Source organism: Capra hircus, chromosome 17, assembly GCF_001704415.2.
Source record: "Capra hircus breed San Clemente chromosome 17, ASM170441v1, whole genome shotgun sequence".
Classification (NCBI taxonomy): Eukaryota; Metazoa; Chordata; class Mammalia; order Artiodactyla; family Bovidae; genus Capra; species Capra hircus.
Genome location: NC_030824.1, coordinates 70,531,814 through 70,675,992, shown reverse-complemented (window position 1 = coordinate 70,675,992; position 144,179 = coordinate 70,531,814). Strand labels below are relative to the sequence as shown.

At 39.2% G+C, this 144,179-nt stretch overlaps 1 protein-coding gene across 6 annotated transcripts; it reads right to left on the bottom strand.

Moving 5' to 3' along the window:
* On the bottom strand, positions 69,585–123,327 carry MAP9 (microtubule associated protein 9). Of its 6 annotated transcripts, none has more exons than XM_018061637.1 (14): positions 123,126–123,327; positions 122,058–122,203; positions 121,246–121,330; positions 119,850–120,167; positions 112,048–112,277; positions 106,443–106,536; positions 104,509–104,750; positions 102,667–102,737; positions 101,238–101,406; positions 100,173–100,262; positions 96,001–96,162; positions 95,736–95,881; positions 95,431–95,563; positions 69,585–71,559 (listed from the first exon to the last, which is right to left on the bottom strand). In XM_018061637.1, the coding sequence occupies exons 2-14, from the start codon at positions 122,130–122,132 to the stop codon at positions 71,416–71,418; spliced, it is 1,959 nt and encodes a 652-aa protein (XP_017917126.1). In that variant the 5' UTR covers positions 122,133–122,203; positions 123,126–123,327; the 3' UTR covers positions 69,585–71,415. The 6 variants fall into 6 exon arrangements, with proteins under 6 accessions (XP_017917126.1, XP_017917131.1, XP_017917128.1 ...); XM_018061642.1 differs by having other exon boundaries at positions 104,509–104,672; XM_018061639.1 differs by having other exon boundaries at positions 104,509–104,747; positions 123,126–123,326.

Sequence of the window (144,179 nt, the reverse complement as noted above, 5' to 3'; positions counted from 1 at the left end):
TGCATGTTACATGTCTTGCTGTGCTTCTCATCTCAACAAATTATTGCAAGATGTATGAAGTCCTTAGCAAGGTTACAAAGCTTTACCAATATGCACTAACTTCTGTTCAAAAACAGTGATTATTTTCCAGATGATATTGACCTTCGAGGAATATATCATTCTCCACTTCTTAGTGATATAAAAAGTATTTACAAAATAAAGTGGTTAGAGAAATTAAGTTTCAATTTATATGATTTTTTTTAAATATTGAGATATTCAACTTTTCAATATTTTATTATTGGAGAATGACAGATGGAAGGATTATTTCTGAACAGAACTTACTTTTTTAGTAGCAGAATCCATTCTTCTGCTCAGAAAATTCCAATGTTGTCTATTGCTTCAAAGCCTCAGTTTGGGATTCAAGTGTCTCTAGGAACTGGCCATTACCTTATTTGAGTTCATTGCTCTTTAACCTCTATGTCCAACTATCTACTGTTAATCTTCAGTGGAATGTCTCACAATCACTTCAAACTCAACATGTACCAAATTTGACTTTCACCCTGCAAAATTCCTTCCTTTCCCTATTGTTATGTCTCAATGAATTAAACAGATTAACTACCCTGTTATCCAAAGGCCATAAAACAATAATAGCTTAATTGAGAACCTTAATTGAGGGGTATTATATATCATTTCATTTAATTTTTGATATGTCTGAATTTTTGTTATCATAAAATATATATATGAAGATTGAGACTTAGATTAAGAAATTTGCCTCACAGCTAGAAAATAGAGTAGCTGTGATTTGAATAAGTTTGACCCTTAAGCCTCTGCTGATAATGGTTATGCTGAGCTAGAATCTGTGAATCAATTTCTCCTTACTCCTCACCAGGAATCAATCCTGTCTCTTCACTATCTTTTCATACTGACTCCCACAAAGGAGGCAGACAATGTCATAGCTAACACGCTAGTCTATTGACCTGAATTGTGTTCAGATGAGGGTCTTTTTTTTGCACCAGGCAGAGGGACAGGATGAGTTACTTTTTAAATACTTTGAGGCCTGTGAGGTAGAACTATGTTTCTTAAAGTCCAGTGTTTCTGATTATTAGAGTTACAATCTGATCTAAGTCTAGATCCCAGCTCAACTGCTTATTAGCAACTATAAGCCATTGATAAAGAACTTAGTCCCAAACCTCAATTTCTTCATCTGTAAAGTAGATCAAATGAAATAATGCATGTATATTACCAAGAGCTATGAAATCTTCAGGAAGTACAGGTAGTAAATGCTCGATAAATATTTATTAAATGAAAAATGATTGAGACATCTTAGTATATTTATCATAAATTCATTCTTATTTGGGCTAACTTGGGTAAGATTTATTTTGTTTCTTGTAATTTAACAATTCCCAATGGCTTGCAGTATGTATCAATATATAATAAACTACCCCTAAACATAGTGGATTAAACAACAATTAGTTACTATTCTATCTTACAGATTTCTTCAGTCAGAAAATTTGAACAGAGCAAGCAAAGTGCGGCCTGCCTCTGTTCCATAGTATCTGGGCCCTCAGTCTGGTTGACACAAAGGCTGGTGGCTGGGGCAGCTCAGTGCCACGTCAACGGTGTCCTCCCTATTTGTTCCCTTTGTCTTTATTACAATAAGTGACAGTGAGTGAAAGTCGATCAGTTGTGTCCAACTCTTTGCAAACCCATGGACTGACTATACAGTTCATGGAATTCTCTAGGCCAGAATACTGGAGTGAGTAGCCTTTCCCTTCTCCGGGGAAATCTTCCCAACCCAGAAAGCAAACCCAGGTCTCCCCCATTGCAGGCAGATTCTTTACCAGTTGAGCCACAAGGGAAGCCTAAAAATATTGAAGTGGGTAGACTATCCCTTCTCCAGCAGATCTTCCCTACCCAGGAATCTTCTGCATTGCAGGCAGATTCTTTACCAAGGGGGATTCAATAGTTTGAATATGATATGCCAATAGAATTCAAACCACAGGTATGTTATACTGCTTGACTATTCCCCAGGTGCTATGGATGTTCTGTTCCATTTTTGCTCACTCTTTCTTCTCTTTGTGCTTAGTTTGGATAATTTCTGTTAATTTATTTTCAAATTCAGGGTTTTCCTGCTGGCTCAGTCTGTAAAGAATCCGACTGCAATGCAGGAGATCACCTGCAGTGCAGGAGACCTGGGTTCGATCCCTGCATTGGGAAAATCCCCCTGGAGAAAGAAATGACAACTCAGTCCAGTATTCTTGCTTGGGAAATCACATGGACAGGGGAGCCTTGTGGGAATCACAAAAGTCAGATGCAACTTAGTGACAAAACCATACACATTTTCAAGTTCATCTATGTCTTCTCTGGCTCTGTTATGTACTCATGAACAGGATGGAAGCATTCATCTTTGTTACTGTTTTTCTCATTTATGCCATGGACATTTGATCGTTTCTTATTATTCCCATCTCTCTGCTGAAGTTACCCATTTGATTTTGCATGTTGTCTATTATTTCCATTAAGCCATAAATGTATTGATTATAGTGATTTAAATTTCCTGTTATATAGTTTCAACATCTGTGCCATATTTGAGTTTGGTTTTGATGATTGTTTTGTTTCTTGGCAATATGTTTCCTCACCAAATATGTATGTATATATATGGAAATGGGCACACTTTTCCATCTGCTAGACCTTCAGTAGCAGTTTGAATAGAAGTTGTGCTAGATTTGAGGCTTGCTGTTATTATGATTAAACCCAACACACCTTTTGACTCCTATAGTGATAATTTCTGTTTAGAGTCAGGATTAATTTACCACATTATATCTATGCAGCCCTCTACTGTAGCTGTACCCCAGAAAGGGGCTCTTTGCACACTGTTGTTCCCTGAAGCTTGGACTGGTGGCTTTTGTTCTGAAGCCTCAGCCATAGGAGGAACCAAGTCCCTAGGTGTCAGAAGCATGATCCTCTTCCTTACTCTGCCCCTGTCCTTGCTGTGCAGACCCATCATGTATTCCTGTCCCTTCCAGGAGGGAGCATGCTCTTGCTCTTCCCCCCAGGCAGTGCTCTAGGGTAAAGTATTTGCTGCCCTCCCTCCAAAAGGCATTGGTCCTTGTAAAGAAATGGGGAAAGAGTCAGGTGGCTTTTCTTGGCACCTGCAGAAGTGCTATTCCCCTCTCCCAGGGCTGCATCAAAATCAACATATTCTTCAGGCTCTCTGATCATTTCTGCGATTACATGTTGGGGTTCACAGAGAAAACTGAGAAGAGGGAATGGACTCCTCCCATTTCCAGAGCTGGTGCATCCCACCCCAGGCCTTCACCCAGTTGTCAACTATTATAGCTGAGTTCTTCCTATTAGCGTCCAGCAGCATCTGGTACCTGAATGCTCATGTTTCCTCTCTCCCTAAAGATGCCGTTTTCTCCTTAGTGATGGGGCAGTTAGTTCTTTCACAACATCTCTCAGTTCTCTAATAGACTATGAAAGAGTCAGGCATTTGAAATTATTCCAGCTTTTTTTTCTTTTTAGAAAAGGATATTTTTATTTGCCAGACAAAGGGAGACACACAGAGCTTCTGCCTCAAAAAACAGCCATTTTTATAAACATGGAAGTATTGTTCTTCCCTGCTCTCTACATTCTAGGGAGGATTCAAGAAGTCTCTAATTAGATATTTTACTCTTTTTTTTTTTCAAATAACAAGTCTTCAAAATTGGTGAATATTTTTCACTTAACAGCACATCTCCGTTTGGAAGACCCACATTTTGAGTGCACGACAGCCACATGCAGTTAAGACTTCCATTTAGGACAGTGCAGCCCTAAACTTACAGCAACTGAATATTGGGCACATCATAGTCATGATGCGTCTATTTTAAAACTAATGTTGCTGGACTTGGTCCTATGAGCAACAAAAAGTTTATATATCAAATTTTTGCTTGATTTTTAAAAACTATTCTTAGTATTTTCTAAGTGGTCACTTGATCTGAGCATAGAAGAAAGCCAAGTGTAGTATTACCTTAAATATATGCTTGCATGTATGCTCAGTCATGTCTGACTCTGCAACCTCATGGTCTGTAGCCTGCCAGGGTCCTCTGTCTATGGGATTTTCCAGGCAAGAATATTGGAGTGGGTTGCCATTTCCTCTCCAGGGGATCTTCCTGACCCAGGGATAGAACCCGTGTCTCTTGCACATATCTCTTGCATTGCAGTCTGATTCTTTACCCACTGAGCCATCAGGGAAGCTCATCTTAAATACATACCTTACTGACATCACTTTTTTGTAAATTGGAAACTATTGGCAGTGTTAATGGCAATAGTTGAAATGAAATTTGGTAACTTTTGTCAGTAGAACGTTTTCCAGCATATATTTTGGTGCCTATCTTTAAGCCTAGGTGAGTTGCTATATTAAAGTATTTTTTTAATGATATGTAAACATCTTCAGCTTCTTCATACTGAGATCCTTATTTACACTAAACACCCTGGTTTGGAAAGGTCCCCTGGAGAAGGGAATGACAGCCACTCCAGTACTCTTGCCTGGAGAATTCCATAGAAAGGAGTCTGGCAGGCTCTAGTCCGTGGGGTCAAAAAGAGTCATACACAACTGAGTGATTAAATTTTAAACCACCTGAAGCAAGGTGTAAGACGTTATGAGTAAATGTGTATGTTTGAATAACAACACCAAATTCTTTTAACAAATTCATGCATTTTAATGTATGCCAGATGTATAAATGATAATTTGAATACCTAATGTAATGTCTAGTCAAGGCTATGGTTTCTCCAGTGGTCATGTATGGCTGTGAGAGTTGGACTGTGAAGAAAGCTGAGCGCCGAAGAATTGATGCTTTTCAACTGTGGTGTTGGAGAAGACTCTTGAGAGTCCCTTGGACTTCAGGAAGATCCAACCAGTCCATTCTAAAGAAGATCAGCCCTGGGTGTTCTTTGGAAGGAATGATGCTAAAGCTGAAACTCCAATACTTTGGCCACCTCAGGCAAAGAGTTGACTCATTGGAAAAGACTTTGATGCTGGGAGGGATTGGGGGCAGGAGGAAAAGGGGACGACCGAGGATGAGATGGCTGCATGGCATCACCGACTCGATGGACGTGAGTTTGAGTGAACTCTGGGAGCTGGTGATGGACAGGGAGGCCTGGCGTGCTGCGATTCATGGGGTCGCAAAGAGTTGGACACAACTGAGAGACTGAACTGAACTGAACTGAATGTAGAATTAAAATGGGAATGCTGAGGAAGCCTATAATGGCAGAAATTTAAGATTTCTTACAGTTTATTTATTTATTAAATTCATTATTTTCCCAGATAAAGTATATTTTTTTCAGAACATTTGTTAATGTGACATTTGTAACTATCTAAAAACCTATCTAATTATAATAAATCTTTGTTCACCTCATGTATGTACTGTTTTCTGCCTTCATTTGTTTCACTGTGAGACCCTTTCTGATTGAAACTAATTGTTTCTGGAAATCAGTTCTAAAATTTTTCCCACTTTCTTTCTCTCTCTTTACCTGGATAGGCTCTAAATCCTGCTCTTGTGACCAATAATGATAACTCTTTTTACTCACATTTTTGAGATAGCTCAAGTCAGAGGCTGAAGTAAGTCAACCGAAAGTGATAGAGCAGGCTAATGTTCATGCTAATGCTTGTTCATAACACCCTCCACCTCCACCAGTATCCAGCTAGAAGGTCAATCAATGTGAATTTGCACAAAAGGTTTAAGTTGCTAGTTTGAAATAAAATTAGTTAACATGATGATATAGTGTGACTAAGGGTTTCCATTTCTTCTAAGGCTGTTTTTGTGTTTCCTAGGCCCATCCAACATAGTTTTGGTGAAATGGTGCAGGTTTGTTGAAGTGTGTGTAAAGAAAAACTAGCAGAGAATTGGAGAAAGGAGTACAAATAAGTCTTATGAGGAATTTTGTTTAAAAAACCTGAGCATTAGCTATGGAGGGTAGTAGAGCCGAGAGTCCTTCTAAAAATACGAGATAAAGGGGCATCTTTGTACACTAATAATAAGATAATGGAATACAGGAAGAAGAGAATTACTGAAGAAGTTGACAGTAGATGGGATAAGGTGAAAATATGGACAAACTAGCTCAAAGCAGAGCTTGAATAATATAACCAGGCTAAAAGCAGAGAAACAGAAGATGTCAGTGCAGATGCTAGTTAAGCGAGTGGGTGGACACAGCTTAGGGAGTCCAGGATTTGTCTTCTGATTGCTTCCATTTCTTTAGTGACTCAGAAACAAGATTATCAGCTAAGAATGAGGATCAGGGAGATAAGGATACAGGGTTGAAAATAAAAGAGAGGGTTTCGGCTTCCCTGGTGGCTCAGGCAGTAAAGAATCTGCCAACAATGCTGGAGATCTGGGTTGGACCCCTGGATCAGAAAGATCCTCTGGAGAAGGAAATGGTTACCCACTCCAGTATTCTTGCCTAGAGAACTCCATGGATAGAGGAGCCTGGTGGGCTGCAGATCATGGGGTCAAAAAGAGTCAGGTATGACTGAGTGACTAACAAACTATGAAGAAGTCATCTAGAAAAAGAGAGTGAAGGGGAATGTTATAGTATTATATGTCTTTAGGAATACAGTCAGTATCCAATTCAATTGCAAGTCATATAAATTTTAACTCACAAATCTTTCTCAAATTTACCTACTTCTCTTCATTTTCGCTGCTCAGTTCAGTTCAGTCACTCAGTCATGTCCGACTCTTTGCAACCCCATGAATCGCAGCATGCCAGGCCTCCCTGTCCATCATCATCTCCCGGAGTTCACTCAGACTCACGTCCATCGAGTCTGTGATGCCATCCAGCCATCTCATCCTCGGTCGTCCCCTTCTCCTCCTGCCCCCAGTCCCTCCCAGCCTCAGAGTCTTTTCCAATGAGTCAACACTTCTCATGAGGTGGCCAAAGTACTGGAGTTTCAGCTTCAGCATCATTCCTTCCAAAGAAATCCCAGGACTGATCTCCTTCAGAATGGACTGGTTGGATCTCTCTGAAGTCCAAGGGACTCTCAAGAGTCTTCTCCAACACCACAGTTCAAAAGCATCAATTCTTTGGTGCTCTGCCTTCTTCACAGTCCAACTCTCACATCCATACATGACCACTGGAAAAACCATAGCCTTGACTAGACGGACCTTTGTTGGCAAAGTAATGTCTCTGATTTTGAATATGCTATCTAGGTTGGTCATAACTTTCCTTCCGAGGAGTAAGCGTCTTTTAATTTCATGGCTGCAGTCACCATCTGCAGTTATTTTGGAGCCCCCCAAAATAAAGTCTGACACTGTTTCCACTGTTTCCCCATCTATTTCAATGAAGTGATGGGACTGGATGCCATGATCTTCGTTTTCTGAATGTTCAGCTATAAGCCAACTTTTTCGCTCTCCTCTTTCACTTCCATCAAGAGGCTTTTTAGTTCCTCTTCAGAAACTGCCATCAGGGTGGTGTCATCTGCATATCTGAAGTTATTGATATTTCTCCCGGCAATCTTGATTTCAGCTTGTGTTTCTTACAGCCCAGTGTTTCTCATGATGTACTCTGCATATAAGTTAAATAAGCAGGGTGACAATATACAGCCTTGACATACTCCTTTTCCTATTTGGAAGCAGTCTGTTGTTCCATGTCCAGTTCTAACTGTTGCTTCCTGACCTGCATACAGATTTCTCAAGAGGCAGGTGAGGTGGTCTGGTATTCCCATCTCTTTCAGAATTTTCCACATTTTATTGTGATCCACATAGTCAAAGGCTTTGGCATAGTCAATAAAGCAGAAATAGATGTTTTTCTGGAACTCTGTAGCTTTTTTCCATGATCCAGCAGATGTTGGCAATTTGATTTCTGTTTCCTCTGCCTTTTCTAAAACCAGCTTGAACATCAGGGAGTTCACAGTTCACGTATTGCTGAAGCCTGGCTTGGAGAATTTTGAGCATTACTTCACTGGCATGTGAGACGAGTGCAATTGTGTGGTAGTTTGAGCATTCTTTTGCATTGCCTTTCTTTGGGATTGGAATGAAAACTGACCTTTTCCAGTCCTGTGGCCACTGCTGACTTTTCCAAACTTGCTGGCATATTGAGTGCAGCACTTTCCCAGCATCATCTTTCAGAATTTGAAACAGCTCAACTGGAATTCCATCACCTCCACTAGCTTTGTTCATAGTGATGTTTTCTAAGGCCCACTTGACTTCACATTCCAGGATGTCTGGCTCTAGATGAGTGATCACTCCACCGTGATTATTGGGGTAGTGAAGATCTTTTCTGTACAGTTTTTCTTTGTATTCTTGACACTTCTTCTTTATATCTTCTGCTTCTGTTAGGTCCAGACCATTTCTGTCCTTTATCGAGCCCATCTTTGCATGAAATGTTCCCTTGTTATCTCTAATTTTCTTGAAGAGATCTCTAGTCTTTCCCATTCTGTTCTTTTCCTCTATTTCTTTGCATTGATCTCTGAAGAAGGCTTTCTTGTCTCTTCTTGCTATTCTTTGGAACTCTGCATTCAGATGCTTATATCTTTCCTTTTCTCCTTTGCATTTTGCCTCTCTTCTTTTCACAGCTATTTGTAAGGCCTCCCCAGACAGCCATTTTGGTTTTTTGCATTTGTTTTCCATGGGGATCGTCTTGATCCCTATCTCCTGTACAAAGTCACGAACCTCATTCCATAGTTCATCAGGCACTCTACCTATCAGATCTAGGCCCTTAAATCTATTTCTCACTTCCACTGTATAATCATCAGGGATTTGATTTAGGTCATACCTTAGTCTAAACTACCACTGCCTCTTGCCTAAACAGCTAAGTTGGCTTCCTAGTTGGCTTATATGTTCAGTCTTGTCCCTTCCTAATTCATTCTTATTACTACAGCCAGGGCCATCTTTCTGAGTGTGGGTTCATTCATGTTCCCCTCTGTTTAAAGCTCTCCAAGGTCTCTGGGGATGGAAAAAATGCTTCCTGGGACAGCCTCACTTCAGCTCCTTTCTCCCTCACTTGAAGTGGTTGTGTAACAACAGCTTCTTTTCAGTTTCTCTAAAGAGAAGTGCTTCATAAATACTACAGTGAGCATCCTCTCTTCACTTATCTTCTTTAGTCTCCATATTTCAGTTGAATCTTTATTTTCTCAGGGAAATCACCCTTGTTCTTTAACTAATTCATCTGTCTTACCTGTCACATGCTTTGACAGTGTCATGTGCTTTTCACAGCCATTAATTATTTTAAATTGATTTGTGAAATTATTTGACTGACTGCATTCCCCGTTAGATTGGGAAGCTCCAAGTGGGTTAGTGCTGTGCTTGCTTTCTGTTTTTAACACAAACAACATCTGCTTTTGCTCACTAGTTTATCCTTAAATACTTAACACACAGTAGACCTAAAAAAAATGTTTTTTTAATTAATTTTAACTGAGTAAATCTAATGGGCACCAATTATTTAAAAATATACTGCATGGAAAGTTCTTGCTACATTTTTTACAAGTTTCACTTAATCTTTACAAAAATTAATAAAGTAAGAATTAATATTTAACTTTTAAAGTGAAGACATTGAAACTTGCAGATGTTGAGTTGTCCAAAGTTGCACAGCTGATGTGTAAACCAGATAAATTTGAATCCAAAGCAAATTAACCAGTTTGAATTGTGATTTTACTAACTTGCTTGTTTGCTTTATTTTGTTTCCCCCTTTAGCCAAAACAGATTTATCTCTTTATTAAAAAAAAAAAAAAGGTTTCAAAATATACCTGATTAACTCAAAATAATTTGTTTCATGGGTTCATGTTTAAGAACATACTATTTTCAGAGAAGTGCACATCTTTTAGCAGAAATAAATGGTGTTCTGTATTCTGTGTTTATTAGATTATATCTTTATATTTGGACACCTGTTTCTATGATAGAATATATAATTGCCAGAAGGTCATCAGTATTAACACATTTTGTTTATTATCCTAATATAAAGCAAAAAGTAGAAAAGGGTTAGATAAATCAACAGCAGTATTAAATTTTAAAGTCATATAATCCTATAGAAAAATCTGTGCTTCCTTCCTACTGTAATTTTGCAGCACTGGTTCATTGCCAGTAAGTGAGATATTCAGCTTCCAATCTGCCTGTTAACTGTTTAAAAGAATAGGACAAAAGTATAGGCTTAATAATTTATATTCTCAGAACTGACCAAAGCAATAAAATCGTTCCAGGCCACTTTATTTGGAAAATACCAATTTTTATGCACTTTTAAAGACTGAGAAGTAAATCTCAAGTCATTCAGAGAACTTGCTCTCCACAAGGATGCTATTATGAGCAAATCTCCTTTTCTTGCACACAGAAACATGAAAAGGCCACTCACTGTAAAAACTGGAACCACCACCAACTATCCCAGGTAGCAACAATCAGAACATGTAAGACTGCTTTTACCTCCAGGCTTTATGGGATTTTAATTTCAATAATGTGAGTAGTGATTAAACTGCGTGAATTCCCATTGTAGCAAGCTATCAGAACTCAAAGGTACTTGGGCTGCAAGTCATTTTAAACTCATTTGTGAGGGAAGCAGCGATAAGTACACACTTGACCACACTGGGCTGTATTAGATATATTTTAGGGTGAATGAAGCCGTGGGGGTATGGCATTAGCTCTAACAATAGGTCTTAGCTAAGTAACCTCAACCTGTACTTCCCAAATGATTACTTTTACAAAGTCATTTCATAAAAGTTCATTGACTTATTTTCCACTCACAAAAGGAACATCGAGTCCTCCTTCTTTTGTTTTTTACATACATATTCATAAATTTATGAAATTTTGTTGACAAACCATTGCTTCATATTTTGAAGGGAGATACCATGGTTTATAGAAAATAACTTTGATAAGGATATTAAAAATGTTCCTAATAGATTTCTCACACCCTGTGCCAGCCTAACCTCATTACCACCCTGAGTTTTTGGAAACATTTGAGTTAAGTATTACTACTGTCAGCTCACACAGATGGTTCTCTGCTCACGTGTAGACTTTGTGAAACATATAATCTAATTAAGAAGACCTAAAGCAACCAAAATCAGTCCTTTATATTCAGAACGGTGTGTGTGTGTGTGTGTGTGTGTGTGTGTTTAAACTTCTTGTGTTGAACCCAAAGCCTTTCAACCCTCCTAATCTACTTTCAGAACAGAAGCGCAGTCTCTGGCTGATGTTGTGTGTCTGTCTGACATGCTAGCACAGTCAGCAGTGGCCATTCAGCCATCAGTCATAAAGCTAGGAAGGCTGGTGGCAGAGAACTAAAGTGAGGTGTGAGTTCCCCATTGCCCTGTTCCCCCATAGCTCTTCCACTTATCTAGTAAGGAACTACCTGTGAGCTGTTCAAGTCAAGGACTGGGTGAGTTATTTCTGATTCACTGTAAACAGCAAAGAAAACCATTTATTCTTGAACAAACATTCCATCTTCCAATGCTTTTGTAGATAATAACCCATCCAAAATTTTGTTTAGAAAATATAAAACAGTCATTTAGAAATGTGTGGTCAGAGAAGAGAAGTCCTGTTTGACTTATTCTTTTCTCCCCAGATCTTTCTATCTTCACTCAACTCTTCTCCAATAAATGAGCATTCTGTTCAGTCAGTTTTATTTTGTTTTGATTTCTGCCCCTGCCACAATAACCCTAGAGTGTTGTTCCATATATCTCTCCATAACTTATTTCTTAAATTGAGTTTGAGAATTTCTGAAAACTGCCTAGTGGGTCTAAGAGTAGTCTATAAGAATTTTCATGTTTGCTTTTTTATTATAAAATTTTTAAAAATGAGGACCACTTTATAACTTAGCAATCCCCAAAATTTATTTGCATTACTTATAAAAATATGGTTGTTGCATATTAAGACTGATATCACAATGTTCTGTACAAATGATATCTTCAAAGCAGTTCAAATAGAGGTCAGTAGCAAGAGAATTTCAGAGAAGGCAATGGTAACTCACTCCAGTACTCTTTTTTTTTTTTTTATCATTACCAATACATAATAGATTTATTTTCATGCTAACATTTTGCTTTAAAAAGTTCATTCGTCTGTTTAAAAGATAGTACAAAGATTCTCATAGATGCATTAATCAACACATTTACTTGCTCATTTTTCTTTTTAGTTTTCAAAAACACCCAAAGTCTGCATCCATTACAGGGTAATGGACTGCAAAATCTTACTTATTGCAATGAACATATTTACTGGAGTTACAGAAGAGGAAAAGTATATAATTCTGTGAACTTCTGTCAATTTAAAGGACTCACTCCATTCTCTCCTCATTCCCTTTATTATTTATTTTATTATTGGTGTATAATTGTTTTACAATGTTGTAAAGCACTCCAGTACTCTTGCCTGGAGAGTCCCAGGGGCGGGGGAGCCTGGCGGGCTGCCGTCTATGGGGTCGCACAGAGCCGGACACGACTGCAGCGCCTTAGCAGCAGCAGCAGCAGCAACAGAATCTGTCCTCTTGGTAGCAAAGACATGCCAAATTAAAATAAAACAAAAGCGGAATTTACATTGTGGCGGTCAGGACTGTGTTATGTTATGAGAGAGTTGTTTGGCGGATCCTATATTACTAGGTAGAAGGAAAGCTAAAGGAGTTCATTAACAATGCATATTAGAGAATGAAGACCTATTTTGCTCTAGATTTCAGTAGTATTGTTTTAAACACTATTGTTGATAATCTTGTTTCCCACCAGATGTCTGTCACTACTTTCCTTCCTCTTACAGAGCTTGATTATGCAGCCATTTGTCCCCCTGCATGGCTGTGCAGTTTCTGTTTCTTGTCTTTTTTTAATCTTTGTAATGCCCAGCATATATACATGCATACATGCATGCTAAGTCACTTCAGTCATGTCTGACTCTTTGAGACCCTATGAAACATAACCTTCCAGGCTCGAAGTTGGATTTTTTTGTTATTAAAAATCGGTGAATAAACTTCAAGTTTATTTTTCTGTATCAATTACTGTATTGAAATGGCACTTAATCTCATGCTTTGTCCTATATTTGAAAAGAACAGTAATTGATATAGAAAATAAACACTTGAAGTTTATTCACCAGTTTTAATAACATTTTCATGCACATAATTGACCTCTGTATTTGTATTATTAAAGGTCAATTCAGGAACTGATTTAATATAAAAGTGGACTTGGGCTACATAATTCTACTATTAAAGCCAACTTCAATTTTAGGTTTAGCAAAATAATACCATCAGTTAGATTATATTAATATTGTTAATTTGAATTTCTTTGGCATCATTGTTTTGTGCTTATTTAATTTGTACATTAGTTTTGGCTTTAAAATTGAGCAAAACCCATACAAAAGATGGGTTTAAACCTACTTAACAGATTATCAAGCTTTACTGACCATCTAGTCTAAATCATGTGGATTGTTCTTTCAATTAGGATATTAACATGAATTGCAGTGTGACACAAATATTCATTCCATAGCATTAACCAAGTTTCAAGTAAGTGCATAAAGCCACACACGTAGACCATGATAACTTAACCTTCTTGTAAATATTTTTCCTAAATTAATTTCTGGTGCTTTGCCTTTGGCTTTTACCAAGGGCTGACATTTTAAATGGCCACATTTCTTTGCAACAAATGCTTAGATTATTCCCTCCCATTCACCAGAGATTGCCCAGAAGGCACCATTTAAACTTATTTTTTGGAAAAATCAGAAACTTGTGGTTGAATTCATGAATAGTTCTTCCAGCTTAGCTATAAGGAATTTATGCTTTGGTCACCTAAGGACAACATTTCTCACAGTGTTGTTCTACTTAGTAATTTATACCACCAACTCAGGCCTCGTTCCTCTGCATGTTCTCTGGAAACTTAAAGCGAAACTTAAAACTTAAAAATCTTTTATCTTTATTCTTATTTAATTATCACAACTTTTATAATCCATACCTGAAGATTTCAGATATTTTTTATATTTACTGACTGGCTAAATTGCTGAGAAAAGTTGACATCTACTGTTCTGTTTCTTTTCAAAATATTTGATAAATCATGATACACTCTTAAAATTTTGACGTATAGTTGATTTACAATGTGTTAATTTCTTCTGTACAGCAAAATGACTCGGATGCATGTGTATTCTTTTCATATTCTTTTCCTTCATGGTTTGTCACAAGAACTTGAATATAGTTCCCTGTCTTATCCAGCAGGACCCTGCCATTTATCCATTCTGTATATAATGGTTTGCCTCTGCTAAACCTAAACTCACAATCCTTCTCTCCTCTACCCTATCTTGGCAACTACATGTCTGTTCTCTATATCTGTGAGTCTGCTTTTGTTTCATAGATATGTTGATTTGTATCATATTTTATATCCTACATATAAATGCTATCATATGGTATTTATCTTTCTCTTGCTGACTTAGTTAGTATGGTAATCGGTTGTTGCTGTTTAGTCACTAAGCAGTATCTGACTAATTTGTGAATCCCATAGCTCCTCATCCATGGGATTTCCCAGGCAAGAATACTGGAGTGGGTTGCCATTTCCTCCTCCAGGCTATCTTCCCAACCCAGGTATCAAACCCCTGTCTCTTGCATTGGTAGGTGAATTCTTTGCTACTAAGCCACCGGGGAAGTCCATTTCACCCCATTAGGATTCCTCCAACTTCTACCTTCTTGTATTTCGAGGAGCATTGTAGCTTTCTGAGTTAATCACAACTTTCTGAACACTTTTGGCTTTGATTAGCCTTAGCAGCAAAATAGGTCCATCCATGTTGCTGTAAATGGCACTATTTCATTATTTTTGATGATAATATTTTGTTATATAGATATAAACATAAATATAGATATAGATATGGAGGAGACACATGTATACCTATGGCTGATTCACGTTGAGTTTTGATAGAAAACAACAAAATTCTGTAAAGCAATTATCCTTCAATTACAAAATAAATACATTTTAAAAATAGATATAAATTATAGCTTATGTGAACTCTGTTGGATTTGTGATCTCTGAAGAAGAAGATTTAGCTTCAGGACCCGGACCAGGCTTCAGACACTCAGAACTTCATGTGGCAGAAGTTTCATTACAGTGTAAAAGGACAGATAAAGCTTCTGACATAGATATAAGAGTGCCCCTCTCTGGTCTTAGCAGGGAGCTACATACTTTTTCAATTGGTTATTAACAATAAATCAAAAGAATGTCTCAAGGCTGTAAAGGTCTTACCAGATCAACTCCCACATTATATACATTTTAATATAACAGGATTAGTCAGAAGCTTCTTGAGGAGAAACATGTCCCTGAGCAGGATACATTGTTGTTATATAACCATTGGTACAGATTTTAAGGAAAAACAAACCCTTGAGCAAGATGAATTGTTTTGTTGTGTAATCTTAGCTCTGGGCTTAAAGGAAAAAAAGCGTTTTATGTGACTAAGAGGAATGAACGTCATCTTTACTCCTCCTTGAGGGCCCCAGACCCCTTCCTCCTCCCCAGGGGCCCCAGACTCCTTATCAACCTACCTAAGATGTAACTCTCTCATATATATATATCACCACATCTTCTTTAGACCATATATACTCTTAGTTCTTAAGATCTCAGAGTTCATTTTACCTATAGAATTGCATTTGAGATTTCTTTTTAAAAGCTAGTTCAGCTATTGAAAACAAATATTATTATCCATAAGAAGAACTCACCTTTATTCTCCAAGAGATATGCTAGACAATTTTGCCTTTACACTAAAACTTCATCTACGAAAAATTTAAACTGACTTCTAGAAATGTGTGAGTTTTACAAGGACAGACCAAATAATTGAAGGAGCTAAGGGTGAAGGAAGTGTCTACTGAAAGAAATAAAAGTGAGGGGCAAAGTTTCAACTCAAACATTTATGATATAAGGTCTAATCAAATTGCTAAAGTAGGTCTAGGACTGCTTTTTAAGTAGTTAGAGAGGTTAAATAGTTTGTATTATAAGCAAAGTCCATTCATAATATTGTTTCAACAAAACATTAGGAAGATAAAACTCTAAATTAGTTTTTTTTAATTTTTGATATTCAGATAAAGAGCATCAGGTTTCATAAGAATAATGAGACTCACATTATTTCTCTGCTAATCTATAAAACTAAAATGGAAACTATAAAACTATAAAACTAGTATGGAAATAGCAATGTGAGAACCTAGAGAAAGAAAATGGCCTACTAGATTCTGTTTGGGGCTTCCCAGGAGCTTTCTTGCTGGATCAGATGGTAAAGAATCTGCCTGCCGTGTGGGAGACCTGGGTTAGATCTCTGCGTTGGGCCGATGCCCAGGAGGAGGGCATGGCAACACACTCCAGTATTCTTGCCTGGATAATCCTCATGGACAGAGGAACCTGGTGGGCTACAGTTCATGGGTCTCAAAGAGTTGAACATGAGTGAACCACTAAGCACATGTGGCCCCAGTGGAAAAGAATCTGCCTGCTAACACAGGAGGTGCAGGAGAAGAGGGTTTGATCCCTGGGTCGGGAAGATCCCCTGGAGAAGGGAATGGCAACCCACCCCAGCATTCTTTCCAAGAAAATTTCCAGGGACAGAGAGGACTACAGTCCATGGGATCACAAGAGCAAGACATGACCGAGCAACTAACACACAAGGACACACACACGCACCGATTCTATCTGGCTTTGCAATTTCACTGCTTGACATTGTTTAGCATCTATTGGTAACTCAATAAATAATGAATGAATCAGTTCAGTTCAGTTCAATCACTCAGTTGTGTCCAACTCTTTGCGACCCCATGAATCGCAGCACACCAGGCTTCCCTGTCCATCACCATCTCCCGGAGTTCACTCAGACTGACGTCCATCAAGTCGGTGATGCCATCCAGCCATCTCATCCTCGGTCATCCCCTTCTCCTCCTGCCCTCAATCCCTCCCAGCATCAAAGTCTTTTCCAGTGAGTCAGCTCTTCGCATGAGGTGGCCAAAGTACAAGAGTTTCAGCTTCAGCATCATTCCTTCCAAAGAAATTCCAGGGCTGATATCCTTCAGAATGGACTGGTTGGATCTCCTTGCAGTCAAAGGGACTCTCAAGAGTCTTCTCCAACACCACAATTCAAAAGCATCAATTCTTCGGTGCTCAGCTTTCTTCACAGTTCAACTTTCACATCCATACATGACCACTGGAAAAACCATAGCCTTGACTAGACAGACCTTTATTGGCAAAGTAATGTCTCTGCTTTTCAATATGCTACCTAGGTTGGTCATAACTTTTCTTCCAAGGAGTAAGCGTCTTTTAATTTCATGGCTGTGGTCACCATCTGCAGTGATTTTGGATTCACATGTCTAGGAGTTTTAAATTTGATAATTCATTGGGATCACAGTCTTATCAGGATTTCTCTTGTTCTCATAGTGGCAAGATGTCTCTTCCCCATTCTTCTGGGGTGACATCTGTTTCCCAGAAGTAAAAAAGAAAGTATAGGCTAAGCCTATACATGTTTTATAGTCTTTCTAAACGCCCCAGAATGTATTTTTAACTAAAACTATGTCAAAAGCTACCTCTATCTACAAAGAAAATGGAAAATGTGTTTAGGTATTCAGATTACCATCTCAAGAAAACCAATAACTGCTGTTAGTAAAAGGGAAATTAGATACTGGGTAGTGAACTGAAAACAGCACTCTGTTGAAAATATACTGCTCTGTCTTGCATGGGCAATATAGTATAAAATATGCTTGTTACTTGACCAAATACTTATAATTCTCCTACAAAGCACATTGTCAAAATGGTGCTTCTCCACCTTCTTAAAAATAAGTAGGGCCATTTCTTTTGGTTTAGCCAATAGAATTCAGAGAAGTGATCTGTTTTCCCAGGGAAAATAAAGAATTGATGTGTGTTTATATCTGGTACAGAATTGGTAAAGTTCTAAATGGTAGCTGCTTCACCAGCCTGGACCCATGTGTGATTATAACGAGCAGAGTTCTTTGCCTGATCATAATAGGCAAGAAGCATGCAGCTTGTGTACAGTGTCAAATCAAAGCAATTCAAGAGGTACTTTTTACTGTCTCATGATCTAGCCTACCACAGAAGTTGTTTTCAAGCATTAGATTTTAGAGCGTATCTGGTCATTTTTATTTCTTTATCAATCTTCACATCATTTTCTCTCTCTATGTCCTTTTTCCCTTTCTCATCTTTCCTTTCACTGATACCCCCACCACAGCCCCATCATCTCTTCCTTAGTAACACTTATGAATATCATCCAACTTGATTATTATCACTGAGCTTGAAAGAGTTACTTTCTCTGAGCTATGAAATAAGATTGTGTAACTTACAATGCTTCTATCTTCTCCTTAGGACATCTTAAAACAGTAAGTCTTGACAAACCAAGTGTTCAGTCCAGCATCTCAAATTTTTTTTTTCTCCACTTTTTCTTCCAAGTTGTGGGTATGACTGAAGATTAGTACCAAAAGAAGTCTCTTCTAGGTAATCTTTTGCATGATTAAACTTGATCATAGCTCAGCAAATAAATGATGGTTTTAATTTAAATTTCTCTGGTACCAGCCAAGAATGCAAAGGATAAATAGAAAAGTGGATGCCAGATCACAAGACATAAGTTTTAAAATGTAATTGAAATGACATAAAAGAGCATATTTTTTGAAGCTTCACACATTCTACCTATAGAGTAAGCTTAATTGGCTGTATATTGCTATATTTAGTCATGAATATGGTATGTTTTTAAAGTATAGACAAGTAATATCTTCCATTGGTTTTTATGATGACTACAACCTCCAGAGATGATAGAAATTATCTAAATATGTCTTGCTTTAGAAGTGAGATTTTATATCATAATTAGGTCAGATTTATAATGAGTATATTAAGTGCACATTAGTAATAGAGAATGAACAGAATGAGCAGGACTGTTAGAGCTTAAAACTCATTTTTGAAAATTTAATTGTGCTAACTAGGGAGTGTTATGAAATGAAGATTATAAATTAAAGATCTTATTCCTACCACTCTCTAACAGTATAGGCGTCTTTTTAATGAACCATATTCTTCCATGCTAGCTCAGCTGGTAAAGAATCTATCTGCAATGCAGGAGATCCCAGTTTGATTCCTGGGTCAAGGAAGATCCCCTGGAAAAGGAATAAGCTACCCACTCCAGTATTCTTGGGCTTCCCTGGTAGCTCAACTGGTAAAGAATCCACATGCAATGTGGGAGACCTGGGTTTGATCCTTGGTTGGAAAGATACCCTGGAAAAGGGAAAGGTTACTCACTCTAGTATTCTTGCCTGGAGAATTCCATGGGCTGTATAATCCATGGGGTTGCAAAGAATCGGACATAAATAATAATAATAATATTCTTCCCTCTGTCTTAGGCACTTCTTCACTAATATTCAGAAAGGTACATTCATTTACTCAAGATAAAATAACACCCCTAAATTCTGAGCTAATTACCACTAGCAAAATATGCATAATTATAATAGAAATAATCAGAAATTGCACCCATTGTAGTAGTTTTGTTTGTCTGTTGTTGCAAATATCCATCTGTACTCTGAAGCTGCCTCTCTCATATCTCATGTAGTTCTGTTATGGTAAATCCCTATACTCAGGGGACAATTTATCATGAGTTAGAGGTTTGCTAACCTTTAAAGTACTTTTTTCATCTACTTGCATGAGGCATAGTGGTCTATAATATTCTTTTTTTTTAAATGTCTGTCAGATTTTAGTATTACTGTTATATTGGACTCATAAAATAAGATCTACCTTCTCTAAATTATTTGTGCCAGATTAGTGCTGTTTCCTTCTTAAATATTTTTTATGCAATTCACCAGTGAAATCATCTGGGCCTGAAGTTTCCTTTTCAGAGGATTTTGTTAAAAAAAATTCTGTAATAGATATAGATCTGGTTCTTCCTAAGCTGATTTGATAAATTGTGTTTTCAAAAAATCTGTCTGCTTTTAAGTTGTCAGATTTGTTTACATAAACTATTTCATAGTATTGCTTTCTTATCCTTTTAATGTCTTCGTTGATAAGCATAACATCATAAAACTTCTAGTAAAGAATCATTACTTTCTAAATTTTTGGCCTTTTAAATATAGTATCCTCCAGAGTATGATCCAGTTCTTTTCTCATTTTATAAGCTACCTAAAAGAGATCAGATCTAATTCCATAGTTTCAATAACCCTTCATAGAATCTAATCCTGAACACACATGAGAAATGCCTATCTACTTTTTTAAAAATAGTACATTCTGTACTTCTCTCCAAACTGACTAATGTCTGGGAAATTCCCAAAGATTAGTGTACCCAGCATTTCCTCTAATGGCTTAATGGGCAGCTCTGGTTGGGAATCACTGATTTAAATACTCAAGATCCTAAACTCAAACCTCTGCTAAATATGTTTCTGAGAACCTGAAGTCAATTTTTTCAACTGCCTGCTGAGTTGTTTGAGAAACATGAGTTCATTGCCTTCTTTCTGTATTTCTCTTTTTTCTTTATAAACCAACACAACTGAGGCAAATTTTAGTGCAGAAACTAAAGAATTTTTAAAAATACACACTGTATATATAACTACCATCCTAATCAAAATACACTTCTTATCATGTCAAAGAAATCTCTCCTGCTTTTTGCTTTCATTTGTTTCAACCCCAGCCACAGAGACAACTGATCTGGTTTCTGTCAAATGTAGATTAGCTTTGCCAATTCTAGAATTTCATATTGATGACATCATATATAATGTCTAATTTTGTCTCTGGATTCTTTCCTCTCAATATAACATCTTTGAGATGTAAGATTTGTCCATATTATTGTGTATACCAATAATCTGTTCATTTTCACTGATAAAGATAACCTATTTGGCTTACTTATTTGCTAGTCAAAAAAATATTTTGAGTTGTTTAGAGCTGTGGGCTACTGTATCTCAAGCTGCTTATCTTGCAGCAATAGTCAATCTTTTTAAACTGATCTTGCATTTCTGAAGACTTCCATATATCCAAACAAATACAAATTCTCAACTTTTTTTGCAAGGTCAAATTAGTGAAAACAAAGGGAAGGACTTGGAAAACAAGTAAAGATTGGGCCTTAAAAAGAGTCAACAAAATAAGATTGTAAGAACTCTAGCTCTTCTCCCCCACTTCCTAATGTGGCTACTCTTCCTCCTACCATAATCAACTAGAGTGGTCCCAGGATCAGAGAGCATTTGATCTGTCTTGTTACCCAAGTCATGACAGAGACATGATGGCTCATCTGGCTTTAAGTGGCCAACTCTGCTAAGTCACTTTAGTCATGTCAGACTCTATGTGACCCCATGGACTGTAGCCTGCCAGGCTCCTCTGTCCGTGGGATTTTCCAGGCAAGAATACAAGAACCTGAGTTGTCATGCCCTTCTCCAGGGTATCTTCCCGACCCAGGGATCGAACCCATGTCTCTTACGTCTCCTGCATTGGCAGGCGGGTTCCTTAACACTGGTGCCACCTGGGAAGCCCTTAAGTGGCCAGCTGAGTGTCAGATCTGTCAAGAGTATAGATCATCATTGAGCCGTCCTGTTAACTTGGCCCCATTCACCGGAAAACCAACCAGCCCTTTGGTGGTGCATTGATTATAGAGGCAGAAGTGAGGATTTGTATCTCCAACATGCACTGCTTTTTCAGTTACTACCATCTATGGAGTGATGAATAACATTACGGTATCTGACACAACACTCAGCAAAGAATTAATTTTACAATAAAATAGATGAAAAAGCCTCATGAGTCCCAGGTATCATCATATACTCCATCAGCTGGCATGATAAACTGGAGGAATAGCCTAATAATTGTTTAGTCATATCCCTACCTGGATGACAAACCCTATAAGGATGCTGAGCTGTAAACAAAGTTCTGATGTATGTTCTAAGACAATGGCAGTAAATAAAGTTTCAGGAAACAAGAAGTGTAAAAGAAGTGGTTTTTATCATTCTATGCAGTGTTCTTACTTGGGCAAGATTTTGTCTCCTCCCTAACTCCTCACACTTGCCAGAAATATCTGGCAATCTCTGGAGACACTGTTTTTTCCATGACTCTAAGAATGCTAAAGAAGGCAATGCAAAAGAATGCTCAAACTACTGCACAATTGCACTCATCTCACATGCTAGCAAAGAAATGCTCAAAATTCTCCAAGCCAGGCTTCAGCAATACGTGAACCGTGAACTCCCTGATGTTCAAGCTGGTTTTAGAAAAGGCAGAGGAACCAGAGATCAAATTGCCAACATCCACTGGATCATGGAAAAAGCAAGAGAATTCCAGAAAAACATCTATTTCTGCTTCATTGACTATGCCAAAGCCTTTGACTGTGTGGATCACAATAAACTGTGGAAAATTCTGAAAGAGATGGCAATACCAGATCACCTAACCTGCCTCTTGAGAAATCCGTATGCAGGTCAGGAAGCAACAGTTAGAACTGGACATGGAACAACAGACTGCTTCCAAATAGGAAAAGGAGTATGTCAAGGCTGTATATTGTCACCCTGCTTATTTAACTTCTATGCAGAGTACATCATGAGAAACGCTGGACTGGAAGAAACACAAGCTGGAATCAAGATTGCTGCGAGAAAGATCAATAACCTCAACACCACCCTTATGGCAGAAAGTGAAGAGGAACTAAAAAGCCTCTTGATGAAAATGAAAGTGGAGAGTGAAAAAGTTGGCTTAAAGCTCAACATTCAGAAAATGAAGATCATGGCATCCGGTCCCATCACTTCGTGGGAAATAGATGAAACAGTGTCAGGCTTTATTTTTTTGGGCTCCAAAATCACTGCAGATGGTGACTGCAGCCATGAAATTAAAAGATGTTTACTCCTTGGAAGAAAAGTTATGACCAACCTAGATAGTATATTCAAAAGCAGAGACATTACTTTGCCGACTAAGGGCCGTCTAGTCAAGGCTATGGTTTTTCCTGTAGTCAAGTATGGATGTGAGAGTCAGACTGTGAAGAAGGCTGAGTGCCAAAGAATTGATGCGTTTAAACTGTGGTGTTGGAGAAGACTCTTGAGAGTCCCTTGGACTGCAAGGAGATCCAACCAGTCCATTCTGAAGGAGATCAACCCTGGGATTTCTTTGGAAGGAATGATGCTAAAGCTGAAGCTCCAGTACTTTGGAAACTTCATGTGAAGAGTTGACTCATTGGAAAAGACTCTGATGCTGGAAGAGATTGGTGGCAGGAGGAGAAGGGGACGACCGAGGATGAGATGCCTGGATGGCATCATGGACTCGATGGACGTGAGTCTGAGTGAACTCCGGGAGATGGTGGTGGACAGGGAGGCCTGGCATGCTGCGATTCATGGGGTCGCAAAGAGTCGGACACGACTGAGCGACTAAACTGAACTGAACTGAAGAATGCTAAACTGGCATCTAGAGATAGAGGGTAGGGGTGCTGCACAGGACAGCTGCCTATAACTGATAATCCATTCCAAAGTGTTAAGGGTGATAAACCCTGTCCAGCACCTAATGACACGTTCACAAAATGTATGATTACCATCAGTGCAATGTTGCTTTCAACTAGTTAAGAGCTCTTAAGTCCCAGGGGTAGTATTAATATCATCTACTGTCTCATGGCCATACAGACCATACCAATGAGGACTACAACAACTATACGTGGTTTCTTCCTTTCTTTGTTATGTATGTATTTATTATATGTATTTTTCCTCTTTATTTAACTAAGTATCTTACATAGGGAGTCTTGGTATTAGTTAAATTAATAATTCAGTCTCTAGATTATAAAATATTCAGGATTGTGACTAGTTAAAAGAGGAAATAATGTAATGTAGATATGAATACTAGTATCTTTTGGGACTTTATATTTTTACTTTGGGGAGTGTGTGTGTGTGTTGTGTGTGTGTGTGTTAGTCACGTCTGACTCTTTGTGACCCCATGAACTGTAGCCCGATAGGCTTCTCTGTCCATGGAATTCCCCAGACAAGAATACTGGAGTGGATTGCCATTCCTTTCTCCCGAGGATCTTCCCAAAACTTTGGGGAGAGTACTTAAGCTTATCTTGGTTTTTAGAGGAAGAATTGTGTCATTTTGAATAAAAATATGATGTTATTTATATTTTTTGTTGTTTGGAAGATTAACATGGATATAAAAACAGGAATAGTTACTCAATGAAAGTCAAAATGGAGTAGATTGTGAAACTTCCCTCTTGGCAACTTAATATAATTCCCACTCCCTTCTATTCTTTCCTCTTACATAGCCAAAGTCACAACTTGTCTTAACAGACATGTTAGTTGACTTTCACACCTATATCCCATTCACTCTAAACTCTGTCTTGTAACTGTCTCTGTATTCTTCCATGTTTATACATCTTTTTACATGGCCTTCTCTAGGATCCTCCACTCCCATATTTCAAACTCATTTACATTAGCCTGGATGCCAGCACTCCAGGCTATGAATTCTTTAATCATAATTCATTACTTATTCTTCTCTGTTCTCATGTTTCATAAGTATCTATAGCATAGCATTAAATACAGTGTAGGTTTTTTGGTTTATATTAATCTCTTTACATTTATATTATGAGATCTTTCCTAGTGTTTAAGCAGTATCTTAAGCCTAAAAAGGATACAATAAATGCATTTTAAATATAGTGAGAGTCCAATAAATGCTTGATGAATTATATTGAAAAATTGTAAAGTATGATTATTAAAGCATCTCTGTATTTTCTCAGAAAAAACAACAAAGTTGACTAAATAGAGATGCATACATTAATTTAATGATTGAAATTATTAATGATTCAACAAAACAACTGATTTAAAATATGTGTAAAGAAAAAATTAATAAACAATTAGAGAAACTTTATATCATGGAACAGACACCACTGCCATGGAAAGTGCTTCAAATAAAAAATATGAGATATAGTACCTGACTTTGAGCAATTTAGCTTAATTGGGGAACAAACAAATAATTATAAAATAGTTAAATTAAGTCTTTATTTTTAAATTGCAATGAGAATAAATCCTCTTTGTATGTCCTAGGAAAGGTGGGTAAGGCACCTAATATGAATGAAGCAGTAGGCTTTCCAGTCTGGTCTTGATAGATGCACAGGAGATCAACATCAATAGTATTAGGAGAACAGAAAGCCGGTTTCATGAACATCATATATAAATTCTATTTATGTAAATGGAGAGAATCTAGCAAAAACATGTGCACTTGGAGGTGACTGAGCATAGTTCTGTGTGATGAGACAGGCAGTAGCAAAGGCTGACTTGGAAAGGCAGTTTGAGACCAGAAGCAGACTAATGTTCTTCTTAGTAATCTGGGCTTTCCATTGTAGGCAGTAAGGAGCCACTGACAGTTTTTAATTATAAAAATTACATTCATGCTTATACAAAATATAGACTACAGAGTGGAAAAATTGGATAAAGAGAGACGGACAGTAACAGTGGCCTGGTTGAGATCACTAGATGGAGGGGAAGAGACATATCAGAACAGAATTTAACTGGTATAAATGTACATCAGTTCAGTTCAGTTGCTCAGTTGTGTCCAACTCTTTGCGACCCCATGGACTGCAGCGCACAGGCCTCCCTGTCCATCACCAACTGCCGGAGTTTACTCAAACTCATGTCCACTGTGTCAGTGATACCATCCAACCATCTCATCCTCTGTCTTCCCCTTCTTCTGCCTTCAATCTTTCCCAGCATCATGGTCTTTTCAAATGAGCCAGCTCTTCCCATCAAGTGGCCAAAGTATTGGAGTTTCAGCTTCAACATCAGTCCTTCCAGTGAATACTCAGAACTGATTTCCTTTAGGGTGGACTGGTTGGATCTCCTTGCAGTCCAAGGGACTCTCAAGAGTCTTCTCCAACACCACAGTTCAAAAGCATCAATTGTTTGGTGCTCAGCTTTCTTTATAGTCCAACTCTTACATCCATACATGACTACTGAAAATACCATAGCTTTGACTAGATGGACCTATGTTGACAAAGTAATGTCTCTGATTTTTAATATGCTGTCTAGGTTGGTCTTAGCTTTTCTTCCAAGGAGCAAGCATCTTTTAATTTCCTGGCTGCAGTCACCATCTGCAGTGATTTTGGAGCCGAGAAAAATAATTGCACATTCCAACCCACAGGTATGCAAAGAGAAGCTAATTAGTGCAAAATAACCGAAGACAATCTTGATTAAATCTTTACATCTTCCTTTAAAATAAAATTTCATTTTCTGAAACCACTCTCTGTGATTTGTGTGTTGTAGGTACAGGTGATCAGTATGTGCTGGTGTATACCATTTGCCAGCTATTCATCTGCCTACAATGTGGGAAACCCAGAGTCAGTTCCTGGGTTGGAAACATTCCCTGGAGAAAGAAATAGCAGCCCACTCAAGTATTCTCATCTGGAAAATTTCATGGACAGAGGAGCCTGGCTAGATGTACCCTATGGGGTCACAAGGAGTCGGACATGACTGAGAGATTAACACATGCACAATTTTGAAATACTTTATACATATTCTTTGAAAACATTAATGTGTAGATTATATTCTTTTGTGCTAGTACATATACATGTGAAAAGGAAATAAGTTTAAAACCTAATGTTTTCAGTGAAAAAATGATATATATTTCTACAGAGAATGTAAATTATTTATCTGAAATTTAGTACATATTTTCTAATTGGTTGAGTAAAACAAAAAATGAGTAGAATTATGAGCACAGCTTACAAAAATTATTCTGCAATCATTTGGAGTTTAATTCTATAGTTGACATGGTATATCTTTCCTGCACTTGACATCCTAGTCTCTGGACTCAGGTTTGATGGGAAAGTGCTGTGGATAAAACACTAGTGTTGAATATTTCTGTGCATAAAACCATTGTGGGCAATATGTAAGTGCAGCAAGGAGGCCATCGTACACTCTTATGTGTGCTACTTAAAAAGGAATCACAATTTGTAATAAAGGACTAGCCCTGAGCACATCTATTATGACTATAAAACATGAAATATATCAACATGCTAGGTTACATTTAGGCTTACTGTTAACCTGTAGTCATTCTAGAGATCAATTTCAAACAAGGCAATCAATTTCAAGTAAGTTATAAGTAATTATGTAGTGTTCCCAGTCTCTACTGTAGTAGGCTGAAATAAGGTGGCTCTCTATGATGGCCACCTCCTAATGTTTGTGACTGTGTAACCTCTTCCTCTTGAGGGTGGTTGGGTTTGCTCATAGCCAATAAAATATGGAAACAGTGATGAAATGTCACTCCTGTGGTTGCTTATATTATAGTTTATGACTCTTTCTTGCTAGCAGACTTGTACTAGGAATTCTCTTTGTTGTTCAAGTAATCAGCCATTGGTCAATTAAGTGGCCTTCTAGGGAAGACCATATGGCAAGGAACGGTGGGCAGCTCTAGGAATCATATCTGATCTCTGGAGGTAAAGGCAGTCTCTCACATCACCAGTTCATACTGAGCAAGCATCTGAGTCCCTCAGTCCTGTAACAGAAAGGGAATGAATTTTGCCAATAACCTGAGTGAGCTTTGAAGGAGATCCTTCCCCCATAAAGCCTCCTGATGAAAATGCATCCTGGGAAACACCTTGATTGTGAGACCCTAAGTAAAGGACTTAAACTCTTACCAAGTCTCCTAACTGAGAAACTAAGATAATTGATGTGTGCTGATTTCAGCTACAAAATTTGTGGTAATTTGTTATGCAGCAATAGAAAACTAATACATCTTCTAAACTCAATAACAGAATGCTTTGGGAACCTCCTGGCGCTCCAGTGGTTAGGATCCATGCTTCCACTGTAGGAGTACGATTTAGTCCCTGATCAGGGGACCAAAATCCTGAGACTGTCACAAGGAATGGACCAAAAAAAAAAAAAAAAAAAGCAGAATGCTTTACAGATGACCAAAGTCTGAGATGCTTGCTTCTTTATTTGACATAATTAAATTAAATGAACACTCTAAATAACTACCTGGGTCGAGAAAGGAGTGTACATCAAAGAAAGGGTGGGAAGACAAGAGGGAGAGGGTAAAAAAAAAAAATCACAGGAGGAAAGTAACTAAGTGGATAATTTGGGAGCAACTATTCAAATTTCAAAAATTTAGTTTAACTTAGAACCCATTTTTACTATCTTGAATCCTTCTTTATTCCATGCCAAATGTAGGCCAAAGGAGTTAGGGAGTTTCTTCTTCACCTGCTTTAATTATCAGAATTAGGTTGGTTCCTAGGGACACATGGACAACATGAGCACCCTTCCCATTTAGAAATTCTGGAAGGGGAAAGAGAATAGGAGACTGTGGTTGAAGAAAGAGTACTCACCAGTGCTATTCAGTACAGTTCAATCGCTCAGTTGTGTCCAATTCTTTGTGACCCCATGAACTGCAGCACGCCAGGCCTCCCTGTCCATCACCAACTCCTGGAGTCCACCCAAACCCATGTCCATCGAGTCGGTGATGCCATCTAACCATCTCATCCTCTGTCATCCCTTTCTCCTCCTGCCTTCAATCTTTCCCAGCATCAGGGTCTTTTCAAATGAGTCAGCTCTTCACCAGGTGGCCAAAGTATTGGAGTTTCAGCTTCAGCATCAGTCCTTCCAATGAACACCCAGGACTGATTTCCTTTAGGATGGACTGGTTGGATCTCCTTTCAGACCAAGAGACTCTCAAGACTATTGTCCAACAGCACAGTTCAAAGGCATCAATTCTTTGGCACTCAGCTTTCCTTAGAGTCCAACTCTCACATCCATACATGACTACTGGAAAAACCATAGCTTTGACTAGACAGACATGAGTTGGCAAAGTAATGTCTCTGCTTTTTAATAAGCTATCTAGGTTGGTCATAGCTTGTCTTCCAAGGAGCATGTGTCTTTTAATTTCATGGCTGCGGTCACCATCTGCAGTGATTTTGGAGCCCAAAAAAATAGAGTCTTTCACTGTTTGCATTGTTTCCCCATCTCTTTGCCATAAAGTAATGGGACCAGATGCCATGATCTTAGTTTTCTGAATGTTGAGTTTTAAGCCAACTTTTTCACTCTACTCTATCTTACCATCAAGATGCTCTTTAGCTCTTCTTCGCTCTCTGCTGTAAGGGTGGTGTCATCTGCAAATCTGAGGTTATTGATATTTCTCCCGGCAACCTTGATTCCAGCTTGTGTTTCATCCAGTCTGCCATTTCTCATGATGTACTCTGCATATAAGTTAAATAAACAGGATGACAATATACAGCCTTCATGTACTCCTTTCCCAATTTGGAACCAGTTTGTTGTTCCATGTCCAGTCAGAAGACACATCAGGTGGTCTGGTCATCTCTTGAAGAATTTTCCAGTTTGTTGTGATCCATACAGTCAAAGGCTTTGGCATAGTCAGTAAAGTGAAAGGAGATGTTTTTCTGGAACTCTCTTGCTTTTCAATGATCCAGCAGTTGTTGGCAATTTGATCTCTGGTTCCTCTGCCTTTTCTGAATCCAGCTTGAACATCTGGAAGTTCTCGGTTCATGTACTATTGAAGCCTGGCTTGGAGAATTTTGAGCAGTGCTTTGCTAGTGAGTGAGATGAGTGCAATTGTGTGGTAGTTTGAAAATTCTTTGGCATTGCCTTTCTTTGGAATTGGAATGAGAACTGACCTTTTCCAGCCCCTTGGCAACTGCTGAGTTTTCCAGATTTGCTGGCGTATTGAGTGCAGCACTTTCACAGCACCATCTTTCAGGATTTGAAATAGCTCAACTGAAATTCCATCACTTTCACTAACTTTGTTCATAGTGATGCTTCCTAAGGCCTACTAGACTTCTCATTCCAGGATATCTGGCTCTGTGTTGGTGATCACACCCTCGTGATTAACTGGGTCATGAAGATCTTTTTTTGCACAGTTCTTCTGTGTATTCTTGCTACCTCTTTTTAATATCTTCTGCTTCTGTTAGGTCCATACCATTTCTGTCCTTTATTGTGCTCATCTTTGCATGAAATGTTCCTTTGGTATCTCTAATTTACAACTAAGTTCAGTTCAGTTCAATCACTCAGTCGTGTCCAACTCTTTGTGGCACCATGGACTGCAGCATGCCAGGCCTCCCTGTCCATCAGTACTTCCCAAATTCATACCTAAATTTTCCTCAGTCTCCCATTTATTTCCCTATGTAACTCCTGGTTGTGCACTCAAAGAAATTCTACTTAAAACACCAACTTCTTCCTTATTCTTTTTAACTGAAAGGCCTTTCCTGGTCTTGAGGACAAGAAATTTTTATTTTTGGACAAGGAAGATGAAAAATAAGAGAAACATGGAACACAGGAAGTTTTACCTTACTTCCCAAGTGGGAAGATCTCCTTAATTGTTATGATTTTATTTTTACATGAAAAAGATTATAATACAATTTTTCTAATACAATTTTTAGGGGGAAAAGAAGATACTGAAAAGTGTGAAGAATAAAATTTAGTTCTGAGTAACTATTTATAATTTAACCCAGTCTTAATATTGCTGTAATTTGACAAATGAGGAAGAAGTGAGCCTTTGGAAAATAGATTTTTGAAAATGAATTTTCATTTTAGACACTGTTGAGTCATATTCTGAGATTTGTGGAGGACTAGAGAGCTTAAGAGTGAACAGGGTGCAAAAGTACTAAAGTTTCAGTTGAACACTTAGTTTTTCTTTTGATTTTCAGAGATTTCAGGTTTCAGTGATGAAATATACACTTTAGGGACTGATACATGTACACGTGGAATTCCTGGCAACATAGTTTGAGATAACAAGGATTTTTTTTTTTTTTAAACAACAACAACAACAAAAAAGCCTAAGCTGTCAAGGCAGAAACTTTCTTACTGTGACTCAGCTTCCTTTCACCTAAACAGTAAAGTCATTCCTCATTGTCAATGGTTAACTCTGGATTTTTTTAATATATAAAAAGTGAAGAGAAGTACAATCTTAATGGAAATATACAAAATATTCTATTTTAGAATAACAGTTAGTAAACAATACACAGATGCATAGTGTACACTTGGGGATTGGCGGTTTGCCTATTTAAAACGTAGAAGGTAAACTCTTCTGCCAATAGGCTGTTCCTTCCATCTGTGGACACTGATATTTTCCAAATGTCAGGAAGGATATTCTTTCTGCTTTAGTATAGCAGTTTTTCAGTAGCGGAAAACTGATGTATTTACCTATCTCTTAGAAGACACCATCAGTATTTGTCAAACTTTTGAATACTGTGAGGTTCTGGGCTTTATGCCTTGCTTAGATTTCTCCTAGTGACTTGCGATCAATGACCACACACCAAAGATAAAGTCTCTTAAGTTCTGCAAGTTTGAGGGGAAAGAGGTGAGGACACGGGACACTGCTTATCACAGTTAAATTTTCACTTTGTTGAAGACACATGACCCAATTTGTGGACCACCCAAATTCCTTTCCCTTGTCCTGCTACCTTTTTTGTGATTTTAGGAAGCTATACCAAATATTAAGAGGATGAATTTTGAAAAAGAAAAAGCAAAAGAAATACTACTTATAGTTAGTTGTTAGCTATGGTGCTTTTGAAAAATATGCTTTTAACTTTTATGTATAAAACAGATACAACAACTTTACACATGTAGCAATTAAGTATTATAACAATTCTTAAACTTGCAGTAACTGAAAATTGACTTTAACTCAGACATGGATTTGTGATGGTTGAGACAGAGAAGCAGGTGGGATGGCAAGGCAGAGGAAGTATGGAGGAGGGATCTATTTCATTTTTTGAATAAGTTTCTGATGGAGTACCGCTGAAGTGTTCCAATAGCAAAAAGCATGGATTCTGTACTGTGACTGAGCATGAATTAGTATTAAGGCTTTTAGACTGTTCTTCTTACCACCATTGCATGAATCATACAGTCTGTTCAAAGAGATGGCCCAGATTCTAAAGAAATTAATGAGCTCTACCCCACAGAACATGTCCAATGCCTTAGGCTGGTGTGAACAGCAGAATTTTAGGCATGGAAGAAAATGCAGCCTTTAGATGGGTGAATAAGAATACAGAGAAGGCAGGCTAATGGGTCACAGTCATCCAGCTGCTTCTGTTAGAACTGAGAACACAGCCCACCCCTCCTGGTTGCTTCTCCAGAGCTGTTGGTGCATTCCCTTATGGTAAGTTTTCAGATATCAAAATCATAAAATATCCTTGAAGTGCTGTGATTAGAATGTCACTTTAACCTCTGGCCTTCTTCCTACAAACTCATAACTCCAGTCTCTGAAAAATTAGACAAATATCACTTAGGGGTCATTCTACAAAATATCTGATCAGTATTCATGATAACTGAATGTAATGTGGTGTCCAAGATGGGATGGTGAAAGAGAAAAGGGGCACTGGTGGAAAAAAAAAAAATCTGAATAAAGTATTTGTTTTTCTTCGGTCAAGAAGTCATGTCTGAGTCTTTGTGGCTTCACGGACTGTAGCACGCCAGGCTCCCTTGTCCTTCACTATCTCCCAGAGTTTGCGCAAATTCATGTCCATTGAGTCAGTGATGCAATCTAACCATCTTATCCTCTGCCATCCCCTTCTCTCTATTACTTTCAATCTTTCCCAGCATCAGGGTATTTTCCAATGAGTTGGCTTTTCGCATCAGGTGGCCAAAGTATTGGAGTTTCTGCTTCAGCATCAGTCCTTCCAGTGAGTATTCAGGGTTTATTTTCTTTACAATTGACTGGTTTGTTCTCCTTGCAGTCCAAGGGACTCTGAAAACTCTTCTCCAGTTCCACAGTTCGAAATCATCAGTTCTTCAGTGTCAGCCCTTTATATGGTCCAATCCTCACATTCATTTCTGACTACTGGAAAAACCATAGCTGTGACTATATGATCCTTTGAGGGCAAAGTGATGTCTCTACTTTTTAACATGCTGTCTAGGTTTGTCACAGCTTGTATTCTGAGGAGCAAGTGTCTTTTAAGTTCATAGCTCAGTCACCATCTCCATCTCCAGTGATATTGGAACCCAAGAAAATAAAGTCACTGCTTTCACTTTCCCCCTTCGTACTTGCCATGAAGTGATAGTACCGCATGCCATGATCTTAGTTTCTCTAACACTGAGTTTCAAGCCAGCTTTTTCACTCTCCTTTTTTCACCCTCATCAAGTTCCTTTAGTTCCTCTTCACTTTCTGCCACTGAAGTGGTATTACCTGCATATCTGAGGTTGTTGATATTCCTCCTGGCAATCTTGATTCCAGCTTATGATTGATCCAGCTCAATATTTCACATAAATATAGACTTCAGTTAATAACAATGAATCATTATTAGTTGATTGTTTGTGACAAATGTATCGTACAAATGTAAGATGCGAAAAACAAAGGAAATTGGGTGTGGAGTATCTAAAATTATTATAAAATAAAATATTTATTAAAAATTATATTTATCAATGCCAGGCATATCTATCTGTTTATTAAATAGGAATTTGAGTCTTTAGTTGTAAATACAATTATTGTTGCCTATTAGCTTTATATGAAAATCAGAGCCAAATATTTCTGTGAAATAGGTCATATTTTCCAAAATTCTGAACATTTTGACTTTTATCTGGTTATGAATGCATTAATTTTAAAGCCAATTACTGACTGAATTAGCAAGAAAAATTTTCCATTTCAAGCTAATTCATGCTCATAATAAAAATTTTCTAATTAATGATTCCAATTGCCTATTAACCCTTTTATATAAACTATTTATCATTTAGTAATGGAAAAAGTCCAGACTATCAAAGGGATAAACATACACACACACACACACACATATATATATATAATTACTAAGAATCAGCAAAAATATATTTCACTAACTGGTTCATCCTAAGAGGAAAAAACTGTTCATGAGAAGCCATTTTTTTTAATTAACTTCACGCACAGTTGTAAGAAACGGTACAGAGAAATCTGAGCACACTTCAGTTTTCTCTAAAGGAAATGTCCTGCATAACTATCATGTAGATTGCCACTGGGAAAATGACATTGATACACCCTCCCAATCTTATTCAAATTTCTTCAGTGAGAGATTGGGGTGCAGGCAGGAGGAGAAGGGGACGACAGAGGATGAGATAGTTGGATAGTATCACCGACTCGATAGACATGAGTTCGGGTAAACTCCAGGAGTTGGTGATGGACAGGGAGGCTTGGCGTGCTGAGATTCATGGGGTCTCAAAGAGTTGGACATGACTGAGAGACTGAACTGAACTGAACTGATGTGTGTGTGTGTCCATGAACTTAATTCTATTCAATTTTGTCACAAGTTTAGAAGCATTTGATCACCATCATAGTGTAGAAAAGGAAAAGTTTTCGATGAGCTTCTTTCCATTTTTGACTGAATCTGCAAATTCAACAGAGAGAGTTAAAAAGGAAAAAGGCATACAAACTTTAATTTTTCACATGTACTTGGAAGTCTTCATTAGAGAATGAAGACCTGAAGAAAAGACCAGAACAAGAAATTTTAATACCTTTTATACCAAAAACTACATTCATGATGAAGCAAAGGGATTTGGACTGGAAGGCATAAATTGAAGGTTTGATGCTGTAAAGAGCAATATTGCATAGGAACCTGGAATGTTAGGTCCATGAATCAAGGCAAATTGGAAATGATCAAACAGGAGATGACAAGACTGAACATCGACATTCTAGGAATCAGCGAACTAAGATGGACTGGAATGGGTGAATTTAATTCAGATGAGCATTATATTTACTACTGTGGGCAGGAATCCCTTAGAAGAAACGCTGAAGAAGCTGAAGTTGAATGGTTCTATGAAGACCTACAAGACCTTCTAGAACTAACAGCCAAAAAAGATGTCCTTTTTCTTATAGGGGACTGGAATGCAAAAGTGGGAAGTCAAGAGATACCTGGAGTAACAGGTAAATTTGGCCTTGGAGTACAGAATGAAGTGGGGCAAAGGCTAATAGAGTTCTGCCAAGAGAACACACTGGTCATAGCAAACACCCTCTTCCAACAACACAAGAGAAGACTCTACACATAGACATCACCAGATGCTTGACACCAAAATCAGATTGATTATATTATTTACAACCAAAGATGGAGAAGCTCTATACAGTCAGCAAAAACAAGACTGGGAGCTGACTGTGGCTCAAATCATGTGAAATTCAGACTGAAATTGAAGAAAGTAGGGAAAACTACTAGACCATTCATGTATGACCTAAATAAAAACCCTTATGATTACACATTAGAAGAGAAAAATAGATTTAAGGGACTGGATCTAATAGACAGAGTGCATGATGAACTATGGGTGGAGGTTCGTGACATTGTATAGGAGACAAGGAGCAAGACCATCACCAAAAAAAAGAAATGCAAAAAAGCAAAATGGCTGTCTGAGGAGGCCTTACAAACAGTTGTAAAAAGATGAGAAGCAAAAAGCAAAGATATACCCATTTGAATGCAGAGTTCCAAAGAATAACAAGGAGAGATAAGAGAGCCATCCTCAGTGATCAGTTCAAAGAAATAGAGGAAAACAATAGAATGGGAATCTCTTCCAGAAAAATAGAGATACCATGGGAACATTTCATGCAAAGATGGGCCCAATAAAGAAAAGAAATTGTAAGGATGTAACAGAATCAGAAGATATTAAAAAGAGGTGGCAAGAAAACAAAGAAGAACTGTACAAAAAAAAATCTTCACGACCAGGATAAGCATGATGGTGCTCACCTAGAGCCAGACATCTTGGAATGTGAAGTCAAGTGGGCCTTAGAAAGCATCACTATGAACAAAGCTAGTGGTGATGGAATTCCAGTTGAGCTATTTCAAATTCTGAAAGATGATGCTGTGAAAGCGCTGCACTCAATATGCCAGTAAATTTGGAAAACTCAGCAGTGGCCACAGGACTGGAAAAGGTCCATTTTCATTCCAATTCCACAGAAAGGCAATACCAAAGAATGCTCAAACTACTGCACAATTGCACTCATCTCACATGCTAGCAAAGTAATACTCAAAATTCTCCGAGCCAGGCTTCAGCAATATGGGAACCGTGAACTTCCAGATGTTCAAGCTGGTTTTAGAAAAGGCAGAGGACCCAGAGATCAAATTTCCAACATCTGTTGGATCATCAAAAAGGCCAGAGAGTTCCAGAAAAACATCTATTTCTGCTTTATTGACTATGTCAAAGCCTTTGACTGTGTAGATCACAACAAACTTGGAAAAATTCTTCAAGAGATGGGAATACCAGACCACCTGATGTGTCTCCTGAGAAATCTGTACGCAGGTCAAGAGCAACACTTAGAACTGGACATGGAACAACAGACTGGTTCCAAATAGGAAAAGGAGTACATCAAGGCTGTATATTGTCACCTTGCTTATTTCACTCATATGCAGAGTACATCATGAGAAATGGTGAGCTGGATGAAGTACAAGCTGGGATCAAGATTTCTGGGAGAAATATCAATAACCTCAGATATGCAGATGACACCACGCTTATGTGGGGAAGAGGAACTAAAAAGCCTCTTGATGAAAGTGAAAGAGGAGAGTGAAAAAGTTGGCTTAAAGCTCAACATTCAGAAAACTAAGATCATGGCACCTGGTCCCACCATTTCATGGGAAATAGATTGAGAAATAGTGGAAACAGTGGCTGACTTTATTTTTGGGGGCTCCAAAATCACTGCAGATGGTGATTGCAGCCCTGAGATTAAAAGATGCTTATGCTTTGGAAGGAAAGTTATGACCAACCTAGACAGTATATTAAAAAGCAGAGATATTACTTTGCCAACAAAGGTCTGTCTAGCCAAGGCTATGGTTTTTCCAGTGGTCATGTATGGATGTGAGAGTTGGACTGTGAAGAAAGTCGAGCACCGAAGAATTGATGCTTTTGAACTGTGGTGTTGGAGAAGCCCCTTGAGAGTCCCTTGAACTTCAAGGAGATCCAACCAGTCCATCCTAAAGGAGAACAGTCCCGGGTGTTCATTGGAAGGACTCATATTAAAGCTTAAACTCCAATACTTTGGCCCCCTGATGCAAAGAACTGAATCTTTTGAAAAAACCTTGATGCTGTGAAAGATTGAGAGCAGGAGGAGAAGGGGACAACAGAGGATGAGATGGTTGGATGGAATCACCGACTCAATGGATATGAGTTTGCGTGGACTCCGGGAATTGGTGATGGACAGGGAGGCCTGTCGTGCTGCAGTCCATGGTGTCGCAAAGAGTCAGACATGACTGAGGGAATGAACTGAACTGAAAGATAGTATTAGAATATTACTAGAGCTAATCAGTGAATTTAGCCAAGTTGCAGGATAGAAAATCAATACACAGAATTTATTTGCATTTCTTTATACTAACAATGAAAAATCAGAAAGAGAAATTAAGGAATCAATCCCATTCACCATCACAACAAAAAGAATTAAATATCTAGGAATAAACTTACTTAAGGAGACAAAAGAGCTGTACACAGAAAATTATAAGACAATGATGAAAGACGTCAAAGATAACATTAACAGATGGAGAGACATTCCATGTCCCTGGATAGGAAGAATCAATACTTCGAAAATGACTCTACTACGAAATGCAGTCTACAGATTCAAAATGATCCCTATTAAATTACCCATGGCATTTTCCACAGAACTAGAACAAAATGTTTCACAATTCATATGAAACACAAAAGACCCCAAATAGCCAAAGCAGTCTTACGAAAGAAAAATGGAGTTGGGGGAATCAACCTTCCTGATGTCAAATTATAGTACAAAGCTGCAGTCATCAAAACAGTATGGCACTTGCACAAAAGCAGAAATATAGACCAACGGGACAAGATAGAAAGTCCAGAAATAAACCCATGCACCTATAAGTAGCTTATTTTTGACAAAGGAGGCAAGAATATACAATGGAGAAAAGACAGACTGTTCAATAAATGATGCTGGGAAAACTGGATGGCTACATGTAAAAAATCAAATTAGAACACTTCCTAACACCATACACAAAGATAAACTCAAAAATGGATTAAATACCTAAATGTAACCCCAAAACCATAAAACTATTAGAGGAAAACAGGCAGAACACCTGATGACATAAATCAAAGCAAGATCCTCTATGACCCACCTCCTACAGTAACAGAAATAAAAACAAAAGTAAACAAGTGGGACCTGATTAAAGTTAAAAGCTTTTGCATAGCACATGAAACTATAAGCAATAATGAAAAGTCAACCCTCAGAATGGGAGAAATAATAGTAACAGAAACAGCTGACAAATGATTAATTTCCAAAATATACAAGCAGCTCATACAATTCAATGCCAGAAAAGCAAACAACTCAATAAAAAGTGGGAAAAAGATCTAAACAGACATTTCTCCAAAGAAGGCATACAGATAGCTTATAACACATGATGGCTAACTAACACATGAAAAGATGCTCAACGTCACTCACTATTAGAGAAACGCAAATCAAAACTACAATGAGATATCACCTCATACTGGTTAGAAGGGCCATCATCAAAAAGTCTACAAAAAATAAATACTGAGGAGGGTGTGGAGAAAAGGGAACTCTCTTGCACTGTTGGTGAGAATGTAAATTGATACAGTCACTATGGAAGATGGTATGGAGATTCCTTACAAAACCAGTAATAAAACTGCCATATGACCCAGCAATCCCATGCCTAGACATATACCCTGAGGAAACCAAAACTGAGAAAAACACATGTATCCCATTGTTCACTGAAAAACTATTTACAATAGCTAGAACATGGAAGCAACCTAGGTGTCCATTGACAGATGAATAGATAGAGAAGTCATGGTACATATACACAATGCAATATTACCCAGCCATAAAAATGAATGCATTTGAGTCAGTTCTGATGAGGTGGATGAACCTAGAACCTATTATGCAGAGTGGAGTCAGAAAGAGAAAGATAAATATTGTATTCTAATGCATCTGTATGGAATCTAGAAAAATGGTATGAAGAGTTGATTTACAGGGCAGCAGTGGAGAAAGAGACATAGAGAATAGACTCATGGACATGAGACAGGGAAGGAGAAAGTGAGACGTATGGAAAGAGTAACATGGAAACTTACATTAACATGTGTAAAATAGATGGCCAATGGGAATTTACTGTATGGCTCAGGAAACTCAAACAGGGGCTCTGTATCAACCTAGTGGGGTGGAATGGGGAGGGAGATGGGAGGGAGGGTCAAGAGGGAAGGATAGCTATGGCTAATCCATGTTGAGGTTTGACAGAAAACAATAAAATTCTATAAAGCAGGTATTCTTCTATAAAAAAAGATTATTAAAAAACATTTTTTAAAAAAGCTAGTGGAGGTGATGGAATTTCAGCTGAGTTATTTAATATCCTAAAAGATGATGCTGTTAAAGGGCTGCACTCAGTATAGCAGCAAATTTAGAAAATTCAACAGTGGCCAAAGGACTGGAAAATGTCAGTTATCTTTCCAATCCTAAAGAATGGCAGTGCCCAAGAAAGTTCAAACTGTCATACGATTTTACTCATTTCACATGCTGGCAAGTTTATGCTCAAAAATCCTTCAAGCTAGTCTTCAGCACAATGTGAACTGAGAAATTCCAGATATAAAAGTTGGGTTTCAAAGAGGCAGAGGAATAAGAGATTAAGTTGCCAACACTGTTGGATCATAGAGAGCAAGGGAATTCCAGAAAAACACCTACTTCTGTATCATTGACTACTCTAAAGCCTTTGACTGTGTGAATCACAACAAACTGGAAAATTCTTAAAGAGATGGTAATATCAAACCACCTTGTGTGTCTTCTGAGAAACATGCATGTGATCAAGAAGCAACAGTTAGAACCAGACATGGAACAATGGACTGGTTCAAAATTGGGAAAACGGTATGTCAAGGCTGTATATTGTCACCCTACTTATAAAACTTATATGTCATGCTCAAGGAATCACAAGCTGGAATCAGAATTGCTGGGAGAAATATCAATAACCTCAGATATGCAGATAGTAGAGGAATTAATGAGCCTCTTGGTCAGAGAGGAGAGTGAAAAAGCTGGCTTAAAACTCAACATGAAAAAGGCTTAAAAAGACTAAGATCATGGCACCCAGTCCCATCACTTCATGGCAAATAGGAGTGGAAAAAGTGAAAGCAGGGACAGATTTTATTTTCTTGGGCTCCAAAATCACTGCAGATGGTGACTGTAGCCATGAAACTAGAAGACACTTGCTCTATGGAAGAAAACCTATGACAAACCTATATAGCATATTAAGTGGCAAAGATATCACTTTGCTGACAAAGAACTGTACAGTCAAAGCTGTGGCTTTTCCAGTAGTCATATACGGATATGAGATTTGGACCATAAAGAGGACTGAGTGCTGGAAAAATTGATGCTTTAGAATTGTGGTGCTGGAAAAGACTCTTGAGAATCCTTTGGACTACAAGAAGAAAAAACCAGGCAATCCTAAAGGAAATAAACTCTGAATATTCTTCGGAAGGACTGATGCTGCAGCTGAAGCTCCAATACTTTGCCACCTGAGGCAACTCATTGGAAAAGATCTGAAACTGGCGAAGATTGATGGCAAAAGAAAAAGGGAGTGACAGAGGATGAGATGGTAGATAGCATCACTGACTCAATGCACATGAATTTATACAAACTCCAGGAGATAATGAAGGACAGGGGAGCCTGGCATGCTGCAGTCCATGAGGTCGCAAAGAGTCAGACATGTCTTAGCAGCTGAACAATAACAAGGGAGAAAATTCAAACATTGCTGTTAGAATGGCATATATAATTGTCATCTAAATTAGTTGATTTCTACAATATGTCCTGCTTATGAAAGCACACAAAACATAATCTTTTTTTCCATTTCTGTTAAGTAATTATTGGAAAGAAGCTATAAATTAGCTTCCTTAAAAACAAATAAACCAAGTCTTCACCCTACATCTCCTTACTTTATGGCACCCCTCCCATTTTTCTGTTCCTGGTAGTGATTTATAATCTAATTTTCTTTTTTCCATCTTTTTCTTAGAAATAGTTCTTCATCCCCATCACTCTGTTGACATCTTATTTTAGGTTGCAATGACTTCCATTTTACAGAATAGATCAATTGTCAATCTCCTGATCAGAATGATTTATCTGAATAATATCAGAATAATATCAGAATTGATCTATCAGAAAGATTTGAAGCTGTGCATCATTCTCCTTCTTGAAACCCTTTATTTCATTGATTTCCGGGGATTCCATCTCTCATGGCTTCATCTTACCACACTGGCACATCTTCTCAGTCTCTTATGGTATGCCCTTTCTTCTTTTTGACCTCTAAATGTTGGGCTGCCCTAGAGTTTAGTCAAGGACCCTCTATTTTTCTTTATTATAATCCCTTTCTAGGTGGCCTCTGCCTAATCTCATGCTTTAATATCGTTTCACCTGTATCCTCATGGTGCCCATAGCTACACTGCTGCAACTTCTCTCTTTTGATCAGCATATCTTAATTACCTACAGTGATATTTCCTTTTAGAATTAACACCTACAGTAAAGAACTTTTCATTTCCCTCCCAAACTTGATCCCCAGGGTTCCTATTTTAATAAATGGCTTCCAGGCACGTCCGACTCCCATGGATCCTACCTGGGCTGTCCACCACAGTTGTGCTTCTTGGGCACCCAAAAAAGAAACTTCTCCAGCAGCTTACAGAATCCTGTCCCTAAGAAGCATCCAACTATGCAGCTGGCTACTGAACCAGATTCCTTATGGTTAAGGATCTTCAGAGTTGAGGCAGAGCAGTGACTTCCACCATTCTTCACGGTGTAGTGATCTGCAAGTACAGGGCAACGTGCCAGCAAGCCCAGGTAATCTTATGGTGCCTCCTAGAAGTTCATGTGTAGCAGCTTGCAGCCGGAGAAGACCGACTCCACTGGGGCTCTGATCAGACAGAGAGCAAACCTATGGCATCTGCAACACATCAGTGCGCTTTGGCTGATGCATATGCCTTGACACACATGTTTGGGATTTGGAAGGAAAATAACCAGGAAACCTCAAAGAGCTGTTTCATTTGTACTACACACACAGTGTTAACTGTAAGTTAACACAGAACTGTTCTATCTATTTGGTTAATGTACTTGCTGATACTGAAAAACACAAAGTCATCAAATATATAGCAACATGAATTCTGTTGCAAAGAAACAGCTAGGCTCTGTATCCATCATTGGTTAATACCTTCACCTCTCTTTTTGTCTCCTCAATACCAAGGTTCTGTGGAAGTTTTATTTATCAACATAATTGTGATAGAATTAGAAAGAAAGCCAAATGATTCTTTTAATCATATCTGTTAAAATGAGAAACCTGGAGATAGAAATGGTTCCATGTTTTAAGAAAAATATCGATTGTTTCTTGGCAAAAGTAAAAATATGCTTATGTGTTCTATTAATAAATCCAGTTGTTCAGTTGCTCAGTCATGTCTGACTCTTTGCGACCCCATGGACTGCAGCACACCAGACTTCCCAGTCCTTCACTGTCTCCCAGAGTTTGCTCAAACTCATGTCCATTGAGTCGATGATGCCATCCAACCATCTCACCCTCTGTCATCCCTTTCTGCTCCTGCCCTCAATCTTTCCCAGCATCAGGGTCTTTTATGAGTTGACTCTTCACATCAGGTTTTGTGTGTATTGAAAGACTAGAAATTAAATGTGAATTGGAAGTAAAGAGGAGAAAGTTGACAGTGTATCGTCTATACATGAGCGTGTTTCCTCTTATACCCTGCCGTGGATAGCAGTAGGCCAATATCTCTCATAATTAAAAAACATCTTTCAATTCAGCAATTCCAGTTGTCAGCACTGATGCTACCATTATGTTTTCCACATGTACAAAATTCTTCCCTGCAGCATTTCCGTGAGTTATTCCGAGGAGGGAAATGGTACAGTCCTGGTCTGAATAACACAAAGTGCTAACTAAAGACACAGGCAGGAATTTTCCTGGGACAGTCTTCCATATATACATTATCGACACCAATCTCAAGGTTTTTCAAAGACTCTATAAACAGCTGAAATTGTTATTTTAATGATCTGTCTAGATGGTCCAAGGCAGAACCCAACTGGCCTCTGAACAGAACTGGTTAGCGAATCAGCAGCTTATTCAAGGAGACGAAAATATAAGAAACATAGATTGTTATTATATTTTTCTTCTTTCTTTTGCCTCTATTTTTCCTCTTCTATAATCCCTGGTGGGCTTATTTTCCTTTCATTTTTAGATGAAATCAATCTATTGATTGCTTTCCCTTATATACAAGTAAAATAACATGTTAATGTTATTCTATGTCTGATCTAATTAGTTGACACTATCCCTTAGACGGATTGGAAAGAAATTATCTTTCAAAAAAGAACTGTTTAAGTAAATTAAAAATATCCATGTAATGTAATGGTGTGCATGCATGCTCAGTCACTCAGTTGTGTCCAACTCTTTGCGACCCAGTGGACCATAGCCCTCCAGGTTCCTCTGTCCATGGGGATTCTGCTGGCAGGAATACAGGAGCTGGTTGCTATTTCCTACTTCAGGGGATCTTTCTGGCCCATGGCTTGACCCCAAGTCTCCTCCTTTAGCAGGCAGTTTCTTTACCACTGAGCCACCTGGGAAGACCAATGTAATGGCATGTAGCTATAAATAAGAAGAGGATAGTTCTATAAGCATTCATCTGGGAAGTTTTCTGAGATATAAGCAATGTGCAGAATAGTACGTGTAGTACACTATCTTAGAAAAGGCACTGGCACCCCACTCCAGTACCCTTGCCTGGCAAATCCCACGGGAGGAGGAGCCGGGTGGGCTGCAGTGCATGGGGTCGCAAAGAGTCGGACACGACTGAGCGACTTCACTTTCACTTTTCACTTTCATGCATTGGAGAAGGAAATGGCAACCCACTCCAGTGTTCTTGCCTGGAGAATCCCAGGGACGAGGAACCTGGTGGGCTGCCGCCTATTGGGTTGCACAGAGTCGGACACAACTGACGTGACTTAGCAGCAGCAGCAGCAGTACACTATCATTTGAAGAGGTTAAAAGAACAAATACTTATATACTTTTAATACATACCACATCTTTGGAAAGAAACAAAATCTAGTAATGACAGTTGCTTTCTGGAAAGGGATGCTGGAGGGCTGAGAACAGTAAAGAGAGACTTAATTTTTTCTGCATATTCTTGGAAATGGCAACCCATTCAAATATTCTTGCCTGGAAAATTCCACAGACAGAGGAGCCTGGCAGGCTACAATCCACAGGGTTGCAAGAGTTGGACATGACTGAGTGACTTTCACTTTGTAACTTGTTCAGTGGGCTCTGCACCAGATTATAATATATGGAGGGCTTTCCACACTATCAATAAGCAATTCTGTGACACAAGTTGAAATGTCTACAATTCAACTCCATTCTGATACTATCTACCCAGAGATAGCATTGGATCCCACAGGTAAAGGTGCTCAGTTCATGTCCCATCCCACCACCCAGTTCAGATGCCAATCACAAGCCCAGGATGTCACCTGTGCTTTTGACCAATGAGCTGCAGATTGGAGGTTCCCATGACCCCTTTCTTGGGTTGGTTTAATTTGCTAGAGCTGCTCACAGAACTCAAAGAAACATTTTACTTACTAGATTATTGGTTTATTACAAAAATATATAATTATGGAACAAATAGATGGAAGAGATGCCTAGGAAAGACATGGGTAAGGGCACAAAACTTTCATGCCCTCTGCAGACATGCTCAGTTCAGTTCAGTCGCTCAGTCGTGTCCAACTCTTTGCGACCCCATGAATCACAGCACACCAGGCCTCCCTGTCATCACCAACTCCCGGAGTTCACTCAAACTCACATCTATTGAGTCGGTGATGCCATCCAGCCATCTCACTCTCTGTCGTCCCCTTCTCCTCCTGCCCCCAATCCCTTCCAGCATCAGAGTCTTTTCCAATGAATAAACTCTTCGCAAGAAGTGGCCAAAGTACTGGAGTTTCAGCTTTAGCATCATTCCTTCCAAAGAAATCCCAGGGTTGATCTCCTTCAGAATGGACTGGTTGGATCTCCTTGCAGTCCAAGAGACTCTCAAGAGTCTTCTCCAACACCACAGTTCAAAAGAATCAATTCTTTGGCGCTCAGCTTTCTTCACAGTCCAACTCTCACATCCATACATGACTACTGGAAAAACCATAGCCTTGACTAGATGGACCTTAGTCGGCAAAGTAATGTCTCTGCTTTTGAATATGCTATCTAGCTTGGGTATAACTTTCCTTCCAAGGAGTAAGCGTCTTTTAATTTCATGGCTGCAGTCACCATCTGCAGTGATTCTGGAGCCCCCCAAAATAAAGTCTGATACTGTTTCTACTGTTTCCCCATCTATTTCCCATGAAGTGATGGGACCAGATGCCATGATCTTCATTTTCTGACATGTTACTCTTTCCAAATTTCCCTAAGTTCACCAACTCTGAAGCTGTCTGAACTTGTCCTGTTGAGTTTTTATGGAGACTTCATTACATAAGCATGATTGATTACAATATTAGCCGTAGATATAGATAGCCATACATATTAACTCCATCTCCTTTCCCCTCCCCCAATATCAGAGGTGGGACTGAAATTTCCAACCCTCCAATCACATGGTTGGGTCTCCTGTACCAGCCCATCCTTAAGTTACCTGATGGCTTTCCAAAAGCGACCTCATTAACACAGCACAAGACATGTATATTGCTGTCTTGTAGGAAATTTGTAGGAAATTCCAAGGAGTTTTAGGAGCTCTGTGCCAGAAATAGGGATAAAGACCAAAATTACACACACATATGTGTGTATGTTTATGTGTGTGTATGCTCAGTTTTGTTTGACTCTTTGCAACCCTATGGATTGTAGCCCACCAAGCTCCTCTGTCTATGGAGTTTTCCAGGTAAGAATATTTGAGGGGGTTGCCATTTTCTCCTCCAAGAGATCAAACATGCATCTCTTCCATCTCTTGTGTCTCCTGCTTTGGCAGGTGGCTTCTTTACCACTGTGCCACCTGGGAAGGTAACCTCCACACATATACATATGCATGTATATATTTCTCTTACTATAAATCACAATAAAACACTTGTGAATTCAGTGTTTTGTGAATCTGTCAGCTATTAGCTATGGAATAGAATATTAAGTTTGCATTTCTGTTTTGCTTGATATTGATCTTCCTAGATATATATATATATATTTACTTTTTAAATTTTGGCCTGTGCTGGATCTTTGTTTAAGTGTAAAAGCAGCTAGCTTTCTCTGAAGCAGCATGTGGGTTCAGTAGTTGTAGTGCATGGGCTTAGTTGCCACCAGGGAAGTATGCCTCCCACAGATATTTATTAATATGCAAAATTGGAAAGTTACTGGAAAAAGAGTGAAAAAAAACATGTCACATGGGCCAAGCAACTACCGTTACCCCTAGTCTTGATATACTGAAGTGAAAGTGTTAGTCCCTCCGTAGCATCAGAACTCTTTGTGATGCCATGGAATGTAGCCTGCCAGGCTCCTCTGTCCATGGAATTCTTCAGGCAAAAATACTGGTTGCTGTTCCTTGTTCAGTCACTCAGTTGTGTCCGACTCTTTATGATCCCATGGACTGCAGCACACAGGCCTCCCTGCCCTTCAGTATCTCCTGGAGTTTGCTCAGCTCATGTCATTGTGTTGGTAATGCCATCCAACCATCTCATGCTCTGTTGCACCCCCCCCTTTTCCTCCTGCCCTCAATCTTTCCCAGCAACAGAGTCTTTTCAAATGAGTTGGCTCTTTGCATCAGGTGGCCAAAGTATGGGAGCGATAGCTTCAGCATGAGTCCTTCCAATGAATATTCAGGGCTGATTTCCTTTAGGAATGACTGGTTTGATCTTGCTGTGCAAAGGACTCTCAAGAGTCTTCTCCAGCACCAGAATTCAAAAGCATCCATTCTTCAGCACTCCACCTTCTTTATCATCCAACTTTCATATCTGTACATGGCTACTGGAAAAACCATAGCTTTAACTATATGGACGATGGTCAGAAGCAAAGTGTTGTCTCTGCTTTTTCATGTTTGGGTTTCTCATAGCTTTTCTTCCAAGGAGCAAGCAAACGTCTTTTAATTTCATGGTTGCAGTCACAATCCACAGTGATTTTGTAGCCCAGGACAACAAAGTCAGCCACTGTTTGCATTTTTTACCCCATCTGTTTGCCTCGAGGTGATGGGACAGGATGCCCTGATCTCAGTTTTAACAAAATGGAGGGGGTAGCCATTCCATTCTCCAGGGAATCTTCCCCACCCAGGGGTCCCTTCCGAGAATAGGGAGAGTTCTCTCCCATTGCAGGTAGATTCTTTACCATCTGACCCTAACCCTAACCCAATTTTTTAATCTCAAGTCTCAAGTATTCTACTTAGTAGAGGAGAGCCATGTACTGATTTGCGCTATTTGTCAGTCGCTTGCTTTTTCTTAAATGTAATCGCTACTCTGATTCAATGTTCAGATTTCTTTCGAAAAGAACGAAGTGAAGTAAAAGTCACTCAGTTGTGTTCGACACTTTGTGACCCCATGGACTATACAGTCCATGGAATTCTCCAGGCCAGAATACTGGAGTGGGTAGTCGTTCCCTTCTTCAGGAGATCTTCCCAACCCAGGAATTGAACCTAGCTCTCCCGCATTGCAGGAGGATTCTTTATCAACTGAGCTATCAGGGAAGCCCATCGAAAGAAACAAACAGCGGTAAACACTACTTTATTAAGCACGAGTGTGTAATTCACTGAAATATTTCTTTGTGGGAAAGAGATTCTGCCCCGCACAGCCCAATTCAAAGCTTCCGCTAGTGCTAAGCCCGATATTTCCGAATTTCCCGCTGACCGAGACTCCAGGTCCACAGATCCCCGCTCGCAGCCGATCCCCGACCCTGGCCCCGGGGTAGGTGGGAGACGGATGCCGACCTGCAGCCCCGGGAGACAGAGGACCAGAGCGCGGGCCTCTGAAAAGCCGGGACTTGGTGGAAGCGGTCCAGTTCTCGCGAGGTTTCGTCCTGACGGGAACCGGCGATAGCTCCGTGGAGACAGTGGGTTTCGCTCACAGGAGGGCCTGGGGTGGTCGTTGCTACCCGGGGTCCGAGCCGGGGGAGAAGCCGTCACCCGTAAAAAGCCAGTTCTCCCTAGAATCACCCCTGGGGAAGTCCAAGGCAGCTCTGGACTCACAGCAGCGCAGGCAGACCTTGCCAGCTAAAGAGAACCGCCCTAGGCAAAGTGAGAGCGGGGCCGGCGGGCGGGGGGAGCCGGCAAACCTCGCGATAAGAGGTCTTCCCCCGGAGCAGTAGGGGGCGGCGGGGGAAGGGGCCGGAGCTTCAGCACCGAGGACAGCGGCCAGGGGGCGGTGTCTGGGGGGCGAGGACGCTTTTGGACGTGTTCTTTTCTGGCTTCGGAGAAAGAAAAATCATTTCAGCCTGTGGATGTTTCCCGTCGAGGCTAGGACACTAGGCCCTCGAGCGCCGCATAGTGGTCTTGCATACTGCTGAGGGCCGCGGATCCGCCCTGCGGGTGCCCGACCTCACAATTAGGAGCGTGGGGGCTCCACCGCCATCTACTGTCTGGTTTTAATTAAAAGATTTCTTGAAAAACGGCAGTGTGCACAGCCTTTTCTGACCTCACAGATCCCTTTTAGATTGTTCAGCCCTCGTCACCCTTTCGACAGCGGTGTTCTCCGCTCATATTGTCCTTAATCTTTCCTAAAATGCGTGTTTGTGCTGGATACGCCAAGAACATAAACACAGGTGTCCGGACTCCCCGGGAGCTGGAACTTAAAGCGGATCTAGTGAAACAAACCAGCGGCGTCTCTCCCAGGTGGCCATCCGGCGGCTGCCCCCAGCATCACCAAGGAGCAGTTGAAACAGCAGCTGCACCTGCTGCCCGCACACCTTTACCGCTGAGCTCGGGTGAGAAGCCTTTACCAACATTAAGAGGCCAACCTGGAGTTCCGTGGCGGTACTGCGGTTAGTACTCGGAGCTTTCTCTGCTGGGCCTGGTTTCAGCCCCTGGTTGGAAACGAAGAGCCCACGAGCTGCACTGCGGGACCTTTGAGTTTCTACCTCTGAGGACCGGCTTTCTAACCCTGGCTTTGTGCAGTAGAGAGACCGACCTAAAGTGCTTCTCCGAAATCTTTAAAAAGATCCGTTAATATTTTGTTTGGTTTTCTTGCTAAAGAATATCCAGATTGTTGAAAATAATTGAGAGGTTATTCTTTGGCATAAAGGTTTTATCTGAACTAGCTTGTTGTATTTAGGAAAAGAAAAATAAAAAGACGTCTTGAGTTTCTTACTATTTTCATTGTTGTCTCTTCTTTTGACTTTATACTCACCCCCGCTCAAGAGCATACGTTAACTTCAGAAATCCTGATGACATCCTTTTTTTAGAGATCGTTTCGATGGATATATCTTCACTGACACTAAAGTTTGGGTCATTGGCTTTTTAAACCCTTTATTATAATTTCTAAGTACATTAACTTTTGCCAGATATTTGTGAATTTTAATTAAGAATCCTTAGATGCTAATCTAAAACAGTTTCATAAATTTTGATTATGTTACTGTGATTATAGGCTTATGTTGAAAATTAAAATTACATATAAACCAAAGGATTCTAGCAATTTTGTGTGGTAATAACAACCTATTTATGTACTTTCATTGGAGAGTGAAGTTTTTCTCATAAATGAGTGTTCAGGATAAGTAAACTTTACTCTTTCATGTTCTCAAGATAAATTATTTTATCCTCAGTTCAGTTCAGTCGCTCAGTTGTGTCAGACTCTCTGCGACCCCATGAATCGCAGCATGCCAGGCCTACCTGTCCATCACCAACTCCTGGAGTTTACTCAGACTCATGTCCATCAAGTCAGTGATGCCATCCAGCCATCTCATCCTCTGTCGTCCCCTTCTCCTCCTGCCCTCAATCCCTCCCAGCATCAGAGGCTTTTCCAATGAGTCAACTCTTCGCATGAGGTGGCCAAAGTACTGGAGTTTCAGCTTTACCATCATTCCTTCCAAAGAAATCCCAGGGTTGATCTCCTTCAGAATGGACTGGTTGGATCTCCTTGCAGTCCAAGGGACTCTCAAGAGTCTTCTCCAACACTACAGTTCAAAAGCATCAATTTTTTGGTGCTCAGCCTTCTTCACAGTCCAACTCTCACATCCATACATGACCACAGGAAAAACCATAGCCTTGACTAGACTGACGTTAGTCGGCAAAGTAATGCCTCTGCTTTTGAATATATTATCTAGGTTGGTCATAACTTTTCTTCCAAGGAGTAAGCGTCTTTTAATTTCATGGCTGCAGTCACAATCTGCAGTGATTTTGGAGCCCACCAAAATAAAGTCTGACACTGTTTCCACTGTTTCCCCATCTATTTGCCATGAAGTGATGGGCCCGGATGCCATGATCTTTGTTTTCTGAATGTTGAGCTTTAAGCCAACTTTTTCGCTCTCCTCTTTCACTTTCATCAAGAGGCTTTTTAGTTCCTCTTCACTTTCTGCCATAAGGGTGGTTTCATCTGCATATCTGAGGTTATTGATATTTCTCCCGGCAATCTTGATTCCAGCTTGTGTTTCTTCTAGTCCAGCGTTTCTCATGATGTACTCTGCATGTAAGTTAAATAAGCAGGATGACAATATACAGCCTTGACATAACCCTTTTCCTATTTGGAACCAGTCTGTTGTTCCATGTCCAGTTCTAACTGTTGCTTCCTGACCTGCATACAGATTTCTCAAGAGACAGGTCAGGTGGTCTGGTATTCCCATCTCTTTCAGAATTTTCCAGTTTATTGTGATCTACACAATCAAAGACTTTGGCATAGTCAATAAACCAGAAATAGATGTTTTTCTGGAACTCTCTTCCTTTTCCCATGATCCAGCGGATGTTGGCTATTTTATCCTGGTACTAGGTAATAGGCATTATGAATGTAGCATTAAATGTCGATCAGACATTGTCCCTGTCAGCCCGAAGCTTTGCTCTCCTTTTGGTTCTTGACTTTATTCTGAATGTGACAGTGAAAGTGTGAGTCACTCAGTTGCATCCGACTTTTTGCCACCCCATGGACTCTAGCCTGCCAGGCTCCTCTGTCCAAGGGATTCTCCAGGCAAAAATACTGGTGTGGATAGTCATTTCCTTCTCCAGGGGATCTTCCGATCCAGGGACCAAACCTGGGTCTCTTGCATTGCAGGCATATTCTTTACCATCTGAGCCACCAGGAAAGAGTTGAGTATGAAGTAAATACACAAAAGTGATCATGTCTCTAACCAAGTCCCTTATGATCTAAGTCCTTGACATTGTTTGTAAGGCCCTGATACTTTTTACCTAATTACCTAACTCTTTCACTAACTAACGCCCTGACACTGTGCTAACCAACGTCTTGACACTATCTCTAATTAAGATGTTGATACTCCCTTTCCCCAAGCTCCAAGGATATCCTTATCTAAGGCCCTGACATTGTCTCTAATTGCCTGAGCTGTCCATCACTAACACCCAGATGCTGTCTGTAACTAAAAGCCCTGATACTATGCCTAAATCCCTGATGATATCCATAACTAACAGTCTTCAAAAGCTTTAACTAAGGCCCTGATGTTTTCCCTAACTAAGGCCCTGATGCTGACCATAATGTCTTGGTTTGTCCCTTACTAATGCTCTAACAGTTTCTATAACTAAAGACCTGACACTGTTTCTAACGGACAGCCTGACTTGCTACCTAACTGATTTGAAGAACTCAGCGTCTCTGCACCAGTACTAAATTGAACCCTAGAGACATAATTTTAGGAAGTAGATTAGTTTTATCACTTTGCCTACCAGTTGGAGACACAGCAGACTGATATCCTCAAAAATGTGTGTCCCAATGACAAAGGACTTGGTAAGGTATTTGTAGAGATAGTTCAAGGACAGAGTTTTTTTATAAGCACTAGAGTGTGTTCAAGCCTGCACTCCTTTAATCTGGCCTCAAAGGTCTCTTAATCAGCTTCTCTGGAATGAAGAACGCCATCATCTTTCATTTGTTGGAGTTTCAGCTCTGTAAGGAGCTCAAAACTATTGTTATGTGTATCTCTTAGGGCAGAACCAGGACCCTGCCTCAAGGTTGCACTATTATTCTTGACTATTCCTCCTTTGTCTCTGCATCCCCTGCTTTCCCTGATTAGAAACTGTTCAAATCTGCTTTGGAGCTCAGGGAAGTTCCCTGCAAAGAAGTACCAGGGTACACAGAAAGACTTCTATGCCCAAACCCTTAGTGTCCCTCTCAGTTTCACCCCTCTCTGCTCTTTGATACTCCTCAATCTTGCGGAGATCAGATGTTTTATAAGAAAAGGAATAATTTCAGATTGAGACATTAATCATAAGTTTGGCAGAGGAACTTGGTTTAAGGGAGACTCATTTTTAATTCCCACTTTGGCTTTATCTTTCCCCACATCTTTCAGGAGGTGGGATGATGACCACTCTGACTGCTTCCTGCTTAAATGGGGCATAGGCCGGCCTAAATTTGGGGGAAAGGATATCGGAGTAGTAATATTTGAGTTTTAACTCCTGAATCAGAATCTTGTATGATTAAGATCTCAATCTCTTGGTATGCTATTTTGGTGCAACAAACCTAGTTAAAGGTAGGAGGAGTGACTGGTGTAGAATGGATACATAATACACGTATGGTTGAGCCCCTTCACTGTTCACCTGAAACTATCACAACATTGTTAAGCGGCTACACCCCAATACAAAATAAAAAGTTAAAAAGCAGAAACTTTAACTTTTTAAAAGTTAAAAAGCAGGAACTATTACTAAATTTTAATAGTAAATATACATCTCATTTCCTTAGGAATTCAGCAGGCTGAGTCTGAAACCCAGTCTCATATAAGCACGTTGCAGAGCCTGTTGTCTAATTCTACCTCAGTAGGTTTTAACTTCTGATGTACTATTAACATACTCATAGCAGGAGCTACTGACCATTACGGGTATGTCTTGTCTTTCTATTAATATCTGATCTAATTTCATTGTTTAAAATTTGACAGTTAGGAGAGGAGTTCTTGAAACCTAAGGTTGCAGCTACCAGCAGACATTGTTTTGAGAATGGCTAGCGGCATCCCAAGTCTGACATGGCTCAGACGTATAAGCTCAGCACTGCAGGGATGCATCTACAATCACACCCACAGTGGTCACTTAGCTTCACCTTGGGTGCCTGAAACATAGGTACTTCTTTTTGACTTTCAAAAGCAACACCCCTCCTCGATGCCAAAACGGATGTACGATGCATGTCTGAAAGGCCATGAAACAGGCCACTTTGGTCAGTAACATTTAAGTTAAACCATGTATCAGAGTGACTTCCTCATACCTCAATACATGAAGATATTTTTTTCGCTTTTGATTACAAGTCTTCAAAAGGGAACATTGATGATCAAAATATCTATCCCTCAGTGCAGGAGTGATTCAGCTCTTTGCCCTGCATGTGTGTATCATGTCCCTCAGTGCTAGGATTCTTCTCTGTTTGCTGAGGTAATCCATGTGGGGGGAATACTGATCAAGTATTGTGAACATGGGTCAGAGGCATGTTAATGAGAAAATGCTTTATAGGCCATGCATTTTATCATTTATACCCCGTTGTCACATAAGCATTATACATGTGCTTTAGAAGACCTAAAGTAAGTAGTGATGCATCATGCGTCATGATACGCTGATAACTTCACTAGATAAGTTCCCTTTCCTTCTAAATATTAGAGAAAAAGCAAAGCTAACATAAATATGGACTTCAGTACAGAGGTGTCATTCATCCAATTGCTCGAAGTCCTACTTAGCTTGAAGAGAAGGATTTCCCTATATCTGGAAAACAGATCTAAACCAGTAATGAAAGAAAACCATAAACATAACCATGTTCACCAGTTCACTCAGTAAACAATCTTTCTGTTAACTTTTTATGAAGCCATCAGATTTTCAAGTAAGATCTTTAATTTCTTATCCGGTTCAGTGGTATGATATGGTGTTTGTTAAACAGTCCTCTACATCAACCTTGTTGAAGGTAGAGCACTTTTGCAAAATTGTTGGAGTACAATAACTGTCTATAAATCACGAAAAGACTTAAAAGGTCATAGTTAAACATTCATTCACAATGTAATTGACCAAAGAAACTTAGTTATGACTTTGACATTCAGCATTTTAAAATGACTAGAATTATGACCGATAACATTTTATCAGGACATACTAGATTTTTATGAATTCCATGTAATTTAACATACTAGTCAAACATTTTAAAGATGTCTCAGGGGCCTTTTAAAACATCTCAAAGTTAGCAGGAGATCAAAAGAACTATTAGAATCTGTCAAATAGTACTTACTTAGCCAAGAGAATAGTTAATTACAGCACAAAAACAGATCACTTAAAGGCAAAGGAACGCACAGTTCAGTTCAGTCGCTGAGTCGTGTCCATCTTTTTGTGACCCCATGAATCACAGCACGCCAGGCCTCCCTGTCCATCACCAACTCCCGGAGTTCACCCAAACTCATGTGCATCAAGTCAGTGATGCCATCCAGCCATCTCATGCTCTGTCGTCCCCTTCTCCTCCTGCCCCCAATCCCTCCCACCATCAGGGTCTTTTCCAATGAATCAACTCTTTGCACGAGGTGGACAAAGTATTGGAGTTTCAGCTTCAGCATCAGTCCTTCTAATGAACACCCAGGACTGATCTCCTTTAGGATGGACTGGTTGGATCTCCTTGAAGTCCAAGGGGCTCTCAAGATTCTTCCCCAACACCACAGTTCAAAAGCATCAATTATTTGGTGCTCAGCTTTCTTCACAATCCAACTCTCACATCGATACATGACCACTGGAAAAACCATAGCCTTAACTAGATGGTCCTATGTTGGCAAAGTAATATCTCTGATTTTTAATATGCTATCTAGGTTGGTCATAACTTTCCTTCCAAGGAGTAAGCATCTTTTAATTTCATGGCTGCAATCACCATCTGCAGTGATTTTGGGCCCCCCCAAAATAAAGTCTGACACTGATTCCAATGTTTCTCCATCTATTTCCCATGAAATGATGGGACCAGATCTTAGTTTTCTGAAGGAACTCACAAGCACCTTCCAAATGAAATTTCCTGAAAAAAAAAAATCACCCAAATGGGAACCAAGATTATGCCGAATATACAAAGTTAAAAGGACTTCAGACTGCATGCCAGGGGGTTACTACACACAGGCCAAGGGTCACAACATCCTAAGTGCTACTTTTCTGGTTTTCCAAATTAATTCCGTGGAGTAGGACATTTGAGTAGCTCCAAACAGGATGAGCTCCAACAGGATGAGTACAGGACCAAGGAAAAGAAATGCAAAAAGGCAAACGGTTGCCTGAGGAGGCCTTACAAATAGCTGTGAATAGAAGAGAGGCAAAAGGCAAAGGAGAAAAGAAAAGATACATCCATTTGAATCCAGAGTTCCAAAGAATAGCAAGGAGAGATAAAAAAGCTTTCCTCAATGATTAATGCAAAGAAATAGAGGAAAACAATAGAAAGGGAAACTCTAGAGATCTCTTCAAGAAAATTAGAGATACCAGGGGAAATTTTCATACAAAGATGGGCACAATAAAGGACAGAAATGATATGGACCTAACAGAAGAAGAAGATATTAAGAAGAGGTGGCAAGAATACACAGAAGAACTATACAAAAAAGATCTTCATGACCCAGATAATCACGATGGTGTGATCACCAACCTAGAGCCAGACATCCTGGAATGTGAAGACAAGTGGGCCTTAGGAAGCATCACTATGAACAAAGCTAGTGGAGGTGATAGAATTCCAGTTGAGCTATTTCAAATCCTAAAAGATGATGCTGTGAAAGTGCTGCACTCAATATGTCAGCAAATTTGGAAAACTCAGCAGTGGCCACAGGACTGGAAAATGTCAGTTTTCATTCCAATCCCAAAGAAAGACAATGCCAAAGAATGCTCAAACTACCGCACAATTGCACTCATGTCACATACTACTAAAGTAATACTCAAAATTCTCCAAGCCAGGCTTCAACAGTACATGAACCATGAACTTCCAGATGTTCAAGTAGGATTTAGAAAAGGCAGAGGAATCAGAGATCAAATTGCCAACCTCCATCAGATCATCAAAAATGCAAGAGAGTTAGAAAAACATCTATTTCTGCTTTATTGACTATGCCAAAGCCTTTGATTGTGTGGATCACAACAAACTGTGGAAAATTCTGAAAGAGATGGGAATACCAGACCACCTGACCTCTCTGTTGAGAAATCTGTATGCAGGTCAGGAAGCAATAGTTAGAACTGGACATGGAACAACAGACTGGTTCCAAATAGGGAAAGGAGTACATCAAGGCTGTATATTGTCACCCTGCTTATTTAACTTAAATGCAGAGTACATCATGATAAACTCTGGGCTGGCAGAAACACAAGCTGAAATCAAGATTGCTGGGAGAAATATCAATAACCTCAGATATGTAGATGACATCACCCTTATGGCATAAAGCAAAGAACTAAAGAGCCTCCTGATGAAAGTGAAAAAGGAGTGTGAAAAGTTGGCTTAAAGCTCAACATTCAGAAAACTAGGATCATGGCATCTGGTCCCATTATTTCATGGCAAATAAATGGGGAAACAGTGAGAAACTTTTTTTTTTTTTTTTTTTGTCTCCAAAATCACTGCAGATGGTAACTGTAGCCATGAATTAAAGAGACAGATGCGTGCTCCTTGGAAGAAAAGTTATGACCAACCTAGACAGCATATTAAAAAGCAGAGACATTACTTTGCCAACAAAGCTCCGTCTAGTCAAGGCTATGGTTTTTCCAGTGGTCATGTATGGATGAGAGCTGAACTATAAAGAAAGCTGAGTGCCAGAGAATTGATGCTTTTGAACTGTGGTGTTGGAGAAGACTCTTGAGAGTCCCTTGGACTGCAAGGATCCAACCAGTCCACCCTAAAGGAAATCAGTCCTGAATATTCATTGGAAGGACTGATGCTGAAGCTGAAACTCCAATACTTTGGACACCTGATGCGAAGAGATGACTCATTTGAAAAGACCCTGATGCTGGGAAAGATTGAAGGCAGGAGAAGGACAGAGGATGAGATGGTTGCCTGGCCTCACCGACTCAATGGACATGAGTTTGAGTAAACTCTGGGAGTTGGTGATGGACAGGGAGGCCTGGCATCCTGCAGTCCATGGGGTCACAAAGAGTCAGACACAACTGAGTGACTGAATTGAGCTGAACTGAAACAGGATGAGAGAGGACCATCCTCAAGGCAATGTTGGCTTTGGCAGGTGCTAGGGCAAACCCTCTTCCTCTGCTCCTGCCCTGGAGCTTCAACTGCCAGGATGACAGATGGGTTATGACTAGGGCTTGGCCTTTTGAGGCAAGAGTCCCAGGTGATTTGGTCTCTAAAGCAATTATCCAACCCTCCACTCTCTTGAAAGAAGCTGGCATGGGGAAAATCTTGGAGCATCTCATCAAGTCAGGGTACCCACAGGAACTGTCCACAAGTCAGCCTCTCATTGAGCACCCAATTTGATTCCAAAACTTTACATCTGTGCACATGTGCCAAACCAAAATCACAGAGACAGACTATCACATGAAGTAGAAAAGCATGGCTTTACTGCTCCTCCAGGTAAAGAGGGACACAGGAAACTTGTGCTCTCAAAAACTGTGCCCCAATGCAGGAGTTTTTGGTTATGAGTTTTATAGCAATGTTTTAAGGGCAGAGATTTAATAAGGAGTAGGGTGTATACCCACTCCAGTACTCTTGCCTGGTAAATCCCATGGACAGAGGAGCCTGGTAGGCTGTGGTCCATGGGGTCGCGAAGAGTCGGACACGACTGAGCGACTTCGCTTTCACTTTTCACTTTCATGCACTGGAGAAGGAAACGGCAACCCACTCCAGTGTTCTTGCCTGGAGAATCCCAGGGATGTGGGAGCCTGGTCTCTGGGGTCGCATAGAGTTGGACTGAAGCGACTTAGCAGCAGCAGCAGCAGCAGCAGCAGCAACAGCAGCAGCAGCAGCAGCAGCAGCAGCAGCGTGTGTACAGGGCCTGAACTCCTTTAATCTGGCCTCACGTGGTCTCTGGAATGGAGAATGCTAAACCTTCCATTTTCTTTTAGGAGGCAGGGTTATTTCAGTAAAGAGCTCATAGATATTATGTGTATCTCTTTAGCCAGAAACAGGACCCTGACCCAAAACCGAATTACTGTTTCTTGACTGTGCCTCCCTTCTCTCTGCATCTGCTACCCTTCCTGACTGGCATTTGCTTGAACCTACCTTTTGGAACTCAGGGAAGTCATAAAGCCTGGAGTCTATTCCCAATAAATAAGAAACAGGAGGCATGAGAAAGGCTTCCATGCCCAGGAGCCCCACAAGGTCCTGCTCAATTTCACTACCAGGCCCTGACCATATACTAACTATGGCCCTGAGCTGTCTGAGATGGCCTGAGCTTTCCCTTACTGTAGACTTAACTCTCATCCCTAACTAAGGCCCTGATGCTGGCCCTAAAGAATGCCTTGACAATGTCAGTAACAAATGGTGTAATGTATCTGTTACTAAGGTCTTCACACTTTCTCTGAGGCCTTGACACTCTCCCTAATTAAGACCTTAACATTGTTTCTAAGTAATGGCCTGACATAGTTCCTCACTGTGGTGATGATGCTCTTACTAACACCTTGAAGAAGTCTCTACCTGAGGAGCCAACACTATCTGTAACTAATTCCCTGACTCTTTCCTTAACTAACATCCTAATTTTGTCTCTAAATAACACCCTGTGCATTCTCCAGATAAGAACACTGGTGTGAGTTGCCAGTTCCTCCTCCAGGGGATCTTCCCAACCCAGGGATGAAACCCGCATCTCTTTTGTCTCCTGCATTGGCAGGTGGGTTCTTTACCACTAGTGCCACCCTGGTGACGGGCGGACCAATCCCACACTGGTCCTAACTAAGAGACTCTCAGGAGTCTTCTCCAACTGTAGGAGAAAGGAAGAAGAAAAGAAAAGCAGGCCCTGGCAAGGGGTGCAAAAGAAATGTATAATTATTGATAAACTGGATGCTATAAGGCATGAGACTCTTGGAACAAGTCCAGAGGGAACAGTTGATAGTCTTGAAAACAGGATATGATCCTGGGGTCGGAAAACCGACCCCGACTGTTCTCAACGGGCGTCTCAGAGTTACATGTTTAACGTATCTGGTGGAAAATCTATAGATAAGAATATTAGTCTTAGTTACTGATTTGTTATTGATTACTGTTTCTTAATTACTCAGTGGTTAATGATCACTTCGTTCTTTGGCCCTGAAGGGCACATGAGTTATAGCTTAACTCCCCACATATTCTTTCCTTCATGGCTGAAAGTATAACAAAGCTGGCTTGGATTCAGTTTCAGCACCTTCACCTTGGAGTGGTATTGGTCCCCTGATCCTCGCTTTCCATTGAATTCTTGTATCTTGTTTCTCATTCTCCCACCGTATCACGCTTTCAGAAACCTTGCCTGTCGAGCCGGTCTTGACATCCAACACCACAGTTGGAGTGTCCCTAATAGCCCTTGATGTCCCTACTTTTGCCATAGTCTGTCTGTTACTAAGGCCCTGAATATGTGCCTATGTTTCTGACCATGTACCAAGACCCTGATCCTCTTTCTAAGGCCTTGATGCTGTCTCTACAGAAAGCCCTGACAATATCTGTAATAATGGGTTGACTTTCCCTCACTAAAATCCTGATGCTATCCATAATCAGTTCAGTTCAGTCACTCAGTCATGTCTGACTCTTTGCGACTCCGTAGACTGCAGCGTGCAGGCTCCCTGCCCATCACCAACTCCCAGAGCTTGCTCAAACTCATGTCCATCCAGTCAGTGATGCCATCCAACTATCTCATCCTCTGTTGTCCCCTTCTCCTGCCTTCAGTCTTTCCCAGCATCAAGATCTTTTCCAATGAGTCAGTTCTTGGTATTAGGTGGTCAAAATATTGGAGCTTCAGCTTCAGCATCAGTCCTTCCAATGAATATTTAAGACTGATTTCCTAAATATTCTGGTTTGGTGTCCTTGCAGTTGAAGGGACTCTCAGAGTCGTCTCCAACACCACCGTTCAAAAGCATCAATTCTTTGGCAGTCAGCTTTCTTTAAGGTCCAACTCTCACATCCATACATGACCATAGCTTTGACTAGATGGACCTTTGTCGGTAAAGTAATATCTCTGCTTTTTAAGTTGCTGTCTAGGTCATAACTTTTCTTCCAAGGAACAAGTGTCTTTTAATTTCATGGATGTAGTCACCATCTGCAGTGATTTTGGAGCCCCAGAAAATCTGTAATAGGCTGAGTTGTCTTTCAGTTACCTCCTTATCCTGTCCATGACTAAGGCCCTGTATATTTACTTAAGTAAGTCTCTGATGCTGTCCTTAAATAATGCCCTGACACAGCATAGCTATGGACCTAACGTTAGCTGTATTAAAGTCCTGAAGATGCTGTTCAGTTACAGTCTGAACTTCTTTAACTAACATCCCCAAGTTATTTCTAACAGAAGCCTTGATGCTTTCCTTAACTAAGCCCTGGGGCTTCCCTCATGGCACAGATGGTAAAGAATCTGCCTGCAATATAGGAGAACCAGGTTTGATCCCTGGGTCAGGAAGATCCCCTGGAGAAGGGAATAGCAATACACTCCAGTATTCTTGCCTGGAGATTACCATGGACAGAGGAGCCTGGTGGGCTATAGTCCTTGGGGTTGCAAAGAGTCAGACATAACAGCAACTAACATTTTCATGGTAACTAAGCCCCAGATACTGTCTCTAGCCAAGGGCCTGAACTATAACTTATGAAGGCCCTAACCCTATCGCTAAGACCTTGACACTGTTCCTGACTTATGCTATGATGCTGTCCCTTGTAGCCTAAGCTGTCACAAAATAAACACTCTGATCTTGTCCATAACCAAGGCCCTGAATATGTCCCTGGGGAAGTCTCTGAGGTGTTCTTAACTTATAGCCTGAACTGACCCTTGCTAAGGCCCTCAGGTTACCTCTGAGATCCTGTCCTTAAGTAAGGCCCTGATGCTGGCTCTAACTAACAACCCAACACTGACCCTTACTAAGTTCTCACCTGTGGGTTGTCCCATGCTGCTGGGCAGCTTTCTCTTTTTCCACCTCTCTAGCCAGCTGTCTGCCCTTGGGCCATCTAAGGTTCAGCAGCACAGCAGGCCCACATGGGATGAGCCTAAGCAGGCTCACCCCCAGGAGGATGGTCCCAGCTACTTCACCCTCCAAGGGACAGCTGTTCAAGGTGGGAATCTCTCAGCCAGTGTCTGATCATGGGTTCTATGTTCCTATTTGTTGTAAAGCCCATGGAGTTACCTCAATAGCATTTTTAAATGGATCTCCCTTTTGGCATATTTATAAGATAAATTTAGAGAAGGTAATGGCACCCCACTCCAGTACTCTTGCCTGGAAAATCCCATGGACGGAGGAGCCTGGTAGGCTGTACTCCATGGGGTCGCCAAGAGTTGGACACGACTGAGAGACTTCACTTTTCACTTTCATGCATTGGAGAAGGAAATGGCAACCCACTCCAACGTTCTTGCCTGGAGAATCCCAGGGACGGGGGAGCCTGGTGGGCTGCCGCTACGGGGTCTCACAGAGTTGGACACGACTGAAGTGACTTAGCAGTAGCAGCATAAGATAAATTACTGAATTAAAATTTAGGAATGACATTATTAGAATGAGCAGGAAGACACACACAGCATGTCCCCCAGTGATCTATTTGGAGGATTTTAAAATTCTAATGTGAAAACACTCTCATCACCTTGAGCATCAGCAAGGTGCAGGAATCAGCTACGTTCTTGTTAGGGAAATAAAATAGAAGTAGTATTGTTCAGGCTTCACAGGCAAAAGAGTACAGCAGGCCTCTGACCTTGCTTCTGACCTACTGGACACTGCTCTGACTACTGTGTGGGTGTCAGCCACACCTGCTGTGGAAGAGAGACACAATAGGAAGCAGATCTTGTAACTTTTTAAGTCTCTGTGGAGGTCTGGCCAACCACTCCCTGGACTTAGCAACATTCCAAGATTCGCAGAACAAAGCAAATAGCATTGTAAAAAATTAACGTAATACCAGAGCTGCAGTTTTGCTCACAGACTGATAATGATATTCATGGTTTGTAGCCTGGGGATTATTAGAGGAGGCTGAGGAGACAGCAGTCCAAAGTCTCAAAGCAGAAGCTCTGCCTCGGACTTTTTCCCAGTTGGACCTCCGGATTGCTATCACACAGAACTTCCCAGTACGCTTTAAGTCTGCTGCTGCTCAGTCACTTCAGTTGTGTCCGACTCTGTGCGACCCCATAGACGGCAGCCCACCAGGCTCCCCTGTCCCTGGGATTCTCCAGGCAAGAACACTGGAGTGAGTTGCCATTTCCTTCTCCAGTGCATGAAAGTGAAAAGTGAAAGGGAAGTCACTCAGTCGTGTCCGACTCTTCACGACCCCATGGACCACAGCCTACCAGGCTCCTCTGTCCATGGGATTTTCCAGGCAAGAGTACTGGAGTGGGGTGCCATCGCCTTCTCCGGAATGCTTTAAGTCTGGATGTCGGCAAATCCAATTTGGTGATGTATGTACTGTTGCTATCCTCTGCTGTTTCTATTTCTTTTTTTCTTTTAATGTTAGTATATTGAAAGTAGATTAGATAGTTTGCTAATAAATATTTGTATTGTTTATTTGAATATAATGAGTGACTTATTTTTTGTTAACAGATCCTTTGAACCTGAGACAAAAGTGAAAACATTTGGCAAAACAATTCTTTATTTATCCCTCCATTTTTTCCCAGAATCTTTCCTTTCAGAGAAATTGCTGAGCTCTGCAGGAACTGTGAATGGTGACTATCAGGTAATTCTAAGACTGAAAAGCAAGAGGAAAAGAGACAGGAGATGAGAATTGATGGGGAGAAGCAGGAGGATCCATGTTCAACCTCAGCCTGAAAGTCTGAGTTAATCTGCAGTGAAGGTAAGGACTACCAGGAGCTGGGCCCCCTGACTTTGTCACCTGCGAAGAGCCAAACTGTCGTGGTCACTTTCAGAGAAATAAAGAAGGTAGGAGAGCACCCCTGGAGGCCAGATTGGAAAAAGTAACTGCTATGAAATAAGATGCATTTTCAAGAAAGGTAAGGATGATCTCTTTTTTCTCAAAAGACTTGCAAAGACTGTGTTCTTCTGGAGGCATTCGGAAGCCTCCAGTCTTTGAAGGCAGTGATGAGAAGGAGCCTGGGCTCAAACCAATCCAGCACTCACTCCTTGAGGGTGCTAAGGATGACCAGTGTCTCCTCATGAATGCTGTGGGGGCAGAAGGCCCCTTATCACCTGGGATGGGAGGGGCCCCACAGGCACCCCCACTTGACCAGCAGAGGACTGGTGGGCTACAGACCTTCATCAAAGCCATGACTTGCAAACATCTTGTGCCATTTTGGACGGTGGATTATCCTCTACCTACTTGCTTTGCGCACAGCAGCTTTCATTCTAAAGAAGCCCAGTTCATCTCTTTTGTTGCTTGTGCTTTTGGTACCAAGTCTAAGAAACCATGGCCAAATCCAAGGTCGTGAAGTTTTACTTCCATGTTTTTTTCCTATGAGTTTAAAGTTTTGGCTCCTATGTTTAGGCTCTTGAGCCATTCTGAGTTGATTTTGCATAGAGGGAGAGGCAAAGGTCCAACTTTATTCTTTTGCTTGTGGGAGCTCATTGACCCAGGACTTGCATTAATTGTTGGGAGAAAATATCTGCAGATGATGTCACCGAAAATGGTCCAATTTCAAAAATATACAAGCAGCTCATACAATTACCCCCCTGCCAAAAAAAAGGTGGGCAGAAGGTTTAAATAGACATTTCTCCAAAGAAGACATGCAAATGGTCAATAGACATATGAAAAGATACTCCAAATTGCTAATTATTAGAGCAAAGCAAATCAAAAGCACAATGAGGTATCACCACCTACTGGTCAGAATGGCCATCAGTAAAATGTCTACAAATAACAAATTCTGGAGAGGGTGTGGAGAAAAGGAAACCCTCCTACACTTTGGTGGGAATTAGTGCCACCACTGTGGAAAACAGTTTGGAGTTTCCTCCAAAAAACTAACAAGAGAGTTGCCATATGAACCAGCAATCCCACTCCTGGGGGTATATCCAGATAAAACTGTAATTCAAAAAGATGCATGCACCACTGTGTCCATAGCAGCACTATTCACAATAGTAAAGACATGAAAGGAAGCCACTTTTCCAGTAACTGATGAATGGAGAAAGACGATGTGATAAGACGGCCAGCACACTTTGTCATAGAGGTCAGGACTCACTCAGACCAAGTTCACGCAAAGGTGGTGATACTCGTTTTCCTTGTAGGAGTCCATATGGTATCAAGAGGCACTGTGGGCAGAGTATATTATTAGCTACCATGTCCTGGGTCCTGCAGTGACCTGCACTGCAGTAGAAACAGTGAGATTTCCATTACAATATCACATTACTTCAAAAAATATATTAAAAAATTAATTCAGTAAAGTTGCAAAAATGGATTCAATATACACAAATCAATTTTGTTTCTATATACTAATGAATCATCAGAAAGAAAAATTAAGACAATGCCATTTATAATTCCATCAAAAAAACAAACTATCTAGGATAAATTTGCACTGCTAAAGAAAGAAACTGAAGATGCAACAGAAAAATATTCCATGCTCATGCCTCAGAACAAATTATTATTAAAATGTTTAGTCTACCCAAAGCCATTAACAAAAGGTTCCAGGAAAACTAGATACCATGTTCCAAAGAACGAAACTGGTCACCATCTACACTGCACATAAAATTAACTAAAAATGCACAATATTCCATAAACTCTTATTCTCCTGAGTCCCCTGAAGATGGACCCCACACCCTCAGCAGTCAGCTGCACACAGGAAGCTTCTCCCCACTTGTTCGTCTTTTCCTCTTGTGGCATCTCTTCACTGGTGGGTCCTGAGAAATCCCAGCTCCTGTCCGTGCAGACACTACCCTTTTGTCCAGAAACCTAAGCCCTGATGAGTCCCCAGGAGACAAAGCTGCTGTCTGCTCATCACAGAGCAAGGTCTATGGTCAGGATGCACCTGTGCCCCAAGGGGCAGAGATGTGGGTTCTGTGCACCCAGTGAGATGTCAGAGCAGTGCAGGGAGGGCTGCACTTAACCAGAGGCCTCATCCCAAATGTCAGAGAAGTGCAGGGAGGCCTGCATCTTAACCAGAGGCCTCATCCCAAGTGCAGTTCTGTGGCATATACTGAGTTTGAAGCCAGACTGAAATGGAGCCAAGTATCTCACCATATCTTTTCAAAAAATTATTAAGAAACAATTAATTAAAACCAAATAGAATGAAATGAATGTAGATACAAACTTTATGGTGGAAACCAAAATTCACTCAAAATTGCCCATGCTGCTGCTGCTGCTGCTAAATTGCTTCAGTTGTGTCCGACTCTGTGCAACCCCATAGATGGCAGCTGACCAGGCTCCCCCGTCCCTGGGATTCTCCAGGCAAGAACACTGGAGTGTGTTGCCATTTCCTTCTCTAATGCATGAAAGTGAAAGTGAAAAGTGAAAGTGAAGTTGCTCAGTCGTGTTGGACTCTTCGCGACCCCATAGACTGCAGCCTACCAGGCTCCTCCATCCATGGGATTTTCCAGGCAAGAGTACTGGAGTGGGCTGCCATCGCCTTCTCTGAAAATTGCCCATAGACAAGTTTAAATTATCAAACTATAAAAATTCTACACAAAAATATACATGACTTTGTCTTCAGTGATGAGTTTTAAAACATGATACCAGGCTTCCCTGGTGGTCCCTGGTGGTTGAGGGTCTGTCTGCAAATGCAGGGGACACTGGTCCAATCCCTGGTCCCAGAGGATCCCATCTGCCTTGGGGCAGCTAAACCTGTGTGCCACAGCTTCTGAGCCCATGAGCCTAGAAGCATGTACTTCACAGTGAGAGGCCACTGCATGAAGAAGCCTGCACATTGTAACTAGAGAGTACCCCCCAACACACCACAACTAGACAAAGCCAGCACACAACAATAAAGACACAGTGCACCCAAAAATAAAAATAATAAAAATAACAACTTTTAATAAAAAATCTATCAACAAAAGAAAAAATAATGTGGATTTTATAAAATTAAAAATTCCTACACTATGGAAGATATTAGTCAGAAAACCAAGAGACAAACCACATACTGGAAGAAGCTATTTCCAAAACACATATCTAATAAAGGATCTGTACTCAAATTATACCAAATGACCCTATTAGAATTTGGTAAAGGTTGAAACACACACCTGACTAAAGAAAACAAACAGATAGTAAATAAGCATATAAGAATATACTCAAGATGCTTGTGGAATGCATGTACAATCAACTTCAAAGACAGTTTGGTCATTTTCGCCAAAGCTTAACAGTCTCACCTTAGGATCTAAGAAGCGTACCTCTTGTATTTAGACAACTGCTTTGAAAAAGTCTGTTCAGTAAAAGCTAGCATCAAGTAATGCATGGCAGTTCTATTCATAATGGCTAAAAACTTAAACATATCAGGATGTTCTTCTGTAGATGAATTTATAAGCAAGTTATGGCACAAACTTGTCAAGGGGAGCATAATACAGCAAGCCAAAATATGCCCATTTGACAAAAGGATTATTTTGGGCTGATTAATTTAAGAAACAGCAGACCCAGGAGAATCTTTGAAAACCAAGAAGAAAATGCCTTTTTATGAAGTAATTTGTTTTTTATTAATGATATCTCCATTTTGAAAGATGTGTCCCTCTCTGAGTCAGGAATTGGACGATGACTAAATATCAGGAAAAGTTCGTCAATGGAATGGGTCGGGATGTAAATCTGCGTAACAGCCATTCTCTTGTTCACAGTGCTTTGCCTAATAACCTCTCTTAATTGGTTTCTTCCATTCCCTAACATCCTTCTTTCATTCTTAGCTGAAGATAGAATTTAAAAATTGTTAAGTCTTGGGCCATTTCAGAGAGTGACTGAGTTTTCCCAGGTATCTTTCAAGTATACAGGAGGTATGCATGACATATACTAAACTTCTGATTGTTTTTTCTCCAGTTCAGCTCCTTTTCATTATAAGGGGGAATCTCCATGAAGAACACTTAAGAGTAGAGGGAAAACTATTTTTCCTTTTATATAATGAAATGCAATACTACTCAGAGATATAAAGGAATGAACCATCAACCCTTACCAAAAAAAAAAAAAAAAGATGACTCTAATCCTTATATTGCTAATGAAAGAATCTAATTTGAAGTGCTACACACTGTATGGTCATATTTATAAGACACTATAGAAAGGGCAAAATGGACATAATAAACAGTTTATGGAAGACATCATTGAAATATTCCTTATGATAATCTTAGTGATGACTATCTGCCACTATGCATTTAATCAAACACATTAGATTTTTTTATATATACAACCTAACAAATAAATTTTTATCTGTTCAAATTTAGTTATTTAGGGCATGGGAGTGTCTAAGACTGGAATGCAATATTTAACAAAAGATCTAACTGATCAAGAAATGTATGAAAAAACTCAAGACTTCCCTGGTTGTCCAGTGGCTAAGACTCCACGTTGCTAATGCAGGGTATGTGGGTTCAATTCCTAGTTGGAAAACTAAAAGCTCACATGCCATACAGTGAGGCTAAGAGATTAAGAGGAAGAAAAAGAAAAAATTCACACTTGGTGGTGGGACAAATGGGCTGAACTGACTTAACTGTGGAAATGAATGTAACCTGCAGGTCAAAAGCAAAATGTACCATATATACATAAGAGTGGACTCTGAGTTCTTTCCCATGAAGGGTAGTAGGGTAGTAGCTAATAGTTCTGAAACTACTATGTCAGTCATCAAATGGAACAAGCACTGAATTCGATAAATGACAAGTAGTGGAGGCCAGTTTTCTTACCACTAGTGTGCGCAGTTGCATACAAAGGGAGAAGGTTACAATATACATGCCATAACAGATCAGGTTGGATACATCAGTATAAACTGTCTTTAGCCTCATATATATATATATATATATACACATAGTTCCACGTGGAAATACATATAATTATATGTGTGTGCATAGGCTGGGATGCATACACATACTTCCATGCATTGTTTGCTGAGAGTATTAAGCTCCTGCATGCAAGTTTTAAATACTATTCTCTAATAAAAAGGAACAAGAGATCTTTGAATAAAGGACAGATACTAGGACTGAGAAAATAAATATGTGAATCAGGATAATGTTAAAATGAAAGAAAGAATTACCCCTCAAACCCCACAAAAGATAAATTATGTAAAATGAAAACAGGACCAAGTGCAAAAAGCTCTCAATAGTCAAAGCAAGGGTCAACAGTCTAATAACATAGTACTGGATTATAACCAAAAATTTAATCTTTATGTGTCCAAACTGGTTAAAATAAATTACATAATTTTTATGAATGGTGTTAAATAGACGTCTGTATGCAGAAAAATTCTAAACAATTGATAGAGACAATTAGTTGTCCACCAAGTATTTGATGCTAACTCCCCTCTCCTCAAATATGGGTCCTGCATTATGACTTCTTCCTAAATAAGACACACAGGATGAACATGGGAAAAATTAACAAAGAAAAACAACAAACGTTGGCAACAGTGTAGAGAAATTGGGACTTAAACTTTATTTACTGAGATGTACAATGGCGCAAACTATGTATGCAAACTTTTGGCATTTTCTTAAAAAATAAAAGTGTAATTATATGTTTCAACAATTTCTACACTCATAGATATATGCTCAAAGAATTTAAAACAGGTGTTCAAATATAAACTTGCACATAAATATTCATAGTAGCACTGTTCTCAATAGCCCAAGGTAAAAACAATTAAAATGTCCACGAATGGATGAATAGATAAGCAAAATAGGGTAGATTCATAAGATACATTATTCTGCCATATAAAGGAATAAAGTAAAATAGAGCCACAGCTGTGGAGAACAGTAGGGAGGCTCCTCCAAAACCTAAACACAGAGTTAATGTAGAATCCCTCCCTCAGTTCTGTTCCAGGGTATACAGCCGAAATATTTAAAAGCAAAGACTGGGACAGATAGTTGTACCCCATATTCATACCAGCATTATTCACAGTAACCAAAATGTGGAATCAACACAAGTGTCCTTCAGCAGATGAATGGATAAACATAATGTAGTATATACACAATGGGATACAGTTCAATCTTTATCAGTTCAGTTCAGTTGCTCACTTTTGTCCAACTCTTTGCAACCCCATGGACTGTAGCACGCCAGGTTCCCTGTCCATCATCAACTCCTGGAGCTTGCTCAAACTCATGTCCATCCAGTTGGTGATGCCATCCAACTATCTCATCCTCTGCCATCCCATCCTCCTCCTGCTTTCAGTCTTTCCCAGCATCAGGGTCTTTTCAAATGAGCCACTTCTTTGCATCAGGTGGCCAAAGTATTGGAGCTTCAGCTTCAGCATCCGTCCTTCCAATGAATATTTAGGATTGATTTCCTTTAGGATTGACTGGTTTGATCTCCTTTCAGTCCAAGGGACTCTCAAGAATCTTCTCCAACACCACAGTTCAAAAGCACCAATTCTTCGGTGCTCAGCTTTCTTTATTGTCCAACTCTCACATCCATACGTGGCTACTGGAAAAAGCAAAGTTTTGACTAGATGGACCTTTGTTGGCAAATAATGTCTCTACTTTTTAATATGCTGTCCAGTTTGGTCATAGCTTTTCTTCCAAGGAACAAGTGTCTTGGGTCAGTGGTAAAGAATCCACTTGCCAAGGCAGGAGACACAGGAGACATGGGCTCAATCCCTGGGTTAGGAAGGTCCCCTGGAGAAGGAAATGGCAAACCACTCCAATATTCTTGTCTGGGAAGTCCCATGGACAGAGTAGCCTGGCGGGCTACAGTCCTTGGGTTCGTGAAGAGTCAGGCATGCCTGAACATGCACACGTGTCCTTCTTTGCACCAGAAATAGAAGAATGATTAAATCTCAAGTAACTCATCACTGTAGAAGCCCTGACTTAAATCTGCAAACAATCATACCCTTGTGTACCCTGCTTTTCATAATATCCTGCCACAACTGGCGTCCCCTCTTTCACAAGGTCTTCTTTTGTTTTTATCTGAAGATTTATATTTAAGGTGATAGCTTTGGCTATTTCTGGGAGTAACTTAGTTTTTCTGGGTAATTCCCTTGTACAGAGAAGGTATACACGCCATTAACTTCTTTTTTTCTCTTAGTAATCTTTTAATACAAGGGGGTTCTCAACCAAGAATCTAGAAAGACAGAGTAAAAATTGTTTTTCCTCCTGTACACATAAAATGAAATACTACTCAGCAATAGAAAGCAGTGAACCATCAACCAATGGAAACATGTTGATAAATCTTCAGTGTATACTGTTAAGTGAAAGAATCCAGTATGAAGAGGCTGCACACAGTATGACCCCATTTATAACTTTCCAGGAAAGGCAAAGCTACTAGATGGTAAGCCAATCCTGGAGTGGGGGGTTTGAAGTGATACAATAAAATGGATAACTGTCACTATGCATTTGTCTAAGACCATAGATTTGTATAGCCCAAGGGGTCAGTCATAATTTATTCAAATGTAGTTATTTAGGTTGTGGGAGTGTCACAGGATGGAATACACAATATGGCAGAATGTAACCATATTAGAAATGTATGGGAAAACTCAACTGTAGGGGATGGAGGAGAAGGTGCTAACCTAAGTTAACTTTGGAAATGAACAGAATCTGTAGACAAAAGGCAACATGGACTGTCGTAAACAGTGGGCTTTATTTTATGGAGTTCTTTTCCAGGATGTAGTAGCTAAGGATGCCGAAACCTCTGCACATGTAACCTGGAAAGGAGCAATGCACAGATAAATGGCAGATGGTGGGAGCCAGGCTCCTCACTGTGGGAGTGGGAAGTTACAGATAAGCAAGGGGAAAGCCTCTGTCTTCATAATCATGGATCTGGGCTCCCTGGGAGGATGACATGGGGAGTTGACTGCCCAGGCAAAAATGCACAGATCTTCACCCTGGAAAGGCCTGGCTGACATAGGAACTCACATCCCATCTTTCCACCCATACTTGCTGCAAGCACTCAGCCCTCCATGATCTGTTAGTTGCAGCTTTTTAGATAGTCTAACCCCCGGGCAGATAAAGGAGTGTAAGGGTCTTGCTTACTCTTACGCTGTCCCAGAATCCAGGCCCTGAAGGTTGGAGCCAGGATAGGGGTACCTGGGCCTCTAACCTGAAGCTGACTGGAAGAAAGGAGACCAGTCTTGAGGGCCGGGATTCCCTGGAGTTTGTGAGCCCTGGTGCCTTGATGAAATTCCTCCCCAGTGAGGACATGGGCAGGGTCTGCAGTCATTCTGTGTTCCTCTGAAGAAGCCCAGCAGCACTGGTCTCAGAAATCTCATGGCGGTGTTTCAAACAACAGGGTGGTTTTACAAATGAACAAGAGAAGGAAGCCTTCAAGTGAGTTTAGCTTACTTCTTCCTTCCCTAAACCTCCATTTGTCTAGCTCCTTGGAAACCTGAGGATAAATCTAATTAATGTTTCAAAGTCCTTATATAAGTTTTTTCCCCATCTTTCCGAAAATTGAGCTTCTTATTTAGGACAAAAACTTCAGGACATTAGACTTGACAATGATTACCTGGCATGACACCAAAGGCACAGGCAACAACTATTAATAAAAAAAATGAGCAAATTTTGTGGCTGTTCAGTAGCTCAGTTGTGTCCAAGTCTTTGCAACTCCGTGGACTGCCAGGTTTCCCTCTCCATCACCATCTCCTGGAGCTTGATCAAACTCATGTCCATCAAGTTGGTTTTGCCATCCAACCATCTCAATCTCTGTCGTACCCAGTAGGATGACTACTCTCAAAAAAACCAAAACAAAACAGAAAATAACAAATGTTGGCAAAGATATGAACAAATTGGACCCCTTGTTGGTGGGGATAGAAAATGATACAGCCACTGTAGAAAGCACTAAGGCAGTTCCTCAAGAACTTAAAAATAGGACTTTCCTGATGGTCTAGTGGTTAAGAATCTACCTGCCAATGCAGGGGACACTGATTCTCGCCCTGGTCTGGGAAGATCCCACATGCCACAGTGCAACTAATCCCACATGCCACAACTGATGAAACTTGCATACCTAGAACCCATGCTCTACAAGAGAAGCCACTGCAATGAGAAGCCTGCACACTGTAGCTAGAGAGTAAAGAAACTGTATGTAGCCTGGTCAGTGTAATGGTCCAGATGTAATTACCATATGGCTCTGTCTTCCTAGGGCTTCCCTCGTGGTTGAGATGGTAAAGAATCTGCTTGCAACATGGGAGACTGGGTTCAGTCCCTGGGTTAGAAGATCCCCTGGAGAAGGGAATGGTTACCCACTCCAGCATTCTTGCTTGAAGAATTCCATGGACAGAGAAGCCTGGCAGGGTATAGTCCATAGGGTTGCAAAGAGTCTGACACAACTGAGTAACACTTTCATGTATACTGAAGTAGCCCATACTAAATATGGTGGGAGAAGGCAGAAAATACTCACCAAACAGCAAGGGAAGTGGTGACTGGACTTGTGATTGGGCTTAAGTCATGCATAGGTTGTCCTGGGACATGATTGCTTCCTGGTACAGATCATAGCTCAGGCTTGAAGTGCCCCATGCATAAGACTGTTGTGGGGTTTTGTACGGTACGTGTCAGTCAAGGAGCAAGCAGGGTCAGACATATATTCCGGTCAATCAGCATCTCCTTCTCCTATCTCTTCACTAGATTCTGAGATGTCCGGAAAAAATTCTCTTAAATCTATCATCCACCATCCCTCACACTCCAAAATCTTTCACCTTCACACTTATCTGAATAAAAGGCATCACCATCCACCCACTGGCCCAGGCTATAATGAAATCTTGAAGTCAGTGTTGATTTTTCTCTGTCCTTCATATATCATACTTAGTGTATTAGAAAAGTCTTTCCACCTCCTAAAACAGCAAGGAGATCAAACCAGTCAATCCTAATAGAAATCAACCCTGAATATTCATTGGAAGCACTGATGCTGAAGCTAAAGCTCCAATACTTTCACCACCTGATACAAACAGCCAACTCATTGGAAAAGACTCTAATACTGGGAAAGACTGAGGGCAAGAGGAGAAGGGGACAGCAGAGGATGAGATGGTTAGATACCATCACTGATTCAATGGACATGAGCAAACTCCGGGAGATAGTGAAGGACAGGGAAGCCTGGTGTGCTGCAGTCCACAGCATTGCAAAGAGTCAGACAGACTGAGCAAATAAACAACAACAATGAAATTTCTTTATCTGTAGCACTGATGTGATCTTACAAAATGATCCATAACACTTTCCTCATAGTGTACATGTACTGCAGCAAGAAGGTTAATCCTCACAGCGTGAAACCTGATTAACTGTCTTAAATCCTAAGTTCCATAACCTGCTGGATGTACTGATATTTTAAAATCTGGTTACCACATATACAGACTTACATAATTTTTAAAGAATAAGAACATGTAAGTGTGAATATATTCATGTATGTTCATGTATTATATTTTAAATAGTATATATTATGTATGTATGTATGTATACACACACATGTATACAGACATATAGCAGCATGATAGAGAAAGAAATACAGAAAAGCAGAGAGAGGGACTGTACCTCTACCTTATTCACCCTTGGCTTAATTTTATGTATGTGGGAAAATACTTCAGAAAATAAAATCTGGAAGAAAATGTAATATGGTAACTATGATTATCTTTGGGAAATGGAGTGTGGGTGATTTTTGATATGTGCATTTTATAGTTATGTAATTGCACTCATCTCACACACTAGTAAAGTAATGCTCAAAATTCTCCAAGCCAGGCTTCAGCAATACGTGAACCGTGAACTCCCTGATGTTCAAGCTGGTTTTCGAAAAGGCAGAGGAACCAGAGATCAAATTGCCAACATCTGGTGGATCATTGAAAAAGCGAGAGTTCCAGAAAAACATCTATTTCTGCTTTATTGACTTGCCAAAGCCTTTGACTGTGTGGATCACAATAAACTGTGGAAAATTCTGAAAGAGATGGGAATACCAAACCACCTGACCTTCCTCTTGAGAAACCTTTAGGTAGATCAGGAAGCAACAGTTAGAACTGGACATGGAACAACAGACTGGTTCCAAATAGGAAAAGGAGTACATCAAGGCTGTATATTGTCACCCTGCTTATTTAACTTATACGGAGAGTACATCATGAGAAACACTGGGCTGGAAGAAGCACAAGCTGGAATCAAGATTGCTGGGAGAAATATCAATAACCTCAGATATGCAGATGACACCACCCTTATGGCAGAAAGTGAAGAGGAACTAAAAAGCCTCTTGATGGAAGTGAAAGAGGAGAGTGAAAAAGTTGGCTTAAATCTCAACATTCAGAAAACTAAGATCATGGCATCTGGTTCCATCACTTCATGGGACATAGATGGGGAAACAGTAGAAGCAGTATCAGACTTTATTTTTTGGGGCTCCAAAATCACTGCAGATGGTGATTGCAGCCATGAAATTAAAAGACGTTTACTCCTTGGAAGGAAAGTTATGAGCAAACTAGACAGCATGTTAAAAAGCAGAGATATTACTTTGCCACCAAAGGTCCGTCTAGTCAAGGCTATGGTTTTTCCAGTAGCCATGTATGGATGTGAGAATTGGACTGTGAAGAAATCTGAGCGCTGAAGAATTGATGCTTTTGAACTGTGGTGTTGGAGAAGACTCTTGTGAGTCCCTTGGACTGTTAGGAGATCCAACCAGTCCATCCTAAAGATCAGTCCTGGGTGTTCATCGGAAAGACTGATGCTGAAGCTGAAACTCCAATACTTTGGCCACCTCATGCGAAGAGATGACTCGTTGGAAAAGACTCTGATGCTGGGAGGGAGTGGGGGCAGGAGGAGAAGGAGACAACAGAGGATGAGATGGCTGGATGGCATCACCGACTCATTGGACACGAGTTTGAATAAACTCTGGGAGTTGGTGATGGACAGGGAGGCCTGGTGTGTTGTGATTCATGGGGTTACAAAGAGTGAGACATGACTGAGCAACTGAACTGAATTGAACTGAACTAATAATTATGTAATTATATTACCTTTGTAATCTCTGTAGTGTTTTAAGTAACAAAAAGCTTTATGTCCAAAATTTCAGTCCTTTTTGATAAAGTTTTATCAAAAAATATGATTATTTCCGGGGCTTCCTCAGTGGCCTAGTGGTAAAGAATCTGCCTGCAATGCAGGAGCCAAGGAGAAATGGGCTTGATCCCTGGGTTGGAAAGATCACCTGGAGAAGGGCTTCCTGCCTGGAGACTCCTGTGAACAGTGGAGGTGGGCTACAGTCCATAGGGTTGCAAAGAGTTGACCATGACTGAAGTGATTTAGTTGCTTCATACACACGATTATTTCATCTTATTGTTGTTGCTCAGTTGCTAAGTCATGTACGATGCCTTGCAATCCCATGGGCTGCAGCACACCAGGCTCATCTGGGCTTCACTAGTTCCCCAAGTTTGATAAAATTCATGGTTATTGAGTCAGTGATGCTCTCTAGTCATCTCATCCTCTGACATCCCCTTCTGCTTTTGCCTTCAGTCTTTCCCAGGATCTTTTCCAGCGAGTCAGTACTTCAAACCAGGTGGCCAAAGTACTGGAGCTTCAGCTTCAGCGTTGGTCATTCCAAAGAATTTTTTAATTCACTGAATTTTTGAAAATTGAGTTTTAAACCAGCTTTTTCACTCTCCTCTCTGCATCTTCATCAAGAGTCGCTTTAGTTCCTCTTCACTTTCTGGTACTAGAGTGGCATTATCTGTAGATCTGAGGTTATTGATATTTCTCCCAGCAATCCTGATTCCCATCTTGTGGTCCATCCAGCCCAGCATTCTGCATGACGTACCCTGAATATAAGTTAAATAAGCAGGGTGACAATGTATAGCCTTGACACCTTCCTTTCCCAACTTGGAACCAGTCAGCTGTTCCATGTCCAGTTCTGTTGCTCCTAGACCTGCACACAGGTTTCTCAGCATAGGTAAAGTGGTCTGGTACTTCAATCTCTTTGAGAATTTTCCACAATGTGTTGTGATCTATACAGTCAAAGGCTTGAGAGCAGTCAAGGAACCAGATAGTTTTCTGGAACTCCCTTGCTTTCTCCATGATCCAAAGTGTTGGCAATTTTTCTGCTGCTTCCTCTGCCCCTTCAAAAACCCTGCTTGTGCATCTGGATGTTCTCAGTTCATATACTGATGAAACCTAGGTTGAAGGATTTTGAGCATAACCTTCCTAACATGTAAAATCAACACAGTTGTTCGGTAGTTTGAGCATTCTTTGGCACTGCCTTCCTTTAGGATTGGAATGAAAACTATTTCCAATTCTGTGGCCACTGCTGAATTTTCCAAATTTGTTGAGATATTTTGTGCAGCACTTTAAGAGAATCATCTTTTAGGATTCGGAATAGCTCAGCTGGAATTTCATCACCTCCACTAGCTTTGTTCATAGTAATGCTTTCTAAAGCCCACTTGATGTCACACTCCAGGAAGTCTGGTTTTACTGGTTATACGGGTCACTAGGACCTTTCTTGTACAGTTCTCATTGTATTCTTGCCACCTCTTAATTTGTTCTCCCTCTGTTAGGTATTTAACATTTCTGTCCTTTATGACCCTTATCCTTGCATGAAATGTTCCTTTCCTATTTCCAGTTTTCTTGAATAGATCTCTAGTCTTTCCATTCTTTTGTTTTCCTCTATTTCTTTGCATTGTTTAAGAAGGCCTTCTTATCTCCCCTTGCTATTTTCTGGAACTCTGCATTCAGTTATGCATATCTTTTTCTTTCGCCATTGCCTTTTGCTTCTCTTCTTTCCTCAATTATTTGTAAACCCTTCTCAGAGAACCACTTTGACTTCTTGCATTTTTCTTTGGGATGGTTTTGATCACTGGCTCCTGCACATGCTATAAATGTCCACTGATAGTTCTTCAGGCACTCTGTCTACCAGATCTAATCCTTTGAATCTATTCATCACCTCCACTGTATAATCATAAAGGATTTGATTTAGGTCATACCTGAATGGCCTAGTGCTTTTCCCTATTTTCTTCAATTTAAGCCTGAATTTTGCAGTAAGGTGCTGGTGATCTGAGCCACAGTCAGTTCCAGGTCTTATTTTTAGCCCTTTAGCCCACAAATAAAACTAACACAATATTTCTTATCATTATGAAATAAAACTTGGACTCAGTAAATATCACCCAATAAAATACATGTTGAATGATTCACTTTTAATGCATCATATGAATTATGCTACTAAAAAGCAGACGTTAAACACATCTCCTAAAATAATTCTTAAAACATCCTTTAGGAAGAGTTTAGTTCACTCAAGTCAACATTATACAACTACATGTAATACGTATGTTTCAAAATAACCAAATAACATTAAATTTTAACATAAAAAGAATTCAGAGAAGTCTCCAGTTAAACGTTACATAGCATTCTTTATTTCTGGTAGCCAATGTATCCAGGAAGCAGGATAATTGATAGTATCTTTGCTTTGCATAGAATGGAGGCATATGGGTTTAAATATTTTTTTAATAGAGCATTATTGAAAGCAGAGTCAAAATTAAATCAGGACAGTGAGTTTCTTTGCACTAGCTTATTCTTGGGAACGATTTTGAGAAATATCAATTTCTCCTATTTTGTAAAATTCTTTTTCTCTACTGTATCTTAACTTAGCCCATGATTCAGCATTTTAAAAACTACAGTATTTCCTCACATTTTCCATGAGAATGTAGGTGCACAAACAGCTCTAATCTGAGGTTATGGAGAAGGCTGTGGAAGAGCAAGGACACATCTGAGAGTATAAAAATCAATGACATTAACAATGGCAGATTATCAAAACTGTAGAATGGTGGACAATCTACAGCTGGGAAACCTGATACCTGAGTTGTAACTCTAGATTTCTTATGGTCCTTGGTGTGAGAACAGGCAAGTGCAAGGCTTTGGAAATCAATTTCTTTAACTTAGAACAAAGAATTTGGACCAGGTTTATTAAATTATTAAAATCTCTTTCAGATGCATAGTTGTATCACTCAATGGTACCAAACTTTGGACACGTAACTAACAGCTACTGCTTTGGCAACAGTGAAAAACATCAGTTTCAATACTGTTTAAAACAGTAAATGAACTACTCACATTTTCAAAATGTGGTGCAATACAAACCACTAGAATACTGTTATCCCCGAACAATTCTTACTTTCTCTTTATAATTTTGTTTATTTTTGGCTGTGCTGGGTCTTCATTGCTCACGGACCTTTCTCGGTCAGTAGTTGCAGCGAGTGGGGCTGCTCTCTTTAGCTGTGGTGCCTGGGCTTCTCACTGCAGTGCCCTCTCCTGTTGCAGAGCAGGGGTCTTAAGTTGTACAGATGTCCACAGCTGCAGTATATGCAGTATATGGGCTCAGCCGTTGTGGCTCCAGGCCCCTGGAGCACAGGCTCATGAGTTGCTGGGCACAGGTTTTGTTATTCCGAGGCATGTGGGATCTTCCTGGAATGGGGATCAAACCTGTGTCTGCTCCTTTGGCAGGCTGATTCTCTACCACTGAGCCACCAGTGAAGCCCTAGTTCTTATTTTCTTCCATTAAGAAAGTTTTAACCTCTTCCTGATCTAAAACACCATTTCTTTTTATTTAGGTAACACTAATTTCCTTGGTTATTATGAACTTTGATTCTGAATAAAATGGTGGCACTAGTGATAAAGAACCTGCCTGCCAATGAAGGAGACATAGGAGACTCGGATTCAACTCCCTGGGTCAGGAAGATCCCCTGGAGAAGGAAATGGCAACCCACTCCAGTATTCTTGCCTGGAGAACCCCATGGACAGAGGAGCCTGGTGGGCTACAGTCATAGGGCCCCAAAGAGTCAGACACAACTGAAGTGACTTAGCACAGTTTTTTTGGTTATTATGAAACTTCAGTTCTGAATAAAATTTTATTTTTTACTATCATTAAAATTTCTAGGGAAATTGTTCTCAGTAATGTTTTAAAATATTCATTAAATTGCTATTTACTTTGAAGTGTCAGCATTTTTCAAGTACTCAATACAGTTTACAAAAGTAGAAGTTTAATCTGAAAACCTGTAGGACTTTAGTGTTTTTAATTTGAATTAATATTCCCTCATATTCCTAGGCAGTGCAGTGGTAAAGAATCTACCTGCCAAAGCAGGAGAAACAGGAGACAGCCAGTTCAGTCTCTGGGTGAGGAAGATCTTCTGGAGAAGGAAATGGCAACCCACTCCAGTATTCTTGCCTGGAAAATACCACGGACAGAGGAGTCTGGCAGGCTCCTGGGGTTGCAAAGAGTTGGACACTATGGAGCATACACATATTTTAAGAAAAACTTAATAAATGTTAATGATATTGATATCTGATCATTTTAAAATAAATACAGGAAAATCATATGCCTTAAATAGATAAACATCTTCAGGAGAATATTACCAGGCTTGATTCGTCTCTTTGGACCTCAAAAAGTAAATTCACTCAGCTCTCAGAACTCAGCTTTATTTCTGCTACAGGAGAAGAGGTTATTTCATTCTGTTAGACCATTTAATTAGTACAGCTTTCTGTAAACAGGAAATAATATTTTATTTAGCATAGTAAGATGAAAATTCTATTTGAAGGAAATGACTTCTTGGGTCTTTGAAAACACCTCAATTTCCCTTTTCATTTACCTCACAAGAATGCTATGGAATTACTATTTAGATTTCTTTTTAGAAGGTTCCAAATGCAGGTCACCTCTATATTTTCTTTTGAGTGCTACAACTAAACTGTCCAGGGAAGCAGAGATTTATTCTTGTACATCAGTCACGTGGAATGTTAACTTACCATTATCAGGCCCATCCACGTTAACCTTGTCACAAACATGAGATGGGGAAACACATGGCTCAGCATAAGAAGTAAATGAAAACAATCAACACTTACTTATTAAACCTTTCCTTATGCTTTGTTAATTAACTATGATGTGATAACAGTTCGTCGCTAAGCATGATAAATAGAAGAAAATGGTCAGGATGCTGAAGAAAATATTTGATGTGAAATCTATCACACACATAGTGAAGATCTCAGCAATAAAAGTAGATGTACTTTTTTCTATTTTTCTTTACCTCCATGGAATTTGCAAATATCTTTTAAGCTCTAAATAGCTAATTCAATACAATAAATACTTAATCTATTCTGTTTTATTTATGATTTTTTAATCTATAGTACTGATGTGATCTTACAGAGATATCTATGACATTTTTCCTACTTTGCACATCCACTGCAGCAAGCAGGCTAATCCTGAGTGTGAAACCTCCTGACTAACTGTCTCAAAGTCTAAGTTTCATAACCCACTGGGTATTCTGACATTCAGTTAATAGACATGGGCATTTGAACTAACTCCTTAAACATTATGAATTCCTTTTTTTCATTTTTGTTTGATTTCTTAGTACTTTTATCTGCAAAATGAAGATAATAACAATTCTGAATAGCTGTTGTAAAGACAAAAAAATAATACTTGTAAAGATCTAGTAGAGAGTATACAACAGATGCTTAATAAACAGTAACTTTACTCTCATCTACTACTGCATTGCTTCACTGGTTAAAGCAGCATTTCAACTCAGAGCACACACTTGGTCTGTGATAAACTAGATGACAAGTGTGAGTCCGATTAATGAGGACATGCAGAGATCGAATAAATACATTCTTTGGATATTTTCTACAAACTATCTTTTCATAATTTCTTCTAAATTTAAGTTACATGACTCTGGATTAGCTAAGAGGACAAAAACTGTCTATCATTTTTATGGCTTTAGTCTAAAAATAATAGTTATAATGACCCTGGACTCGTGAAATTTCCATAACTAATGTATACCACGATGATGAAATGGACACCTTTTGATATCAATGAAATGATAGAGTGAGATAAAATTTAGGAAGGTACATTTTAGAGGTCTACTCATTATAAAGTACCTATGATTGTCATTTTAGCAGGAACAGATAAAGTACACTCATATTAAAATATTTATTAAAACATATTTATTCTTAAATAAAATTCCTCGATGATTTGAATGATTCTACTGAACTGCTGCCCTAGCTGATCAAAATTCTAAGTTGTACAGTATAAATGCAACTACTTTGAGCTACAGGTTAGTTTTATAAGAAATAGTATATGTACACTTCTGGTAATCATTCATTTTAAAACCTGAATCTAGATGTGTAGTCAATGATTCAGAAATTTAATTATTTCTATGATTAAGGTACTAGATGATTTTCTTTTGATATTGGATAATAAACACACTCAAATAACATACACAGGTTAGTGCAAGTCATCATGGATCATCAGACTGTAAGAATTATCAGGACATGATAAAGGGTTATATATTTCAATGGTTAAAAGTAATCTGATTATTAGCTCTTCATTTTTGGCAGTTTACCAGATGGCACAGTAGTAATCTGCCTGCCAATGCAGGAGACACAAGAGATGTGGGTTTGATTCCTGGGTCAGGAAGATCCCCTAGAGAAGGAAATGACAACCCACTCTAGTACTCTTGCCTGGAAAATCCCATGGACAGAGGAACCTGGTGGGATACAGCCCATGGGGTTGCAAAAGGTCAGTCAGATGTGACTGAGTGTGCAAAGCACACACACATCTAGAGATAAAAATACCTTCACTGCTTTCACTGATTAAACTCCAAAGAATCTTTTTCACTGTCAGCAGGAATGATCAACATTAACTAAAACAGATTCTTCTAACAATAAATAACTGAATGAATAGTTTTAAAGTTAGTTTGGCTAAAATTGTTGAGCTGATAAATAACTAAATAAGGCAAGAATCAGTTCAGTTCACTCACTCAGTCAGAGTCTCTGACTCTTTGCCACACCATGGACTGCAGCACGCCAGGCCTGTTTGTCCATCACCAACTCCTCGAGTTTACTCAAACTCATGTCCATTGAGTAGGTGATGCCATCCAACCATCTCATCCTCTGTGGTCCCCTTCTCCTTCTGCCTTCCATTTTTCCAAGCATCTAGGTCTTTTCAAATGAGTCAGTTTTTTGCATCAGGTGGCCAAAGTATTGGAGTTTCAGCTTCAGCATCAGTCATTCCAATGAATATTCAGGACTGATTTCCTTTAGGATGGACTGGTTGGATCTCCTTGCTGTGCAAGGGACTCTCAAGAGTCTTCTCCAGTACCACTGTTCAAAAGCAATTCATTGATGCTCAGCTTTCTTTATAGTCTGACTCTCACATCCATACATGACTACTGGCCATAACTTAGACTAGACAGACCTTTGTTGACAAAGTAATGTCTCTACTTTTCAATATGCTGTCAAGGTTGGTCACAGCTTTTCTTCCAAGGAGCAAGAGTCTTTTAATTTCATGGCTGCAGTCACCATCTGCAGTGATTTTGGAGCCCCCAAAAATAAAGTCTGTCACTGTTTCCATCGTTTCCCCATCTGTTTGCCATGAAGTGATGGGGCCAGATGCCATGATCTTAGTTTTCAGAATTATCAAAACATTTTTGAGAACACAATTCTACTTGGAGGGCTCCATGGAGGAAGTGTCTCATTTTCAAGAAAGGAATGGCGTTTCTTTTGTTTTCGTTCAATTCTTTCCTTCCTTTCTTTTTTTTCCTAAAGAGAAAACAAAAAACTATAAATTTATATACAAATATGACCATTATTTTAAAATCAAGTTGCTTGCTGAAGAACAAAATAATCATTATAAGGTATTTAAATGTCATTTGTTAGCTTTGTTAAGTCGTATCTGATTCTTTTCAACCCCATGAACTGCAGCATGCCAGGTTTCCCTGTCCTTCAGTATCTTCTGGAGTTTCCTCAAACTCACATCCATTGAGTTGGTAATGCTATCTAACCATCTCATCCTCTGCTGCCCTCTTCTTTCCTTGCCCTCAATCTTTCCCAGCATCAGGGTCTTTTCCAATGAACTGGCTCTTTGAATCAGGTAGTCAAAGTACTGGAGCTTCAGCTTCAATATTAATTCTTCTAATAAATATTCAGGGATTATTTCCTTTAGGATTTGATCTTCTTGCTGTTCAAAGGACTCTTAAGAGTCTTCTCCAGCACCACAATTTGAAAGCATCTATTGCTTAGTGCTCAGTCTTTTTTATGGTCCAACTCACATCCATACATGACTACTGGAAAAATCATAGCTTTGACTATGTGGACCTTGGTTGGCAAAGTGATGTCTGTTTTTTTTAATATGCTGTCTAGGTTTGCCATGGATTTTCTTCCAAGGAGCAAGCATCTTTTAATTTCATGATTGTAGTTACTATTCAGTGACTTTGAAGCCCATGAAAACAAAATGTGGCACTGGTTCCACTTTCTCCCTATCTATTTGCCGTGAAGTGATGGGACCACATGCCACGATTTTAGTTTTTTGAATGTTGAGTTTTAAGCCAGCTTTTTCACTCTCCTCTTTCACTCTCATCAATAGACTCTTTAATTCCTCTTTACTTTCTGCCATTAGAGTGGTATCATCTGTATATCTAAGGTTGTTGATGTTTCTCCCAGTAATCTTGATTCCAGCTTGTGAGTTATTCAGCCTGGCATTTCACATGATGTCCTCTACATAAAAATACAGTAAGTGGGTGACAATATATAACCTTGATGTACTCCATTCCCAATTTTGAGTCCATTGTTCCATGTCTGGTTCTAACTGTTGCTTCTTGATCTACATACAGATTTCTCAGGAGACAGGTAAGGTGGTCTGGTATTCCCATCCCTTGAAGAATTTTCCACAGTTTGTAGTGATCCACACAGTCAAAGGATTTAGCGGAGTCAATGAAACAGAAGTAGATGTTTTTTCTCAGTTCAGTTCAGTTTAGTTGCTCATTTATGTCCGGCTTTTTGCAACCCCATGCCAGGCTTCCCTCTCCATCACCAACTTCTGGACCTTGCTCAAATTCATGTCCATCCAGTCAGTGATACCATCCAACCATCTCATCCTCTGTCATCCCCTTCTCCTCCTGCCTTCCATCTTTCTCAGAGTGAAGGTCGTTTCCAATGAGTCAGTCCTTCACATCAGGTGGCCGAAGTACTGGAGCTTCAGCTTAAGCATCTGTCTTTCCAATGAATATTCAGGACTGATTTCCTTTAGGACTGACTGATTTGATTTCCTTGCAGTCCAAGGGACTCTCAAGAGTTTTCTCCAACACAGTTCAAAAGCATTAATTTTTTGGCGCTCGGCTTTTTTATAGTCCAACTCACATCCATAAATGACTACTGGAAAAACCATAACTTTGACAAGACAGACCTTTATCAGCAAAATAATGTCTCTGCTTTTTAATATGCTGTCTATATTGGTCATAGCTTTTCTTCCAGGGAACAAGCATCTTTTAATTTCATGGCTGCAGTCACCATCTGCAGTGATTTTGGAGACCAAGAAAATAAAGTTTCTCAGTGTTTCCATTGTTTCCTCATTTATTGCCATGAAATACACTTGCCATTGTATTTTTTGAATGTTGAGTTTTAAGCCAATTTTTGCACTCTCCTCTTTCACTTTCATCAGTATGCTCTTTTTTCTTCATTTTCTGCCATAAGGGTGGTATAATCTGCATATCATGTATTTCTGGAAATCCCTTAATTGGTTAGAAAGCAATAGCAGCCAGGGAATGTTGCTGATTGATAAGTATACTATCAACAGGCATTAGCACACCACTTAATTTTTTAAAATATTAAAAGTGATAATATTTTTAAAGAATTATGTAAAATATGAAGAAAAAGACCTGTAATTCCATAATTCAAAGAGAATAATTGTCAGAAGCTAGTGATGACTTTCAGAGAACAGGGTCTCAGAAATAAATTACTAGATGCAAAGGTTGAGTATGTGATGGCAGCAGAAGATACTTCAGTGTTTACAGATATTTGAATATTGAGGCTCATATTTCTTTGCTTATTATTGAGCTTGAGCATTTTCATTTGTTTAGTCTTCTTGTGATTTTTTTTTTGCACAATTATTTGCTCACCTAATTGCATGGGTATCAGTGTTTACAATTTTTAGCAATTTGCATATTTTTGTGTAATTCATATTATCCTTGTAGCATTTTATCCACATTATTTTTAGTCCTTAATTAAAAAAAATATTTCAAACATAGACAACTGTTTAAGAGTAATAGCTAAAACCTGTACACTCACTAGCTGCCTTTTGAAATAAAACACGATTAATACTTGTGCAGCCCTCGCATCCAGTCTCTCACTGCACTTGCTCTTTCTCTGCCCTCCAGACCTAACCGTTACTCTGAACGCCGTGCTTCTAGTTGCAGCACATCTCTTAACACCTTTGTCATGCATGCATTCATCCCAAATGACAAGTTTTTGGCAGATTTTTAAAATTTATGCAAAAAGGTGTTATTTTGGACTCTCAAGAGTCTTCTCCAGCAACACAATTTGAAAGCATCAATTTTAAATCAATGCTAAATGGCACCATGCTATATATTCTCTGGCAACTGTCTTCTTTATCATTATATCTCTAAGATACATCTATATAGAGTCATAGTTCTAATTCAGTGAGGCACAGAATCCTAGTATATCAACATATCACAATTTACAACACACCTATTTTGGTCTTGAAGACATGATGTTCTAATGTTTTCTTCTCACACAAAGACAATGCTGCTGTAAATGTCTGATTCCTTGCGCTTATAAGTCAAGAATCTCCATATACATGCCTAGGAATGAAACTGCCAGTTTGTAGGGTATGAATATGTACGACTTTGCTGGGTGACAACGATTTATTTTCCAAAGTTGTAGTAAATTATCGTCCAACAACCTATCAATCACTTCAGTCAATTCAGTTGCTCATTCGTGTCCAACTCTTTGCAACCCCATGAACTGCAGCACGCCAGGCTTCTCTGTCCATTAGCAACACCAGGAGCCCACCCAAACTGATGTCCATTGAGTTGGTGATGCCATCTAACCGTCTCATCATCAGGCATCCTCTTCTCCTCCTGCCTTCAATCTTTCCCAACATCAGGGTCTTTTCAAAGGAGTCAGCTCTGTGCATCCGGTGGCCAAAACAGTGGAGTTTTAGCTTCAACATGCGTCCTTTCAATGAACACCCAGGACTGATTTCTTTTAGGATGGACTGGTTGGATCTCCTTGCAGTTCAAGGGACTCTCAAGAGTCTTCTCCAACACCACAGTTCAAAAGCACCAAATTTTCAGTGTTCAGCTTTCTTTATAGTCCGACTCTCACAACTATACATGACTACTGGAAAAACCATAGCCTTGAATAGATGGACCTTTGTGGACAAAGTAATGTCTCCACTTTTTAATATGCTGTTTGGGTTGGTCATAACTTTCCTTCCAAGGAGCAAGTGTCTTTTAATTTCATAGCTGCAATCACCATCTGCAGTGATTTTGGAGCCCAAAAAATAAAGTCAGACATTGCTTCCACTGTTTCCCTATCTATATGCCATGAAGTGATGGGACCGGATGCCATGATCTTAGTTTTCTGAATGTTGAGCTTTAAGCCAACTTTTTCGCTCTCCTCTTTCACTTTCATCAAGCGGCTTTTTAGTTCCTCTTCACTTTCTACTATAAGGGTGGTGTCACCTGCATATCTGAGGTTATTGATATTTCTCCTGGCAGTCTTGATTCCAGCTTGTGTTTCTTCCAGTCCAGGGTTTCTCACGATGTACTCTGAACAGAAGTTAAATAAGCAGGGTGACAATATACGCCTTGACATACTCCTTTTCCTATTTGGAACCAGTCTGTTGTTCCATGTCCAGTTCTAACCGTTGATTCCTGACCTGCATACAGGTTTCTCAAGAGGCAGGTCAGGTGGTCTGGTATTCCCATCTCTTTCAAAATTTTCCACAGTTTATTGTGATCTACAGTCAAAGGCTTTGGCATAGTCAATAAAGCAGAAATAGATGTTTCTCTGGAACTCTCTTGTTTTTTCAATGATCCAGCAAATGTTGGCAATTTGATTTCTGGTTCTTCTGCCTTTTCTGAAACCAGCTTGAACATCTGGAAGTTCATGATTCACGTATTGCTTTAGTCTGCCTTGGAGAATTTGAGCATTATTTTACTAGCATGTGAGATGAGTGCAATTGTGCAGTAGTTTGAGTATTCTTTTGCATTGCCTTTCTTTGGGATTGAAATGAAAACTGATCTTTTTCCAGTCTTGTGGCCACTGCTGAGTTTTCCAAACTTTCTGACATATTGAGTGCAGCACTTTCACAGCATCATCTTTTAAGATCTGAAATAGCTTGCTAGGAGCAAGCACAGGAGATCCCACCCATGGCAAAGGTCATGAGGAAGAGACCTGATGGGCAAAGGCAAGATGAGGCCTCAATGGACTCCCCTGGACCTTCTAGAGCATCTACCCCAAAACCAGAATCTGTCTGTCTTACTATTTTATGACTTTCACCAACTCCTCTGACATTAGCAGGGGGCTATCCCCGACCACCTGTCTCTGGAAAAAGCTAACTTAGAGCTCCAGTTAATAGTCTCCTGCATATAAAAGGAGTGTCTCAGCTCACACCCCTCTGATGGCTCTCTAACTTGCCTGACAGGTTTCCCCGGACTTTTACAACTATACATATGATTGTTTACAGCCTCCCAACCACGAGAGGCACAAGAAGCTTAAAACATCTTAAAGATATAGAGCCTTTTAAAGAGCTAAGAATTATATTGGTGAAGGGTTTCATTGTTGAGTTAATGATTGCTGCCAGGCCTCCATATCCTTTATCTTTTAGGCACCTGGGAGGATATTAATCAATGTAACTGGGATGCAGAAATAGGAATATAGTAGTTTTGATGTTAGCAATACTAGATTTTTGAGTTAATGAATTTTCTCTGTTATAAATCATTGTACTCTTCTTTCTTTGTTATAAATCGTTGTATCCTTGCTATGTAAGAATGTAACTTTATTTAGTGCTTTCTAAGAGTGGCACCAGACTTTGGAAAAAATGACACTTTTAGGGCAAATAAGTTTTCTGGTTGATGGACCCTTATCAGAAAAGGGTCATAAAATGCTAATAGGCCTCCTGACCAGAAAATGATGTAAACCACCTAAGACCTGTGTATACAGATAGGTATACAGAGAGAAAGCCTGGTCTCGATAAAGGTCAAGGCTGCTGACCCTGCATGACTTTGTATTTTCCATTATTCTCTATGTAGAGCTTAAGGTATATAAGCTCCCTGGAAAAATAAAGTTTTGGGCCTCGCCTCATCATTGTTTGGCTCCCCCGTGTCAATTCTCTTTCTTTCTCTCTCTCTTACTCTCTTTTTCAGGCTGATCCCCTGGAGCGCAGGGGCTCACTGTGTTCACTTCTCTGCCCGGGCTTCTAAGACCCACGTGAGAGGGAGCCCAAGGCGGGGCACCCTCCGCTATTCAAGCGGGCGCCTGTGGCCTGCGTGAACTGTGTAAGTCCCTTGTCTTGGGACTTTATTGGCTTTCTGTGTAAACCAAGGAATATCAGCCTCTTTCTCTCCTCTGTTTTCTTAACTGCAACATTCTTTCCTTCTCTCTCTCTGTATCTCTAAATAAATAAATAAATCTCAGTTGCCAACGCCATCCACACTTCAGATACTCTGGATCGAACTGGGGCTGGTCCCCGGTAATAGCTCAACTGGAATTCCATCACCTCCACTAGCTTTGTTCATAGTGATGCTTCCTAAGGCCCACTTGACTTCACATTCCAATATGTCTGGCTCTAGGTGAGTGATCACATCATCGTGATTATGCTGACTGTGAAGATCTTTTTTGTACAGTTCTGTGTATTCTTGCCACCTCTTCTTAAAATCTTTTGCTTCTGTTAGATCCATACCATTTCTGTCCTTTATCAAGCCCATCTTTGCATGAAATGTTCCCTTGGTATCTCTCATTTTCTTGAAGAGATCTCTAGTCTTTCCCATTCTATTGTTTTCCTCTATTTCTTTGCGTTGATTGCTGAGGAAGTCTTTCTTATCTCTCCTTGCTATTCTTTGGAACTCTGCATTCAGATGCTTATCTTTCCTTTTCTCCTTTGCTTTCTGCTTCTCTTTTTTTCACAGCTATTTGTAAAGCCTCCTCAGACAGCCATTTTGCATTTCTTTTTCTTAGGGATAGTCTTGATCCCTGTCTCCTGTACAATGTCAAGAATCTCCATCCATAGTTCATCAGGCACTGTTTCTATCAGATCTATTCCCTTAAATCTATTGCTCACTTCCACTGTATAATCATAAGGGATTTGATTTAGGTCATATTTGAATGGTCTAATGGTTTTCCCCACTTTCTTCAATTTAAGTCTGAATTTGGAGTTCATGATCTGAGCCATAGTCAGCTCCCGACCATAGCTTTTTTTTTTTTTTTTTTGCTGACTTATAGAGCTTCTCCATCTTTGGCTGCAAAGAATATAATCAATCTGATTTTGGTGTTGATCATCTGGTGATTTCCATGTGTAGTCTTCTCTTGTGTTATTGGAAGAGGGTGTTTGCTATGACCAGTGCGTTCTTTTGGCAAACCCTATTAGCTTTTTCCATGTTGCATTCCATAATCCAAGGCCAAATTTGCCTGTTACTCCAGGTGTTTCTTGACTTCCTACTTTTGCATTCCAGTCCCCTTATAGTGAAAAGGACATCTTTTTTGGGTGTTAGTTCTAAAAGATCTTGTAGGTCTTCATAGACCCATTCAACTTCAGCTTCTTCAGTGTTACTGGTCAGGGCATAGACTTGGATTACCATGATACTGAACAGTTTGACTTGGAAATGAACAGAGATCATTCTGTCATTTTTGAGATTGCATCCAAGAACTGCATTTCGGACTCTTTTGTTGACTATGATGACTACTCCGTTTTTTCTCAGGGATTCTTGCCCACAGTAGCAGATATAATGGTCATCTGAGTTGAATTCACCCATTCCAGTCCATTTTAGTTTGCTGATTCCCAGAATGTCGACATTCACTCTTGCACTCAGCACTTTCACAGCATCATCTTTCAGGATTTGAAACAGCTCTACTGGAATTCCATCACCTCCACTAGCTTTGTTTGTAGTGATGCTTTCTAAGGCCCACTTGACTTCACATTCCAATATGTCTGGCTCTAGATTAGTGATCACATCATCATGATTATCTGGGTCGTGAAGATCTTTCTTGTACAGTTTTTCCGTGTATTCTTGCCACCTCTTCTTAATATCTTCTGCTTCTGTTAGGTCCAGACCATTTCTGTCCTTTATTGAGCCCATCTTTGCATGAAATGTTCCCTTGGTATCTCTAATTTTCTTGAGGAGATCTTTAGTCTTTCCCATTCTGTTGTTTTCCTCTATTTCTTTGCATTGATCGCTGAAGAAGGCTTTCTTATCTCTTCTTGGTATTCTTTGGAACTCTTCATTCAGATGGACGTTAGTCTGAGTGAACTCCGGGAGATGGTGATGGACAGGGAGGCCTGGTGTGGTGCGATTCATGGGGTCTCAAAGAGTCGGACACGACTGAGCGACTGAACTGAACTGAACTGATGCTTTTTTGCAGCCATGAAACTAAAAGATGCTTACTCCTTGGAAGGAAAGTTATACCCACGCTAGATAGCATATTCAAAAGCAGAGACATTACTTTACCAACAAAGGTCCATCTAGTCAAGGCTATGGTTTTTCCAGTAGTCATGTATGTGGATGTGAGTGTTGGACTGTGAAGAAAGCTGAGTGGCGAAGAATGAATGCTTTTGAACTGTGGTGTTGGAGAAGACTCTTGAGAGTCCCTTGGACTGCAAGGAGATCCAACCAGTCCATCCTAAAGGAGATCAGTGGGTGTTCATTGGAAGGAATGATGCTGAAGCTGAAACTCCAATACTTTGGCCACCTCATGTGAAGAGTTGACTCATTGGAAAAGACTCTGATGCTGGGAGGGATTGGAGGCAGGAGGAAAAGCGGATGACAGAGGATGAGATGGCTGGATGGCATCAACGACTCGATGGACATGAGTTTGGGTGAATTCTGGGAGTTGGTGATGGACAGGGAGGCCTGGCATGCTGCGATTCATGGGGTCACAAAGAGTCGGACATGACTGAGTGACTGAACTGAACTGAACTGATGCTTCTTTTATCAGTGCATAAAAGGAATTGAAAATGTCACAGAAGAATATGTTAATACAAGGGTCCATTAGCATGCATACAATAAAAGAAATGAAGAAAAGTGAGACTTATTTTTGTCTTAACATTTTGCTCTTCCTTATGAGAAGGTTTGTATCCTTGCTACTCCTAGTAAAGAATCTCCTTTCAGAACACTAATTGAGAAAATAAAAGCTGTAATTGGACCACTGTCAATCATCTTAATACTTTAGAAAGTGGGAGGCCCACTTAGCTAGGTGAGGGAAAAGCAGTGGCCATGCTGTGTTCTTAGAAACTGACTAAACCAACCTCTTTATCCATTCCATTTAACATGGAGAGAAAGAGGAACTTGAAGCAACTTTGAGTTTACCAGCAGATGCTAAAAAGTCAGGGCAGGAAAAGGGCAATTAAATATCAACCTTTATATCAATTAAGATAAACTGATGTTATCTTGGGTAATAATTAAAAGAGGCTTGTTAAAGTTCTTCTGTAGTTGTTTGTTGGAGTATGAATCTTTTATTTTTTTATTAAAGGTAATGAACTCCAATACTTTGGCCACCTCATGCGAAGAGTTGACTCCTGGGAAAAGACTCTGATGCTGGGAGGGATTTGGGGGCAGAAGGAAAAGGGGATGACAGAGGATGAGATGGCTGGATGGTATCACTGACTCGATGGATGTGAGTTTGAGTGAACTCCGGGAGTTGGTGATGAACAAGGAGGCCTGGTGTGCTGTAGTTCATGGGGTCGCAAAGAGTCGGACATGACTGAGCAACTGACCTGAACTGAACTGATGCATTAATATGTAATTCCCTGGTTGCTCAGCTGGTAAAGAATCCACTATGTGGGAGAAGTGGGTTTGATCCCTGGGTTGGGAAGATCCCCTGCAGGAGGGCATGGCAACCTATTTCAGTATTCTTGCCAGGAGAATCTCCATGAACAGAGCCTGGCTGGCTGCAGTTCATGGGGTGACATAGAGTCAGACATGACTCTGAGCAACTAAGGACACACTAAGCACATGAATTCATATGGGAACCAGCATGAAGCATCTTAATTGATCTTTGACTACAATTTTCACCTAAAACAGTGACCCATCAAATGTTCACTACCCAAGCTAGGTTGTACATCAAAATTTTGATATGTTCCATTCAGTTCAATTGCTCAGTCGTGTCTGACTCTTTGCAACCCCATGAACTGCAGCACACCAGGCCTCCCTGTCCATCACCAACTCCTGGAGTTTACCCAAATTCATGTCCAATAAGTCGGTGATGCCATCCAGCCATCTCATCCTTTGTCGTCCCCTTCTCCTGCCCCCAATCCCTCCCAGCATCAAAGTCTTTTCCAATGAGTCAACTCTTCGCATGAGGTGGCCAAAGTACTGGAGTTTCAGCTTCAGCATCATTCTTTCCAATGAACACCCAGGACTGATCTCTTTTAGAATGGACTGGTTGGATCTCCTTGCAGTCCAAGGGACCCTCAAGAGTCTTCTCCAACACCACAGTTCAAAAGCATCAATTCTTCAGTGCTCAGCTTTCTTCACAGTCCAACTTTCACATCCATACATGACCAATGGAAAAACCTTGCCTAGACGGACCTTTGTTGGCAAAATAATGTCTCTGCTTTTTAATATGCTATCTAGGTTGGTGATATGTTACTTTCTATGAAAATAAAGTAATTAGCTCTTCTGTATAGGAGTAATTTCCCATTCTCTCTGCAAGCAAATTTCAATAAGAAATTGGTAAGATGGGAAATAGATCTATAACATGTTGTACATGGACTTTTTTTTAGGTAGCACTATATTTTAGGGATATACTGTACATCAGAACAAGTTATTTTGTCTTATGTCTTTGATGAGTTTTTGTTCTCCAAAGGATTGATTAGAATGAGAAAGTGACTAAACATCATATAAAACATAATGTACCTAACTTACTATTTCACATTAGTCATGTATGACTTAGTCATTTGGCAAATTCTATCCAATTTTTGAGACAATGTGAAAATAAAACTGAAAAGTGAGACATTTATATTCAATCAGTACTCTAAAGGGCTTCCCAGGTGGTGCTAGTGGTAAAGAACCAGCCTGATAATGAACTAGAAGTAAGAGACACAAATTCGATCCCTGGGTTGGGAAGATCCCCTGGAGGAGGACATGGCAACCCACTCTAGTGTTCTTGATTAAAGAATCCCGCGGACAGAGGGGCCTGGTAGGCTACAAGTCCAAAGAATCCAGCATGACTGAACGAATTGAGCACACATGCACTACTGTAAGAGATACTAGTAGAATTAGCATGCATCTCCTTAATATAAGGACATTTTTAATTTTTCTTAGAACAAAGCTTAAATAATAAAGCATTAAAAGTTCAGTCTAAGACAGTCATCATAGAACATTACTATTCTCATTCAAACCACTGAAGCAACTTTGATTGCCTTATTTTATTACTATTTCTCTGAATAGATTTAGCATTATAGCAGTACTAGTCAACACATACACGAGAATAAATTCTGTTGGTATTTTTATTAGGATTACATTACATTTGCAAATTACTTCAGGGAAAAACTGACATCTTTATCATATCATTATAATATCGTTTCTATCCGAGGGTAGTTTTGTTCTAATTTCTCAAATATTCATTTGTGTACTTCTGGAGTATTCTAAAGTTTTCTTCATACTGGTCTTGTGCATTTCCTAAGTTTATTCCTAGGTATTTCATCTTTTATCCTACCTTTAAATAGCCTGCTTTGGGTCCTGTGTGCTTCTCTAGTTACTGATTCTAAACTTTATGTGAAGAAATCTAGAATATTCAGAAATACTTTGAATGAAGTTATAAAGGGAGATTAACACAAACATATGAAAATATATAAAGTCCTGATAAGGGGAAGAGCATAGCACTGGAATATTTCTAGTGAGACTGACGAATGAAACAGAAAGTCAAGAAACAGACCCAAAAATATCAGAATGATCTAATGTATCTCAAATAAGTGGGTAAAAGATGTGTTGTTTCATGAAGGATGCATTTGGAAAAAATAAAAATGGAATCATATTTTCCATCATACACCAGGACAAGTTCTAAATGGAGCAAATGTTAAAATGTTAAGATATTAAAATCATAATCTTATTAGAAGAAAAATGAGAGCTTTGACTTCAGATTTTGGAGAAGGTCCTTTCAACTATTCCTAAAATTGAGAAGCCATATAAAAGACTAATAGATTTGACACCTGAAAATAAAATTAAATTCTTCATTAAATAATATGAGCAAAGTTGACAATACAATACAATGGGGAAAAAAATTCTGTAACTCATATCAGAAATGATAGGCTAATTTCCCTAGTACATATAAAAGCTTCTAGAAATCAATAAGAGAAAGACCAATGAAAAAATGTTCAGTTTATGTTCAGTGTAAAATGGACTCTTTACAGAAAAAATAAATACAATTAATCTTTATACAAATGAAAAATGCTCAACCTCAATCCTAACCAGAGAATACAAAAACGCAAAAGATTCAAAAATATGCAAAAAAAAAAAAGTCTGAATGACATACTTTTAACTTGCTGATAGACACGAATTCAAAAATTCATGTCAAAATACATGAATTTTTTAATCAGAAACCCTATTGGGCCCTAATCCCTGTGGAGAAATTTTTCACTTTTTGACTAATGTGAAGTATTCAATCAGGCTTCCCAGGGTGGCACTAGTGGTAAAAAACCTGCCTGACCTTGCCTGGAGAATCCCATGGACAGAGGAGCCTGGTAGGCTACAGTTGATGGGGTTGCAAAGAGTCAGACATGCCAAAAGCAACTTAGCATACAAAATACTTATTCATCTGAAATGTATTTACTTATTCAAAAATCAATTAATAAAATACATATTTATATTGATGCTTTAAGATAGAAAATGATATTTTGCTTGCCCTCAATGAAAAGCAAGTATAAACATAAGAATATTGAAAGAAACAAAAAAAAAATATGAAGTCATTTATTATCATTTCTCCCAATCTTCACACTTGCTTTCTTTCATTAAAAAACCACTTAAGTAAGACCGTCTCCTTGAGGTCATCAGGAAGATCAAAAGGAAATAAAAAATGAAATAACTTTCTCATTAAATACTATTTTACTGTGTGTTGGGACCAAGTTCTACATAAACTAACCTGGTATATCTTCAGTAATACACTTGTCAGCTTTTTATGATTTTAGATATGAGAATTATGGCAAAGGATAAATGGGCAACAATATTATCACTAAAGTTTTAAGCCTGAGTGGTTTAAGGAATAGTAGAATCATTAATGATTCCCAGATGGCTCAGACGGTAATCTGCTTGTGATGTGGGAGACCAGGGTTTTATCCCTGGGCCAGAAAGATCCCATGCAGAAGGGAATGGCAACCCACTCCAGGATGCTTGCCTGGAAAACCCCATGGACAGAAGAGCCTGGTGGGCTACAGTCCACTGAGTCACAAAGAGTCAGACATCACTGAGCACACACACAATCATTAATATAAATGAGTAGACGGAAGAAATTACGATATATGTAGAAGGAGAGGATGAATTCAACACGGCAACTTCCAGGCAGAAAGAGTCAGTAGGCATGAGACAAACAGAACTGGAATTAGGGACAGAAAAGTCACAAAAAGTACATTTAAGATACATATCTGCATTAACAAAGAACACCTACCAGCCATTTTTCATATTCCTCGAGAGCTTGTTTATCTTTTTCCTTTTTCTCAGCTCTTTTCAGTTCTTCTTTTCTTTTCTCATGTATTTTTACTTTTTCCTTTTCCTTGAAAAAAACTTCCTTTTTTTCATTCCTATGTAGGGTAGTATAAAACATTGGCAAGTTAAAGGAGAATATATAATAAAGATTCCCTAATGTGTCTGCAGTAAGATTGATACATTAATACATTCAAGTAAATGAATTTTAGAAAAACCTAAAGTGTTACTAATTTAAGATCTATCAAAACACTTGCTATTTTAGATTACCATTTTTCAACAGCAGTTAAGTTATCTTTTCTTTTCTCAGCAACAGTTTCCTCCTCTTTCTGTTTCTTTGCTCTTTCACATTCTTTCTCTTTTTTATTTTTCTCCTTAAGGTATTCCATCTTTTTTGCTTTCCAGTTTTCAAAAGCCTGAAGAAGTTAAGAATCACCTTCTTATTGAATGTGAATATAATAAAATAGTTAAAGTTCAGATAATCACTAATTTTCAAACATTTAAAATTAAGAAAGATATTAAGGCTATTGCATACTTGCAATGCTTCTCCTTTTCTCATAGCATTTTCTTCTTCAGTTTTCTTTTTGTTTTTTTCCTCAAGCCTTTTTTTTGCAGCTATCTTCTTTGCTTCCTTTTCTTTCATGGCTTTCCAGGCCTCAAATGATGCTAAGGCTTCTTCTCTCTTAGCAGCTCTCTTCTATTTTGGAAAAATAATAGTCATATGTGTATGAATATTACAAATATAGATAGATATAGATATACATATAAGTATGTGTCTTTTCCTTTAATGTTAGGTTTCAAGGCAATCTATCTTAAATGATTTAGAAAAATTAACTTATAAAAAATGTTATCTGAATTATTCACTATATTTTAAAATATCCTTTTCTAAGCACTTCTCAGATATTGATGTACTACCATGCATGGGAAGGAACCATTTTTGGGAAGTGTACTGAACAAATGTTTTCAGAGTAAACAGAAATTGGTTAATTGGTGCTGTAAAGTGCTCATAATGAAATACTGCATTAAAAGAAAAATATCAGGGTAAAATTAGTAATTAAAAAAAAATTTTTTAATTACCTCTCTGGCCTGTAACTTCCCTGATATTTTTCTTTTAATGCAATATTTCATTATGAGCACTCTGCAGTGCCAATTACCTTATTTCAGTTTAAAATTACAGTCAAAGTAAGATAAATTGGGCAAGTCGCACAGTAAGCCACAGGTCTTTGTTTTAACCCTGAGTTTTGCCTGACATCAGAGCATACAATTCTTACTGCATAAACATGTCCCAAATGTTGAAAACATGGGCCAGACTGGAAAATGTTATTACTTTACTTACTTCAGTCTAATCCCATAATATTCTGTTTGCCTTATAATATTCCTTAGGATTAAATGCTATAAACATTTATTACAGAGATAACATAATTTAGAAGGAGTATGGCCACCCTCACTGAGCTGTGAAGACCAAATGAGGTGTCTGGCACTGACTATGGCAGATCAAGCTTAAACATGGCCCAGAGTCCAAGCACCCCACCTGCAGGGCTGCTCCACTCAGCATTATTTCTATTCATGGTAGTATTAAAAAACACAATGATGGGTTTTATTCTGGTTTTTTTTTTTTTTTTCAGTGGTTTTACTTGAGTAGATGAGAAACAAATGAGCATGTTGTAGGCTATGGGGCAGGAGTTACAGGCAGAAAGTGAAGTACAAGTGAGATTGAAATGAGAGCCCAGCTCCATTCAATGGGAAGGACAGGGGCAATCACTCAGGTAGAGGTTGGTCTTATAGACAAAAAAATCCAAGATAGAAAAGAGGACAGTTCAGTTCAGTTCAGTTGCTCAGTCATGTCCGACTCTTTGACACCCCATGAATCGCAGCACACCAGGCCTCCCTGTCCATCACCAACTCCCAGAGTTCACTCAAACGCATGTTCATCAAGTCGGTGATGCCATCCAGACATCTCATCCTCTGTCATCCCCTTCTCCTCCTGCCCCCCAATCCCTCCCAGCATCAGGGTCTTTTCCAATGAGTCAACTCTTCACATGAGGTGGCCAAAGTATTGGAGTTTCAGCTTCAGCATCATTCCTTCCAATGAACACCCAGGACTGATCTCCTTTAGGATGGACTGGTTGAATCCTTTGCAGTCCAAGGGACTCTCAAGAGTCTTCTCCAACACCACAGTTCAAAAGCATCAATTCTTCAACACTCAGCTTTCTTTATAGTCCTACTCTCACATCCATACATGACTACTGGAAAAACCATAGCCTTGACTAGACGGACAACTGTTGGCAAAGTAATGTCTCTGCTTTTCAATATGCTATCTAGGTTGGTCATAACTTTCCTTCCAAGGAGTAAGCGTCTTTTAATGTCATGGCTGCAATCACTGTCTGCAGTGATTTTGGAGCCAAAAAAAATAAAGTCTGACACTGTTTCCACTGTTTCACCATCTATTGCCCATGAAGTGATGGGACTGGATGCCATGATCTTCATTTTCTGTATGCTGAGCTTTAAGCCAACTTTTTCACTCTCCTCTTTCACTTTCATCAAGAGGCTTTTTAGTTCCTCTTCACTTTCTGCCATAAGGGTGGTGTCATCTGCATATCTGAGGTTATTGATCTTTCTCCTTGCAATCTTGATTCCAGCTTGTGCTTCTTCCAGCCCAGAGTTTCTCATGATGTACTCTGCATAGAAGTTAAATAAGCAGGGTGACAATATACAGCCTTGACGTACTCCTTTTCCTATTTGGAATCTGTTGTTCCATGTCCAATTCTAACTGTTGCTTCCTAACATGCATATAGGTTTCTCAAGAAGCAGGTCAGGTGGTCTGGTATTCCCATCTCTTTCAGAATTTTCCACAGTTTATTGTGATCCACATAGTCAAAGGCTTTGGCATAGTCAATAAAGCAGAAATAGATGTTTTTCTGGAAGTCCCTTGCTTTTTCCATGATCCAGCGGATGTTGGCAATTTGATCTCTGGTTCCTCTGCCTTTTCTAAAACCAGCTTGAACATCCGGAAGTTCACAGTTCATGTATTGCTGAAGCCTGGCTTGGAAAATTTTGAGCATTACTTTACCAGCCTGTGAGATGAGTGCACTTGTGTGGTAGTTTGAGCATTCTTTGGCATTGCCTTTCTTTGGGACTGGAATGAAAACGGACCTTTTCCTGTCCTGTGGCCACTGCTGAGTTTTCCAAATTTGCTGGCATATTGAGTGCAGCACTTTCACAGCATCATCTTCCAGGATTTAAAATAGCTCAACTGGAATTCCATCACTTCCACTAGCTTTGTTCGTAGTGATGTTTTCTAAGGCCCACTTGACTTCATGTTCCAGGATGTCTGGCTCTGGGTGAGTGATCACACCATTGTGATTATCTGCGTCGTGAAGATCTTTTTGGTACAGTTCTTCTGTGTATTCTTGCCACCTCTTCTTAATATCTTCTCCTTCTGTTAGGTCCATCCCATTTCTGCCCTTTATCAAGCCCATCTTTGCACGAAATGTTCAGCGCTTTGGCTGTGACAGACCCACGACAGAAGCGCGCTGGCTACGACAGACCGTGCGGAAACATGGCCGAGAGGAGCTACCCCTTGCTCAATGTTGGGGTGGTGGCCGAGAGTGCCAGGCTGTGATGGCGCAGCATCTGCTAAGAGGAGCTACCCCAAGTCCGAGGTCAGGGGCGGTGGCTGGGAGGAGCTACCCCATGTCCAAGGAGTGGCGGCTGCACAAGCACAGGAGCACCAAGAGGAGCTACTCCGTGTTCAAGGTCAGGAGGGGCGGCTGTGAAGAGATACCCCTTGACCAAGGTAAGGAGCAGCGGCTGTGCTTTGCTGGAGCAGCTGTGAAGAGATACCCCACGTCCAATGTAAAGAGAAACCCAAGCAAGATGGTAGGTGTTGCGAGAAGGCATCAGAGGGCAGACACACTGAGACCATAATCACAGAAAACTAGTCAATCTAACCACACTAGAACCACAGCCTTGTCTAACTCAATGAAACTAAGCCATGCCTTGTGGGGCCACCCAAGACGGGTGGGTCATGGTGGAGTGCTCTGACAGAATGTGGTCCACTGGAGGAAGAGAATGGCAAACCACTTCACTATTCTTGCCTTGAGAACCCCATGAACAGTATGAAAAGGCAAAATGACAGGATACTGAAAGAGGAACTCCCCAGGTCGGTAGGTGCCCAATATGCTACTGGAGATCAGTGGAGAAATAACTCCAGAAAGAATGAAGGGATGGAGCCATAGCAAAAATAATACCCAGTTGTAGATGTGTCTGGTGGTAGAAGCAAGGTCTGATGCTGTAAAGAGCAATATTGCATAGGAACCTGGAATGTTAGGTCCATGAATCAAGAAAAGAGGACAACTGAAGGTTAATGTCTGAAGACCCTTTATATTCTTGGCTAAGTTGTAATACTGAAGGTAATTTTTAAGAATGAAATAGGTACATGGTCACAAGAAAAAAATATTCATAATCAATAGTGCCAAAATTATTGCAGACATATAAGAAAATTTGTGTATCTATGTTTTCATGTAAACCAGTTATATCAACTAAAAATGTATAAAGGACTAGAGAAATAAAATCAGAAATCATTTCTTTTATATACAATTTATTTCACCATTTAAAAAACAGGTGATTTGAAAATATATAAGCATTCGAGACTATTTTACTCACTTAAAAATTCAGAATATTTTTCATTTCTGTATTTCAGAATACCTGTTCATTCTGAATCCTTAAGTTTTCACTTTCAATTCTTTTAATTCTGTGCATTTCATGTAAATAAATATTTTTCTTTTCTAACCACTCCTGTGAGAAGAAGAAAAAGGCTATATGTTATACAAAGTTTTACAAATGAATTAGAATTCTTATTTATTTCTGAAATATATAATTAAAACTTAAAAAAAACATAAACCTTACAAACTTTATATGTGCTAATATCATTCCTCTTTTTCTGATAATATTCTAATATATAACAATGAGCAAGAATTAAGAAAATCATATCTATGTTATCTTTCTCAGTCCTGGGAACAGATTTCAAAGACTGACTATGATGACTGAATATATTAACATTTTCTCTGAAATTCACAGAGACAATTTTCTATTTTCATATTTCTATGCATTAAAAATACATATTAAAATACATTTTCTATTTGTATTTTATATAAAATAAGACCAAAAAAAACATCTGTTTGGAACTTTGAAAAATTAGAACAGCTTTTTTCTAGGTAAGTTTAACTCAAATACAAAAAGTCTCAGGAAAGAAAAAAATATTAAAACACTTTTGTTCATAACAATAGAAACTTTAAGTTGAAAAAGTATAAAAACATAGATATACCATAACTATATTTTGCTTTTGTTATATTTTTATCAATTCCTATGGCAAATTCTCTTTCTTTACAATTATGATCAGTTCAGCAAAGTTTAAAGTAGCCCTGGTGGCTCAGATGGTAAAGAATCTGCCTGCAGTAAGGGAGATCTAGGTTCAATTCCTGGGTTGGGAAGATCCCCTGGAGAAGGGAATGGCAACTCACCCTAGTATTCTTGCCTGGAGAATTTCATGGACAGAGAAGCTTGGCGGGCTATAGTTCATGGGGGTCACAAAGAGTTGAACACAACTGAACGATTAACACACACAAAGCAAACTTGGGAGGAGATTTGGATTGCTCAGGTATTATAAAGGAAATGAGTTGATAAATCATCATTTCTGACAGGTTCATTTTACTCCCTGATAAAAAAATCTTATGTGATTAACTCTAATTTAAAAAAAATTTTCCTTTTTACCTGATAAACAGTTGCCCTTAGATTATCTGCTCTGTCAGGTTCTGTGTTCTGTTTCTGTGAGGGCTTTTGGTCCAAGACTCTCAAAGTCCCTAAATAGTGAGAAGCTGGAGCTGTCGATGGAATCCTCCTTAGAGAACTAGGCTTCTTTAAGAACTCAGAGGTCATTAATCTGAAAAGATCCAAATGAATCAAAAGAAACTATTACAATTACAATGGTAGAAGAAAGATTCATTAGATTTTGAAACTACTATATCTAAAAACTACATTATATTTTAATAAATTATAATTACTTTGAAAATGATGAGGTATTTTATTAGTACACAAAGACCCCTTCAATATAATTTAAATTTTATTACTTTAATTTACATATAGCTTCAAAGTAATTTTTCTTTTTAGGTTATTTATGATTAAAACACTTTTAAAAAACATGGATTCAAGTTACATGGGAAAAAAACAATATCAATAAGTAGGTTTTAATAGTTTCTTGTATTATTTTGCTACATTGCTGCTGCTGCACTGTTATTTAGTCGCTAAGTCACGTTCAACTCTGCAACCCCATGGACTGTGGCCTGCCAGGCTCCTCTGTTCATGGGATTTCCCAGGCAAGAATACTGGAGCGGTTGCCATTTCCTTCTCCAGGGAACAAACCCCTTCTCCTGCGTCGGCAGGCAGATTCTTTACTGCTGATCCACCAGAGAAGCCCCATTTTGCTACATAAACCATCTTAAATATAAAGTTAGACTAATAACCACTAACTTGGGGTTGGTGGGAAAATCTGGCTCATGATCTCTTCTGGTATATAAAGTTATTACACCACAGCTATTTCATTTATTTTCATAATGCCAACAATGGCTTCCCTGCTATAATAGCAGATGTGAGTAATTACAACACGGATCATATGGCCTATAGCACCTGCCCTATGTACTAACTGGCAAATTCACTGAAGAAGTTTGCTGACCCCTGTTCTATTTGAGTAATGATAATTTAAAAGATGCTGAAGGTTTTGATTAGCACCTATGAGTTAGGCATCAGTGTGAATGATGATCAGTTCTTATCACTTTAATAAACCAACTTAGTGCACAGAACCTCAAAGTTTAAAGTATAATTTTATATGTGTTGGACAAAGGCAGTTAACAGAGAAGGTGAATGCTAGACCTCAGCTTTATTACTACTTTATATCTACTGTCTCAGGAAAAACAGGAGAAAGAAACTCCATCTCATGAGCAATGCAGAACTTAGAGGATCCTTAATCAATCCCTTTTAAAAAGAATATATTCAACTAGGGGGATGGATCATAAAGTAACTAATTCATTCTTCTCATAAGAAGAAAATTAAGAATACCAAATGAAATTTACTTTCAGTAATTAAACTAAAACCTGCTTTGCTGAAATATAAACCTATAACTGAAGGAAAATGAAAACTTTATTACCTGCCAGATGCACTGGAGGCTCTATTATTTGTTGATTTTTTATTCTTCATATTTCTATCTTGAATTGCTTTCTATTAAATAAAAAAGCAAACAATTACTCACTGTATATATCACAATTATAGTTAGAGGGCAACTGCTAGAAAGTCAATGTTTTTTGAGCATCTACTATCTGTTAAGCATAGCGGTCACCAGGAACAAATAAGGGTATCACATTTCAGGGAAACTCACTGAGAGTAAACACATAAATACTGTGACTCATGAAAGTGATAAAGTAGGGTGTAATGGCAGTGTCAGAGTGGAGGTGAGGAGCTACTTTAATGCAGGTGATCAGGGAAGGGCCCCTGAGGACGTGACATCAGAGCTCAGACAGATGATGGATAGAAAAGGGCCATGTGACGCTCTGTGGAGACCTTGATAGCTGTGAGAAGCAGAAGCCAGTGAAAGGCGCTGAGACACAGTGAGCATCAGGGACAGCTCAGGAGCATGAGGTCCAGAAAGAACCACGAGAGATCTCCAGGCAGTGGCGAGAAGCCTGCATTTTATTCCATGATGAGAGTCCAGCGGAGAGACCTTAGAGGGGAATTACTTATTCAGACTTAAAGTCACTTGGTAACAAGTAAGGATAAAGCCAAAGATTCAATCAAAAGAAACATGTTATAATCTTACTTGCTATATATAAATCACCTGTTCTAATTTAGAATTACCTCTGTTACACATTTCTAAAACCCCGTCTTTAAATTCCAGAATACCATTCTTCCTTTTAAGGAATGACTTTTCTACTTTCCACAGACAGATGGGTGCTAGCACTAACATGAGAGCACAGATGTAAACACACCCCTAACTTGGCATTAGTGTTTTTCCTATGGAAATATACCTGCTATATGGCTTAATGAACCTTCTCCTTAAAATGTAATAAAAATCTAATAGCCTGTATTATAAAAGTCCTGTTTGACCACAAGTTTTCAGATAAATGTTATTTTCCCCAATAGTAAATTTAGATATCTACCAGTTAATTGCAGGAGAAACTGGATAAAGAAAACTCAGGAAAACAGACACTAAAAATGCTCCACCATAAATTTTAACAGTATAGTACTCTAGTGTAATATAGTATATTGCTGTTTGTTGTTCAACTCTTTGCAACCCCATGGACTGTAGGCTCCTTTGTTCCTGGGATTTCACAGGCAAAAATACTGGAGTGGGTTGCCATTCCCTTCTCCAGGGGATCTTCCCAACCCAGGGACGAACCCGTGTTCCCTGCATTGGCAGGCAGATTCTTTACCTCTAAGTCACCAAGGCCGCCTGCAGTATTGCGTAGGGACAAGTAATCCTACCTATCACAAATCTGGTTCTCAAGGTAATGATAATAATATTCTTGATAATGACCCTGTCCTTCCATTTAAATAGGTATGGATACTGATAAATATTTCTTAAAAGATTTTTATTTTAAATTTTTTCAAAGTATTTAAAGATGATATCCAAAGGAATACCTTTCACTAATTCCAAACCTTCAGAAATTATTCCATACAGCTATATTTTTATAACGTGAAGACCTATAGAAATCTACCCACTTCTGGGTATGTATTTCTGAAACATTTAAAAGAATATTATGATCATATGCCTCTGAGAATTTTAAAGAAATGTTGGGCTTTACTGTATTCACTCCAACACGTCTCTGAAGTGAAAATTCCACTGAGTAAGGACCACATGGCAGTATGATATCACTGTCAGAAGATGAGTCTCACACAGACAATTCAGAAGTGCCTAACATGACAGATAAAACATTTAAGAGTCCTATGTGGAGTTTTAAGGTATAGTATAGAAGGCATAATTTTATATAAATACCTTTGAAGACTCAGTACATAAGATACTCTGAAGCTGTAGTAGTGGTGGATCTTTAGCTGTTAAGTCATCATTCATAATCAGTTCAGCTTTCTCCTTTTCTTCTTCAACATCACCAACAGTCACTTGACTTTCCTTGGGTTTCTCAAGTGTAGTAGTAACAAAGTCTATCAAAAAGGAGTTCTTTTCATTTTCGGTTGATTTCAAGGAATTATGGCTTTCAGTGCGTTCTTCATTCTGATCTACTTTGTGATAAAGTAACAGAATTAAATCTCCCTTCTGAATTAATGAGGTGGATAACTGATTCATTTGCTTTCTGCTAAATGAAAACTGTCTTTGATCTATCTTGCAAAATAGAAATGGAGAAAACAACCATATTCAACTTGAATAAACATTTTTCCAAAGTGATCTATAACAGAGAGAAAATGGCTACTAAACCTACTAAAGCATTTGGCACACCTTAGAAAAATATCATAAAGTAAATAGAATGGAATAACCATCCTGAAATATAGACACGTCACAAATGCTTGTATAAATCAAGGAAATGAGATAACAATATCTATTCTATTTAAAAGCCTGTGTTTCTTAGCTGGAACAAAAGGTGTAGATCTCTAAGCTACCACAGTTACTAGCAATGTAGTTGTGAAATTGTACAGATACAGAGAAAACCAAGAATCAATGCAATTCTAGAAGAGTCTACCACACAGAGAATAAAGTCATCTGCCAGAGTTTTACTCCCACTAAGATGCAGTGTTGCCTCTGATAACAAAAGGCAGGAAAGGAAGGCCTAATACTCACCATCTCAGTGCTCTAGGAACAGGCTTAGGCTCTGGCATGGAGGACTCAGTTTTGCTTTTGCAGAGTTGCTTCTACTATTTTGATTCTATCACACTTTAGAATGTACAACAGAAAATCAGTGCTTTCTGTGCTGATCACCAACTTTCAGTTCTACCAGTATCTGGCCAAACCTATATCTTCACTGTCAAAGTCTTAATGCTGAGGCTTTCATTACAGCCATTTTTGGGGAACTCATTTTGAGGTAAGTTAGATATAATATCACCTTATAATTCCAATTATATGTTCATATTTGGACAGTACTCATGATTCAAAGTATCAATAATGTATTCTGCTAATCAATGCACTCAGTGAAAAGAACTGAAAAGAACAAGGACTTTGGAGCCAAAGATTCAAATTATGGCTCCATCACTGACCTTAGGTATGTTTCCCAATATCTTTGCACTTCAGTTTTTTTCATCTGTAAAATGATAAAAATTATACTACATAGTAAGCACTTAATAAATGTTAGTTATACACCCCAACCTTAGAAACAGCAATGCCTTTATATGTCACAGGACTAAGGAAAGAAAGAATGTTAACTTATTCATACATCACACTTACTGTGTGTTAACTATGGTCCTGTTATATGTGCTTCACATGTGTTAATTAATTTAATTCTCACAACCACTCTACACTTATGCCCATTTTAAAGATCCATAGATAGAGCCAGAAAGGTCAGCTACCTTCTCATGTGGTTGTACCTGGATTTAAGTCCACCTTAGTCTCAATTTAAAAGTCCACCTAACCATTATGCTGAGTGTTGGAGCAACAAATACATGATAATAGCTCACCCTTAGCAAATACTCTACTTGTGTCAAGAACTGAGTTAGTGGCTAAAATGCATAGTGTCAATTAATTTTCACAATAGCCTAATGAGTTTGATTATTATAACTTGGTGGAGTGAGGCGCTGAGAAATTAAGTTCTGCATCTATAATCACAAGGTTAGTAAACTGCATCATCAAGATTAAAACTCAGGCAAACACAAACATATTGTTCCTGCAACTATGTGAAGTATTACTCCTTTGGCATACTTCTATGGCATTCTAAGCAATACAGAAATTCACAAATAAAATAAGGTAGGATACTTTAATATAATCACCTGTAATGGAGGCTTTCTCTTCAGATCCTAGTGAAAAGGAATCTTTAAGATTTTCTTTAACAGATGATGATGGTATACTTGTTAACTGTGGATCCTATTTAAAGAAACTATGTAAGTTTAGTTCTCAAGATTTGTGGAGGGCAATAGCAGTATTAAGACTACTTCATAACTCTGAAATATGCATTATTAGTTTTCTACTGAAACACCATAGGGTTAAGTCAAAGGAGGTTATAATATACTTTACTTTCAAATTAAGAGCTATTTCAGTTCTTTAACTGAAACTTCTAAATCTATTTTTAGCAATTTTCAAAACTACTACTGCTCTAGAATCAAATCTCAGAAATATTTAAGTATTTGACATCTCTTCCTCAAAGTATATACTTTCTAAGAAAGCATAAAGATCATAGGTTAAAAACCCTTAGTTTGAAACAAATGCCACCTGGGAAGCCCAAAAACCAAGTAGCTACTTTCAAATATTTTATATTAAAAAGTACATAGATTTCATGCACTTTAGTTTTCCTCAAAATTACTATATCTGAAATAAAATAATTATATATGAAATAAAGTAATTATATTTGTGTTCCTATATTAAACATCTCTTTATAGGATAATACTCTAGTCTAAGGGTGATGATACTATAAGAAGTTTGATTTTTGTTGTATAAAATTTTTAATTTTTTTTCCCATATATTTAATGTCAAAAGCAATAGAGAGAAACCATCTGGGAAGAAGGCAGAAGTACTAAAACACCAGAGTCTACCCCAAGAGATGAAGCTTTACCCAAGGAGATTTGCAAGTTAGTACCTTTTCTCCTGAGAAAATTTCCCCAACTGTGTAGCTCAAGTAGTAGTAGGCTGCAACCCTACCAGACTTGCTTGAGGAGTCAGAGAATAGAGTTTAGGAATAGATGATCAGCCAATAAATTTGGAGAAGAGCTGCAGAGAGCAAGAACCCCAAAATCTACATATAAAATCCACCTCAAACCCTTGGCTCAACTATGCATGGCATGGAGAGGACCTCAGAGAGCCCTGTAAAATTGTAGTAGCTAGAAAGTTAAAAAAGAAACAAACAAACAAAAAAACCCAGAAGTTTTAGTCAATGTCCATGGCAACAGAGACAGAGTTGGAAATTTGGGTCTGGCCATAAAATAAGTAGGATAGAACACATGTTCAGAGAAACATAATAGAATCCAAAATGTCTACAACTTATCATCCATAATATTCAGTATTCAATCAAAAAATTAAGTAACAGAAAATAGTGACTTATACTATGAATACAAACAACAAAAAAAGTCTATAGTAACCAACCCAGCAATGACCCAGACATTGCAATTGGCAAACAAGAACTTTAAAGTAGGTTTCATAAATACCTTCAAGCATTTAGGAGGAAAAATATATACACAGTGGTGGAACAGATGGGTATCTTGTTATTAGATATAGAAAATACAAAAAAAAAAAAGGAAATTTCAGAGTTGAAGAATACTGAAATTAAAAAAAATATTACTGGATAGACTTAACAGCAGATCAGATATGGTAGAAAAAAGCAGTGAACTCAAAGTCTCTGAAGACAGAAACTGAAGAAAACAAAGGGTAAAAAGACTGAAGAGGCATGAACATGAGAGATCAGTGAGACATATTAGAAATTTCAGTGCACTAGAGTACAAACAAGAGAAAAGAAAATGAAACAGAAAAAAAATCAACTTCCCATTTTCACGGAAAATATCAGTTTGCAGATCCTGAAACCTCAACGAAACCCAAGCAAGATAAATATAAAGAAAAACTACACCTAGGTACATTGTAGTCAAATTATTGTAATTCAAAGAAAAAAGATGAAGTGTTGAAAAAAAAAGTCCTGAAAGCTGTCAGAAAAAAAACTCAAAATGTTATATAATGAGTGCAAGATAAATTTCTGCTGATTTTCTAACAGAAATCATAGAGTTCAGGAACAATGGAAACCTATAAAGAGCTGGAGGTAGCAGAAGAGAACTGTCAGCCAAGTACATATTCAGCTAAGTCATCCTTCAAAAATGAAGATGAAGTGAATTTTTCTAGATAAGTAAAGATTGAGCAAACCTGTCACTGGCAAATCTATATTACAAGAAAAATAAAAATAAGTTCTTAAGATTGAAGGGAAATAACATTAGAAGGAATATGAATGAATCTAAAGGAAGAAATGAGGATCCTTAGAAATGGTATATAAGTCTAAGAAAACTACAAATGTTTATTCTAGTTTATTCTACTCTTTCAGTTCTTTAAAAGTCTAAGACTAAAAGTTTAAAATCATTCACCATAAAATAACCATTTGGTCAAAAAAGAGATCACAAGGAAAATTAGAAAACATATTTAAAGGAATGATAATGAAAATGAAAGTGAAGTTGCTCAGTTGTGTCTGACTCTTTGCAACCCCATGGACGGAGTAGCAGGCTACTCCGTCCATGGGATTTTCTAGGCAACAGTACTGGAGTGGGTTGCCATTTCCTTCTCCAGGGCATCTTCCCAACTCAGGGACTGAACCCGGGTCTCCTGCATTATAGGCAGATGCTTTTATCATCTGAGCCACCAGGGAAGTCTGATAATGAAAATAAATGTCATCAAAAATGGGTGCTGTTAATCAAGCACTAGAGGAAAATTCATAGTTTTTAAAAGTTTTGAAAGAAAGAATGAAAAGCTTAAAATGAAGGTACACATTTCCTAACTTAAAAATAAGCAAATTAAACCCAAAGAAAATAAAAGAAAGAAATAATAAAGAATAAAAATCAGTGATACTGGAAACAAACAATAGAGAAAACTAACAGTCAACATCGATTCTTAGAAAAGTTTTAACAAAACTGGGCAATGCCTATCAAAATTTAACAAAAAAGACAGAAAACACAAACTATACATTAGAGATGGAAGATGGAATATCATAATAATTTTATTGCCATCAAAAGCATAAGGGAATATCACAAACAACTTTATAAATACAGCATCTCAGAAAAAGTGGTCAAATTTCTAGACAAAAATTACTAAACCGATGCAGTATCAAATCTGAATACCAAAGTATATATTCAAAAAAGGAAAAAAATCAAATTTAGTATTAAAGACCTCTCCACAAAGAAAATTCTAGGCCCATTTAACTTTGCTGGTGAAGTCTCCCAATTATGGGAAAAATGATACCAAATTTTGGTTTCATACCAAATTTTAGAAAACAAAGATTAAGAGACACTCCCCGATTCATATGATACCCATGCCTGACAATAACATTATAAGGAAAATATTATAGTCTGCCTCCATAAATAAAGACACAGAAGTCTTAACAAAACATTAAGAAAATCTCACACTAAAATAAGCTACTATGATTGACCAGATTTTACCCCAGGAATACTGAATTAATTTAACAGAAAAGTATAGATATGTAATTATCATGACATTCCATCTTCCATCACTAATGGATTGCTCCAAAATCACTGCAGATGGTGACTGCAGCCATGAAATTAAAAGACGCTTACTCCTTGGAAGGAAAGTTATGACCAATCTAGATAGCATATTGAAAAGCAGAGACATTACTTTGCCAACAAAGATCTGTCTAGTCAAGGCTATGGTTTTTCCAGTGGTCATGTATGGATGTGAGTTGGACTGTGAAGAAAGCTGAGCACCAAAGAATTGATGCCTTTGAACTGTGGTGCTCGAGAACTCTTGAGAGTCCCTTTGACTGCAAGGAGATCCAACCAGTCCATTCTGAAGGATATCAGCCCTGGGATTTCTTTGGAAGGAATGACGCTAAAGCTGAAACTCCAGTACTTTGGCTACCTCATGCGAAGAGCTGACTCATTGGAAAAGACTCTGATGCTGGGAGGGACTGGAGGCAGGAGGAGAAGGGGACAACAGAGGATGAGATGGCTGGATGGCATCACTGACTCGATGGACGTGAGTCTGAGTGAACTCCGGGAGTTGGTGATGGACAGGGAGGCCTGGCGTGTGCGATTCATGGGGTTGCAAAGAGTCGGACACGAGTGAGCAACTGAACTAAACTGAACTGAAGTATAGGAAAAATAGCCCCAAAGGGAATAAGAATAATGAACATTGTTGTTGTTAAGTGGCGGGATTATGAGTAGATATTTTTCAATTAAACTTTGTCATTATATAATGTTACTTTAAAAACTTTAGGAATACTTTTTTATTTAATCAAGGGACATAACATGCATCACAAAGAGGATTTAGTTAGGCATCACTACCAGTCTGAATAATGTACCTCAAGATTCGTGTCTATCCTGAATCTCAGATGGAATTAATTAAAATGACGATATACTACACTAAGGTGGACCCTAAGTCAAATGACTGGTGCCTTTTTTCAGAGGAAAGTGAGGGGAGACACAGAGACCAAGGGGAAAAGGCCATGTGATGATAGAGACAGGGGTCAGAGTGATGCAGCTGACAGCCAAGGCCCACCAAAGATTTCTGACAACCACCAGAAGCTGGAAGAAGCAAGGAAGGATTTCTCTCTAGAGCCTTCAAAGAGAATGTGACCCTACCCACACTTTAATTTTGGACTTCTGACCTCCAGAACTGAAAAAACTTCTCTTGTTTTAAGTCTAATTTGTGGCACTTGTAACAGCTAGTGTGAACTACCATAACATCCACTCAGTCAGATGATCTTATTCAATATACAATAACTGTTTGGCTTTGATAAGCCCATCTCTTCTCCAGATTTTTATAACAAATTAGGACATAGCACACTGAAGTTAGAGAGGCTTATATCAAGTTGCCAGCTTTACTGATAAAGGTAACCTACAGGACAAGAGTGGAGTAAGAAGCCTAGTGTAATCACACTTCTGGTCTGAACTGGAGAGATCCATTCATTTAGCTGTGATGCAAAGGGCTTCCTCTGTCTCCCTTTGTACCACCTCTCTTACTCACCTCTGAACCACAGAGGAGTCAGGAGAAAGAAGCTTAGCCAGGTACTGTTTAGCTTTCTCTGATCTGCTTAAGCAGATTGTGGAGCAAGAATGTTCTTCCCATACTTATCCCTTCTGAAATGTGAGGTTGAAGTTTCCTAGCCATAGTGAGATTTAAATACAGGAGGCCAAGTGTTCTTCCCTAACGACAGTACACAGTAAACTCCTGATGAACTCCTGAAGGATCATATCTACTCCCATTGCGGTATCCCGCAAAAGATAGGACACTGCTGTGAACACTCAATATGCATTTGTTGAGTGACTAAAACCAAATGACTAAAATGACAATGGCCGTAAATTATACAATTAAAACACGTGTAAATATATACTTGCAATTAAAGTGTTGCAAAGATTCAAAAGGACTGCACTGGTTTTTCACATTTAACTTTCTCTGATATTGGATGCATCTTATAATGACTGGCATGTTAGAGCTTAATTAGCAGTTTTTTTCCTTAGCAGCACATGAAATAATTCTGCATCTTTGCTCTATCTTACAATGCAGTTTTAGACCCAACGGAATATATTTTAAAAATTAACGTTCCTTGTCATTTGCTGAAGAAAACATGTAAAGCACACACACACACACACACATGCATGTACACAAATATTCTCTTTCTCTTATAATCAGATGCAAAAACCTGAACTCAAAACACAATTCAGCAACAGTGCTCACCTCGGGATCAAGGTTTTCAGAGAATGCATTCTTCTCAGCTTCTGGCTGTCTGTCATTCAGCCTTGGGAGGAACGAAGGTGTGGAATGTGCCTCTAAATCTTCGTGTGGGACAGTTTCTCTATTGTCTCGTAGGCTATCTTTCTTCTCCCCATGGCTGTGCTTTTTCAACATGCTCCTGGGGCGAGGTGAAGGCTTAAATTGGCTGTCTGCTTCAAGGCTGCTGTTATTCTCTGCAGAAAAATACAATGCTTTCATACATTTAATACAGTAAAAAATACATATATTTTTAAGATGGTCATGGCTTCTCCTACATCCCATGTGCCACCAAACTTCCCTCCTGTTTCCAAGCACCTTGCCACTCTGTCCTGGAGAAGAAGCCCACACCCTTCTCTACAAGGAACTCCAGAAAGTAAAAATAGGTAATAGTTCACAATCAAAAAAAATTTTTTTTTTAATGGCTGCCATTCTGAAAGTAACCAATATACTTCACTCTTGTGAGTAGTTAACTATTCTACTTTATCAATTCTCATAGTATTAACAATTTTTTACTCTGTGGGAGAGGAAGAGGGCGGGATGATTTGGGAGAATGGCATTGAAACATGTATAATATCATACAAGAAATGAATCGCCAGTCTAGGTTCGATGCAGGATACAGGATGCTTGGGACTGGTGCACTGGGATAACCCAGAGGGATGGTATGGGGAGGGAGATGGGAGGGGGGTTCAAGAGTGGGAACTTATGTACACTCGTGGCGGATTCATGTTGATGTATGGCAAAACCAATACAGTATTGTAAAGTTAAAAAAAAAGAATTAAAAAAATAAAAATAAATTATAGATGACATTAAAAAAAAAACAATTCTTTAAAACAAACAAAACCATGTCTTATTTCAGCCTTTATAAAATGAGGCAGCTCAGCCATCAAACCTTTACTGAGTGTCTGCCGCCAGGCCCTGTTCACATCACTCACATGAACAGATCTCAGGAAAAAGGCACTGGCAATGGCCCTGTCCTAGGGTTTTAGAGGTTGGGGAGGGAGATGACTGTAGACAAATAAAATCATAAGGCAAAGGTAAGTGCTGTAACAAGTATGAAGATGATGTCGCTACAGGGGTAGAAGAGCCAGTGCCCCTGGAAAAAGGAATGGAGAACTCGACAACTTGTGAGCTGCTGTTCTCTGAGCCCATAAAACCCCTCCAGCAGTTATTAAAATTTCTCAGTTACTATTTCCACTACTTTTAAGTTTAAAACAACAATCTAATGCTGGTATACTTCCAGCCCTCAAAACATGATATACAGGTATTTTACATGAACTTTTCCCTAAATTTCACCTTTTATATATATACATTTCTCCACTGTCCTACCAATGTATTCTTCCGACAAAGCTGCAAAATTGAATACCTTTCTTTTTATTGGTAAGTGGGGTTATAAATCCTGCTAGAAGATTCTAGAGTCAGACCTAATTGGAACCACTATAAATGTTTAACTGCCAATTTTAGGTATGTCCTAAATTCTGGTCAAATGCCCAATTTAAAATCCAAGAGTTATCCTAGATTCCTCCCTCAAAATCTAAAGCATCATGATATCCTATTGACTCTACCTCTAAATATCTCTCATTTATCCCACTTTCTGCAACCCCACTGTCAGTTCCTTATCCAGTCTTGCCTAGATTACTGCCTCAGCAATGTTTATAAAACACAAATCAGATCACACCACCCCTCTCCACAAAATTCTTCAGTGGCTCCCCATCATCCAGTCCTGCAAGTTCATTGCCTCTGAACAATATAAAGGTTTCAGTCTTGTCCCTGGCTAGCTGTGCTGCCTCGTCGCTGGCACACTCCCTTGGTAATCTGTCCTGATATGCTGGGCTCGCTCTCCTTCTGCAGTTGGGCCACCTCTCTTGCCACCAAATTTTACCCTAGTTCTTCCTTTGCCTAGGATGTCCACTTCTGGCTTCTCCTGACAAATGCCTGCTTGTCTTTGGAATCTCCATTTAAGCAGAATATCATATAAAGCTTGATAAAAGGTTTTGAGTCTTTTTTACTGTAATAACAACACTGAACAGGAGATCCATTATCTTAAAAAATTTTTAATTGCAGAATACAGTATTATTACCTAAAGGCACAAAGCCATACAGCAGAACTCTAGAACTTGTTCACCTTGCTAACTGAAACTTTACACAGTTTGACTAGCAATTTCCTTTTCCCTCTCCCTCTAGCCACTCACAACTACCATTCTTACATTGAAATCTTAACCCCAAAAGTGATATATTAGGAAGTAAGACCTTTGGGAGGTGATTATGTCATAAAGGCAGACCTTCATGAATGGAATTAGTGCCCTAAAAATAATGTTCTAGAAAGTTCCCTTGCCCTTTCCACCATGTAAAGCTACAATGGGAAGCCTGCAACATGGAAAAGGACCCTAACCAACCCTATGAGCCCTGTGACCTCAGACTTTCGTCCTCCAGAACTGGGAGAAACAGATTTTTGTCGGTTATAATTCACCCAGTTTGAAGTTTCTGGTTGTGCTCTGCTGCTAAGCCACTTCAGTCAGGTTTGACTCTTGATGAATCCATGGACTGTAGCCCACCAGGCTCCACAGTCCTTGGGATTTTCCTGGCAAGAATACTGGAATGGGTTGCCATTTCCTCCTCCAGGGGATCCTCCCAACCCAGGGACTGAACCTGCATCTCCTGCATTGTCAGGTGGGTTCTTTACCACTAGCGCCATCCGGGAAGCCCCAGTAGTATTTGGGAAGTATTTGATTACAGCAGCCCAAATGAGTAAGACAGTCTTGGAGGACTGGTACCACATCTCTAACGCTGCAGTCACAGTTACCATCACAGTGCTTGTAACAGGGAGACATAGCATACAAACAACAAATATGTGTGGGTAAATAAAATGATCTGCCTATGAATAAACGCTGAATAATACAGTGACTAGTAAAAGCATTTACAGCATGCTTAATTTATGCCAGATTGCTCTAAACCCTTCAGACACATAAACTCATTTAACTGCCCCAAACTCCTTGCAGTGGTTCAACTACTGGCCCCTTTTACAGATCAATAAAATGAGGAACGAAGAGCTCACGTGCCTATGGTATTAAACTCTAGTTTGTGGAATTAAAGCAGGAGCACCCTGGCTCCAATGCTAATGGAGTCACGGTGTCCTGCTTTAAAGTTAAAACAAAGACAGCATACCTTGCAAAAATTACTTTCTACAATCACCATCAATGTGACCATTACCCGATAAAGTGAAAGAGTTTGATTATTGTACTTTTTACAGCAGAAAATTTAAGTCTGAATTTGGCAATAAGGAGTTCATGATCTGAGCCACAGTCAGCTCCCGGTCTTGTTTTTGCTGATTGTATAGAGCTTCTCCATCTTTGGCTGCAAAGAATATAATCAGTTTGGTTTGGGTATCGACCATCTGATGATGTCCATGTATAGTCTTCTCTTGGAAGAGGGTGTTTGCTATGACCAGTGTGTTCTCTTGGCAAAACTCTATTAGCCCTTGCCCTGCTTCATTTTGTACTCCAAAGGCAAATTTGCCCATTAATCCAGTTAGCTCTTGACTTCCTACTTTTGCATTCCAGTCCCCTATAATGAAGAGGACATCTTTTTTGGGTGTTAGTTCTAAAAGGTCTTCTCGGTCTTCATAGAACCATTCAACTTCAGCTTCTTCAGCATTACTGTTTGGGGCACAGACTTGGATTACTGAGATATTGAATGGTTTGCCTTGGAAATGAACAGAGATCATTCTGTCATTTTTGAGGCTGTATCCAAGTACTACATTTTGGACTCTTTAGTTGACTATGATGGCTACTTCATTTCTTCTAAGGGATTCTTGCCCACAGTAGTAGATATAATGGTCATTTAAATTAAATTTGCTCAATCCAGTTCATTTTAGTTCACTGATTCCTAAAATGTCAGTGTTCACTCTTGCCATCTCCTGTTTGACCACTTCAAATTTGCCTTGATTCATGGACCGAACATTTCAGGTTCCTATGCAATATTGCTCTTTACAACATTGGACTTTACTTCCATCACCCATCATATCCACAACTGGGTGTTGTTTTCATTTTGACTCCGTCTCTTCATTCTTTCTGGAGTTATTTCTCCACTGATCTCCAGTAGCATACTGGGCACCTACCAACCTGGGGAGTTCATCTTTCAGTGTCCTACCGTTTTGCCTTTTCATACTGTTCATGGGGTTCTCAAGGCAAGAATAGTGAAGTGATTTGCCATTCCCCTCTCCAGTGGACCACGTTTGGTCAGAACTCTCCACCATGACCTGTCTATCTTGGTTGCCCCTTCAAGGCATAGCTCATAGTTTCATTGAGCTAGACAGGCTGTGGTTCATGTGATCAGTTTGGTTAGTTTTCTGTTACTGTGGTTTTCATTCTGTCTGTCTTCTGATGGAGAAAGATAAGAGGCTTGTGGAAGCTTCCTGATGGGAGAGACTGACTGAGGGGGAAACTGGGTCTTGTCGGGAGCTGGTGATCAACAGGGAAGCCAGGCATGCTGCAGTCCATGGGTGGCAAACAGCTGGACACGACTAAGCGACTGAACTGAACAGCAGACAAGCGAGAACAAAGGAAACTTTCAGGTTCTAATATTTTTATAAAGCATTAAATGATATTCAGCAATATCTCATGATATTAAAAATATAAAGAAAAAGTCTAAAAATTTAGATAGAACTAAACTTGTAAACCATATTACTTCTTTAATGAATAAATTATTCATTTATATATTTCTTCTTTAATGAATAAATTATTCATTTATATATTCAAATATTTAAAGAATTCTACATGCCAGGCACTAACCAGCAGACTCAACTTTTTCCTTCAACTTGAATAACCTTGGAATAATGATTTCAAATATTTTATACCAAAATTCCACTTCCAGAAGCATTAAGTTTTAAGAAAGAAAAAAAAAGTCTATACATTATCAAAATGTCTTGTTTCATTATCAAATGTAAATGATTACCTATTTCAGTAATTATTTTTATACTACATATACTGAATTGCAAATGGTTAATGATTGTTCAAAAATTCAGTATTGCACATTCATAATCCTGGGGCCATCTTGTGGTCAAAGTACAGTATTTCTCTATTCATTTTAATTTGTCACAGGTTTTAAAAAAGGTATTAAAATAGATGGATTATTGCTGATTATGTACCATAAAGTTTTAATTATATACTTATATCTATATCCAACTAAGTTTTAGCTTTTATAGTATGCTCACAGTTTCTTATTACCTAATGAAAACTTTTCAGAATCAGGACAAATAGGATAAACATAATCTATAAAAATAGTTTTTTAAATTCAACTAGGACTAGGGAATACTACATACTCTATCTTTCATAAAGATTCACTGTGCATATGTCTTTACTAATGGTTCCAAGAAGTTCTCTCATGAAGAAATTGGTTTAAAATTTCTATAACTGTGTTTTCCCCTTAATACAATGAACAAACTGTGGAAAATACTGGGGGAAATGGTGATGTATTAGATTATTCACTATTTGATTATGTTTCCCTTCTCTCCATTTTTTATTTTACTCAGCACACTGGTAAGGTACATTTTAGCAGGTAAATTCTGTTTCATTAGACCTTGTGCTTATACTTTTGTAGACGTTTATACTTTAGTGTGATGAGTGTGTGCTGTCATGGCTGACTCTTTGCAACCTCATGGGACTAGAGCCCACCTGCCAGGCTCCTCCGTCCATGGAACTTTCCAGGCAAGATACTGGAGTCCTCCTCCCGGAGGATCTCTCCGACCCAGGGATCAAACCCATCTCTCCTGATCTCCTGCATCGGCAGGTGGATTCTTTACCACTGTGCCACCTGGGTACATTCTTCAAACACTTCTGTAGGAAGGGAGAGCATGGCTCCTCTCCCTCCTCATGAAGACAGTAAGGCTTACCCTATTGATGAGGTCATACATAATTAACATATAGTGGCTTTCTCCCTAGTATCATTGCTGAGTCATATCTTCTCCGCATTTGAAAGTGGATAGGATTGTCAGGGGTGGAAAAAGGAGTGGGTCCCTAATACATATCTGAAATAAAGCTTTGCCTGAGGTTATCAGTGCTATCTAACATATAAAGTATGAAAAGTATTTCATACCAGTATTGTATTTAATGATGATATAAAGGAAAGAGGTTTTTGTGAAGGTGAGTATCAACTACTATTGTTTTCCATAAAACAGAAAAAGACTGGAAGACCCCAAATCCTTCACTTTCTATGCCGTTGTTCCTGCATGGTAGCCCAGGGAATCTCACGGCAGTTGGTGCCTGCTTCACTCCATCCCTGCTCCACTGTGCCCAGGGCTCAGTAGAATTGTGGAGACACTACTGTAATGGTCACACCAGGAACTTCCCCACAGAAAACTGAGTTTTAGTGGATTTTCCTGGGGAACAGAGAAACCAAATGGAGATTCTCTTAAGGAAAGTCTGGAGGCTTAAATGATAAGAGTAACACCACCTCTCTCCCCCACCCCCATTTCAAACATACAAACGTCACATAGATATTCTGGCAAATGGCTGCATGGAAATGATTCTTTAGGACTAGCCCCAATGCTGCTCTCTAACTCTAATGTCTGGAGTGTGAGATGCATTAGAAAGGATTCCATTGTAGTTACACTGCTAAAAGCAAAATTGGAGCTCATATGTCTAAGTGAGGCTGGACGTGGACGCTCAAAGTTCTTCCACCTCCTGCATTCATTCAGTCTTGCATCTCTGCTGGTGCCTGGTAGGAAGCCAAAGAACTTTCAGTCATCCACATCCAGCCTCGCTAAGGCCTATAAGCTCCAATTTTGTTTTTAGCAATGTAACTACAATGGAATCTTTTCTAATCAATCTCACACTCCAGACATTAGGGTTAGAGCAGCAATGGGGCAGTCATTTGCCAGAATATTTGTCTGACATTTGTATATTTGAAATGGGGGTTGGAGGACAGAAGGGAGAGGTGTTATTACTCTTACTATTTAAGCCTCCAGACTTTCCTTAAAATTACAGCTTTCCTCTATGGTTCTGGGTTTCCCAGGTCCCACTAGTGGTAAAGAACCTGCCTGCCAATACAGGAGACATAAGAGACGTGGGTTCGATCCCTGGGTTGGGAAGATCTCCTGGAGGATGGCATGGCAACCCACGCAGTATTCTTGCCTGGAGAGTCACATGGACAGAGAAGCCTGGTGGGCTACAGCACACAGGGTCACAAAAAGTAGGACACAACTGAAGTGACTTTCTACACACACACGCACCCAACCTCTACACAGCCAGATCTCCAATATATGAGCTTCCTTGGTGGTTCACACAATAAAGAATCTGCCTGTAATGCAGGAGACCTGGTTTCAATCCCTGGGTTAGGAAGATCCACTGGAGAAGAGACTGGCAACCCGCTCCAGTGTTCTTGCCCTGAGAATTCCATGGACAGAGGAGCCGGGCAGGCAACAGTCCATTGGGTCACAAAGAGTAAGACAGGACTGAGAGACAAACATTTTCACTTTCATTGTCTATACTTCTATTATTTTTAATTATATCTGTAAAATTGAAAAGTTAAGTCTTTTTTCTTAAATATTTATTAGCCCCTATGTAAAAATATTTTGTAATTATCTTAAAATAAATTTTCAAGAAATGCAATTACAGTAACCTAACAAATTACCTGAAGAAGTACTTTTGATCCATTCTAGTATTCTTGCCTGTAAAATCCCATGGACAGAGGAGCCTGGCGGGCTACAGTCCATGGGACTGCAAAGAGTCCAATACAACTTAGCAACTAAACCAAACCAAACCAACAAATTACCTGAAGATGTACTTTTGATTGGAAGAATTCTAGGTTTAGTTTCCATTTTAATTTTCTCTTTTTCAACTTCCTGTTGTTTATTTTGAGATTCAGGTAAGGGATTTACAATCATGCCTTCACCATTATCAAGTGCAATGTCATCGTTTTTGATAGAGACTACTGGCTCATGTTTCCTCACATCATTGCTTGATTTTTTGGTTTTCAAAAAAGACAGTTTGGGAGAATTGTTTTCTTCATCATCTGATATGTGAAAATTATTCATTTTTTTCTTCACTGAATTTTCATCTACTGAGGTGTCAGAAAAATCACCTAAGGAAACTGAAAAATAGAAGAGAAAAATATTTTCAATAGTACATTTTAAAGCTTTAAAGGTTACACCAATCAAAAACATTACCTTAAAAACTAGATATGAATTTACTGTGAATAGATTTGGAACCCTAAGAAAACTCCTAACTTGGGCAGTCTAAAAATTAAAAATTTCAGTTTCATTTATTTAAAACATACTTACTGAGTATGAATACTGTATCAACTCAAGCACTGTGCTTGCTCTGAGAGGTCATTCAAAGGTTCTTCAAAACAACAATCAGTCACAGACATTTAGATTTTGGACTCTAAAACTTTTTTTTTTTTTCCAAAAACTTCATCATATAAAATAAAGAATATTTGTAAATGGAAGAAGTAGCTAACAATGTTTTTCCATTAAAAGTTTGGAAATGCTATTCCATCCATACCAGAGTATTAGATTTTATTTTGAGAAGAATAATAAAGAATGCTAACTTAACTATACAGTAATGATTTAACTATTGTTCTGGTACCTTTTCCAGAGAACACCAAGAGTTATTCACTGAATATCAAAGAATAAAACACTGCATTTCAAGTTCAGAATTTTGCATGTTTATCTTGAAATGTGAAATGTTAATATCTTACATAACCAAAGAAACCAAATTAATCATATAGTACTGATACACTGGGTTCTTAAAACTGATTCCCTTTCACAGGCAAAACACCTTGACTTAGAAAAAGCATTATAAAAGTGATTCTGATGTACCCAAAGTTCAGCTTTATGGTCCCTAATTATTACCTCACTGTAGGTCTCATAGGGTTGGCCTTAAAGATGAACTCATCATCTCCAGTATAATTTACCACTGACAAGCAAATCTGCTATCAGTTAATTTTCAGTTTTCTATACACATTCAGAAAAAGAACAAGGACAATCATACAACTTCTTGAAAATTAAGAGTGACTTTATTCATTAAAAAGCTGGAGACCTAAAACCAGTGAATTCACTGGTATTATTTTAGAATGGTGATTTTTGTTTTGTTTTGTTTTCAGATTTGGGCTATACATAATTAAGGAAGCAAAAAGAAGACATTTCTTTTCTCATGTTCTCACATACCAGTCTCATCACTGTCAAAGTCATCTGAGTATTCAGAACTTCTTTGTCTGGCTGAGCGAGCTGTAATTGCTTTTATTAGCTCATCCTGAAATGAGATAATTAAAATCAGTCTCCACCCAAATGTGTACTCTCATATGTAGAACTAATTATTTAAACAAATAATGCTTGATTAATAACTGCTTTAAAACTCAGATTTCATTCATCTAACAAACATTTACTGAAACCCTACTTTATGCCATGCACCCAAACTCTAAGAGGCAACACAGAACATCACAGACGACCCCTTTTTCATGGAACTTACAGTTAAACAAGACAGATAACACCAAGAAAATTAATTGAGGGACTCTATCTGGACCAGGTTCATTATAAACTGATATTTTGGAAGAAACTGGTATTCTTTATGATCTTTTGTTTCAGCATATTGCTATTAACAGATGTAATCAATACCATAAATTGAGATGTTCAGTTCAAAATTGTAGCAACTGGACAGAAAAAACTTATATGTTACTATGTTAAACCAGAAAAAAAAATTAACAATCTTTATATGAAAATGGCAATTAGAAGCTGTTATTTAACTTTCACAAGCGAATTTAACTTTTAATATAGTAAGAACCTAGTATTTAGTTTAGTAGTCTTAAAGCCACACGGAAGAGCTGGTAATACTAGAGCCCAAATACAATCATCTGCAAAGTCTCAAAAGAAACATAGGATTTACTCATGCTCTATATAGGACTGCTCTAGATTATTTTCAAGTCCAATATTTCTAATACAGGAATTACCTTGTAAAATCATTCAAAATAAAAATACTTTACCTGGAAAGTAGTTCTTTTGGTGACTTTTGGACTCTTTGTATATGCCAAAGTTGTGCTAAAAACTTCATCAGACATAGTGTGTTTTAATTCTTGACCTTTATAAAGTGGCTAACAAATGATAGGAATAATTCAACCTCTGATGTTGGCTGAAACACACAAAAAACAAGTCAGACATTTTTGCATGCTTGAGAATTTGTATTATTACATTTAATGCTTCCTTGACCACCAGAAAGTGAAGTTGCTCAGTCGTGTCCGACTCTTTGCCACCCCATGGACTGTAGCCTACCATGCTCCTCTGTCCATGGGATTTTCCAGGCAAGAGAACTGGAGTGGGTTGCCATCTGACCATCAGAAAAGCCAAACAAAAACAAGAAAAGCATCATTGAGCTGCATGTTCACTTCAACAGAGTTCTTGAAAATAAATGGCAAATTCTAACAACAAACTGGTTTTCAAAGAGAAAAGAAAATTCAAACTTAAGTTACCTTAAAGTAGTTTTACAATTATTTGATTATTCTAAATAAGTTTTACAATCATTGCACTCACTCGAGTAATGAGCGCAATGGCTTGTTGCCAATTAAAATAGAAACTTTTCTACCTCTCTTCCACTCAAGAGTATAATATTGCCTACAAAAGAGGCAATACTTATTTAAAAGTATTTAAAAGGCTACTTTTATTTTAAAAATGAAAAGTCTACATTTATTTAAAAGCTATACTTATTTAAAAGAAGACTACTGTCAGCATAAAGGATCATCTAAAACATCATCATTAAAATTCTTTTTTCTTTCACTCTACCCTTTCACAAAAATGTTAACACAATTAGATAAAACAAAATGAAGTCAAATGGTCCCGTGAAGGTTTCCAGTTGCTCCAGGAAGAGACTGCCGGCCGTCTCGCTGCCCTCCGCAGCGCGCGGGGACTGCTCTGGCCCTACAAGGTGGCGTCCTGTGCCTAACCGCTCGGCCCATCGCGGCCGACCCAGCAGCCGCCACTAGCCAGGCCAGTGCACAGCAGAGCGCGGCTCTGGCCCCAGTTCTCCGCGACCCGCAAGGCCCGCCTTCTGTACTCACCTGACTTTCCTGCGGAGGGCAGCCCGCGACCCGAGAACCCAGCGGCTGGCCCCTCTACCCGGCCTGCGCCTGGCTGCTTCCAGAGACCTGGCTTCTTAGGAAGCGTGGAGGCGGGACTAAGAACGGAGGTGGGGGGCGGTTGCTAGGATACAAGATCTCTGGGAGGAAGTGACTTCTCCCGCCCCGGGCCTCGGGTACCTAACACCGCCTTGCAGCTCTGTGTGTCACTGAGGCGACCGCCCAGAGGAAGGAAATGACGTCAGCCCTCTGGGTCTGGGGAGAAGGGTGTTTTACCTGTCGCCTGTGCTTCAGTCGTTACCCAGGAGACGGGACCCGTCCGGCTGCCTGAGAGTTGGCGCCTGCGCACTGAGAGTTGGCGCCTGCCAGTGGCTTGAGGGGTTTCATCAGCGCAAAGCAAATCGGTTGTTTTGCCAAGGTTGTCACAGATACGAAGTTCTGTGAATCGGAGCAGTGTACTGACGGACTAATGCTCTGACAGATGGGACAGACAGGCAACATAATGACTCTTGCAGGCTCAGGAGTCAAAGGGCACATTTGAATCCTGGCTCACCTCTCTCTGTCCATGTGATGTCCTGCAAGTTAAGGTCTGTATACCCTAGTTTCCTCTTCTGTATTTAAAAAAGAAAAAAAAAAAAGGAGGTATAATATTAATAGTAACCTTAATAGCCATAAAGAAAGCTGAGCGCCAAAGAATTGATGCTTTTGAACTGTGGTATTGGAGAAGACTTTTGAGAGTCCCTTGAACTGCAAGGGGATCCAGCCAGTCCATCCTAAAGGAAATCAGTCCTGAATATTCATTTGAAGGAACGATGTCGAAGCTGAAGCTCCAATACTTTGGCCATCCGACGCGAAGAACTGACTCATTGGAAAAGACCTTGATGCTGGGAAAGATTGAGGGCAGGCGGAGAAGGGGACGACAGAGGATGAGATGGTTGGATGGCATCAACGACTCGATGGACGTGAGTTTGAGCAAGCTGCTGGGTATTGGTGATGGACAGGGAAGCCTGCTGTGCTCCCATGCATGGGGTAGCAAAGAGTCGGAGACGACTGAGTGACTGAACAGAGGTGAACTGGCTAATAGCGTTGCTGTGAGTATTGAACGAAATTATGCAGATGGAATACTTGAAAGATTGCCTGGAATTGCATTCCATCAGTGTTAGATAACACTCTATGTAACTCAGCCACGAAGAGCCTGTACAAAAGTCATTCCTTGTCCACACTTCTTAAAACCCATTCCAAGTGTTTCTTTAATGTAAATGCTTTGGGTATGAACTCAGTGGATATTCTGGCTAAAATTAAATCAGTCAACAAAATAATCTAAAAAGGCAGAGGACTGTGTGCTGATAAAGTAACCAAAAATTACAGCACTTAACTAGCATAGGTAATCCTTAACATAAGCAAAAGAAGCAAAAGAAAAAGACACTCCTTTAGAGACCTTAAAATAACAAGGATTTCTACTATTTTTTTTAATTTAGAAGCTTAATCCTAATTGAATTGTCTGAATTTATTATTGTTGACTAGTAATACTAATTAAACTTGTTCTCAGTATTTTTCCCCCACCTCTGAATTTTTTTCACTTCTTCAACAATTTATTTATAAAGAAATCACAGTGGATACAAGTTTAATAAATCAATATGTTGAAAAACTAAGTGTGCATACCAAGAAATACTAAATTTAGTTTTTTTTTAAAGACAGTCCATGCTTTTAACCATCTGTGCAATGCAACTTTTTAAATACAGTGTTCAGTTTATGGTCAACTTGTTTGAAAAATTTAGTTTGATCAACATTTGCTTAACTTCGACGGTTTCAAGAAATTCTTTTTTAACTTTTTACTTTGTATTGGATTATAGCTGATTATCAACGTTGTGATAGTTTCAGGTGAACAGTTAAGGGACTCGGCTTCTCATATACATGTATGTATTCTCCCCAAACTCCCCTTCCATCCAAGCTGCTACATTACATTGAGCAGTGTTCCATGTGCCAAACAGTAAGTAGGTTGTTGTTGATTATCTATTTTAAATATAGCAGTGAGTACACGTCCACCCCAACTCACTAACTATCCCTTTCCCTCATGCTTTCCCCCCTACAACCATAAGATTGTTCTCTAAGCCTATGGGTGTCTTTCTGTTTTGTACATTGATCTGTATCATTTCTTTTCAGATTCCACATATAAGGGATGTCATATGCTATTTTTCCTTCTCTGTCTGACTTACTTACACTTACTATGGCAATCTCTAGGCCCATGTTGCTGCAAATGGCATTGGTTTATTCTTTTTAATGGTTGATTAATATTCAATTGTATATGTATATGTATACCATATCTTCTTTATCCATTCTAGGTTGCTTCCGTGTCTTGCTATTGTAACAGTGCTTCAATAAACATTGGGATGTCTGTATCCTTTCAGATCATGTTTTTCTCTAGATATATGCCCAGGAGTGGGATTGTGGGACCCTGGATATGTCCATATGGTAACTCTATTTTTAGTTTTTTAAGGAACCTACATACTGTTCTCCATAGTGGCTATACCAATTTACATTCCCACTAACAGAGTAGGAGGGTTCCCTTCTCTACACACCTCCTCCAGCATTTATTGTTTGTTCATTTTTTGATGGTAGCCATTCAGGCTGTTATGAGGTGATATTTCATTGTAGTTTTGATTCATATTTCTCTAATAATTAGCGAACATTTTCGTTTTCATGTGCCTCTTGACCACCTGAATATCTCTTTGGAAAAATATCTATGTCTTCATTTCTCTTACTGATTGGGTTGTTTGTTTTGATGCTGTTAAGTATCATGAGCTTATCATGTTTGTAAATTTTGGAGACTAATCCCATGTTGGTCACATCATCTGCAAATATTTTCTCCCAATCAGTGGGTTGTCTTTTCATTTTGTTTGTTTCCTTTGCTGTGCAAAAGCTTTTGTGTTTAAGTAGGTCCCATTTGTCTTTGTTTTTATTTCCATTATTCTGGGACATGTATCAAAAAAAAATTGCTGCAATTTATGTCAGAGAGTGTTCAGTTTTCTTCTAGGAGTTTTATAATGTGCAGTCTCATATTTAGATCTTTAATCCTTTTTGAACTTTTTAAAAAATATGGTATTAAAGAATTATCTAATTTAATTTTTTTATGTATAGCTGTACAGATTTCCCAGCACCATTTGTTGAAGAGACTGTCTTTCCAACACTGTATAATCTTGCCTTCTTGACCAAAGATTAATTGACCATAGGTCCATAGGTTTATTTCTGAGGTTTCTATCTTGTTCTATATCTTTATTTTTGTGCATGTATCATACTGTTTAAATGACTATAGCTTTGCAATATGGTTTCAGTGTGTCTGCCCTGTGATGCCCTCTTGCAACACTTACCATCTTCTTTGGGTTTCTCTTACCTTGGCGTGGGGTATCTCTTCATGGCTGCTCCAGCAAAGCACAGCCACTGTTCCTTACCTTGGACAAGAGGTATCTTCTTACCACAGCCGTTCCTGACCTTCAACGTGGGATAGCTCCTCTAGGCCCTCCTGTGCCTGCCCAGCCACCACTCCTTGGGTTGCTACTCCCGGCCGCCGGCCCTGGCCTCGGGCGTGGGTAGCTCCTCCTGGCCGCCACTGGCCTCGGACACAAGGTAGCTCTTCCTGGCCGCCGCCCTGACCTCGGACTCGGTGTGTCTCCTCCCGGCGGCCACTGACCTCGGACGTGGGGTAGCTCCTCTCGGCCGCGCTTAGTCTAACTCAATGAAACCAAGCCATGCCTGCGGGGCAACCCAAGACGGGCAGGTCATGGTGGAGAGGCCTGACAGAATGTGGTCCACTGGAGAAGGGAATGGCAAGCCACTTCAGTATTCTTGCCTTGAGAACTCCATGAACAGTAGGAAAAGGCAAAATGATAGGATACTAAAAGAGGAACTCCCCAGGTCAGTAGGTGCCCAATATGCTAATGGAGATCAGTGGAGAAATAACTCCAGAAAGAATGAAGGGATGGAGCCAAAGCAAAAACAATGCCCAGTTGTGGATGTGACTGGGCATAGAAGCAAGATCTGATGCTGTAAAGAGCAATATTGCATAGGAACCTGGAATGTCAGGTCCATGAATCAAGGCAAATTGGAAGTGGTCAAACAAGAGATGGCAGGGGTGAACGTTGACATTCTAGGAATCAGCGAACTAAAATGGATTGGAATGGGTGAATTTAACTCAGATGACCATTACATCTACTACTGTGGGCAGGAATCCTTTAGAAGAAATGGAGTATCTATCATGGTCAACAAAAGAGTCTGAAATGCAGTACTTGGATGCAATCTCAAAAATGACAGAATGATCTCTGTTTGTCTCCAAGGCAAACCATTCAATATCACAGTTATCCAAGTCTATGCCCCAACCAGTAATGCTGAAGAAACTGAAGTTGAATGCTTTTATGAAGACTTACAAGATCTTTTAGAACTAACACCCAAAAAAGATGTCCTTTTCATTATAGGGGACTGGAATGCAAAACTAGGAAGTCAAGAAACACCTGGAGTAACAGGCAAATTTGGCCTTGGAATGTGGAATGAAGCAGGGCAAAGACTAATAGAGTTTTTCCAAGGAAATGCACTGGTCGTAACAAACACCCTCTTCCAACAACACAAGAGAAGACTCTACACATGGACATCACCAGATGGTCAACACCGAAAGCAGATTGATTATATTCTTTGCAGCAAAAGATGGAGAAGCTCTATACAGTCAACAAAATCAAGACCAGGAGCTGACTCTGGCTCAGATCATGAACTCTTTATTGCCAAATTCAGACGTATATTGAAGAAAGCAGGGAAAATGCTAGACCATTCAGGTATGACCTAAATCAAATCCCTTATGATTATATAGCGGAAGTGAGAAATAGATTTAAGGGTCTAGATCTGATGGATAGAGTGCCTGATGAACTATGGACTGAGGTTAGTGACACTATACAGGCGATAGGGATCAAGACCATCCCCATGGAAAAGAAATGCAAAAAGCAAAATGGCTGTCTGGGGAGGCCTTACAAATAGCTGTGAAAAGAAGAGAGGTGAAAAGCAAAGGAGAACAGGAAAGATATAAGCATCTGAATGCAGAGTTCCAAAGAATAGCAGGAAGAGATAAGAAAGCCTTCTTCAGTGATCAATGCAAAGAAATAGAGGAAAAGAACAGAGTGGGAAAGACTAGAGATCTCTTCAAGAAAATTAGAGACACCAAGGGAACATTTCATGCAAAGATGGGCTCGATAAAGGACAGAAATGGTCTGGACCTAACAGAAGCAGAAGATATTAAGAAGAGGTGGCAAGAATACACGGAAGAACTGTACAAAAAATATCTTCACGACCCAGATAATCATGATGATGTGATCACTAATCTAGAGCCAGACATCTTAGAATGTGAAGTCAAGTGGGCCTTAGAAAACATCACTACGAACAAAACTAGTGGAGGAGATGGAATTCCAGTTGAGCTATTTCAAATCCTGAAAGATGAGGCTGTGAAAGTGCTGCCCTCAATATGCTAGAAAATTTGGAAAAGTCAGCAGTGGCCACAGGACTGAAAAGGTCAGTTTTCATTCCAATTCCAAAGAAAGGCAATGCCAAAGAATGCTCAAACTACCGCACAATTGCACTCATCTCACATGCTAGTAAAGTAATGCTCAAAATTCTCCAAGCCAAGCTTCAGCAATACGTGAACCGTGAACTCCCTGATGTTCAAGCTGGTTTTATAAAAGGCAGAGGAACCAGAGATCAAATTGCCAACATCTGCTGGATCATGGAAAAAGCAAGAGAGTTCCAGAAAAACATCTATTTCTGCTTTATTGACTATTCCAAAGCCTTTGACTGTGTGGATCACAATAAACTGTGGAAAACTCTGAAAGAGATGGGACTATCAGAACACCTAACCTGCCTCTTGAGAAATCTGTATGCAAGTCAAGAAGCAACAGTTAGAACTGGACATGAAACAACAGACTGGTTCCAAAGAGGAAAAGGAATACGTCAAGGCTGTATATTGTCACCCTGCTTATTTAACTTACATCCAGAGTACATCATGAGAAACGCTGGACTGGAAGAAACACAAGCTGGAATCAAGATTGCCGGAAGAAATATCAATAACCTCAGATATGCAGATGACACCACCCTTATGGCAGAAAGTGAAGAGGAACTAAAAAGCCTCTTGATGAAAGTGAAAGAGGAGAGTGAAAAAGTTGGCTTAAAGCTCAACATTCAGAAAACGAAGATCATGGCATCTGGTCCCATCACTTCATGGGAAATAGATGGGGAAACAGTAGAAACAGTGTCAGACTTTATTTTTGGGGGCTCCAAAATCACTGCAGATGGCGACTGCAGCCATGAAATTAAAAGACGCTTACTCCTTGGAAGAAAAGTTATGACCAACCTATATAGTATATTGAAAAGCAGAGACATTACTTTGCCAACTAAGGTCCATCTAGTCAAGGCTATGGTTTTTCCAGTGGTCATGTATGGATGTGAGAGGACTGTGAAGAAGGCTGAGTGCTCAAGAATTGATGCGTTTAAACTGTGGTGTTGGCGAAGACTCTTGAGGGTCCCTTGGACTGCAAGGAGATCCAACCAGTCCATTCTGAAGGAGATCAACCCCGGGATATCTTTGGAAGGAATGATGGTAAAGCTGAAACTCCAGTACTTTGGCCACCTCATGCGAAGAGTTGACTCATTGGAAAAGCCTCTGATGCTGGGAGGGATTGAGGGCAGGAGGAGAAGGGGACGACCGAGGATGAGATGGCTGGATGGCATCACGGACTCGATGGACGTGAATCTGTGTGAACTCCGGGTGATGGTGATGGACAGGGAGGCCTGGCGTGCTGCGATTCATGGGTCACAAAGAGTTGGACACGACTGAGCGACTGAATTGAACTGAACTTTCAATATAGTCTGAAGTTAGGAAGCCTAATTCCCCCAGGTGGTTTTTTTTTTTCCCCCTAAAGTTTACTTTGGCTAGTCAGGATATTTTGTGTCTCCATACACATTTTGGGATTTTTGTTGTTGTTGTTGTTCTGTGAAAAATACCATTGGTAATTTGACAGGGATTGCATTGAATCTGTAGTTTGCTTTGAGTAGTGTAGTCATTTTGACAATATTGGCTCTTCCAATCCAGAAAGTGATATATCTTTTCATCTCTTTGTGTCTTCCTCAATTTCTTTCATCAGCATCTTATGTTTTTTAAAGTACAGGTCTTTTGCCTCCTTAGGTAAGATTATTCCTAAGTATTTTATTCTTTTTGATGTGACAGCAAATGGAATTTACTTAAATTCTCTTAAATTTTTCTTCGTGATCATTCATTGTTAGTGTATAGAAATGCAGCAGATTTCTGTGTATTAATTTTTTAACCTGCAACTTTACCAAATTCATTGCTGAGTTCTAGTAGTTTTCTCATAGCATCTTTAGGATCTTATATGCACAATATCATGTCATCTGCAAATAGTGACAGTTTAAATTCTTCTTTTCCAATTTGGATTCCATTTATTTCGTTTCTTCTCTGATTACTATAGCTAGCACTTCTAAAATTGTGCTGAATAAAAGTTGTGAGAGTGGACATCTTTGGCTTGTTCCTGAGCTTAGAGCAAATATTCTCAGCATTTCACCATTGAGTATGATGTTAGCTTTACCTTTGTTATATAGGCCTTTATTACATTGAAGTGTGTTCCTTCTGTGCCCACTTTCTGGAGAGTTTTAATCATTAAAGTGTGCTGGATTTTGTTAAAAAGCTTTTTCTGCTTATATTGAGATGAATATATGGTTTTTATTCTTCAATTTCTTTATGTGGTGTATCACATTGTTTGATTTGTGGATATTGAGAAATCCTTGAATCCCCGAGATGAGTCCCACTTGATCATGGCGTATGATCTTTGTAATGTATTGAATTTGGATTGCTAGTGTTTTGTTGAGAATTTTTGCATCTATGTTCCTCAGTGATCAATATCAGTAATTTTCTTCTTCCTTTTTTTTTTTGTTTTGTGTTATCTTTGTCTGGTTTTAGCATCTGAGTGATGGTGGCTTCACTGAATGAGTTTGAAAGTTTTCATTCCTCTGAAATTTTTTGGAACAGTTCCAAAAGGAAAGGTCTTCTCGAAATAGTTGATAAAATGTACCTGTGAAGCCATCAGGTCTGGGCCTTCTGCTTGTTGTTAAACACAGTTTCAATTTCAGTGCTTGTGATTCATCTGTTCATATTTTCTATTTTCCCCTGGTTCAGCCTTTGGAGATTGGACCTGTCTAAGAATTTGTCCATTTCTTCTAGGCTGACCATTTTGTTGACATACACTTGCTCATAGTAGTCTCACGATCCTTTGTATTTCTATGGAGTCAGTTGTAACTTCTTTTTCATTTCTAATTTTATTGATTTCAGTCCTTTCTCTTTCTTCTATTGATGAGTCTGGCTAAAGGTTTATCAATTTTGTTTATCTTTTCAGAGATCCAGCTTTTAATTTCATTGATCATTCCAGTTGTTTTCTTTGTATCGATTTCATTTATCTCTGCTTTTTATGAATTCTTTCCTTCTACTAACTTTAGGTCTTGTTTTTTCTAGTTATTTTTAGTGTAAGGTTAGGTTGTTTACTTGAGATTTTTCTTGTTTCTTGAGGAATGATTGTATTTTTAAAAGCTTCCCTCTTAGAACTGCGTTTGGTGTATCTCACAGGTTTTGGACCATTTTGCTTTCCTTTTCATTTGTCCCTATGTATTTCTTTAATTTCCTCTGATTTCCTCAGTGATTCATTGGCTGTTTAGTAGTATATTGTTTAGCTGTCATGTGTTTGTGTTTTATAGTTTTTTCTAATGCTTTATTTCTAATCTTATGGTGTTGTGACCAGAAAAGACGCTTGATATGATTTCGATTTTCTTAAATTTACCAAGGCTCACCTTGTTGCCCAGGATGTGGTCGATCCTGGGGAATGTCCCTTGTGCACTTGAGATGAATGTGTATTCTGCTGTGGGATGGAATGCTCTACAAATATCAGTTAAGTCCATCTTCTCTAAAGTGTCATTTAAGACCTGTGTTTCCTTGTTAATTTTCTGTCTGGATGATCTCTGTATTGATGAAAGTGAGGTGTTAAAGTCTACCTCTATTACTGTATTACTGTCAATTTCTCCTTTTATGTTTGTTAGTATTTGCCTTATATGTTGAGGTGCTCCTATTTTGGGGTGCATATATATATTTATAATTGTTATATCTTCTTCTTGGATTGAAACCTTGATCATTATGTAGTGTCCTGGAGAAGACTCTTGAGAGTCCCTTGGACTGCAAGGAGATCAAACCTGTCAATCCTAAAGGAAATCAGTCCTGAGTGTTCATTGGAAGGACTGATGCTGAACCTGAAACTCCAATATTTTGGCCACCTGATGTGAAGAACCAACTCATTGGAAAAGACCCTGATGCTGGGAAAGATTGAGGGCAGGAGGAGAAGGGGACGACAGAGGATGAGATGGTTGGATGGCATCACTGACATGATGGAGATGAGTTTGAGTAGGCTCTGGGAGTTGGTGGTAGACAAGGAAGCCTGGCATGCTGAAAGTCATGGGGTCACAAAGATTTGGACAAAACTGAGTGACTGAACTGACTTTGTCTCTTATAATGTCTTTGTTTTGAAGTCTATTTTGTCTGATATGGGTATTTCTGCTCCAGCTTTCTTTTGATTTCTATTGACATGTAATACCTTCTCCCACATTCTTACTTTCAGTCTGTAAGTGTTCCTAGGTCTGAGATGGATCTCTTGTAAACAATGTATATTTGGGTCTTATTTTTGTATCCACCCAGCCAGTCTATGTCTTTTGATTGGTTCACTTACTCCATTTACATTTAAGGTAATCATTGATGTGTATGATCCTATTACCATTTTCTTAATTGTTTTGTTTTGTAGGTCTTTTCCTTCTCTTGTATTTCCTGCTTAGAGAAATTTCTTTAGCATTGGATGTAAAACCAATTTGGTAGTGCTGAATTCTCTTAACTTTTGCCTGTCTGTAAAGCTTTTGATTTCTCCATCAGATCTGAATGATAGTCTTGCTAAATAGAGTATTCTTGATTGTAGGTTATTCTTTCTCATCACTTTAAATATGTGGTGCCATTCCATTCTTTGGGCTTCCCTGGTGGCTCAGCTGGTAAAGAGTCTACCTGCAATGCAGGAGACCTGGGTTTGATCCTTGGATTGGGCAGATCCTCTGGAGAATGGAACAACTACCCATTTCAGTATTCTGGCCTGGAGAATTCCATGGACTTTATAGTCCATGGGGTCACAAAGAGTCAGACACAACTTTCACTGGGCTTCCCTGATGACTCAGCTGGTAAAGAATCTGCCTGCAATACAGGAGACCTGGGTTCAATCCCTGGGTTGGGAAAATCCCCTGGAGAAGGGAAAGGCTACCCACTCCAGTATTCTGGCCTGGAGAATTCCATGCACCATGTAGTCCATCGGATCACAAAGAGTCAGACATGACTGAGTAACTTTTACTTCACTCCCCTTCTGGCTTGTAGAGTTTCTGTTGAGAGATCAGCTGATAACCTTACAGGAATTCTCTTGTATGTTGTCATTTTTTCCTTATTGCTTTTAATATTTTATCTTTGTTTTTAGTTTTTGTCAGTTTGCTTACTAAGTGTGCTCTTCCTTGAATTTAGCCTACCTGGGACTCTCTGTGCTTCCTGGACTTGCTTAACTGTTTCTTTTCCTTATGTGATGGAAATTTTCAGCTATTATCTCTTTAAATATTTTTTGGGATCCCTTCTCTCTCTTCTCCTTCTGAGACCCTTATAATGAGAATGTTGGTGCATTTAATGGTGTCCTAGAGGTCTCTTAGGCTGTCTTCATTTCTTTTCATTCTTTTTTCTATTGTTTTGCAGCAGTGATTTTCACCATGTTGTCTACCAGGTCACTTATCCATTCCTTTGCTCCAGTTATTTTGCTATTGATCCCTTCTAGTGTATTGTTCATCTCTGTTTATTTGTTCTTTAGTTCTTCTAGGTCTTTGGTAAACATTTCTTACATTTTCTCCATTCTTTTTCCAAGATCTTGGATCATCTTCACTATCATTATACTGGACTTTTTTCTGGAAATTTGCCTATTTCTACTGCATTTAGTTTTTTTTTTTTTTTTTCTGGGGTTTTATTTTGTTCCTTTGTTTAGGCTATAACTCTGCTTTTTCATTTTGATTAACATCTGTGATTGTGGTTTTTGTTCTGGAGACTGTGGAGTTGTACTTCTGGCTTCTCCTGTCCACCCTCTGGTGGATGAGGCTGAGGCTTGTGCAAGTTTCCTGATAAGAGAGACTGTTGGTGGGAGAAACTGGGTCTTGCTCATGTGGGCAGGACACACATAGTAAGATTTTAATCCAATTGTCTACTGTGAGTTGCTTGGCCTGTGCAAGCTTGGAGTTTATAGGCTGTATGGTAGGGCTAATGGTGACCTCCAAAAAGACTCACACCAAGGAGTACCTCCCCAGACTGCTACCATCAGTGCCCCCATCCATATAGCAGGCCGCTGCTGACCCATACCTCCATAGGGGACCCTGCCACACTAGCAGGTAGGTCTGATTCACTCCCCTGTGGGATCACTGCTCCTTTCCCCTGGGTCTTGGTGCACACAACATTTTGTTTGTGCCTTCTAAGAATGGAGTCTCTGTTTCCCCTAGCCCTGTGATAATTCTGTAATCAAATCCTACTAACCTTCAAAGTCAGATTCCCTAGGGATTCCTAGTCTCTTTGCTGGACCTCCAGGCTGGGAAGCTGACATGGGGCTCAGTACCTTCACACCAGTGGGAGAACTTCTTGGCATTACTGTTCTCCAGCTTGTGGGTCACCCACTCAGTGAGTGTGGGATTTGATTTTAGCATAATTACACCCCTCCAACTATCTCACTGTGGCTTTTGCTTTGTCTTTGGATGTGGGATGTGGGTTCCAGCATCCCCCTATTGATCGTCATTCAGTGACTAGTTGTGATTTTGGTGCTTTTGCAGGAGATGTGCGATGTCCTTCTAGTCCACAATCTTGAACCAATCTTCTGATGTTTTCAAAAATTTTTAAGTGAATGTCTGCATCAGAGAATTTCATTTACCACTTACTGTTAACTTCCTGACCCATATAAGTTATTAACCAACAAATATGATTTCATCATAGTACCTATATCCACAATGAGAGGACCATGTCCACATTTTCCTTATATATGAAGTACTAATTTGCTTATGTTGAAATATTTATATTCATTCAAAAACACTCATTTTTTTCATCTATTTGGTTAATATAGTTTGTACTTATATTTGGTTTAAAAAATAAAATTCAAAAAAATTAAAGAGCCTTTAAGGAAAAAGAATATCTTTTTTACAAAAACACTAGATTTATATTTTCAACTTAATTCAAAATAATTAATGCAGGATATCAAATCTATGCCATACATAGCTACAATAAACAAGAGAGTTAACCTGAACTAGCTAAGTTCTTCATAAGCCCTAATGCACAGAGGCTTTCACTATTACCTTAAGCAGCAGAATATTATGTACTTTATTAATATTTTCAGGTAACTTCAGCATAATAATATGTTAATAATAGCATTATGTAAACCTGAATTAATATTGGGTTGGCCAAAAAGAACCTGAATGAACTTTTCAGCCAATGAACTGATAGTGTGATGTTTAATGTATGGTTTGCAATAAATAACTTTTGAATGAATAAATGAAATCAAGAATAAACAAAAAGCATTTTAGGTTGAAAAGTAATTTTTGAAACACTCTTAGAAGAGCTTATAGATACTCAAAGAAAGTGAAACACTCCAACACACAAAATTTCAGTAGTTTATTTAACATTTTCTCTATACATTATTTTTCTAATATGCATTTGATCACAGCAAACTCTTTTAGAGTTCAGTACTCTTTCCATTTCTAACTTTGTCTTTGTTCATTCAATAAGTGAGTAAGTATACCTATAACATTCTGTGTCAAATTTGGTGATTCCAAGGTAAAGCAGACTAAGTCCCTGTCTGGGGATTATATACAATAGAGAGAGCTAGGAGTCTGGGTAAACAAATCATGACTATACATTGTGAGAATTTCTCTATCAGAGTATATAGTGAGAAACTCTCAAGAGAGAAAAATTCATCCTGGAGGTCCTAAAAACTATTTAGAGAAAGGGAATTTGAGTTGATTAATGAGTTTAGGAGATAAGGAAGGATCAGTAGCATATTTTAAGCAGAGGAAATGGTCTATGAATATGGAGGCTCACACTGTGCTGTTTGCTGAGCAAGGAAGGGAGTAAGAAGCCCAATTCCAGATCAACAAGCAACTGAGAAGTGATTCTTCTACAAAAGATCCCTGTCTTCACCTGAGTAGGGAAATTATTATGTCCTGTGACTGGCAGCATGAGGTAGAGACAAAGGATCTTTTTTTTTTTTTAAATTTTACTTTATTTTACTTTACAATACTGTATTGGTTTTGCCATACATCAACATGAATCCGCCACAGGTGTACATGTGTTCTCAATCCTGAACTCCCCTCCCACCTCCCTCCCCATACCATCTCTCTGGGTCATCCCAGTGTACCAGCCCCAAGCATCCTGTATCAAACCTAGACTGGTGATTAATTTCTTACATGATATTATACATGTTTCAATGCCATTCTCCCAAATCATCCCACCCTCTCCCTCTCCCACAGAGTCCAAAAGACTATTCTATACATCTGTGTCTCTTTTGCTGTCTCGCATACAGGGTTATCGTTACCATCTTTCTAAATTCCATATATATGCGTTAGTATACTGTATTGGTGTTTTTCTTTCTGGCTTACTTCACTCTGTATAATAGGCTCCAGTTTCATCCACCTCATTAGAAGTGATTCAAATGTATTCTTTTTAATGACTGAGTAATACACAATGGTACATATACACAATGGAGACAAAGGATCTTGTACTCAAAGATCCTTGTACTCATTTCCATCTAACATTTTGAGAGGTATACTACAAAAGCAATTCCCTATGGGTGTCAATTGATAAAGATTATATTTACACTAAACACTGAATGCCCATGTTGGCAGAGAATAGGAAAAAGCACCCAGATTCAAGTGCATTTGCCAATCAATACTTGTGGCTTATAGAAGGCTTATAGAAACAAGAGGCTTATAGAAAGGAGATATTAGAATCTTGGGAAAGACAACCGACCAACTACATTGGAGAAAGCACTTATCAGTTTCTTATGAGTCATGGAAAACTGGCCATTGTTAGTCAAATATTCCAGTATATATTCTTTTGAGCTGTTATGTAGAGATAAATGAGTTATACAGCAAGAGAAATATGATTCCTCATGGTTCCAGCTCAGAACTTGTCATTCTGAACATATTAACTTTGTTATTAGGATAATGTCCTTAATTAAATACCCCCTACAGATATTGTTCTAGACAAAGATAAATGATCTGAGTGGATACCATTTTTACTACCTGTATGTTACTAACTGTACTATACTTTGCTCATATCACTTCATTTATTCCTTATAAAGCTCGGTGAAATTGGTGCTTTTTATATCTACATTTTACAGGTGAAAATGGAAGGCACAAAAACCATTTTTCCCCAAGATATTATAGCTAATAATTGATAGGAGAAGGATTTGGCTTTAGGCAGGATAACCTAGAGCTAGTGCTCTTAACAATGCTCTTGTTGGCGGGGAGGAATGTCCCTCCAAAATCAATGTCCTAATCACCAGAGCATGTCAAAAGGGACTCTGCAGAATGATTTAGTTAAAACTTTTAATGTGCAGAGATTATCCTGGATTATCTGAGTGGGCTCAACATAATTACAAGGGTCCTTATAAAGAGAATCAGGCAAAGTAAGAGTCAGAAAGAGGATGTAATGGCAATGGAAGTGGAGACTGGAGTGATTTGGGGCAGCCATCAGAAAATGTGGGCAGCCTCGTAGAAGCTGGAAAAGACTAGGAGACAGATTCTCCGCTAAATTCTTCTAAGGATTTAGCCGTTTCATTTTAGATTTCTGCCCGTGTAAGTATAAAAGAATAAACATGTGTTGTAAGTCACTGTTCGTAGTTAATTTGCTATGACAGCAATAGGAAATTAATATAAGACTTGTGCCAAATTTTCATATTCATGATATTTTCAGTCAACTTCCTGCTACTCAGAATGGGAAAAACTGGGAAATATTTATCTATTTCTATGTTAATATGTCTTATTTAATCATGGTCTATCCAGGAGCTAAATGCTAATGTTAGTCTGGTATGTGGCTCCCTAGGACACTGACTAGGGAGTTAATAAGATGCCTTAAACTAATGGAAATTAATATTTTGCTGTGTAGGAGAAATGGAAAAAAAACTAGGAAATAATTGAAAGATGACTTGAAGGTTAAACTGGAAAGAAACTAAAAGAAAGATATTGTTATTGAACTTTGGTTTGGCTGCTTGCCCCTTGAAAGCCAATACTGGAAAGTTGGAAAGGAAAGCTTGCTTTGTGCAGGAAGTCAGCAATCTGGGGAGAAGGTGGATGCATATCCAAAAGCCAACTCCCAGTTGCCAACCAGGGAGCAAGAGCTTTTAAAGGGGCGTTTCAGAAGTGTGTAGGGGGAAGGAGGCCACTACGTGCAGAACAGCAGTCAGCTCTGACAGTTGTCTTGGAATTGATCATGCAGTGGTCTGATCAGCGTCTTCTTGATTATTTTAGGTGCAATTCATCTTCAGCTCCAGGGTCAGTTTGTTCCCATCTCCTTGAGTCTTCTTCTTAAAATGGTGCAAAATGGAGCATCTTATGTCACGGGCACTGTCTGGGCCCCATGCAGAGGATGTAGGGTGGGGCACGGGCTGTCAGAGGGTTTTGCTCAGTTACAGTGTCAACCCACGAAGCTCAGGAGAGTTGTGGCATGGCCATGGAATTGCAGTGAAGCTAGAAAGGAATGGATAGGTTTTAAAGTATTTTAAATAATATGACTAGAAATTTAGTGAAAAATGCGTGCTAGGGAAGTACCAGGGTAAAAGGAGACAACATGATGCTGGGTTTGGACTTGCTGTGTTTGAGGAGCCTGAAATATATGGCAGTGGGTGTGAGGCTGGGAAAATAAGGGGTGGAAATGGAAAGGAGTGAGGAACTTCAACCTGGGTGTGAGCAGGGCTATGGGAAGCCCAGGAAGGGAAGTGACTGCCAGAGACATTGAGGGAAAACCAAAGGAGATGGTCCACAAATAAGGGAGTGCCCGATGCTGTCTGAATTGTCACACAGGGACAGGAATTGAGGGTTTGATTTTGTCCCTAGGAGGCCCCTGGGATTTGCACAGTACCCAGGTGAGGACAGTAACAGTAGAGAAATCAGAGATGTGTTAGAGATGCTGGTACCTGCAGGAATCCATTGCGCACATCCCGTCCCAACCCTTCATCCAGCAGCATCAAGCTAGTGGCTTGAAATCAGTCATGGTGGAATTTTCAAGCACCACAGTGTTACAAATCAGGATATCTATTGTCCCCTCCCCCAGATTACCTGCATTCAAATGGGTGAGAAAAAAGGCGAAGCATAATTGCATTACATCTAGAAGTGAATGGGAGGTGAGGAAAAGTGGGATGGAGAGACACAGGTATTGTTTCCAGAAGTCAGTGGGACAAGGATTCTTTCTTATGGTATGGTATGTGTGGTATGTATGTATATATGGCATATATGGTATGTATGGTATGGGAACATCTCGAGACACAGGTAGGTTTGAAAAATATTTTTGTCTGTGAAATGTCCCAGACAAGACTGATTTGCTACACAGAATTCATTATATAATTACAGTTTTCAGAAATTTTTACTACTAGTAAAACTTCATATATAAAAACTGTTATTCCTCAGGAGTTGACCTAATGTTCTCTCTTTCCTACCGTAGTGGCAGGTGGGGCATAATGTATTTCTGCTCTTTCTTCCATGTGTAGTTCCCCTCCTGTTTGTCTTTTTGAAATTACTTGGTGCCTTCCTGCTTTGTCTTTTTAGCACAAATCTGATTTGAGGATAGAGAAGAAACATCACTGATTTACATGTTTTTACATAAGAACTTTATGAGTTTCTGTGGAGAGGCATCACAGAGTGGGAAGTCTCCTTATAACAGATCATCCCTTTCAGAATTTTCAAGGAAAGACAGGCCAGAGCCTGGTGATAAGTGATGAAAACAAAACCTTCAGCACCAGGTACAGAAGCTAATATGGTTTAGCATTGTACTGGAATTATTCCTTCTTTTTCTCTTTGGAAAGTTTCCCCCCGCCCCCCGAAGGGGAAAGAAATCCTATGGCATGCATTAGTAACCAAATTCCAGAAGATGGCAGCAAAGAATTTAAACAGAATATAAAAGGAACATAATCACTAATATTTTGGGGATATTGTAGTTTGCTTTGAGTGTTAAAAATTACACTGGGCTTCCCAGGTGGCGCTAGTGGTAAAGAACCTGCCTGCCAAAGGAGAAGACATAAGAGACACAAGTTCAATCCCTGGGTTGGGAAGATTCCCTGGCTAGGGATTGGCAACCCACTCCAGTACTTTTGCCTGGAGAATCCCATGGAGAGAGGAGCCTGGTGGGCGATGCCCCATGGGGTCACACAGATTCAGACAGAACTAAAGCGATTTAGTGTGCATGCAAAAATGTTAAAATAATTTCATAAAGATTTTAATGATCAACTTTTTCTGTATACTAGGCAGTAAAAAGAAATGTGATTAATGTGATAAGAAAACATTTTTAAATAAATATTTTTAAAAGACTTCATGTAAGATGTTCATCAGCCAGTCCATTCCCTACGCCTACAAACTCAGCCATAATCATTGTTAATAGTTAGTATTTTTTCTATACTATTTTTTCTATGTACATAAAAATGTTTATATTGCATGTGTTCTTCTATTACCTGGTCTCTTTATTTGACTGTCATTTCATGTTAATAAAAAGCTGAATTGTGCATTATTCTGTGATTATAGAAGTGGATTATAGAGTGTAAGTGACAAATAGATTCAAGAGACTAGATCTGATAGACATAATGCCTGAAGAACTATGGATGGAAGTTTGTGACGTTGTACAGGAGGCAGTGATCAAGACCCACCCAAGAAAAACAAATGCAAAAAGGCAAAATGTTTGTCTGAGAAGGACTTACAAACAGCTGAGAAAAGAAGAGAAGTGAAAGGAAAAGGGGAAAAGGAAAGATATACCCATCTGAATGCAGAGTTCCAAAGAAGAGCAAGAAGAGATAAGAAAGCCTTCCTCAGTGATCAATGCAAAGAAATAGAGAAAAACAATAGAATGGGAAAGACTAGAGATCCCTTCAATTAGAGGTACCAAGGGAAGATTTAATGCAAAGATGGGCTCAATAAAGGACAGAAATGGTATGGACCTACAGAAGCAGAAGATATTAAGAAGAGGTGGCAAAAATACACAGAATAACTATACAAAAAAGATCTTCATGACCCAGATGATCATGATGGTGTGATCACTCACCTAGAGCCAGACATCCTGGAATGTGAAGTCAAGTGGGCCTTAGGAAGCAACACTACTAACAAAGCTGGTGGAGGTGATGGAATTCCAGCTGAGCTATTTCAAATCCTGAAAGATGATGCTGTGAAAGTGCTGCACTCAATATGCCAGCAAATTTGGAAAACTCAGCAATGGCCACAGGACTGGAAAAAGTGAGTTTGCATTCGAATCCCAAAGAAAAGCAATGTGAAAGAATGCTCAAACTACCGCACAGTTGCACTCATCTCACATGCTAGCAAAATAATGCTCAAAATTCTCCAAATCAGGCTTCAACAGTTCGTGAACTATGAACTTCCAGATGTTCAAGCTGGATTTAGGAAAGGCAGAGGAACCAGAGATCCAATTGCCGACATCCATTGGATCATAGAAAAAGGAAGAGAGTTCCAGAAAAAACATCTATTTCTGGTTTATTGACTATGCCAAACCCTTTGACTGTGTAGATCACAGCAAACTGCAGAAATTCTTCAAGAGATGGGAATACCAGACAATCTTACCTGTCTCCTGAGAAATCTATATGCAGGTCAAGAAGCAACAGTTAAAACCGGACATGGAACAATGGACTTGTTCCAAATAGGGAAAGGAGTACTTCAAGATTACATATTGACACCTTACTTGTTTATCTTATGCAGAGTATATCATGCGGAATGTCAGATTGGATGAAGCACAAACTGGAATCAAGATTGCCATGTAAAATATCAATAACCACAGATATGCAGATGACACCACCTTTTTGGCAGAAAACGAAGAAGAACCAAAGAGGCTCTTGATGGAAGTGAAAGAGGACAGCAAAAATTTGGCTTAAAACTCGACATTCAGAAATCTAAGATCATGGCATCCAGTCCCATCACTTAATGGCAAATAGATGGGGAAACAATGGTAACAGTGACAGACTTTATTTTTGGGGGCTCCAAAATCACTGCAGATGGTGACTGCAGCCATGAAATTAAAAGATGCTTGCTCCTTGGGAGAAAAGCTATGTCCAACCTAGACAGCATATTAAAAATTGAAGACATTGCTTTGCCAATAAATGTCCATCTAGTCAAAGCTGTGGTTTTCCTGAAGTCATGTATGGAGGTGTGAGTTGCAGTATAAAGAAAGCTGAGCACCAAAAAAAAAAACTGATGCTTTTGAACTGTGATGTTGGGGAAGACTCTTGAGAGTCCCTTGGACTGCAAGGAGATCCAACCAGTCCATCCTAAAGGAGATCAGTCTTGGCTGTTCATTGGAAGGACTGATGCTGAAGCTGAAACTCCAATACTTTGGCCACCTGATGCAAGGAACTGACTCATTGGAAAAGACCCTGATGCTGGGAAAGATTCAAGGCAGGAGGAGAAGGGGACAATAGAGGATGAGATGGTTAGACAGCATCACCAACTGGATGGATGTGAGTTTGAGCAAGCTCTGGGAATTGGTGATGGACGGGGAAGCCTGGCATGCTTCAGTCCATGGGGCCGCAAAGAGTGGGACATGAATGAGTGACTGAACTGAACTGAACTGAAACACTAACTAACCAATATGTACATTAATTGTCTTGGTACTTATTCCCACAATCTTTTTCAAGAGACTTACAACATACATTCCAATGTAATACATTATAAGATTTTTTTAAACTGTAATGATTATTATATTTTGTATTGGGGTATAGATGATTAAAATGTGATAATTTCAGTGACTCGGCCATGCATATATAAGTTTCCTTTCTCCCTCAAACTTTCCTCCCATCCAGGCTGCCATATAGCATTTTTGAGCAGAGTTCCATGTGCTATACAGTAGGTATTTGTTGGTTACTCGTTTCCAATATAACAGGAATATAACAAATATAACAAACATCCCAGACTCCCTAACTGTTCTTTCCCCTCAGCAATCATAAGATTATATTCTCTGTCCATAGCCTCTTTCTGTTTTTTAAGGAAGTTCATTTGTATCATTTCTTTTTAGAGTACACAGATAAGAATGTCATGTGATATTTCCCCTTCTCTGTCTGACTTACTTCACTCAGTGTGACGTTCTCTGGGTCCACCCATGTTGCTACAAATGACATTAGTTCATTCATTTTGAGGGCTGAGTACTATTCCATTGTGTATATATGTACATCTTCTTTATCCATTCCTCTGTGGATGGACATTTAGGTTGCTTCCATGTCTCGGTTATTGTAAATAGTGCTGCAATAAAAATTGTGGTGCAAATACATCATAAGATTTTTAATAGAAATTTATTCATTAGATACCCTTATTGCACCTTTTAATATGCCATTTTGCTTTGTTAAAATTTTCTTTTTATTTTATTCTGTGTAACTCTATTTATTGTCTCCTTTAAATAAAATTGAATGTATGGCCACAAAATTTTAAAAACAGATAGCAAATAAAGGCATAAATATAAAATATTTTCTTCAGCTTTTTAAAGGAAATATTAAGGGTTAAAGGAAGAAGGAATTATTAAAATATAATGAAAATATTTTACTGTGGGTAAAAACAAAATTTTTTAAATTTTCTTAATTCTGTAACTATTATTCCTAGCATTAGGAAGATTCTATTAATATAGTTCTCTTAAGGAAACCCATTTTGTCACAA

Coding starts and splice junctions, on each gene's coding strand:
- MAP9 (XM_018061637.1), bottom strand. CDS start 122,132: ATGTCTGATGAAGTTTTTAGCACAACTTTGGCATATACAAAGAGTCCA. Junction 104,751..106,442: donor AGAGAAAGCCTCCATTACAG/GTGATTATATTA, acceptor TTTATCACAAAG/TAGATCAGAATGAAGAACGC. Junction 95,564..95,735: donor TTAACTGCTGTTGAAAAATG/GTAATCTAAAAT, acceptor TACCCTACATAG/GAATGAAAAAAAGGAAGTTT.